The following is a 144,179-nucleotide window of genomic DNA, read 5'->3' on the forward strand; positions in this document are numbered from 1 at the left end:
TGTTAGGTGTCACCAATCACCTTCTTATTTTCCTAGCACAGAAATCTGCAAGTTAAAGGGATGTTCAGATCTAACCCCAGGACTGAGACGGGAGAAGAGAAAAACACTGAAAGAATAATTTGTTAAGAATTTTCTTGTGAGCAGCATTGAGTCCTGCTCCTACTGGCTTTAGAGATGCCCAAAATTGGACCTACTACTTTTACAACGTCCCCTCTTTCCCTCCCCTTGCCTACTGTATTTTGTGGCTTGGTTGAGCCTATGGAGACCAGAGGACATCCTCCAGCCAGGGGCTGTAATCTGCCTTCTAGAACATATTTTTGCCAATGGCTACAGGGGAGCAGAAGCAGGTTCCTGACCTTCTCTCAACGATTTAAGAAAAAGATGCCCATCTTAGTAATTTTTTCTTTTTCCTAGGGAGTTCTTACTAGTTCTTACTAGCTCTTACTAGAATTGTGGCACTCAGAAATACCTTCATGCCAACAGTGAGCTCACAGTGTTTTGAACCGGTTCCCACCATGGTTATAGCAATATTTGTGCTGTCTTTAGTGAACTTTGGGTCAGGGCTCTCTTTTGGAATGAACCTGTTAGAAGACCAGACCAATTCTCTAAGTGACTGTAGCCCTTACAGCAAATCAGCAGTTTGAAATGTAGAGCTGTGTGGAAAGCTACCCAATCTCTCTCTTCCCTGGCTTCACAAGTGGGAGCTGTGATACCTGCACAGCTCTTGGTACAAGGCAGAGCAGAAGAGCGTAGTAAATTAATAATCCACAAGCCATTCAGAAACGTCTAGGACAGAGACACTGACACCAGGGAATCATATGTCTGCATTGAGCATCTAGTAAATTGTTTACTTGGAGGGCTGATGAGAAACGCACAGATGAACCTCTGAAACAACTACTTGGCAGGTAAGGCTACTAATGTACTCTAATACAGTGCTATGTTCTCATTATTGCTATATCTTTTCCCCAAATGTACTCGCAGCAGTTTATCAACATTATATAATGCAGGGAGAGTTCAGAGCAAGGATAAAGACTTGATAGCCAGTGTTTTGTGTGCCTCTTTATTTGACATACTTGATTTACAGGTCTCCTGTTTACACGATACACTTTGGGATGTTGCTTCTTTTATTTTTAATGTTAAAGTAATTACTCTTGATCCTAAATAAACATCCGGGAAGTCCTTTAGGTTTCAGGAGCAGGCTTGAAAGACTGCTTTTAAGGACTACTCCAGTGTATGGTTTATTTCTCAGTCAGTCAATGCTTATCGTCCTCTATATGTTTTCCCCTTGTTTACCGCCTTTTTTCCCTATCACAGCACGGTTTTGTTTCCTCCTGCCGGGTGGGAAAAAAGAAAGAAAAAAAGGAAGAGCAGCATAGGCAAGCGCTAGCAGCGCTTCTCCCCTCGGCGTTGGGGGGGCGCGGAAGAGGGGCTGGGGACCCCCTGCCCTTCAGAGGAGCAGGTCGCCCTTCCCGGGGGGGGGGGGGGGGGGGGGGGGGGAACGCGCAGCGAGGACGCGCCCGCGGGGCAGCAGCGCGCCCGCGCCCACCGGCGCTGTCTGCGCGCCCGCCGCGGCCTCGGGGGGCTCCGGGGCCACCCTGCGGCGGAGGACGGGGGGAGTGGGGGGGGGGGGGGGGGGAACCGGACCACGGAAGAGTCCGCGGCTCCGCGGCCGGGGGAAAGGAGGGAGGGAGGGAGGGAGGAATGGCGGGATGGATGGATGAGGGGTGGAGGGATGGAGAGGTGAGGGATGGACGGATGGAAAGATGGAGGGGTGAAGCATGGAGGGATGGGAGGACGCGGGATGCAAGGATGAGAAAATGAGGGAGAAGGGATGGAAGGATGAGAATATGAGGGCTGAGGGACGAAGAGATGAAGGGCCGAGGGACGGAGGGCTGCAGGAGCGAGCGCCCGCGCTTCCCAGCTGCTCCCCCTTCGCTGCGCGCCTCCGCGCCGCTCCCCGCCCCCCCTTCTCCGCCGCTGCGCGTGCCCGCGCCCGGGGCTGACTCTCCCTCGCATCCTCCTCCTCCTCCGGCGGCGGCGGCAGCGCCGGGGATGGGCAGCGAGAGCGCGCCCAGGAGCAGCCCGGGCCCCGCCGCTCGCCCCTGCTCCCGCGCCCGCTGCTGCTCCTGCCCCGCCGCCCCCCGCGCCCCGGGGGCAGCGCCGCCGCCGCGCTACCCGCAGCGCCCGCCTCGGACGGGTGAGTCACCGGGCCCTTCCCCCCCCCAATAAAAGCACCTGCCGTGCATCCCCTCCCTCCCCCCTTCCTTCCCCCGCGCCTCCCACCCCGGGGCGGCCCCGGGGATGAGCGCCGGGGGAGCGGGGGGTGGCGGCGGGAGGCACCGCGCTCACGGCCGCCGCCGGGGGAACGGAGGGTCCCGGCCCGGGCTCGCGCCCTCCCCGCGGGGGCGGAAGGTCCGCGGGGCAGCAGGGATGTCCCCGGGCTCCGCGGGGGCTGGGGGAAGGGGCTCCCGCCCTGCTGCCCCTCCCGGACACCGCTGCCCATTCCCACGGGGGTCTCGCACACGCACAGACACCCCGACAGCCCCGCTCCTCAACCGGGGCCAGGAGCCGTCCGCAGCCCCCCCCGCCCCCCCCCCGCCCGGGGCGGCTCGGGGGAGGGGGCAGAGCCTTAACTTTTGCAAGGGACCGTTTGAAGGCGGGGTGGACCCGGCTCAGCAGAGTTGGCGGCTTCCCCGGAGTCGCCTCCCAGGGGGCAGCGGAGGGTCCCGGTCCCCCTCCCGCGGCCGCCGGGTGCAGCGGAGCGCGGCCCTTCCCGCGGGGCACGGGGGGCGGCTTCGGGCGGGACTCAGCGCTCAAATGGACTTTTCTGACGCTTCCCCCAGGAAATAATGAATTAAATAAAGAATAAAGCTTGGAGGGGGGGGAGGGAAAGGTTGGAGAATTCTGTGCTCGTTTTGCTGTCGTTGCCCATAGCCGAGAGTGCAAATGACGGGATGCTGAGGTTGAAAAGCGTTTTCTGTTTTTTATGTGTCATGATGCACACGGTTGGTTGTAGGTAGTGTAGTAACTATCTGTATCCCAATAGTTCCCTGTCGCAGGGTTGTTATGGCAGCAGCGCTTCCCTCTTGTTTAGCATCTCTGGCTCAGAGTAATGTTAAAGACCTGGAAAGTGCCTTTAAAAAGAAAAAAAAAAAAAAAAAGAAGAAGAAAAAAAAATTAAAAAAAAAAAAGAGCAACCTCTTGCCTCTTTGCCAAATAGCCAACAAGTACGAATATAAGATTCACACTAAATCTTCACTCCCTTCTCCAGAAGCTGGTGCTGTGATAACACTTAAGACTGAAGGAGGCTGGGGGAAAACATTTTTTTTTTTTCCACAATTCCTGCTTTTTGTTAAATTTTGTTGGAGTTTTTGCTTGGTTTTGTGGTTTTCTTTTTCATGTGTTTCACTTATACTTTTTCATAGTATTCTTTCTCACTTCCAGAAGACATCTTAGTCCTGCATTACACTGGGTAAAGGGTTTCAAGTGGTTCTGCGTACAAGTAACACACAACATTTGTGGGAGGGGAAAGCCTGTAATTCTGTAGATTTAGATTTTCTGTACAATTTACAGGATGATGAGTTTTCTTCTTCGATACAGAGAAGAATCTGCATAAGACTCATCAGAAAGGTTTCACCACATCTTAACTGCCACAGCTGGTCACAGTCTGAAACAATAGGATTTAAAGGTTATTATAGAAATAAGTTTCTCTGTCACCTGTAATGGTCACCCTGTTCTCAGTCAAACCACAAATAGTTGTAAGGGGAACACTCTGATTCTGATTTCAGTTTAATCAATAGTGGTTTTTTGGACACAGTGTTTAAACTGTGAAGCCTTTTCTGAGGGTGAATGTTAAAAACACATGAAATCGGTAGAGGGCTATATTATTTTGCAGTTTTTAATCTGTGTGCTATAGGTACCATTTATTGTCTTCAGCTGAAGTTTGCTTGAGTAGAGGTTGAGCAGTAAATGATAAGGACAGAAGGATTTTGTTCTGGTAGCTCCCATTTTTAGTTCCGGCAGAATATTTGCAGACTGATATTGATATTGCAGGATGAAATTTTACTGAATTGTCATACCTTGTGTCCAATTGTACATTTGAAATAAATTTGGCTTATCAGTAGGAAAGCAACACGAGTGTGCAACTGTTCGTTTAAGAATGAAAAAATGCTGTCCCAGGATGATTCATGTGTTGAAACAGACTAGATTCAGGTTAAATAGGTGAACTAAAATAATGTAGTGTAAGTGATCCGTAACTAATTTTCATTGCTTATAATGAAAACAGGCACTCTTGTCATCTTCAGATTGGAACAGAAAGGTATTGGAAGAGAGATGAAGAACAGCAAAATATATATTTTTAATGACAAACTAAACTCTTGAATAAACCTCAGATATTTCTGAGGGCATACCAGCACATTTCTTCGTATAACTGTGGTCATGATTCTGATCCCAGCTAAATCAGTATGAGATTCTCCCCAGGCACTGCTGTAAGCAGAATCAAAGACATCTCTGCTAACCATTTTTGAGGAACCAGCACATGAAAAGATCATTTGTATTTTTTCCCCATTGCCATAGCTGGAAGGATTTATTCATGTCTTGTATGGAATATTCCACGCTTTACCCTTTCAAGCTGTACTCAAGCCTATAGTTCTTACCTGACCAGACAGCTCAGCTGAGATAATCCTTGCGAGAAAGAATAATGTATGTATAGCTAGGGGCAGTTTTACTGGGACCAACTAGCTAAACTATAGTCATGTTTACTGGAAAAAGGGTTTGACTTTGAATGATATTTTCATATCTGATACCACTAAAATTTCATTTTGCATGGTGGTAATAGCATGTTTCTTAAAATGGCATTATTTGTTTTATGGTTCTGATATGAAAGGACTAGCTGAATTTAATCAAGCTGGAGAGCAGATGTTTCCAAATTTAGTGATTTAAAAATATCCTTAGTGATTTAAAAATAACCTTAAATTGTAATGAAGAAAGACAAATTTGGTCACTCTGAAAAGGGCTACAGCTGAAGTTATTTGTTACAAATGAACCAACAGATTAGTATTAGACAGAGGTAAAATGGAAAAAAAAAAAAACAACAAACAACCCTGGCAAAACCAGTCATCACAGGAAAATACACAGTATAAACCTGTAAAGACTATTGCAAAAATTACCCAAGAGGTTCTGACTCCCTTATGGGAGTCGAATGGAAAAAGCCCCACTGACTTCACTAAGCATTAATAGCTGGAGCAGATTCTAAGAAAAGGGAAAAATTAAAGCTAATTTAATTAAGTACCACAAGAATTCTGACAGATAGTTACTAAAACCAGATTGGAAATGTATGGGATTTCTTTGGTTAGGAGGAAGTGCTGGCTCCACTGAACTGGAGTTTTGCCATTGATTTCACTGGGGCCAAAATGTCACCCTGAGAATTATGTTTCAAGTGACTTTTGAAATACGTTGCATGTTATATTTAATCTGGTCTTAATTTGTGTGCTATACTATTAAAATGAGGTTACCTTTGCCAAGCTTGAGTTATTAATTAGTTATTAGCAATCATTTTCCCTTTCCTTTTACATGTTTTTAAATGTCAATTTTTCAGAAATGGCAAGAAGTACAAAATAGTCTTCCTGGAAGAGTGCACTCATAAACTGAATAATTCAAAGCCTCTACTGTCATTGTGCAATCAAATTTTTAATATGATGCTGTCAAAGTCATAAAAAAAGAAAATCAAATGTGACATCATAGAAGACAATGTATATAGCTAACATGACATCTGAATGTTTTAATTTCTCCACTTTATATTTAGCTGTTAATGAAGATAGACTTTCTTTCCTCTGAGGAGGCTCGTAATACAACATATTAAAGGTTCAGAAAAAATGATGTATTTTTGTATGCTATATTTTCTTAAAAAGAGATATACCTCTTGTGAAGAAAAGTCCCTAATGGAAGAAAATGAACTTGTAAAGGAGACGATTTAAAGCCTTCACTGGGAAACATAGAACTGAGGTAATTTGTAGCTAATGAGAAAAACTGTTGTCAGATAGGTTTTCTAGAATATGGTAGGTATGATCTTGACAAGGGACAATTTATTAACTGTTCCTAACTAGGTATGTACTTCTGTGTAAAAGAGGAGACTAATGCACTTTTGCCCTCAAAGAACGGTCATTTCTGTGGTGTCTTTCTGCAGTTTTTCCTCCTAAATTAAGTATATCTAACGCTAATGAAAAGTACCAGATTGGCAGAAATGGAAAATGAAACTGTTTTTACCCAGCATTTATGGAGCATAGAAAGTAGCAGTGCAATGCAGTGACCCCACACTGAGTTGCTGTTGCAGCCCGGCTTGCCTGGGTACTCGACATGGAGAAAATATTTCCCCACTGAGGACCTCTTTGCTCCAAGTGGTCAGCGTGTGGAGGAAACTTGCCTGGAACAGAATTTTATTTGTTATCCTGAGCCTCTGCCATCCTCAGAGTAACCAGCACCCTTTGAGGCTCCACAGGGGTCTGGCTGGATCCTGCAAGGAGCTCAGCATTCTCAGGGCTGGTGCCTTCAAAAGTGCCGAGTGCGTTTTCCAGATCCCCTAAGAAATGGAGTGAAACAACCAGTTCATTTCACACAGGCCACAAACCAGCTTTCAAATCACAATGATTTTCCGTCACTACTGCATGTTGGTTGTATTTGAATCAGTGAACTAGAGGTGAAAGGCTCCAAAAATGTGATTACCAGTCCCCAGAGACATTTAGTCCTTCAAGGATATCTTACTGAAAATGCATGTTTGTATTTCACAAACTGGAGCAGAGAGAAATGAATTAATAACACACAAATATTTTTCTTTTGTTTTAAAAAAAGCTCTCACTACTTTTTTTTTTTTTAATTTTATAGGGGAGACCGTTAATTCTATGTTGGCAGATATCTGGTTCTGGAATACATATATAATCCATGAGCAGCCTCATACTTGCTCATATTTCATTACCACACAATGCTACATTTTGATCTGACTACGTAGACAGTTGTTTAACCATGAACTCCCATACCTGTCTAAATTAAAACATTCCAATGCTTATGTTTGGGATGTGGTTTTATACCCCTAATGTCTGCCACTCAGCAGCAGAAAATGTCAGAAAACCAATGAAATAAGTAACAAATAAGACTCTATTATTCATAATGGATTTTTATGTATAATGGCTTATTTTGTATAAATTAAGCCTATTACTCTTTTGGGGAAAAAAAATCAACTTAAAACTATTGGGATTGTTTTATAGTACAATGTAAATCTATTATGTAAGTAAAGCCACTGAACTAAGGGAAGCCACCAACTGAACACCGAAAATGAATATTTAAGTGATACTCCAGCTGTTCAAAGGTCTCTTGTTTTTTCTGCAGATGTCTTCTTCCTTTTAGTTTATCCAGGACAGCAGCTACAGCAGTTTCAAACTGAGAAAATGTGTTAGAACTTAAATTGCAGGAAAACCTGTTTTCCCATTTCAGTGTTGGAATGGAAGTGAGAGACCGGGATCTATAAGGTCTAAACTTCAAAGGACACAATGACATAAAACATATACTTCATTCAAAATTATTTTTTTATTTAGAAAATGAGTGTGGGTTTATTTTAAATATGGAATGTATTTTTAAAATCTTGTATTTATCTAGCACTTTTATTATTATTGTATTTACCTGATAAAACAATCCTAGAAAATATTTTCTGAACTTTAATTGTATATCAACTTCCACTCTAAATCATCTAGCTAACATTAAAACATTAATTTTAATTTTTCATATTAAAATGCACAAATTAAAAATCTGAACACATGACAGATGCAGACTTGTTTGTGATTAGCAAAAAGCAGTATCAAATTTTGTCTAACGTTTATATTTGTTGATTAGTGTGCTTTACTGGTTAAGAGTGGCTGATGTTCAAATATTCTTTAAGAAAATAACTAAAAAGCATAAATATAGTCCACAGTTAGAGTAATCTAATACATGGTGTCTTTCTTATTGCTTTGAACGACGATTCAAATTGGAGATTTAAACTACTTTGAAAACTGCTAGTACTTACAATAAAGTATTCACTAAGCGTCATGGTTGCATTTCTGTCTTTACATTTCCCCACAGTTTCTCCTGAAGCTTTTTTCACCAATTTGCTTCACCCCAGATGGAGATACTGGGTAGGAGTTCAAAATATTTTTAAATAGCTTCTAAATAATTAAGCAGCATTAACTCTCTGTATGTTCAAAGACTTTCTTCAGATGAGTCACCACATCTTAGGAAGTCAGGTACCAACAGCAGTACCCAAAGCAGATTACTAACCAAGGACAGATGGATGCAGGTGGCAAGTAGATCATGCCAGACACCACGGGGTGAAGCAGGCTCATAAAGCAACAAAACCAGTTTTCTCTACTTATCAGGGTGACATTTCAGAGGTGTTTGAAACCAAAAATGTCTCCTTTTGAAATGAAAGAGGCAAATTTAGAAGTCCTCAAAAGACAAAGTTTCTTTCCCAATTTGTTTTGGATAGACTGAAATGTAAAATACGTTCCAACATATCAGAAAAAAATTTGAATATTTCTTTTTTTGAGGTTTGTCTTTCAAACTAAGACTTAAGCAAGATTAGTTCAATTTTGTGGAGCACTGTGATTTCAGTAGAACTGCATATTCCAACAGACTAGGATTTCAGTGAAGTTTTCCAGTGGCTTAAACTACAGAAGAAGAAATACCTTCCTCAAGGTTATGCTGAATGAAGGCATCAATCCTGAAATCATCTGAGTATATGCAGAGCTTTAGGAATGTGTGTATTCCAATAAATTGGCTGATAGAGTACATTAAGTTTCTCGTGACACAGGTACTCTGACTGTCAGAAATGAGTCCTCGCTATTCTTTGGCAAAGCTGTGGGAGTCTTGGTTTAGAGGGAGAGGGTAGAACTGGTGGTAGAACCTGATTTGGAATTCTCCATCAGAAATATTTTTCAATAGAAATAATTCATACTTTGAAATTAGAAGTGGCATTAGGATGGGTCAATAGTAGAAGATCCCTAATTTAATTTGAAAAATGGAAAACTGTAAACTTTTGAAATTAAGGATTTGAAATGGGAAATATTTTATGGTCACTACTGCTGAATATTGTATTTAAATGGAATGGGAGATCATCCGACTACATTTAGAAAGCAATCAAGTTATTATTATTGTCTGTATTGTTATGTTTAGAATAAAATTTATCAGCTAAAAAGCCAAGGCTATCAACCTAGGCTATACCAATTTTATGATTTATTTAAACTGGCAATACAAGATTTTCACAGACTAACTGATTAAGACTATTATTCAGCAGTTCTAAATACCCATAGTTTAAAGGCCAATGTTTAAGTATAACGAAGTAAGCTTGTTCTGACACAAATGCTAATTAGTTTCTTGCATCTACCAGACTTAAAAAAGAGTTTTTAAGCAACGCTCTTTAGCTGAATGGAGAGAGAAAATGCAATAATATCCAACAAATGCCATTTTGGAGAATAACAAATTTGCTAATTCTAGAACTTGCAATAATTAGAATTTTAAGTGAGAATGCTTGGCCCCAAACAACATTCACCTCAACCACCTACACTAAGAGACAACTGATCTCCTACATTAAGTATTAGCACTGATATTAGAGTTGCAAGGGAGAAGATCAGGGAAAGAGTCAAACTTCACTTCCCGGCCAGTCTCCACACCTCGTCTCCAGTTGCTTACCAGTCACCCTTGCTGAGCAGCCTGACTGGGGAGCATAGGAATGACCAGCTGCCTCCTGGGGGACACGGCTTCCTGGGGGACACAGCCAAAATTCCCCATTACGTGACCTTGCTGAGCCTGGGTGCTCCTCACATGCCTTCCTGAACTGCTGGACCTCCAGCAGTGGCCTGCGTGCCTGCTCACAGCAAGCTGATAGTATTTGAGATTCTAACTAAAGAATATTTAAGGAAAAAGCAATGAGAAGATTTCAAAATAACTTTTGAAATATTTTGGCAGTTAGAATGTACGTAGCTAAATAAAGTGTGTCTCCTTAAGGCCCCATAGAGATGAAGAGCCTTCTTTCCACACGTATGCTAGGACAGGCAAGTTCAAGCAGCTGAGAGCATTCGTATTGTTAAAGCAATCATAGCGATAAAAGTGCTAACGATAATTACATTTGGGTTTTAGATCTTTCCAGACAAGAGAAGTTTAAGCCTCATATGACAAGGGGTACTAATTGTTGATGGGAAGGAATTCCAAACTGATTGCACGTTGGAGCGAAACACAGCAGCACTGCTATGAAACTCGGGACTGGAAATTTTAACAGTTGATAATATCCAGCATGAGCTTCAGAGTAATTTAATTTCATGCAGTCAATGAAATAAATAGGAAAACAGTCGGAGTGTGTGTGTACAGATAAACTACGATATGAATGAGTCAAGTCAATTCAGTACAAGGAAAGAAGTAGTTGACCAAAACCTGCAAACTACATCAGTGGGTAACCAAAGAAGGTACCAGCAGTCACATTTTTTTCACATTTATAAAATGTGATTACAAAATGTGGAGACAAATGCCAGTCTTAGAAGTACAACTTGAAACTGGGAGACTACCTGTTATTAAAATAGGTTTCTTCATCCCACATCATTTTGACACTTTCAAATAAGCCTAAATTTAATTAGCTCTCACATCACTACATTCGTCTCAGTCTTGTTATGAGGCAAAACAGACTAGCTGTGGAGACAACTCACTTTCTCAAATAATGATTTTGTGACCATATTATGCACAATGTTCATCGCTGAGGAACAAAATCTGTTTCCTTAACACCTAGGATACACAGGGAAAAAATGTTATGAGTCTGTTGCATAGTTAGCAATGAAGCACTCAGCCATATGAAAATATCATTTTTAATGGGAAATTTTACAGTTTTGACAGTTTTCTATTCTGAAAAGAACAAAAACATAAGTTGAATGTTTCTACATATTAAGAAGTGGAGTTTTTTCAGCCATTAATTCTGCTTGTAGGACAATCTAGTTGTAGTTAAATTTATAAGATTGATTGTGATAAAACCAAAATAATTTGTTATTTTGTATGATGAAAAAAACACTGCAGTGGAAAGCTATTTCAGAATAGAAGCTTGAAAAATATACCTTTTTCAATTTTCCAAACCAATTTTTTCCTGAAATTTTCACAATTCCAAGAGATGTTTTGATGTGAAAACATCATTGTCTTTCATTCTTCTCTGAAAAAAAAAAATCATGCAACTTTAGATCTCCAGGAAGAATATGATATCTCACTGGCTGTTACTGGGAAAACCTGCAGCTTTATGTGTTAAGGTATAACACATAATAGTCTAATCTGCTGAACAGAATCACTGTGCCTTAACTATATAATTTTTTAAGTATATATACACACTTTAGAGGAATATACGAAGAGAGAGATATATATACACATACATATATATATGCTCCTATTCCTCTTGGTCCACAAGAGCAGCTGAGCTCCTCAGGCACCCTACCTGGTTAAAATCCTCCTCCCTGAAAGTCAGCTTTTTATTTTTTTCCCCCTAATAGAGCAATTTCCTGTGGTGGATTTATGAATTTAATTCTTTTCTTGAACTTTGTTGGATTGGCCTAATTTGTAATTCTTTTTGCTCATATTACTATGCAGATAATATTTTTTCCCTTCACTGCATTGTTATAGAATAAGTCATTTTGATGTTTGTGCCCCATTTTTGTAAGTGCTTAATGCTGTGTAATGGTTATGGATTATCTGTAGTTTTCAGGTAAGTAGAAAAAACGACTCCAGAATTATGCCTCTCCAAAGGTCAGAGACACACAGCTAGAAATGGAAGCCAAGGCACTAGGTTCCCAGTCCGCAGCTCCAACCATGCCTCCTCCTACAGTACAAAATTGTTTTAGCACAGATTTTCCCCAAAATATGGAGAACAATTTTGGTGCCATGAAGGGAAGGTAATATGTGATAATCACAGGCTATTTCAGCAGCAGTGAGAAAAGGCTGGCATAGACTTGAGCGAATAGCCACTGCTCAGTCTAGATAGTAAACTATGCAATCTACTGGTATGTATATTTTTTAAGCTTTCTACAAAGCATTGCTTCAAAATAGTATTTTCCTCCTGCTTCATTACCACCTGTTTTCCATTCTAGTCTGTTCTTTCTTAGTCATTACTCATCTTTCCTTAACTTCTGTGACACTTTTTCCTGCCTTTGTTTCTTTTGTTCATCAGATTCATTTTATTTCAGTTCTTAATTTTCATCTTTTCCTTTGCATCATTTCCCAAGTTGTCACTTCTTACTTAATTATTGAAAAGTTGTTTTATTTGCCCCAGGAAAAAAGAGGGAGTTTGAAGTTTTAACTAACAATTATCTGTGATGTTTGAGAACAAAATCCACACAGAGACTTACAACTAAATACATTAAGAGTTTTAAACAGTGGAAATGTGACTTGGATGTATTTGTCTGTATTAGCAAGTAATTCAGCACAATAGGAGCAGACCAGTAGATCAAAGCAGCTGGTGCTGAGGTCCTTATATTTAAGGTATGTGATCAATGTGTTTTACCATGGACTAGATTTAGTTTGGTGCCTTGGACCAAATGTTATTACCCTGCATGTAGTCTGAGGCTGTTCAAAGGACTAATTAGTTTAGACCCTTTTGTCCCCGCTGTAGATAATAGTACATTTGGTACAGACTGTAAGCAGAGCTTCCAGTTTACTTTGGTGCAAAAGAAATCTAATCCATGCACACCAAGGCTGCTTTGCAAACCAAACCAATGTGTGATAATTGGGATTCACTGCAAACTCATACCACTTCTCCCAGTCAGATGGCAGTCTCCTAGGCTTTGAACAGCAAACTCCACCACCACCTTGCCCTGGAGTTGCCCATTCCTAACACAGTTTTTAATCTTAAAGTTTACATTTGTGTATGTCCTTAAGTCTTCTGAAGACTGAACAAGTCCAAGGACTGTGTAGATCTTTCAACATGCCAGCTCAAGGACTAAGTAGTGCAACCAGGCAGCCATTCCTTGGGCAGCTCTGTCAGGCACTAGGCTAAAGAGTCATTCACCTCTTCTGTGTGGGCAAATAAATATTTAATTCCCCCATTCTGACCATGTAGTGACATGGTTCCTACAGGTGTGGCCGGTGTCTTACTTCAGAACAGTCTCTGGGAGTAGCGGGTTGCAGTGCCACAGCCAGAGCAGGGAATCAGCAGAATTGAACCCAGACTGCCAACATTTTGGACAGCACATCTAGTCACGATGTTATTAGGGGAGCACGAGCACATGTCTTTTTACTTTAGAAGAAAAGCTTTATTCCATTTCTTTTTGTCTTCCATCCAGTTTCTAAAAATAAAAAATAAATTTAAAAAAAAGTATGTCTACTTTGATAACATGATCTGAAGCCTGGATGAATAGATCCTTCAAATCCTAAGCAGGGTGCTTAACTTCTGACTGGGTGAAATTTAAAACAGACTTTGTGATTAGCCTTCCCCTCTGTATCAAATTGACTGTTCAGTGTTGTGACTTTACATAGCTCTCTGCTCTGTGTGCAGGTTGCCCACTACCCAATCTGTACCGTTTACCTTCCTGGGGGATGGTGTCCAGCTCATAAACACTTCAGTGTGGATGTTTCATCTAATGTAGGGACGAGACACCAAAAGTAAAGTAATCAATTGCTCTGCCTTTTTTAGTACCCAAACTTCTTTTTGGATGCAACCATTAAACATTGCAATGTCTAACTGACAGGTACTTTGTTTATAAAGACTTGTTCTCTACCCTGAGTTAGGCTTCCCGTGCAAAGCATAAGGATAGATGAGTAAGAGTGGGGTCCGAGAAATCAGCAAACAGAAGGAGGGATAGCTTCAATGAAATATTGTGGGACAGTAATACATGTACAACCTACACCTTAAAGACATCTACTTTCAGCACTGGAAAAGTGTCTACTGTCCCCTGAAAGTAAGCGTATAAGACAGACCTGCCTTTCCTCCGAAATAATTAGAACATGCTGCTAATGGATGCCCAAATATCCAGTAATTAGAGCACTTACCATTTAGGTGGATGGCCTTTTAAAAACATACCCACACTTCTGATTTGGAGAAAAAATTTCACTCACAGGCACTTTCAGGTCAGAAATGTGCCCTAACTACTGACTGAATGGTTATTTTGGGATGAAGCTAGTGACTTTCTCCTCTTGAAACTTTGCCAATTTGAATAATTGATTAAATAGCTAATGGAGGAGGAACTTAAACCTGTCCCCCTTTCTCCACAGAAGAGTGGATTAACATTGGTCTGAGGAGTCAATTGCTTGCTATTTGGCTGAATAAATATTTAAAGGCAAACTGAGCAGCTCTAAGAGGGGAAAATGAAAAAGTTGACTTGCCAAATAACAAGTACTTTCTGTTTAACAAGAACCTCCTGGGAGGCAGACAGTCTCAAATCTAATACTCTCTATAGATCAGATGAAGTGGGGTTGTCTGTCTCCCAAGAGAAAATTTCATTTACTGTAGTTTCAAAAAGTCTTGCTTCCTGCCTTTCTTTTTTTTTTTTTTTCTTTCCATGCACATGATGTCTACTCTGGCAAGCATGTTCTCAGAAAACATATTGGTGCTCTCAGTGAGTGAGACTGCTGCTTCTTGCAAGTGAGTTTGCGCTCCGAGAACCTTGGCAGGGTCAGGGCTTGAGGGACCTGGTGCGTGAGCTCCACGAGCTTGGACATACTGGGCTGCAATTGCGCAAGGGCTGGAAAAGTGTTAGTGGTGTCTGAATGCTCAACTTGGCAGTGTCCAAAGTGGCAACTAAATCCCTTGATAGAGTTTATACTTCATTTTTGGGTGTTAAAAAGCAACACTTAGGAACCTTTAGAAATACAGAGAGGTATCAATAATGGAAACCTTCAGCAAATTTAATGTTTTATAGAAAGTGCTTAGTATCCAGTTTGGGAAGCTGAAGATCTCTCTCCTTTCACAGATATAGTGCAGCGAGCAATAATATAGCTTTCCCACACTACTTTATCACTTTGTCTTCATTTTTGTTAGAAGGTATCCAAGTCTGTGGCAAAGGCATAAAATAACTTAATGTCCAAGGGAGTAGAAGAATGTGTTAATTCAAGGAATTATGCTTCAGATGAAAGTAAATATCTATCACTTGCCCATAGATACTCATTTTTGACAGACTATTTACTCAAAAAGATCTTGACTTTGCCAGTCCTTTGTCACTCTTCCTATTTAAGAGTTTTAAGTCTTCACATCAGAGACTTTTATCATGTTTGCTCCTGTATCCTTGAAAGCAACTATGTACTAACATGATAACTCAATCTAATCTAGTTTTTACATTTTATTTTACAAAGCAAAACCTCACATAGGTTTCTGTAGTACTAAAAAAGCTTTGCTGAAGTCCTTAAAAATCTGATTTATTCAAATTGAATAAGGCATTCATACTTCCTAATGCTCCTTGAGCCATTATCCCATCATAGATATGATTTTAGTGAAAACGCTAATATTTGTAGTAAGTCTTCTCTAGTATGGATAACGGAAGAGAACAAACCTTTGAAATTTATTACTCCCTGTTTAGACTGAAACCTTTCTGAAGCAGGATTAAATTGACAAGGACATTAGAATTTCCCAGATAATTATTTTGTCAATGGCTGCAGATGTGTTGGTGGTAGGCAGGAGCTAGGCTGCCTTTTGCTACTAACATTATATGACCTACTCCAACCCAAAGAAAAGCATTTTCATGCAAAAATTTTATCTAAATTATAACAAGTTGGAAAAGATTATTTTTCTAATTATATTGTGTAGTTTCATAGTTGCATGTATAATTCCTTTTGGATGAGTAGCCTGCAATTCTTTGATAGACCAGTTTTGACAGATTCTTCCTAGACTTACATTTCAGTGACTAGAATATATTTATTCCACAATATCTCAATCTTACAAATTATTCTTGGGTTTATGTCTCTTTCTGAATTCTGGAAAGGCTAGCTTTTCTTTCTGAAGTGTAGATATACCAGAATGGTTATCATTTCCCATTAGTCAAATCCTCAGCTACTGATTGGTTGCACATTAATATGCCTGGGAAAGCTAACTTTAAATATTTGCATTCTGAAATCCCTGAGTTTTCTTTAAAGGCAGTGAGTGAAGCTAGAGATGTGCTTCTGACCATGAAGTATTTAACTAATTTAAAAGACAGCCTAACCTTCCATGTGAAATCACCTGAAACTTTAGGTTTAAGCATAGATATGGCAATGTATTTTAATTTCTGTATTTTTTCTCTTTTTTTTGTCACTAATAATCTGCACCTTTGCCTCTCATCTTCTTCTGTATTTTCCCATCTTCTTTAGCAGTATTGTGTCACTCAGGGTCATGCTCCTACTTGTAATGCTATAATCGACCCACAGCTGTGAGCCTGGAGAGGTTCAAAATGTACTCATGGGTGGCTTTCCTCTCACTTAACTTTAGCCACAAAAAACTGTGCTAACCTTCAAGGTTTCCTCTGTAGTTAAGAGAGAGAAAGACATCACCAGAGGACAATTCATTGCGTCTTCTGGACCTCTCTCTTAGAGTCTCTCCCTCTGTATAGGAGAGAGTCTATATGGGACTATACATGAGCTTCAGTGAGTACCATTAAGAATATGTCTCTTTTTTTTTTAAATATGATGGTATTATTTAAGACTATAAATTATATTTATATAAGACTTTCAGTTTCCAACATCATCACCTGTGGTTGACTTGGGCTATGTGTAGGGAGCAGGAAAGGAGCCAAATGTGCCACCCCTGCAGTTGGGAAAGCGAAGTATGGTACAGAGATATTTGAGCTGGCAGCACAGAAGCCATTGTGGGGCTAGGAGCAGCACAGCTGTGTTATGCAACACTGCATACTCAGTTAAGAAACACTGCTGAAACCAGCTTAATTCCCTGGCACAATACCTGAATTTATATAAAATGTGTTTATAACAAATAGACCAGTAGAATAGTCTATATATTTAACAAGTTTCTTCCAGTTTACAACTTTGTTCCAGTTTCTGACTTGGTTTTGAACAAACCATCACAAAAATTCAGCAAGTTTAGAGACATCTTGTACAAGCCATTTTCTGTTACAGAATGTATGCTCTCCTGAGAAGCAGTGCAATTGTTCTTTTTGTCCTGCCATTTCTATATGTATTCACATCTATATTAAGGAATATGTCAATCAGGGAAACAGTGAGAACATCCTGATACTCAGTTCTGGAGTAGTAGTAGTAATGCAACTAAATTTAATTACATAAAAGTCCTTTCATTAATTTCTGTGAATGAATACAAGCTGAATGCTAGTAAAGGAGTGCATACTATTAATTATGGCTGAAACGAAAGGATACACAACCTAAATTCCACAATAAATGCTCACAAAACTATTCCAAAGAAAATTTTCTGAAGATGTTCATGTCATATCAATACTTCTTTTTGGAACTGCAAGGCTATGGAGGATAAAACTGCAGTCTTCTCTGAAAGTGTGCAGTTATTGTCATTTGGCCAGCTGAATGGATGTCATTTAAATTAGACCCTGTAATATTAGTGCTACATACTGTTTCATATTTTGACTGGGTAGAATCAAATTTGTCTTTGCCAAATTTGTCTTTTACATTGGGAAGGAGACTGCTTCCTGTTTCAGTTTACTGTTTTTCACAAGGATTACTCTATGCTGTTTACCTAAAAGTCCTTCTAGTTTGGGAAATTAAAAACTATGTGTAAGGAAATCCTAAACCAATCAAACGTAGGGCTCAACTATTTTATCACTGTTATTCTCAGCAAAGGTGAGTTGAGAGTTGATCTGCTGAGAGAGAATTGTGAATGCCCCTTCCCATTAACTGTCAGGACAGCATGAGCATTTGAACTTTTTCTACTTCCCTAACTTGCCTTTGCTCCAGGAGAAGAGCGTGGAGACAGCAGGTTTGAGATCCAGGTCTGTTTTCTTGGAGCAGAAAGTTGACTTCAATTCTTTTATATATACACAAGTGCCTTACTGGACTTTTGGGCTGAATGTAACAAGACACGCAAAAAAAAAGGAACTAAAATTGGCTTTATAGCAGCAATATCTTTATATTCACTTTACTCTTAAGAATTCACTGCTTAATTTCCCTACTGCTTATGGGCACATGAAAGGCCTGGTGATACCTAATCTCATTATTTTATGATGTGTGCTGTGAATTTTTTGTCTTAATGCTCCAACATACAAAATTAGAACATTGCATGAAAATCTCAAATGCCATTAGACAGGAAAAAAGAGAAAGCTAGGAATATACACAGTACACTTTCTATGCAAAATCCTTTCCAGCTTCTAAGCCTACTAAATATTACTGTCTTCTTAGTTCTGTTAGCAAACAGATACTATTTAAAGTATTTAGGTTAGACTAGATGTTTTAGCCTGAAACAAATTATGAGCAAGTTATATGAGCATATACTAATGTGAGCAATTGACCTGCCTGATCACCGAAGTTATAACTTTCAACTGACAGGGCGATGAGAGTAGGTGGAAGTTAATCAAGTTAATCATATCTGTAACCAGAAGATGATGTAGGATGAAGTGTTTCCACATTCTGGGTTTCTAGGATGAGTGTATCTGTCATGAATGTAGACTATCGCTCCAAAATACATCCCATAACAAAAAAAAAACCACAAACAAACAAACAAACAAACAAACAAAAAAGGAAAACGTATTTTAAAAGTGTCCACATATCTTTCTTCTTTAATCACATGAGCCCATCTCATAGTCTCATATATGTCTTCAGTTACAATTTTTGAGCTTTTTGGGCAGTTCTACAAAACAATCTGTACCACTAGGGCAGTTACAATGGAGCCTGGAGAGTGACAATCATATTGGGTGAATCCACTGAAGTCAGATAAATTTGTGCTTCAGAAATGCGGCGGGAGAATTTTCTACTTTACAGATGTTCTTTATACAATTTGACAAACCTTCAAGTAATTTTTTTTTCTCACCTTTTCTGAGAACTATGAAGTTGTGCAGAAATAAAGGCATCTTTTTTGACTTAGAGAAGTTTTACTTCTTGTGATAAAAAAAACAAGGCCAGTAGGAATGACACCACTCTACTTCGACACAGAGTAACTTTCATGGGCGAGCTGTTAGGAAATTATCTTTCTGAGATATAACTTGAACTGTTTTAACCTTGGGAATCTTAATCCCAATTTACCTCCCATACTTTGATGTTCATATACTTAGTCAGGTAGCACTATTTAGATCAGTGTGACTACTCACCAGTAGGAATATAAATAAGAGTGAGTAATAAGGTGGAAACCTCTAATGCTATAATTATAATCTTTTACAAAGTAGTACTCCCCTTGACTGCTCATCTTCTTGCTTCATACCAAAAGTTAAGCTTTACACCTGAATCTTTGGTTAGGTTGTGTGTCTTTCTGTTATGGGATAGGCTGTGGGGAGTTGGTGATGCTGACTCATTATGATTTGATGCCATGAGCTGCAGCTTTCCCAGAGCAGCTGCTTTTTCTGACAAACATAATGTTCTACACTAGGCCTTTGATTTTCTGCATATTTTACTTGCTCATTAGGTCTTGCTCTTTGTATATTACTGCTTCATTCATTGTACTTATTCTACTGTATGTTCCCAGATGGTCAAGTATTTTCATCTGTGTTTTCTATTTTGCTTTTGCAGAAGTTGCTGAAAGTTTGATAAGCATGAGCGGATGCAGGTTCAAAGTATAATTTAAGAAAATAATGTAAGAAAGCGGTCTGAATCACTGGGTGCTCAACTGTAACAAAAATGTGGGGAGGCAGAATACTAGAGGTATACACTTTTCTACTGCGGTTTTGAGAGCTAAATCAGCATTATGAAGAGCTAAAGGTCTGCACATGAGCACATGCCACTTACTGGAAATTGTTCCTCTGACTATCGCTTTCACTTGGAAAATACTCAAATCCTTGGCAGTGTACTGCCAACATTCGTTCTGAGCCCTCCACATGGACAAAGAAGGTATTGTTTAATATCTTGTGTATCTGATGATTTCCCACTTTCACAGGAGAGGTTCTTGTTTGAGTTCTGCCTAAGAAAAAAGGTAGTAGTATTTCTGTCACTTACACTTCATGTTTACTAAGTAATTTCCTTTATCAATAATCACAATGGATTGTATCGGAGTTTTAGCTTTATGTGGTTTTTACTGTTCTAGGAACTTGTCACTCTAAGCATCTGCATATCCTTAATTTATTATCAACACTGTGCTGTAACAGATTAAATATATTATCTACTTGATATCTTTAGAAATTAATGACATTTTCATATTTTTCCTGGTAATAATACCCACAGGCAATAATAATTTCCATTTTTAATTTTATTCCCATATTACTTTCTAGACCATGGTATTCTAAGGACTTATAGAATTAGTGATTTCATGGCAATATCAAATACAGGAATTTGTTTCTTTTTATTTTCAGGTAAATTTTTGGTTTGCTGTATTTTATTCAGATTATTGAATTTTAGGTCCCACTGTGTTTGATTTTTTTATGGTTTTTGTTATCGTCTCATTAAAATATGGCCTGGTTCACAGGCTCTTTTTTTTTTTTTTTCATTTTGGCAAATAGATTTTGAAAATATAAAACTTCAATTCATTTAATTTGATACTCAACTATCTTGTAGCCCAACAGTGTATCCTCTACATGACTCAGGGATCACTGTGCTCTTGACCTATTATATTTATTGCAGGATCGTCAACTGACTATGCAGATAAATATAGATTTTTCAGATAGATTTCACCCTTCTACTTCTGGTACAAGACTGAGAAAGTCCTTGAAGAATTTCGAGCATTGAGTTACCATCCTTTTGTGACCCAATTCTTATAAGATGCCACTGGATGACATTCAGAAGTCTAATGCTGGAGACCAAACTTCAGAGTAACTGAGAGAATTTTCAGTTTTAACATGTATTTTGAAAGATTTTATCTTCTGGAATGTTAGTTGTGGTTTGCAGTTAACATAATTTTACTCCAGATGTTGGCAAATAGTATCAAATGAAGTGTATTTTGCTTTGTACCCTTCTTGTTATTTCAGTTTAGCAGTCTTCCATTTAGGGAGTCTTGCACACACATAGAATAAGTACCAGGCCTCTAGGAAACACCTTCACAGCATCATTTCCATTGCTCTGTGTAACCCAATTGCCTTGTGAAAGGTCAGAGCATCACAGATATGTTGGAGCATTCAGAAACAATCCTTGACGGCCTGAAGATTTGTTGCTCCCTGCTGATTTGAACCTGGTAATTCTGGGTCACAGCACCCAGCAGCAGCCAGCACAGAACCCCGGGTGCCCTCTGGGGCTTCTCTGCTTACACCCATCAGCTGGGGAGCCATCATGAGGAACTCACCATAGAGATGAAGGGAGAAGTTTTAACCTCACAGTCTTTCACTAACACCATGTCAAGCTCCCAAAATAGTCTTGGAAGGTCTGGGATAATAGATCTGCTTCTTCACAGGGGCTGCAGAATCAACCCTGGTGTATATGTCTGTTTGCAAAGGCAGTGAAAAGGCCCCTGTAACATCTGTCCTCCAAGAAATCCTGATCATCTACTGTTTACATCTGCTGAATAAAATCACTTTCTAAACTATTTTCTAATTAAGGAAATGCATTTTTCCCCCAAACCAAAAGAAACCCCATCCCCAAATTCATAGCCAAAATATTCCACAATTGGCATTTGTCATCTTTGTTACACTGTTTAAGAGGACTTAACTGTTGCATTCAATGTAATTTGATTTCAATGTATTACAGCCGTAATAATCAGTTCATTCTCCAGAACTTGCCAAGTGTTGATAAAAGTGATAAATTTCAGTCCTTGGAAATTAAGATTATTTTTATGATTGTGTCAGGATGTGTTCATTGGATAAAGAAGTAGTTTTTCTTCATATAGATGCATAGTGAGTGCTAAATGAAACTGAATTATGCTGAATATACATATATTTAAATAATATGAAGCTTTGCATGCATATAATTAGATCTTTAATGCTAATTTTAGAAAATTGCTTGGGTATGGTCAGCATAATCTATTTTTTATCAGCACTTCAAATCTATTCTGGCTTTGATTCTTACTATCTCTTTACAGTAACAATCATTTTTATTTATTTAAGAAAGTAATTAAACTCAGTTCAGCATATATTTTTGGAGGTGGTATAAAAAGCTTTTGCTGGGATACTAAATGTAAGACGTCTGTTTTCTGGGTGAAATTATCATACTAATGATTAAGAATCCATTTTTAACTCTAACTTTACAACTTCCTTATTTATACAAACAGCGTTATTTAAAAAAATGAGTTTCTTACAGAGTTCCTTTTGAATTGAGATAGTTCATGCTGATATTCACACAGGTTGTTTTTCAAGACCTTTAAACTCCACTGACTGATATAGAAGAAAAGCAAATACAGCTTCAAAGATTAAAAGAAATTTTCTTATTCTTTATTTGTCCTGAATATTTGGGGGGGGGGGGGGTGTGGCTTTTGCTTGGGGATATTTTTTGCAAGAAACAGAATTTGTGTCAAATAAAGACAAGTTTAAGATGTGATTTTTCATTTTTTCAGATCTCTGTAGTTTAACCTGGACTCCTAAAATTTTACTGTAGTTGAATGATTATGAACATGCCTGCTCTGCCATTTTCTCAGGGAGATAGCATTTCTCTGTGAAGTTTGGGTTGATTTGTCTGCTTTTTAAGAAGATTGAGAGAAACGTGGTTAGTGAAGGACAACTTTATGTCCACGAGGATCTGTCTTTTGATGACTAAAGATTTTTATCAGTAAGAAATTACAGTGAACTTATTCAAAGTGGGTGATTTGATGATCTTTCAATGTTGTGCTAAAATATAGGGATAAAAAAAAGATTTTTTTACTGACTAGAAATAATGGCAGCATGTAACAGAGCAAGAATGTTTATTCAGAGAAAGATCTTAAAGAAAACAATTAAAGACAGAAAAAATGAAATAAAACACTTTTATACTTAGCAGAGAGAGGGAAGGAATAAGAAATACTGGACTGCAACAGCCACTGCACATAAGTTGTTGAAAACACAATGTCTGAATTACCAAAATAATTTCCAAATCAGTTTCCAGATAGACAAATAGAAATTGCTTTTAAAATTAGTAAGAAAGGAAAGCAGATCTATTAAAAACCGATCTGTTAGCATAAATTCTAATGGACAAATGATTTAAAAAAAGAGAGATAACACATACCTAGCTTTATACAGCCTGTTTTCTGAAGTATACAATTGCAAATGTCCCCCAAATTCCAGCTGAAACCTACTGAGGGTAGTCACATATTAAGTACGCGAAAAGACTGAGCTGGACTTTGCTTAAGAAAAGAAAAAAAAGAAAACCAGTGTGGTTGGCAGCAAAAGTGGTCATGTCCATGTCATTTATGGCAGATTCACCCTCATTTAAAGAGGGAAATCTGCTTTCTCTTTGCCCTTCTCAGGGGATCATAACCTACAGGGTAGTTTCGTTTGTTCCCCCAAGATATGCATGAGATGAAAATTATTTCAAATATTAAACAATGAACAGATGCTAGTTGTGTCACTGTATATGCATTGTTCGTTTCTCTTTTTCAATAGGAAAAATTAAATCTGTTTTATGTTAAAAGTAGATTGTTCTTCTTTAGGAACTGGGCACTGTCAGGGGATGGGACCAGATGATATAATATTCAGTTAGATGCCCATCTTCCCTGTCTATAGATATGGACCAGTGTCAGCTTTGATGAAGTGAACACTGTTCTCTGTGCATGTGCAGAGTTTGATGAGCTAAAAATTCCACACCAAACTTCTGTGGAGACCTGTAGTTTGTGAAGCCTAGTCCTTGGGCTAGAAAGACATTCCAAATTCAGGGATCCCATCACAGGACTCAACATATTTCTATGTTCCAGAAAGTCTAAGAAATCTTGTGTATTCCAATATATTTAAAGAAAGCATACATAATAAATCCCAAATTAATTTTGTAAATTTCTGAAAATAATCAAAGACATCACTTTTTCTACTAAAGGAATTAACCAAATTTTCAGATTCTGTGCTAAACTGTTACTGAAATATTACATTCCATAAAAAACTATTTTTGTTTGTTCATTTCATTTTGTTGACATGAACAGTAAGCGGAACTTAAATTGTGCAAATAAAGTAAGAGGAAGACACAATCCTCTCTCTACAGAATCTATGGGGTCTGTTAGAATCTGTGAGATGAATCTGATTTAGGGATCATCATTGTTGGACAGGAGGTAACTGAAACCTAGAGTTGCAATTCTTATGTCCTGGTCATGACCACTAGGAAAATGTTAGACTGGCTAAAGAAAGGGTTGTGGGAGGGAAATCTCCAAGCAAGGGATCATCTTTGACCCTGTAAAATTTTATCCTTTAGCTCCTTGCAACAGCATCTAACTCTATAGGACTAAGGCTGGTCAAACAAATTAATGAATAATAAAAATAATTTCCACTAGTTCTATTTAAAGGCAAATATAGCAGGTGGAGAATTGTTTCTTTTTAATCCTAAATGAGCGACCACATTAGCTTGAAGCGGGGGCTGTGTTTGGGTACTGAATTAGGCAAAATAGTAATTTCTAAGTCTTGATTTATTAGCAAAGACACATACATTTTTTCATCCCATTTGAGTCTTGCTGATGTTCTTACTAGCAGGGAACAATCTGTTTAATGTTTCTTCTGCATTTATGACATTTTCAGTCTTCTGTGCCTTTTTTAATGATTATAGCATTAAAAGCTAAGAAGAGGAACTATCACATCATCTAGCTTGACCCACCTTCTTTTATTGTTTGATATTCAGCTTCGTTATCTCCTACCTTTAAAGGGTCAATGCTAGAGCCTGTAACTGATCACTCTTGCTTTCAGCTTGAGAAATCTGAGGCGCTGTTACTGCATACAGTTTTGTCCTGTTTTGCTGCCCTTAGTTGTCACTAGATAAAGCTTTTCGTATTCCCAAGAAATGAAGTGCCTCCTGTGAATAGTTCCCTTATACAAGGTCCCTTTGTCTGAGGTCTTCTCACTCAGCAGAATCAGCAGTATAATAAAAATGTCAGTTTAATTTTTAGTAGGAAATGCTTGACTTTTTTTAACAAGAGAGGAGCACTCAATGTTGAAGCAGTCACAAAAGAAAAACGCTTTTCATGATCACTGGAATTAGTGGACAGGGACAGTGAGGGAGAGAGTAAAGGGTGGGAAACTGGCTTTCTTCCAAACCAAGAAAAAGCTACATTTAAGGACATAATTGAGTGATTTGGCATTACTTTGAAGAATTAATGCAGCATAACCTTTTTAAATGAATAAAACCTAAGTGTATAATAATCCTACGTGAAAAATATATAAATGAGTGTTTGAAGTATTAATGGGTGAATTTACAAATATTTTAAACTGGGAAAACAAACAACAATACAATTGCCGTTTGGGTTGAAAACTACAAACACATGCACACAGGGCAGATTATCTACAATGAGGTAGCATTAGAAAAAGTAAATGAGAAAACTTTAAAAAAATTAACATTTTTTCAGCACACTGACTTCACTGCTTGCTTAATAGAAAAGGGTGTTATCAGCTTTATTTCCTTTGAGGATAGGGAAGAAGCTATTATAGTACAGAGTCCCTTGTGCCTATGAGAAAAGAGCTGAAAATAGATTGAAAAATGTGTGGGGAAAGCAGCCATAATCAAAACTAGTTACTGTACAGAAACATTTCATTTTTTTTATATCCCAGCTAATGATACATTTTACACATTTTTCTGTTTACCTAAAGAAGCCACTAATAGTATTTTATGTAAGCACAGAAAGGAGAGAAACTGAGTTATGGCTAGTTTGCAGAGAACTCAAATTCAATAATTGCTACATAAAGCATGCTTAAGCAAAGATATTCAAACCCAATAAAAAAGGGCATTCCTATAAATACCAACAGTGTCTAATTAACAGAGAATCATAGCTGAATCTATGACACACCCCAAAGGTTAAATATTGTTTTGTGTTCCCAGAAGCAGGCGTAGGAGGCAAAAAATAAGAGCTATTCATCACTGAGGCACAGCGAAACTTGTCAATAACAACCTCACAAAGGCCACAACTTCCATCATCTTTATAACCGATAGCTGCATAGCGTAGGATGATTACTGTAAAGCATGTCTCCTGGGAATGGAGTTTTGTAGTTAGGATAGGTAGAAGTGACTATCAAGTGACTAGCAACATTTAGATCATTCTAAGACATGTTTTTTCCCTTTTCACAATCAGGCCTGGCATAGCTGTGTGCTCCCAAATATTGGAAGCCTGTACAATGCCCAGACTGGAGAAGGACAAGTTCAAAACACATTTCAAGGGGTGATCAGCACCAAAATGGGAATTCGGGTCTACACCACTAGGGAGACAGAGATTTCTCTGTTAGTGATTAGAGCTTTTTACAGCAAAAATAAGACTGGAGTGTTGAAGAGGTGTTTAATAGGGACTAATAAACAGAAGGATTTGAGATGTATGGAAAAGCACACATACCGACAACACCAAACTCATCATTCCCAACTAAGCCTTCTCGCTTCTTATTCCTCCATGGTTTTCTACACAAGGAAGTCAAGCAGAACAGCTGTCTTTATCTTGATTTGCTGTGTTATTGGCTAGGCTACTTCCTTTGACTGCTTTCTCCTTCTCTTGGTTTATAGTGTATTTTCACTGCAAAGTCCATGATACAACAGGAAACAACACAGAAGAATGTATGACATGGAAAAATTACTGAAAAGCCATTGACAATGAAGAAATGAACAACTCAGACTAGCATTGGAAGAGAATAAGCAGGGAAGATGATCCAGTCAGCTGATAGTTGTCTTATCTACTGCTTAGTATCTTGTTTTGATTGGAAGTGGACAGGAAACCAACACAATCCCTCAGAGAAGTCCCACTTCAGTTACTTTTTTCCAAAGAACAAAGTATGAAAATACCACAAATTATTTCCACTTCTTAGCTTTTATTATTGCTTTTCAAGTGCTCATAATATGTTGTATCTTTTTTTTCATGTTAACACATAGTGGCTTTTTTCTTTAGCCTGTTGTAGTAGCATTGCAGCACTCACCTTGCTGCCAAGTACAGTATAAGCTGAATATGACATCTTTGACCCAAATTACAATTGTTCTGTTGTGAAACACCATTGTGAAGAGAAACTCTTCAAATAAACCGATATAATTGCAAAGTTAATCTAATAAATGTAAAAATACAAGATAAACTATTTTCTTTAACAAACTGCCATCGTCTCCAAAATGCCCTGAATTTTTCCTTTTCCATACTTTATAGAAGTCATCCCAAATTCACTGGAAGTGGAAGCAATCACATCTTATACAAAATGTTATAAGATGTATTCCCATTCATAAATATCTCTGTACTATATTGACAAAGTTTTGATGATTAGCATATATTTTAAGTTTATAAATGATGGTTCTGTTTGATTATAGCATAAAGATCAACAAAAGCTAACACAAAGAATGGCATCTTTATTACTCAGTTTTCAGTGTCTTCTCCAGCAGAATGTTGCTGAAGGTCCTTTTTTGCTGCTGGAGTGACAAGGAGCGAATGGTGTAGCTCCCATGGATTTCAAAGGAGTAAGATTTAATTTTTAGAAGAACCTGAATTCCATGTCAGATATGTGACATAGAAGAGGATATGTACTCTTCAATACCTGCAGAGCCTATTGACTGAGACTGAATGTAAAAAGCCTACCACATCCCAGAAATCTTTTTCTCCTTCTAAGTTTTGCAAAATGAATTTTCTGACAGATACATCTGTACTGCTTGGCTAATAATAGCAATTGTCTGTGTAATTGGGAGCATAAAAAGAGGTGGGTACGCCTTTGAGGAAAGCCAGCTAAGCATGCAAACACTGCTTGTAATTGGTACATAAATTTAGGTGATCTAGCTGCATATGTATTTCCTGCTTAATGGTGATATTTAGAAGCTCGATACTTGCCCAACATTCCAGGCTCTAAACAGTAATCCTTTGATGCATTTGACTTTACATTGCTTTTACAAGGCTCTACACTCAAAATGGACTGTTATAAATGAAACATATTATTTCATCCACCTGCCCTTTTCCATAAATATTAATAATAAAAAAGCAGAACAGTATGGAATGATAGTTTGGAGATAATTCACACTATTTTCTCTTGTGTTGTTTCAAATTTAGGCTTGAGCTCCACAGATCCAGCTTTGTCTGGGCTGTCTTCTGCATAAAATGGTTTTGAGGATAGAGTTCAGTTGTCTGCTCATATAGAACAGGTTGCTTTTCTTCTTCAAAATTTAAGTTCAAGGTCACTTCCTCCCATAATTTTCCTTTATCCTCAACACAAAGCAAGCTTAAGTGGTTCATATACTCTGATTTCAAGTTTTTTCAGGATTCTGTTTTGATCAATTAATTATATTTCATCAGTCCCTGCTGAACTGATCAACAACTTCTTCCAGCTACAGCTCATTTTTATTCTAATGCTAACCGTACTTAGATTTAACTTTCTGGAATTCTCTTTCTCCTTCCATCCCATTTTTCCATTAAACTAATTCATTAATTCTGCTCTGTTCTTCATATCTGACAGTTCTTCCTCTCTCTGCTTCACATCATGTAGCCTCCATGCTCTTTCATGTTTCTTCTAGTCCCTCAGATCATGGTCATATTGGCTACCTACTTCTGTCATTACTGGTTCCAGTTTATGCAGGTCATCGATTTCTGGTAAATCCCAAAATAGAATGATAGGGAATCCTAGTCTACTGATGACTGGTCACATCTTCACAAGGGTAAATAATGGTAACATGATTTCTGAGGTCTGGCTCCATTTCTGGGAGCAAATCACTTTCTGTAGCACTTCGAAGAACATGCAAGGAACAGCAATGCTTTGATGAAGCTGAACCCAAAAAAGAGATATCTGGCTGTTAGGCAACAATCTACAGTTGTGTTCACATCCTTTCTTATTGAAACTGAAGCCCATACAAACCGTAGGAGATTTGCAGAGCAAATACTAAATTAGGATGTAAATACTAAATTAGGATGCAGTCAACATGTACAATGACAGTGCTGATGACCGCTTTTTATTGCTATTTTTTACAGGTAACAGCAGTTACAGATTTAATCCTCATCATTATAACTCTTGACAGTAATTGTCCCATTTATTTTGTGTGGAGGTTTGAAATTGAGACATTATCAGTTAATGAATAAATGTTCTACTAACATCTCAATTATATCAATTGTCACTGCATGCAATCATGAATGTAATCGTATGCATGAATAGTTGCATTGCCATTAAAATGTGTGAAAACTAGATAATTTAGAAAAATAACAGAATGCCTGTTGTTTTATTTTACTACTTTACACAGCTAACATCATTCTAGGAGTTTGCACTCTGCAAGGTTTTGCAAGCATTTGTTGTTTGTAGCATATCATAGCTGTACCATTCTACATGATTTCCATTTCTTTTGAAAAAATACCTTCATAGTACTCAATTGTGGCATACATTTTAATTTTCTGAGTGAATAACATATATCCATAGCTTCTTTCAGAAAGATAGAATCTCATTTTAATGTTGAGAGATGTGTAGGAGAAAGGATCAAAACACATATGCAGGAATAATAATACAACGCTTTATTCATAAACTTAACAAAATAAACCATAAAATATGTTACAATTAATAGTATTTTACTGAGTCCTTGCAAGACCTTTTTTCAGCAAGAAGTCGTGACTCAGGTCCAAAGTTATAGCCCAATTCCCAGCTGAACTGAGAAGAAGCTTGAAACCTCAATCAACAGAAAAGTATTTTCCTGCTTGAATTAAGGATATGAAAGGTACTCAGGGGAATTCATTAAGTTATCAATACTTCTATCATCCTTCAGTTTAAGTATTCCTTTTATCTCCCATTTTTACTCTCATCTTTATTAGGCCTCTTTTAACTTTTCCTAAAGAACAATCAGACCTCTTCAGACCATTATAAGGCTTTTCATGTCCTTTTCCTGACTGAATAAATTTTACCTAAATGGGAGGGAACAAAAATTTCTACCAGATTTCAAAATGTGTGTGTGGAGAAGTTTACCAAGGAGAATATTATTTCCTGTGATAGAAACATTGCCTGATATAAACAGGAAAAAAAATCATTAATTGTTTCTCAAACTGGGACAAATATGATGGCAAGCTTCCCCTGGAAAGGATCAAACCCAAAGATGATAGACAAATAAACACAGGAGGTTTAAGTGATCATCAATTCCAGTTTTTCAAGTCCCTAGAAAGGGAAAATGAAGCTCTGTCAGATGTTATATAGATGTTACAAAAGCTGCTATTACAAGGAAGCTTTTGAAGGTGCATGTTATAAAACAGACCCCAATGCAGATAGATTTTTTCTGGGATTAGTTGTCTGAGACTGATGTTGCTACAACTGATATGAATCGGCTAAGAAATAGGAGAAAACTGAAATAAACTTATTTTCATTCATCCAGCTAAGAATGCAGTTAAGTATAAAAGTATATCAGAGAAGAGGATAGTCACGTAAGAACAGCAGTAGATTTCCAGATCTCCATTAGATTTCTTTATTTGAAGGTGGAGTACAGAATAATTTTGACTGTTCCACCTACTTTTCTCAAGTGCCCATTTTTGCAATTTGTTTTTCAGCAGCAAATTCTGTATCACTGATTTTGCAGTAACTCTTCAACACTTCTGTTCAATCCTATGGCCCACAGCAACATTATTTAATTAAATCATGAGACCCATCAGCTCTACTGTAGTAAGTGATAGGTCATTCACTGTCATCAGCAGGATCAGGATTAGATTTCTTACCCTTGTTTGATTTACTTGTAACTAACTGCTGAGATCACAAAAGCTGCAATCTTAGATACATTTAGCAACATCAATTATATTTCATGGTATAAGAAGATGTGAAAAATAATCTTAATCTGCCTACATATATTCCTTGATGTTATGTTTTTAAACACAAGACATAAAAAGAAATGCATTTTTTTCTGTAGTATAGTTGACAAAAGGTTTATTTTTATATTCTTTAAGAAGAGCAGATATTTCAGACACAGTTTTGACAAATTATAATTAATATCTTTTAAAATATAAAGGGAGAACAGAGAAGAAAAGAATGTTAATCTCAGAGTAGTCATCATTTTTTTCCCTGGAAAGTACTGTAAAAATAGGTTTGATCATTACTATCTTTTGTGTTTTAAAGATTATTGCAAGTTGGAAAGAAAAAAACATGAGAAGCTGTTTGCTGTATGAAAAGGAAGACAAATAAGAGTGATGTGCAGTAACAAAGAAACACTGATATACCAGTTGCTGTAAGCAGGTAGCCCATTTGTCTGAATTTTCTGACATCTCGATTTTCAGTTTCACCAATATGCAAATTAGTGCCTTGTGGCCATTCCAGATGTTCTAGGCTGGACACATGGTCCTGATTACTGCAAAGCTGATCTCCAAAAGTTATGCCATACCTTCAGGAGCCTTTATGATATTGCCTGTTACTGGGAAAGACATTGCTATTGCTCTGAGAAACACTATATTCCCTGAAATATAAAATATACAGTAATGACAGTAATACAACTAAAGTATAAAAATACCATAAAACATGGAGTAAGAATTTTATGACAAAATTCTAGTATTTATAGAGTACATGTAAAATAAAGATAAAACCAAAATCAATATCTCTTTTATACTTTCCTTTTAAAAAATTGCTTGTAGCTCACTACAGACTTAGCAGAGCAAAGGTTTAAGATAAGAATCTAGTGGCTTATGGTTCATGGCATTAATTATTTATTAATAAATTCTACATTGTATTGAAAAATTAGTAAAATGATCATTTAGAGAAGGTACATCTTTCTAAAGTTTTCTACTTTAACAATATATCAAAACAAACAGGACCACAAACCCTTTCTTTTCCTTCCCAGCTATTATTTTCTCCAGAAAGCTGATTTTCCTATGGGGTCTAGATGCTTGTATTTTTCATATTCAGAAACTTCCTGCACAAATAAGCATTACTCCCAAAGCATATGCCATCAGAAACCCTCTTCTGACAAAAATCGTTCCTGGTTGCAGTGCCTTTGCAGGTCACAGCAACGTTGTGTGGCAAGAGGAACAGTCTTTCCAGTAGGAAAATGGTGAGCTGTGGGGAATTTTGAACTCTTCCAGCTGACAAGCAGCTGCTGTAGTTTACAGGGTGTTATTTCCAGTCTCATTAGTTACTGAATTGGATTCAAAGTTGCACTGGTTTTGAGTCTTTTTGTGGCCAGGGCCCAGGGTATCTAAACTGAAGTTCCAGAATAAACTTCATTCAATCATGAATGACTGATGATTTTATTCTACTGGCAAAAGGAAACCTTTGCAAGGACAGTAAATCTTATTAAATAGAAAAGAGTGGTTTTGCTGGGGCCAGTCTGAGACTGAGAAATTGACTCCTCCAGGAGGCAAGGGCCGGCACAAGTTTGAGTGTCACCTTCCTTTCCAAGTATAAATTGGATTTTCTTAACCTTTCCATCTGTAACATAAACATTTAGACAAACACTCAGACAAGCATTATATGTTGTAAAACAAAACTGCACAGTAGACACATCTTCCCCTGGGGAGAGGAATGAAAGAATAAACATGTAACAAGCATTAGTCACATTGCTTAATGCACTACTGGAAGACATTCAAATATTCATTGCAAGTAAGCTATAAAGAGATATATAAAGTATAATAAATGTACTATATAACTTGTCAAATAATGTACTACATTCTGAATCATCCCAAGTTAGAGTGAATTTTAAGAGTAGTTCCATGTACAGTTGAGAAACGCAGCAAAATCTTGTCAGAAAGGCAGTTTTGCATGTGTCTTACTAACCGCAGGTACAAAAAGCATTCCTGATCTTTTTTTAATAGAATTCCTTTGCAGCACCTGTAATTGGCAAATTGTCAAAGGTAATCTTGACTGACAAACAGTAAAGAGATATCCTCAAGAAGAGAGGCCAAGATACTGTCCTCACCAGCGTCATCGTCATCTGGCTGTTTCCTAGCAACCTTTTAGTATCGTCTCAGTTTTATTTCCATTTCCATAGGGACTGGGGCAGGAGCAGTTAACAACTGCAGCACACAGACACAATCCACCAAGGAACAGAGAGAAGTCAGTGGAAGCTGAATTGAAGGAAATCAGAAGTTACTTCTGTGCTTAGCAGAAAGTTCTTAGAAATACTTGTTGCTACACAGGTGAAGCTTCCATCTCTGGTTGAAAGTCCATATCCACAGTCAGTCACTTGCAGTCTGTAACTTATAAGCACTAGTTTGTTAGAATAGAATAGAGTATTTCAGTTGGAGGAAGGGGCTTACAATATCATCATTTCATCCAACTGTCTGACCAATTCAGGGCTGACCAAAAGCTAAGGCAAGTTATTAAGGGTATTGTCCAAACGCCTCTTAAACACTGACAGGCTTGGGGCATCGACCACCTCTCTAGGAAGCCTGACCACCCTCTCTGTAAGGAAATGCTTCCTAATGTCCAGTCTAAACCTACCCTGGCACAGCTTTGAACCATTCCCACGTGTTCTGTCACTGGATACTAGGGAGAAGAACTCAGCACCTCCCTCTCCTCTTCCCCTCCCCAGGAAGCTGTAGAGAGCAATGAGGTTGCCCCTCAGCCTCCTTTTCTTTGAACTAGACAAATCCAAAGTCCTCATCTGCTCCTCATAGGACATTCCTTCCAGCCCTGTCACCAGCTTTGTTGCCTTTCTCTGGACTCATTCAAGGACCTTCACATCCTTCTTAAATCGTGGGGCCCAGAACTGCACACAGTACTCAAGATGAGGCCACAGCAATGCTGAATTCAGTGGGATAATCACCTCTTCTGACTGGCTGGTTATACTGTGTTTGATGAACCCCAGGATGTGGGTTGCCCCCTTGGCTGCCAGGGCACACTGTTGACTCCTACTGAGCCTGCTGTCAACCAACACTCCCAGATCTTTCTGCAGGGCTGCTCTCGAGCCACTCCTCTCCCAATTTATACTTATGCTTGGTGTTACTTCATCCTAAGTGCAGAATCTGGCATTTTGACTTGTTGAATTTCATCCCATTAATCATAACCTAATGCTCCAATCTGTCTAGATCCCTTTGTAAGACAGTCAACATACCTCCCAGTTTGGTATCATCAGCAAACTTGCTAATGTTGCATTCAGTAACTGCATCCAGATCATTGATAAATACATTGAACAGGACTGGCTCTAGAACTGAACCCTGAGGAACACTTGTTCATGATATTTAATTATTCTTTAGATACAACCACTAATAAAACCTCTACTCTCTAGTTGGCCTAGGGAGTACCGTTCCAACCTTGCACATAATGGACATCAGCCCATTACACAAGTGTGTCATACCTCATGTTAATTAGTACAGTAAGTGTGGTGAGCATCAGTCTTTCATAAGCACAGATTAGTTCTTCAGCCATATGAATTGGAGAGAGTAAACAAACCCCTCACTATCCTGAGCTCCTATGTCACACCAAGGCAAATTTATGGTCTCAGGTATGTAGTAGTCAAAAGTAGGATATTGAAAATTCATCAGTGGTTACAGCTAGACACTGTGGTTTATAACTGTGCTCTGCTGTCAGAATTAAATTTTCTGACATAATAGTAAAGTTTGTGCTGAAAACAGCAAGTTTGCAGTAATTAGGTTTTATAATAGAGACAGTTTTGCTAAAGGTTTTGATTTTGTATGGTTTTTTTGTCCATTTGCTTGATTCTTTATTTTGCTTAAATGGAATATTTCTGTTTCTCATCACTCCTTACCCCCTGGCATGGGATTTTTGAACTGCATTAGACAGAAGTCAGCTTTGTCATCATTCCTTTTTTAGACCACTCAGTCGTGAAAGGTGAAGCATGTCACATCTTTCTGAGAGTAAATCCAATCTGCCACAGCTTTCTACTCTTCCTAACACTTGTTCATGTGGTGTCATCTTTAATAGAATTTAACTTCTGATGTGGGTTCCACTACAGTCACTGGAAGTTGTTCAGTATCTATTGTCATAATATGTAGGGACAAAGAGAGACCATGAGCTCTCCTCAGAACTGGACAACAGGGCTGTGAGGACAAGTCTGCAGCATGCAGCCGAACATGTTTCTCTAAACATTCCTGCACACTCTGCAGCATGCTGGGGATACAGACCTAATTTTTTGACTGCACAGTTTAGGGGCCCACCTGTGTTTCATAGATCAGAATTGAAGAATTTTATGTGGGGTCTCCAATGCCCATTTGGTTCTGCTCTTTTGACTTTGTTGAGTGGTTGAGGAATCTTGGCAGAGTTGTCAGGATATGAGGAAGAATATAGATGTATCATGCAGCAGCAGTGCTTCATTTCAGCACTGAGTTCTATAGGCCCCGTGTTCAGGAAATTACTCAGTATTGTGGTGCTAACAATGTTATAGTGGTGACACAGGAATTTGTACAGATTAGGCCAGAGCTTTCCTGAGGCTATGGAAAAGACAGAGTAGATCAGCAAGCATACTCTCTACCAGGGAAGATGCACACACTAGTAAGACAACTTAAAAATGTAGGGGAATGGGAGGAATCAATTCATTAAAATATTTAATACTATTATAGGAATTATAAGAATTTAATGCTATTATAGGCACTATAGGAATTTCAACATATATGTGTAATGACATTTACTAGAGAGTAAATTATGCAGAACTCTGCCAGTCAGTGACAAACCTTCCATAGACTTCAGTTGTTCCAGGATTTAATCAAGTCATCTCAAGCACCACAGAATTAATGCTTCTCTTTGAAAAGCAGTAATTCAGGCTTTGAGTAGGTAAAACGTTATTCCTCTCTCTTGTAATGCATGAAGTGAGTCACAGATTTTAGGCTTAAGTTTACCTTTCAATTAGTGTTACATCATTTTTTACTTGTATACATTATTTATATCACAGGTGCAAATTCTGAGAGTGAGGTTTTGTAGAAAACTGTAGGCCAAGGGAAAGAGCCTTGGACTTCTCCTGTTCCTTGGCCAGTTCTGGTTTTATTACTCTCTTTGGCTTTGCAGCACGCCTTTGAATTGCCTCTTGTGCAGAATCACTGAGTTGTTTAGATTGGAAGGGGCGTCTTGAGAACACCTAGTCCAACTCCACTGCTCAGGTTCATCTTCTTTTATCATGAGCGTGATCACTTTCTACCCTTTTCTCTGAGCATTGCGAGCACATTATCCACACCTATTTCTTCTGAGCCTTCTTCCCTTGTAAGGGAACTCAGTCACAGACAGCCATTGGCTCTATACAGAAGGTGACCCAGTTTAGGGCCTTTTCTGAGACCCAGGAGTGAATGGTGCTGGGGGGCTGAAACCTGTTGTCCCCTGGGTAAAGCAGGGAGTATTAATTGGATCTGACAGAGAAACCCTCATACCCCTTGTTCAGTCGGCACGGAAGGGTTGGAGGCAGTGTGGGGCACGGGCAGCCTCTGGGTGCAGAGTTGGAGTCTGGAGGACAACAGGGGGGCAGTCTCCATGGTGCCCAGTTCAGGGCTCAAAAAGGTCTGAGCTCACTGCCAGGGTACGGTGCAGGCCAGTGGCTTCCTCAGAGTTGGGGTGCTGGGGTTCAAGGGCAGTCATGGTGCAAGGGAGCAGCAGCCACACCAATAGGGTGCAGCCCCACAGCACCCAAGCCAGCTGAGCCAAGTAGGGAGATGATGGCAACAGGCCCTGCTGGCAGGCTGATGAACATCAGCCAAAACAAGGTAAAAATCCATGGCCAAGGATAAGCTAGGAAATCCAAATAACTGTTGAGGAACAGGGCTGGAGACCCTGCAGCATCTCTGGAGGGTGCTAAAATGGGGTCCTGGGTTGTGGGCAGAGTTGGGGTAGCCCTGGAGGAGCTGGGCAGGGACAGTTAGCTCCACAAATGCTCTCACAGCCCTGAGGACTCTCTTTGGCACCCAGACTACTTCGGAATGTGTCATAAATAAATAATGATAATTGGCTGGTGCAAAGCAAAAGAGCATTCACTCAAGCTGAGGAAAATTGAGCAATACCACTTCATTTTTGTTAACCAAAATAAACAGTTGAGAAAAAAAAATCATAAGAGAATGGCTTGTACTGGCAAAATGAATAAGTGGTGTCAATGTAACTGCAAGGTGGTCTCATTAACAGCATGATTTTGTACAAGCTTTGCACAATGATTGTTGAAAAACTTCCAATATTACTTAGAAAGTTCAAACATACCTCTCTTAAAGTCCACTGGATTCTGGTTTAATAGTTTCTTCCCTGGGGAACTGAATTATTTATAGATTTGTTAAGGAGAATAATGATCTAAATGCAAGAACTGAAGTGTACGTAATTGAGATCCAATTGGAGGGACATTAACTTACTCACTAAATTTAAATGCAGACACTTAAACTGGCCCCAAGATTAAAAGAAATTTTTTTTCAGTTGGATTCTTTCACTGCCAGAAAGTACATTTTAAGAATGAAAAGACATAGCTTTTTCCTTTTTTAAAAAAACAATCTGAGTCTAAAAGTGGAAAGGCAACAGAATGTATTTTTAAGATGACCCAACACTTGCTTACCTAAAATTACAACCTCAGACTGTATTGTATATACTGCTATAGCTAATATGATTCACTAAGTAGCTTTCCCAGCATGTCACATTAGAGCAGAAGTTCTAGGAGAGTAAAGTAATGAAGGAATTTCAAGACCTGGGAAAAAAAATTATGAATTAGTATGCTTTTTAGTCTGAGCATTGGGAGAGTTCAGTGCATTTTGCTACAGTCAAGAAAATAGATTTATTGTAAATTATATGCCGTTAACCTGTAAAAGTAACTTTCCTTTAGCAGGAGTGGTGTTCTACCAGAGTCTTATTATACTACCAGTTCCTCTGAGTAATAGAGGCTGGTAAACTACCTCTTAAAAATTAATTTCTCTCACTGATAATAGAAGCATCACTGGTCCCCAGAAGAATAGACTATACTTGAATTGACTCAGCCTGGAAGTACTGCCTTCTTCCAGTAATGTGTTTTGTGAGTAAATAGTGAAAAAGTATTTGAGATTTTTGAAAGAGAAGTGTTCTCATCTGTTTGACTTCCACAAGATATAATTAACTGAATTCCCAACTGGGCAGTTTAAGCAGTTTCCTTTCTTCAAATTAAACACTGTCAAGAGGTTGGTATCCCTCTAAACAGCTTGTGAGCCCCGCAATGATGCTTGCTTTGATATTGCTTCCAAAACTACTAGAATGCATCCAAAACAGGACCAAACATGATTAGTTAGGCTTTACATGTGGTGTGTGGTCATTTATCTGGAACTACATGATTTTCAATGGGTAAATGATAGGCTCATATGAATGTCTTCAGACTCACTGAAAGAAAAGTCACTCCATGGAAGACATTAATTGTGGGCTTAGATATGCTGTGCTAAACTTAGTTCTTCTCTGTATCTTCATCTGCAATTCCATATATACTCAGGATAGAATCTCAAATCAATTTGTTTTACACAGTGCCCCCTGTATGTCTATTGGATTGTGCAAATTATAAGTTATAAAATTTCCTTGAAAAAATAGAATAATTCTTCTCCATGTGCGGTCATACTTTTAAATCCTTTATGAGCAAAAACAAAGAACAAATTCAAGCTCAGGGAACAGTGTTATTAAAAGCTTCTCTGTTTCTAATATTTATTCATTCTCCCTCCTTTCTCTCTTTCCCTCTCCAATTCTACCCCTTACTTCCTTTGTGCTCTTATGTGTCCTCTTTCTTTTTCTTTTCTCTCCATATGTTGTTTTCTCTGTCCTTTACCTTTGTCCATTTTCTTTGTCTCTCTCTAGGATATCCAGTGCAAAAATTTATTAACAGTATAATTTGGATCTACTCAGCTAATTTTGCCCTAAGGTTGCCAGAGATATGTTGAAATGCTCTTGTGCATGGTCACAGAAGTGGTCATACTTTGTTGTTGTGGTTCTAACTGTTGTTTTTAAAGTATCAATCTCCGGTTTGTTTGAGGCAAATAAGAGTTAATCAGAAGCTTGGGATTCTCACAGTCCAGAGCCAAATTTAAAGCACTCTTGTGTGTGATGTGTTGTAGTTAACAGAGATTTATTTCTGGTTTGTCTTCCATTTATTGTGGGTTAGCTGCGTGTTGTAGGACCTCTGCTTGTCTTTAGTAAAGGATGAAACAACTTTTTATTCTGCAGGTTACAACTTTGACCAGTCAACAACTGTAAGTGTAAAAACTCCCATGGTCTAATATCTAGTTATAAAACTTGCCAGAGATTTTTAATGAATGTTGAGACACTGGCAATATCACCAGTGTTATTCATAATTGGATATTTCTTTTGGCTGATCTTATGCTTGCTTTGAGACCCAAACCAAGATACTATGCAGAATTTTTAAAATCTTTTTTTTTTTTAAGTAAATAGGAAAAAAATCTGAAACAATGTATTTGTAGAAATTTTAATTTGTAGATGCCTAGGTATGTGATATTTTTTATTTTATTTTTGACTCTTTAACACACTCCTGTCAAAATGAATTTTAAAGATTTAGATTACAAGTCAATGGCTGTAGTCCTGTGTTGGATAATGACATTCTTAATTTTAAAAAACAGTGGTTAAAGGCTAACTAAAGCAAAAATGACGTGGCTTTGCAGGTCCAGTGTACAATACAGCATTTTCAATTTTGAGTGAACATGGAATTCAGTCTCAGGAACAGCCCTAAAGCAGATTACTATCTACTGCACTTTGACCTTAGAAACATCTACACCTACCTTCAAGATTGTATCAGAACCTAGGACCAGAACTGCAATCATTGTATCCATGCCTGGAAGATATGTGCTTTCCTTCAAACACTGAACTGTGTTAAGAGTTAGTTGATTTGATCAGCTTTCAAGAAGTGACCCCCTTCTCTTTTGCTCTCCTATATTCTCTGCACTGCTTCTGCACAATTTCAGTACAGTAATGAAAAAAAAAAAAAAAAAAAAAGAGCCCAAGTCAGTACTGACTCTTCTATAGAGCCATTCACTAACACTTATTGTCAGATTTATTTTCATGTGGGTAACAGGAAACATCGGAATTTTTGCCCTAAAAAAAAAAAGAATTATGAAGATACAAATACAAAACTGCAAAGCACATAAGTAAAGTGAGATTTTTTTGTCATTTTTTACTTCACTTTACTTACCAAGATTATAAGTTCAGACACCCATGGCAGGGGATCAGCAATGATAACAATTATAATTTATTAGGAATATCTAAAGAAACATTACTTCCTGCAAAGATATGAAAAGCTTCCACCAAACTATACACCAGCTCTAATGAGAATATATCTTACTTCTTTCCAGCTTAGTTTGCAAGCTGCTAACGATTCCTTGTCATTCTCCATTCTAGAAAAACCACTCCTAAAAAAAATTAATTCTTCTGGCTAAGCCTGTGGAAAATGGAACAGTTTCAGAAGGAAAAATTCAGATGGCTGTGATTAATGAGGTCTCCTGTTTCCTGGTGACATATTTTAATTACCACCCTTATTTATTTGTTCCAGAATTTTTCTGCCTTAGTAGCAGAAGTAAATGTATATTATCCTCTTGGTCATGACACCCTGTGGCTAAGCATATCATCCTAACCTGAAATTAATGGCTTTTATGTTAATGTCATAGGTTGTGAACCATGGCAACTCAGAAGACAATGCACTTTCATTTTTGTTAGCAATAACAGCCAGCAGTAGGTCAATATGTATAGGAAGACAATAACATCTTAAAAAGCCACTGTTAATCAGTTAGAGCCTTGGCTCCATACTGATATAATGAAATGAAAATAAGGCTCAAGCAGTTGTTGCAAAGTCTAATTATTAATACAGAGAAGTCAGCATGGGCAGGGAAGCAGTAAAAAACCCATCCCACGAACAATATTTTCATTAAGCAGAAGATACTGGGCATCTGGAAGCAAAATTTCTGTGCGTGTCTCACATGCACAAAACCAAAGCAAGAGAAAACTTAAGGAGAAGAGTCATCTTCCAGTCCATCCAGCAGTATGACAGCTCATGAACTATGTTACATGTCAAGAACCTCAAAGAGTAAGACTGGGAGGGAGATATAAAGAAGCAGGTTTCAGACACATCTTTTGTGATCAGTGGATTTCCTGAAATCCTTGAGCATCTCAGCTAAACTGCTATTTTAGAGGGTACTGTTGCCAACTGGTTCCATGAGCTATCATAGCACATATGTATATTAATTGCCAAAGGTGTCAAATAAATCCTTCTGCATCTTGGCTTTCTTACACTTGACAGCCTACACAGAATGTGTTTTTACTTTGTTATAGGCTGCTACACTTCAAGTGAAATAATATACTGGGTTTGTGCCATTGACTTACACCCTCTGCATCCTACTTATGCCAGTAGATTTATGCATTACTGACAGTAGGCACAGACCATAATCATATATTTCCCCCTTTCATTTTACTGGAGTAAAATTAATGTGTCTGATTAAAATATCTTCACAGACTGACAGGGACAGCAGTATCACTACAAGAGAGGTTCTCCTTGTGTTTGAAAATTACCTGAGGGGTTTCAGATGGTCTTTTAATTAATTTATAATAACTTCTGAATATAAATGACAATACATAATCAAGTTATTGGGACAAAATGCCCACATGCCGTTTGAATTTTATTCAGTAATTCGACAGACCTACTGAATTGGGATTGCCTCAGCATATGGCAAAGATTCAAGAAATTTCCGACATAGAATAGATGACTGAGATGGCGTTTTACATATTGCACTACTTGAGACATTAATCTATTGGAACATATGTATTACTACAGGCTTAATTTTAAAGAATGTGTGTTTGCCCTTGTTTCATAATTACCTGTACATTTGAAAGATGATGCCAAAATTACCTTTGTGATTACATTTACAGGCAGATCTTTATACCTATTTTAAACATACTGAAGGTGCCTGCACAGTGATACAAGTATAATTATACACACAAAGCAAATAGCAAAAATGTTATGTGTGCAAATTTATTTTAAAATTAGATTTCTGGCAAGTACATGAAAAAGAATTGAGAATATGTTAGAATATCTGAAAATAATTGCCACTAAATTTAATCAGTTATGTGGAATGTGAAGAAGTCAACCCAAGGTCAGCTTAAAAAGGAAATGAACAATTTAAGCAGCCATTGCACAGGAACAGATGGCATGACTGTGAGGTTAAAAACAAGAAAGGACAGAGTTCTTCAAAGTTGTGTTAATTTGTTAATGCATGTATACTACAATCATGTAAATGAAAGGTTCACTGATTATTTACAAATTAAATTTCCTAGTTGCTTCAGGGAAAGAATGGAGATCAGAGGCTTTAGATACACATAACTTTTTCCTATTCCTATGAACACAAAGTGCATATATTTTCTTCAAAATTTTCATATTGTTCATAGACATCTCCAGCTCTCCAGGCTCCCCCTACTCATTTCAGAATGTAAATAAGAACAGGCAGTCTGTGTCTCTGCTCCTGCCACTTTCTGCCAACCTCTTTACAGAGATCTTCAAGGCTATTTTCATCTTACATCTACTTATCCTAGATTTTAATACAGATAGGAAAATACTCACCTAAGAATTAAACATGCATAATTTATCCTTTTCTATTAATCAGGTTTCCCTTCAGACTATCAGTTCCCCTTGTTGTTTTCATCTCATCACCTCACATCTGTACTCCAGACAATAACATTCTTTATATTCCTTGAAACTATTCTTGTCTTTGCTATCACTTAAGACATTTGTCTTTCTTGACACCAAAGGACACTGCATTTATAATTTAAGTACCCTTCTATTAATGAATTAATAGCTCATAGTTGTAGGGGACTAAAAGACAGATGCTAGTCAGAGACATCTGTAAGAGCGTTGGACCTGAAGCCAAGTACAGATTTGGAATCTAGCAGATAAGATATGAGAGAAATAGGCACCGTTTGAATAAAGCATGACCAGAAGCACCTTGGTCCTTGACTTTTTCATCTTATTAAACATTATGTAGGATGATAATTTTCAAGGAGGACCATCTGATAAAGATGAAGGCTAGACCAGTGTCTATAGAAGTAGCTTAGAAACCAGAAAAGCAGTCTTTCTGGGTCTTATGTCCACATCCATAAACAGAGAGTTATAGTAACCTCCTGCTCACTGAGGTAAGTAAAACAGGCATAAATACAGTTTAGAAACTACAGGGAAGTGCTGATACTGCTGCAGCATTGTTAGTGTATGTGTGAATGTGTGGGTGAAGGAGGAAGATATATAAATACCTTTGATAGGAATTTACAGAAAATGGCTTCTCCAAGGGAAAAGGCTTTTGGTCACTATTATAAGGGTGAGATTGGAGAAGTGGTTTGTCATTTAAGAGTCCTTTTCTATGATTAGTTTTATCACTCAGTCAGTTCATTATTTGCATTTATGTTCCCTAATGAGATGACATTCTTATTTAACACCAGCACCTTAAAAATCAGGCATCTTAACCCAAGAAAGGATCATTCCATAACAGTTTAGGCACCTTGTGAGGGCAATTAGCTCTTACAAAGAGTTAAAATCATAGGATAATTCAGGATGGAATCCAGGCCTTGGAACATCTCCAGTCCAACCTACTGTTTCTCAGGGCTTTCTCCAGTTGGGCCTGGAAGACCTCCAAGGATGGAGGCAGCACAACCTCTCCAAGGCAGCTCATTCCACTGTCTGACTGTCCTCAGCAGAAAACATTTCTCCTTATGGCTAGTCCAAACCTCTCTTATTTCAACCTGTGCTAATTGCCTCTTGTCCTTCCACTGTTCATGCCTGTGAAGAGACTAGCTTCACCTTCTCAATGACCTCCCCATAGCTACTAGTAGGCTGCTGTTCAGTCCCCACAAAGCTGCCTCTTCTCCAGCTGACCTCCCTCAACATCTCCTCACACAGCAAGTGCTCCAGCTCCCTGAGCATCTTGGTAGCCTCTGCTGGGCTCTGTCCAGGTTACTGATGCCTTTCCTGGACTGGGGGGTGAGGGGATGAGGGATGAGGAGATGAGAAAGAAGAGCCTCAAAAATCGACACTGTATCTAGATGTTGTCTATTAAATATTGAGTAAAGAAGGGTTATCACTTCCTTTGATCTCCTGGCTGAGCTCCTGTTAATACAGCCTCCGATGCTGTTGGCCTTTGCTGCCATGGCACACTGCTGTCTCACTGGCACACTGATGTCTTCCAGGATCCCCAGGTTCTTTTCCACAAAACTACTCCCCAGCCAGTCAGTCTCCAGCCTGTATCATAAGGGGTTCTTCCTTCCCAGGTGCAGGACTTAACATTTTCATTAAATTTCAAAGGTTCCTGCTGGTCCATTCCTCCAACCTATCTAGGTCCTTCTGGATGGCAGTCCTGCTTTCAGGTGAACTGACTTGTGCCCTCAGTTTCATGCCATCTGCAAACTTGATGAAAGTGCACTCCATCGCCTCCTCCAGGTCACAGACAAAAATGTTAAAGAGGACAGGTCCCCATTTAGACCCCTGTGATGCTCGCTTGTTACTGGCCTTCAAATAGAGTATAACCTATTAACTGCCATTCTCTGAGTCTAACCCTCCAGCCACCTTTCTAGCCATACAGTTTTCCACCCAAACAGACCATAATGTCCTAACTCAGGTACAGTAACACTGTGAGAGACAGTCAAAAGCCTTGCTAAAACCCATGCTAATGTCATGCACTGCTCTCCCCTTGTCTACAGATCCATTCACTTTACTACAGAAGGGAATTAGATTAGTCACACATGATTTACCATCTCCCTCCATCGACTCTAGAAGTTTACATGGATTCCTGCTTAGATTAGATGCGTTTATACTGCTAAAATAAGATTAAACAAATCCTAAAATTGGTCTTTCATAATTCTAGGAATTTTTATTCATGTTGTCCTTTGTAAACATAGGACTGTTTTCCTCACCAAGTGTTTGAATACTATCAGCTCTTACAGAAAATTAAATAAAGATGTTTCAAATCATAAAAGTGTGGCACTGCTTTCAAAAAAAGAAGGGCTTCTGACAGACTGGATGGTAATTGCAGCATCAGGTATCCTGCCAGTTCTAGGTTGGCTCCTCAATACAGCTCAACTTGGCAGAGCTAGCACAGACACAAAAGCTGATTAGTTATGGTTAGAATTTTTTTCAAGTTTGCCATTTTATCTTCCATTAGAACAATTAATAAAGCTCCCATTGCTTTTTATGGAAACTAGGTTATGCCATTAGAACAATTCAGAAAATCCAGCATGTGTCATTTGGTTTTGAGGTGCTTGAGAACAGTGGCTTAAACTGGAAATTGGGTCATTCTGAAAGAAGAGAGAAAGCTTAACTCAGAAAAATACTTCAAAATCTAGAAACTAATTTCCAGTTAGAGAAGAGAAGAGAAGAGAAGAGAAGAGAAGAGAAGAGAAGAGAAGAGAAGAGAAGAGAAGAGAAGAGAAGAGAAGAGAAGCGAAGAGAAGAGAAGAGAAGAGAAGAGAAGAGAAGAGAAGAGAAGAGAAGAGAAGAGAAGAGAAGAGAAGAGAAGAGAAGAGAAGAGAAGAGAAGAGAAGAGAAGAGAAGAGAAGAGAATAATAGAGAATTTTTGAATAGAGAATTCTGAATAGACAATTCCAAATACAGTAGAGAATTTTTTGGCCCCTGCGAAATACGATCTCTACAATACATTTGAGGAGAGATTAGGGACAGAAAGTTAGCCAGTGGATTTATGTGAGGAGTTGCTAAGAACATTTCAAGCTTAGACCGGATTCCTAGCACTTAATAATAAAAAATACACCAGATTTTAAAGTGTATCCTAAATAAAAAAAATATATTTTATATTTCTAACAATGTTACATACAGACAAAGATAAACTACAATCAGAATGATGTTGCCAGTGACAATGCAGTAGGTAATATTATCCAGAAAACATTACATATTTTGGTACTCTCTACCTCTTCCCTCCTGGAAATCTCTGTTTCTGCAGCCTCTTGGATAGTCCAGAGTGGTAAGGAAACATCTTTGGACTATATACCTTTAATACAGTTTGTTTTCTTCATACTCAGCTATCTGTGAATTCTATCTCATTTGCCGGTCTGCAGGTGTTGTTTCCCTATTAAGACAAACATTTCCAAGGTCTACAATCATCTTCTTATGATCCTTAGAGCAGATATGGGGTTAATTATTTGTGTATATATAGCTAAGTACCAAACAAGACTCAAAAGTTTATATTGTCTCTATACATCAAAGATCTCTAGTTCACAGTTCCAAAGAATAGGTTGAAAACCCAACTTTTAGCTCTGTTACTCAAAAGATTGAATCATGGGGCTCAAAGCCTCCCTTGCAAGGAAATATTTGAGGAAGTAATCTATCAGGGGGAAAGTAAAGAGTCTGACCTATAACATAATAAAAAAATAGGAGTATGCAATAGGAGAGGACTAATGGATGCCATGTTATTTGTAACTACAACAGAAAACACTGCCTACAGTTTATAGCTAGGCACATTCAAAGTGAAAATATGAGACATTTCTATCAGTGAGAGAAAATAACCATTGGGTCAATCCATGAAGGAAAGCAGTAGATTTTCTGTCCATCACACAACATCTAAAATCAATATTGGTTTCTTTCTAAAAGGTGTACTGTATTCAACCATAAATTACTGGACTTCATGTAGATGTTATTGGGTGAGGTCTTACCGCCTGTGGCACATCGCAGGTCAGACTAAATGACTGCAGTGTTCTCTTCTGGCCTTAAAATCTATGGAGTGATCAATGACTGTTACAGGACTGCAGCCATGGGAAAAAGTTAATGATTACTTATGGCGAAAGGAAAAGGAGACACCATGTGATCTGATAGGCCTATTCAGTCAATACCAGCCTATGGAGAGTTCCAATACTCATAAGGCAAAAAGTGATCACATCTACTCACCCTGTGCTTTCCGCTTTTAGATTCAAATGCACTATTTTGTCATTTTCACTCTCCTGCATAGAATGTAATGAGTTCAGTTAAGATGTCATTTCATTTAATGGAAATAGACACAAGTATTCAAATAGGACTGGCATTTTAATACATATAAACAATGGGTGCTTTTTGTCCTGCAGTTTGTGATCACTGCTTTATTTTACCAGTTTTCTGATATGTGTCGTTCCCTCTGAATACTGTTTCTTATTTTTTCTCACCCCCCCACTTCCAACCTCTGGACTAATGCATCATTAACAACTTTACATTTATTTATGATTTAAGGAAAATATGTCTGAAGAAGTAGAAAATATTTATGATTGAATGACAAAACTAAGCACTTCTCGCAGCCATGAGTTCAGTATGATCTCCTTTGCACTCTACACGTTACCAATAGCTTCACCAAGAAAAAAAAAATGAAAGAATTTTTTATTATTTTGTTTTGAGGTTGGAATTAAAGTGCTTTTGAGATTGATTATTCTTTGCTTTCCTAAATCTTTTGCATGTCTTGGGACACAGAGGAGTGCTACTTTTTTTAAATAATAAAATTAAGAATTAGTGCCTTGTTCAGACAGAAAAACTCTGGAAGGACCACATTCTGACCTTGCATATTATGTGCTATCTTAATTAATTTAGCTGTAAATTAGCCATCGGATTTCCATGCAGTCTGTCTAAAAAGTCACTGAGAACGCTAATAAATGTTCTTGTCCTCTTTAGCTATTCTATATACAGTAGGCTGCATAGTGAGAAGTGACTGAACTTCCTTGGAGACATTTACTCCAAAACATTTTTTCTTATCAGAACTATGTATTACAAGGAGATTAAGGAAAGTGCATGTTTTAAAAATAAGAGTAAGTTCTAGATGTTACTTGTGGGAAACCATCATTTTGTTTTCATCATGAATATCAATTTCTCATATTAGTGCAGAGCACTGTGCCAAGATGCTAATGGAAGATGGAGTTTTGTTTTTGTTTTTTTTTTAAATATATATATAATTCCAGGATCCTGAGGAAAAAGGAGGCAGAAGGATGGAAGGAATGTCTCATATCTCTCTCTGAAAACATGTTGCTGGATGATCTTCCTGGCCCAATATCATTCAAAAACCCTGTTTCAAAAATCAACTACATGGACTACCCCTCTGAGTTGATATCTTTTCATGTTTTGTACTTCACAAAAGAATTTCTCAAGCAGCTGTATAAAAGAATCTTGTACATGCATGAGAATTGCTTTAAATTACATTCTTATCATGATGTACAGCTATAACAATCACACCAAAATCCTGTTAGTCTTAAAAGAGCTGACAATTCAGACATGACTTATAGAAGTGCAGGTAAAATGCTACAGTCTCATTCTGTGGCATTGTATCAGTGATGTGTAGATTAGATGATTCTTAATAGTATGTTTTGCTATAGTACAAGATGACAGGTCTTCTTATATGGATTACAAAGTATTGTATGAATCTATACTGTTACTATCTACATAGAGTGACATGCCATTAAACTGCCAAGGTAAGATGTAGCTCATCTGCCTGTTCTCACACCAAAAGAATTCACAGAACTCTGTGAAAAGTTGGGCAGAATTGTTTTGCCTTCATTTAATCTTAAAACCTTTTTCTTTCCACTATATGTATTGCAAAACAGAAAAGAGGCATGAAAAACTGTATAAAAATATTGTCTTTGTTCTGGTAGATTATGAACGGATCTAGTCCAAATTCTGAAGGACTAAATTAAAAGAATAAGCACAAATGCATTATCTGATGAATTATCCAATGTTTCCAGTAAGTTTTGTTGGTAACTGTAACTTTACTTAGCATCTGTAATAATGATTTGGGAAAAAAAAAAAATAGAATCAAAAAGATATATTCACAGCTGTTGCTATCAAGGGTATCAAGAGAGAAATTTAAAACCTGAACATCGTGAAACCTGATAAATGTGTAAAAAAGATCAACATATACTCATCTTGCAAGAAAAAATTATCTAAGAAAGCATCATCACAGATGAAATTACACAGAAGAAAGGAAATACTTTAAAAGTTATGTAATCAAAATGCAAGTGTGGTAAATAATTTGAATCTGTTATGATACCCATTTTTTAAAAGCAGCTTCAGATGTGGTTATACATCTAAAAGCAGCACCTAAAAGTCTAATTAGAACACACTGTGTCACTATAAGCATGAGTAGTAACATCAGCTTGAACCATTCTATAGTGCTTTCAGTCCTGAGTGTTTGGTTACGAAGACACTGGTACTCAGAGAAAACAACATATGAACCCTTATACACCACATAGCGCTCTAGGGTAGCCATCTGTGTCACAGTGCTATTTCAACCAACACTAAGAAGGGTATGTCTACAGCTCACTGTCACATAATATAGAGGTTCCCAGCTCCAACAAGCAAGCTCCAGAACAGGAAGCATCAGAGCAGTAGCATCAGTTCAGCCAAGTGCCTGAGTAAATAACACAGCAAATCAGAAGAGCAAAAACACCTAGGGATATTCTCTGCTATTGAGAGCATCATACTAAGATCACTAAACAAAGGTGAAAAGTGAGTCACGTGGATGTTTGATGACTCGCCACAGATTTTTCTGTAACAGCTGTTGAAAACTAGGCTAAGGCCTTTCTCAGTACTGACCTTGCTTTGGTCAGTATGAACACCACCATTCTTCTTCTCTCCTACTTCATATGCTTTGTTGTTAATGCCTTTGTACTCAGGGATTCAGAAGTGACTGTACTGAAGTGTCTTGAGCTAACCTTTTCATGCCCTTTTCTATTGAGAGGGAATATTTACATTTTGCTCAACTTTGAAAAATAATAACCTTGAAAATGAAGGGAAGACTGGAACACTGGACGCTAAGACTACATCAGCTCTAGTAAAACAAGCAAGTCGCTAGTATCATCATGCACCGCTCAGTTTTTGGCATGTTCCCTGGCTCGATTTTCTCTGGTGCTAAGAAATGCCAAAACATGGTTCAGGGTCTGGCAAAACACACAGAATCAGTTCAGCTGGCTGTATTGATAAATCTGACCCATTTCAGGAGAAATAGGTTTGTGCATAGCCATGTGGGCATATGCCACCCTCAGGCTGTGACTTGGTTTTCGTTCTATTCATTGTCATCAGCTGTCTTTCTTGAATCAGATATTTGAATTGGGTCTTCAGTATCTGTTCTTAATCCTAACCATCCTGGGTTACAGATCATTTAGACAAGAGGAATCTGATCATGCTCATGGTTTTGACCAGAGGTTTCATTCCAGACTGCAGAGAACTTCCCTAAAAAAACATTACACTGAATGTGTTGTTTCACCAGTTTTTGTTCTGACAACTCATGATTTTCTTATAGAAAAATATTGAATCCAAATCTGCTCCAAAGAGCTTCCTGTTTTGTTCCAAGAGCAAAACATTACTTACCTTTGAATTATAGGTTCTTTCTTCTCTGTCCATATTTACTACAGTTTTATTGTGCAGAAGAAGCAAAAATGTATTTTATGCTATGTATCTATTTTTGAACCATACACTACACAGTTATTTCCAAGTATTATTGATCAGGCATAGCTCATCATTTTGAAAAAGGAAATAAAATACATAAGGTCTTCACTAATGCTATTTTATGATTGAGTATTTATACATACCCAGCAGTCAGAAGCTGGCTTTCAAAGTTGTTGCATAACTAATTTAATACCCGGTTTGTTGAAACCATAGGTATATGCTTACATGTTCACTGCCAAATATGATTCTAATGTAAGAAATATGGAAAATACTAGTCCAGTTTATCAGCTACTCCCATTAATCTGCTACATTAAAGTCAGAGCTCATTCCTCCACACATCCTTATTGCTGAATAAATGTCTTCACATTCAAATAATATACTTACCAGGACACATACCTTGGTTTCATATGCATGTCTTCTATCAGTACACACATTTACAGATAATATATCTTAAGCATAAAAGAGATCAGTTCAGAAATTGATCTTCTTAAACAAATTTATTATTTTAAGACTGCTAGAATTTACCCTGCACTACTGAATCAAATGAAGTTTTGTCTTAGACTCTCCTGAGATCAGTTCTGTAGGCTGTGTCAGTTAGCAACCAGGGGAAAATGAGGAGAATTCGAGTTACATGTCCAACAGACCAAAGATTTCAATGAGATTGGGATGAAATAATAAATAATGCATTTTAGCACATCAGTCATGGCAGCAACTTAATTCACATCATATTCATACAGTTAGAGTATTCCACAGACTCAGAAGTACTGAGAAGTACTGATCTCAAAGTTTTACAGAAATAGAACTTATATTTATTTAGAGCTAAAATTACATTTATTTCTCAGGCAGCCATTTTATTTGAAATTTACTGGTAATATTCCAGGAGAAATTTGTGATTGACAATTATATGTTGATATGGATTATTTTAATAAAAGCCTTATTTGTCAAAATATATGCTATGAAATATAGTGTTTTCAAGAACAGCAAAAAGAACAGCCCTGTGTATAGAATACACAGCACGCACAGTGAGATTTAGTTTTAAAGGGTGAGTGGTTTCTTTCTCTGTTGATTACCCTTCGGCATATTCAACTAAAGCGCTTTCCTCTCTGACCACCCCTTTCACTGTTCAAGACTTTTTCTCTTGATACAGAATGAAAATTGCAAGGCTTTTTGAATAGTTAAGTGAGTCAATTTGACAACAAGTCTAAAATATTTTCCTATAATCCACATTATAAAGGAATCTTATTTCTAGCAAGTTAGAAACACGTATTTTGTATTGTAAGCAGAATTGAATCAGTTTCTAAAATTTCATCCAAGAAAGAGAATTTAGCAGGTATTTAGTTTACTGGGTCTTAGCCACTTAGCTTATTTGGATCATAACTTACAGGAATGCAGTTATGATCCAAAATTAAACTCTGTCTAAACTGGTGAGGTCTGATTCAATGTCTTCTCTCCCCTCTCAGCTTTATCTGCACGTGTTTATCAGGGCAAAATAACTCCAGAACGGACATAGACCAGCGTGGTTCTGATGTTGTAGGTTGTTACACCAACTTAGAAGAGTTGTGAGTGGTTACACAAGATGTAATATAGTGAGAACAATCCTCAGATGACCGTGTTTGCATTATATCTTGTGTCATTCAATAAAGAGGGAACAAAAAACAAAACCTGGTATAATTACTACCATTACTACTTACGAACATTATGAAAAGTCCTGAGACTTCATGTTTTGAGGCTTAAACAAGTCTCTAGCTGTGAGATAAGGAGAAAAGACCAAACTGAGGAAAGCACATATTTAGAAAAAAAAAATGGAAGTTTGTAAAATCTTTTTCTAAGTACTATAGCATTGATTACAAAGAGAAGGAAGAGATTGCAGTAGAGAGCCTGGGAATCTGCTATAGAACAATAATTCCTGTTTCATCTGAAAGTGCTTTAGAGTTGTAAAAGTCATTTTTGCAAACTGTTACTCTTATGACTAGATAGCCCAGATAAGTGAAGAATATAGATATGAATCAAATAAAGAGTATACATGTGAATTGAAGATGAAGGATCACCACCTTATTTAATGAACACTGAGTTAATCGAAGCCACCAAAAAAAAAAAAAAAAAATCAACTTGAAGTTAAAATACAGCATCAGATCAATGGCACATAGCAACAAAATAGAGAAGTTCAAAGATGGAAAAGGAAGCATATCTTCTCCAGTTCGAATTACAAAATCAATATAGACAGATATTACACACATGCAAACTAGCTAAGGCACTGACATTAATGTCATAAAACTCAGCCTGCGTTGAACCTCTTCCTGGTTATTCCTTTGCTTGTTTTCGCTAAACTCATCAGCTAGGCCCTTGAGAAAATTTGCACTCAATAATTAAGTGTTCAGTAAATTGCTCAGTCCCTGTGATGTGTTATGGCCCAGAACCAGAGTTAAAGAGGAAAAAGGATTTTGGAGCTTTTGAAAAAATGAAAATGTGTTCTTGGATTCTTTAACAATGTTGTTTCAATTAATAGAACTTACTTGCTGGAATCAAAGCTTTTAGACAGGTGCACAAGTTAGACTTACCCTTCATACCTCCATACTCACGATGCAGAAGGGCTGGCACAGGGACCAGGAGTTGGCTCTGCAGCTGGAATTCACTGAGAAGGTGAATAACTTCATCGCCATCAGCAGCAAAGCAAAGGTGACTGCAGAATCCAGACTGGTGTGAAGACGTTCATTTGCCTTCACAAGTTCAGGCTCTTGACCTGAATGAACACAGGACTGTATTCCTTTACTCTTTTTCAGGAAGTAGCACAACCCTAGATAAAGTCCCTTCTTTGGATACTTTTTAGGTTACTGTTCTCTGGTAAATTAACATAGAAAATGAAACTAAATTATTTGAAATTTATTATTACAATTGTAAACATTCCATAGGCTGAAACTACTGATACATGCCAGAATTACTGCATTACAAGATTTGTGTATTCTTGTAATGCTTTGCATTTGAATAACATTGCTCAAATCAAACATTATCTCAGTCACTATTTTCTCTTTATCCTACAGGCAGTAACTTGTGCATGTTCTTGAAGGACCATATTTCATTCTCTACCCAGTAAACCATTTCTGTGAAAAATATCAATAATCAGTCTGTAAGTAAAACACAGCTCCATATAGACCTGTAACACAGTATCTATATGGAAGCATATTTTAACTAGAGAGAGCAATGCATTTAGAAATAAGTTGCAACTGTATCTTCTTCAGGAGGTATAATCATTGATACAACTTTCTTCCTAAAACCTGACAATTAAATCACATTGTGTCTTTGCACTGTTTATTTCTGTTTCTGTTCTTGTCATGCAGATTAAAAACCTACTAGTGTTTGTCACTGTCTGTATTAATGTTTGTTACTCCTTCAGTTATAATTCCTCTTTGCCATTCCCAAGTTTTGTGTTCTTTTTCACCACCATTAGGATTACACGTAACCGTACACTCCTTCCATTTTACTAGTCAGTCCTTCAGGTGCAGAATTTAGTGGTAATTCTGTCTGTATGCTCTGCAGGTACCTCAGCTTCTTCAACATGGGTCCCTCAACCTCAAATTCTTGTTCCCTTTTCTCCCATGACCCTTTCTTTCCTCTGTGTTTTGCCTATACGTCATTCTAGAAACAGCTACAGATCTTCTACTCTTTCCTTTAAATACCTTTTGAATAGCCTATTCTTCTGTGATGTGATGTCCACAAGAATCTCATCAGTCATTGATCTCCTTAGAGATGTTTTATCCATTTACCTAGGTAACATAATAAATAATCCTGACTTGGATCTATCCTGCCAAACATCAGCCAAGTTGTGACAAGAGTCTGATCCTGGTATGCAGGAAACTCTTCTAATTCTATTGTTCTGTCCTTCTGACATCAATCCTTACTCTCATATTCATTATGTTACATGCAAATATTTGGCATAGTTTCTTCAGGTAAGGATTCTTGTGTTTCAGTACAAATATTTGCTAGTTATGAAGCGTCATTAAATTGCAACATATAACTATTTTTTTGCATCTGGAAACACAAACATACATCAACTTCCAAAGACAAAATAGTGCACCTTCTCCATATTTGTATTAATCTAATTATAAATATGGTACTACATATATATTTTAATACTTTGCATTCATTAAATTGTTTAATAATATTTTGAAGGCATATTCAGCACTTGGAGAAAGTAACCACTGCTTTCAGACTAGAGAATAGACAGAAAAGAAACACAAAACAATTATACTCAGGCTTTGAGCCACATAAAAAAGTGTTTTGATATAGCGTATGAACAGATTACAAGTCAGATAGGGATTTATCTGCAAAAGAGAAAAATTTTCTGCTAATGGTGTAATAAATGTACACAGTGGCAATTACTAAAACATGTATCAGAACAAAGAGAAGATCACATAAAAGTGTAATCAATATAAATGGTAAAAAATCTAGTTTAATATAAAATGTATTTAGTATTATGAAATGTAGCAATAGCCTAAAAACTGAAAAAAAGTAATGAAGAAAAATAATTTACATAATTATGAGGTCATTTGTGCAGGACTGGAGATATAATATCATTTATCTGAGAAACAGCATGTGATCTTACAAATGAAGACACCTATCGTGGCACTTCAGAGAACACAGTGAGAATATTAGCATCTAACTCCAAGGAACCAGCTCAAAATGTAAAAGTGCTTCTGAAGCTCTGCTTCATCTCATGGATGTCTTTCCCTTTTGGGATCACAAAATCCTAATTAAAATGTCTGTGCCTACACATACTACAAAACGTGTCAGGAATACAATTTTAAGAGGTAATTTTCCTTTTAGTAAAGTGCGTGTTGAGTCACACAACAAATGTGTCTTTTGCTACTCTTTGCCCACTTTTTGTTGGCATGGACTAACAGTGTGATGACTCTTGAAGAATCTCTCTTAGTCAGCAAGACACAACCTGTCCCTTTCTCTGCTGCATCATCAAACATCTGTGTTATCCCTAGTGACTATGAAGGAAGAAACACATGAAAACAAAGGGAAACTGAGGCATTTTGGACTGTCACATAAGCAGTAGCTCTTGGAAGAATATCAAAACCCTGTGCACAAGCACTGAAAGTGAAGAAGTTGTTGAGAGTCTGGGATAACTTGTATATGGCGGCACACATTGATGTCTCATCCTCCTCTATAAAGATATTCATAGAATGTTAATGCATGAAAAAAGATGGCTATTGGGGATCTTAAAAACAAGAGCCAAACAGCATATTTGATTAAGGTCTACTGTGCAGGACAGTTGTTTGCAAACGTCTCTGTGGAGTTATGTTGTGTTTCTCCATTCTGAGCTGTAACTTCCTCATTATTCTGAACATTTCATCCTTAAAAAGCTTTCTGTTCATGGTATGTTATCCCACACCTTCTCACTTCATTCATTTTTAAAACCAAATTACATTCCTGTTGTGAAGTTTCAGTACCATATGCCCTACACAGTTTACCTGTAATGGGCAGTACTTCTTTCAGTTATGTGCTTGCCACCTTATTCTAATTTTGTTGAAGCATGATTGCAAATTGTCTTGGGAAGTCTTGCTAATATAACTTATCAGACCTGAGAGTAGGGTAGGACCACCTATTTTGTTAAACTGGCAAAAATGAGGATTCAAATCTTTGTGCCTTAATATCAGACTTGGAAGAAGACACTCCATGTTTTAAAATCACAGCAGGTCACTGTGTTAAAAACCATCAGTTTGAGACAGAAATCATGCATGGGGACTGACGCAGAGCCATACAAACTGTTTTCCTCTAACTTCGTTTATTTCAATATTTTCATCATAAAGCATGCAGTATTTCTGTAATAACTTGTGTATGATGTATAAGTACTTCAAGTCCTCATAAAAAGTATCTTTTTCTTTTCACCCCCCAATAAAAATAAGTTCTTCCTGTCCTGAATAAATCCTAGTAAATGTGTATATTTTGAAGTCAAAATATCCTCATTACTTGTGATGGTGACTCATGTTATCCTTAATTGCTTGATGGATTTTTTTAAAAATCCTAAGATATATAGTTTGGAAACTACCTAACTTTTAAAAAATACATGTCACCAACTTTAATGTGATATTAAATTAATTTCAATTTAAGAAAAGTGATACGTTTTGTCATGTTGTAATGCCGGTGATTTCATATAGTAACTGTTACATCTCAGAAGACTGAAATATATTTCTTCTGATAAAAAATATAACCCTTGTATTTGAATATAATTTCAGAAGCATGTTTCTAATATTACTTCTGAACACAACTGTAATAAATAGCTTGATATCTGGTTTTTGTGTATAACTTGTACATAATTAGAGTCTTGTTCTTAGAATGAAAATTAAGCAGCACTCTGACTTGTTTACTTTTATGTTTTCATATTCCAAGGGGATGAATTCCATAATTAGAAATTTTTAACGTCTTCCACAGCCAATTAATTTGCACGTTTCTCATTATTTTAGGGTAGTCACAATAGTCTCTTAATTATGCAGCTTGTGGTGAAAGCATGCACTTGATAACCAAAACACATTGTTTAAAAAGAGATCAATTCTGGTATCAAAATATACAGAAAGGAATATTAGCAATTTTCTAGCTCTGAAACTAGAAACTCAAAGAAAGGAAATATAATAAGAATGATGGTGCATATATATATATGCAACTTTTTTGGTTATAATATGATCTTGCCTTCTTCCTATTTGGCTTGAACAAGGCCATCACAACAGTGGCTGTCTGCTGATGTTTCATCACACACTTGTTCCATCTATCAGTCTTAGACTCCTGATATCTAAGGCACAGTGAGGGCTGCCTGTGTGTTCTCTCCTCAGCTCAACTGTCCTCCCATACTGAAATTTTGTCCATTCCTCTTTTCAATAGGTTGCATGCTTCTCCTGTTCCATGCTATTATCTCTCATGAGATACTACAGATTCCGTGACATCCGCTCCTAAGAATAACAAATGGACTGGAATAAAAGGCAGATGTATCTGTATGAAAGAAGGGAAAGGAAGGAAGGAGGAAGTTAGAGACTAAGTAGAAAAGAAATGTGTAGTTCACATACAGAGATAACTTGGATAACTTCCAGAAGGTAAAGGAGGAAAAGAGAAAACACACATAAAAAGGAAGCATTTGAAAGGTAAAAGGAAAGTGAATACATAAACAGATAATTTTAAACCATATCTATTATTGGTACAGAGATTCTTAACCCACCACAGCAAACATAAATGAAAATCTGCATCCACTCTTACACCAAGTTAATCCAGTACATAACAAATTTGCTTTTATTGTACCTTTGTTATGATAAAAATGTATGCTAATATAGACAGTGTGTGCAGATTTTAAATGTAGATTTTCCAGGTGTATCGTGAGTGCCTTTCATTTCAAATATAATATCTTTGGCAGCAGAGAAGATAACCAGGAAAAAAAAATCATCAGCTTTTTGTTGGCAAAGCTTAGGTATAAAATTGGCAGCCTTGACAAAGGTAATTTCACAATAAAATTAATGTCCTTCTATTTAAAATAATTTTGTGGATGGAAGTTAAATTTTATAGTTCCTGAAGTATGTACAGTTTCTTCCCCACCACATCTGTACTTAAACTAGAAAAGACTACCTTGCCTGATGCATTGCTATGCTTGTTGGATTAAATAAATTAGATTCAAAATGAAGCCTAGGGAAAGTGCTGGTGTATTGTCAGTCACTTGAGCATGATTAACTTGCTTTTTAAAAAGGCTTGCTAGCATAACAAGACTTCTGTATTGCTTGATTAAATAATATATAGAATTAATGGGATGAATCTTGTTCTGGGGTGCAATCCATTAAAAATTATACTTTTTTTTTCTTTCTGTTAAGATTTTTGTTTGTTTGTTTTTTAGAGATTTTATAAATTATGCAGGTAATCCAGAAAACAGTAATATCAATTCCATGTGCAGCTCTTTTTCCCTTGATTGCACACTGCATCATTATATTTTAGTTGCTACTGTTATGAGATATCAGTGAATGTACTCCTCTTTGCATATGCAAAAGTGTGGAAAAGCAAGCACTTAAGTCAGTGTAACTGTGAGCAGAAATTAGCTTACTCTTTTTTTCTTTTTTTTAATAAGGTGGAACTCTAGTACTGCTGAAATTATTTAAGAGGTCTGTGATACATTTCAGTAGATTTGGGTATTAAATCTAGTGCTCTAGTAAAATAGTTATCTACAGTCCTCTCTGATTTCAGTTCAATGTAATACTCTCATTTAAATCATGAAATCAGTAGTTTCCAATTGCCTAGATCATGCAAGATGACCCTACTGAACTGGCAGTTTCCCCTGAATGAAGACTACAGAAGTCAGCCTAAAGATTATTTTCCAGTTTTACCATTAATACTCTCACCTAATCCTTCCTATGCTTTGCATACATCCTCAGTATTTACTGAGTAAGAACCCTAGGGTAATTCAGGTAGGAATGGACCTCACGACATTTCTGGTCCAATCTCCTGCTCAAAGCAGTCTCAGATCTGAGGTCAGAATCCAAGTGTCATCTGAATGCTGAATAGTGGAGGATAATCACTTCCCCTGATCTACTGGCTGTTCTCCCATGCAGCCCCACGTGCTGCTAGCCTTCTTTCCTTCCAGGGCATACTGATGGTTCATGTTCAGCTTGCTGTCTGCCAAGATCCCTGGGTCCTTTTCAGCAGAACTGTTCCCCAACCAAACAGTCCGCAGCCTATATGACTGCAAGGGGTCTTCTTCCCAGGTGCAGGACTTGGCATTTGTGGTTGAATTTTGAAACCTTCCTGTGGGCCCATTCCTCCAGCCTGTTTAGGTCCCTCTGAATTGCAGCCCTGTCCATTAGCACTTACTTGTTCTCCAAGGCAAAAAAAATCTTACCAAAACACCCCTCACCAAGAAATGCCTTAGTTATATAAAGGTAGAAGTCTTTGAAAGTTTTGCTATGTGAAAAGATGACAGAGAGCATCTTCTTATATGAAATTTGGTTAAGTGTCTGGCTTTTCTGATACCCAGATCATATAGATTCTGTGTGCTAAATGTGAAAATATTCAGCACTTTATTTAGGTTATGGTCTGGGGCACAATAAGCTTTGTGGCTTTACAGGCACAAGAGACTCCTGGAGCTGTGTCCTGTGTGAAGTACAGCAGCCTCATAGCTGGTGTAACTGGTGTGGCTGGGTAATGGTCATTCATGAGTAACCTAACAGTCAGAATCAGAGAGATCATGAAGGCTAAGTCATTCTTAGTTCACACTAACATGAATTTTTAGTGAAAGGGCCATTTGTAGTGCCCTCACATGACCTTCACTGCTGATTTAGTGCAACTTTGGGGTTTGCTTTGTTTCTGAATAAGACTGCTTCAGAAGAAGACAGGATCTGAACCACCTTTGTTGAAAGCAGTATTGAGTGAGTTTGAATCTTCAGATAATACTTTTTCTCTCTTCTCTGATACACTAAATCGCACTCATTGGTTTGTCAGTGCCAGAAATCCTGGAGTCAGGCTTGTCATTGGCAGACAGGAATGTTCATACACATGCTGTGTTTTTCCCTCACTAGAGTATCCAGGGAGTTTCATCTCATCCAAAAGAGAAAAAAGTGAACACCTTCCTCCTGGTTTTTTTACCCTACAGATGTACCTGCCAAACTCTGTAATTCATATGATAAACTCAGGAGTGCCCTTTGGAGGCTGGTATCAGGACCTTTCCATCAACTCACACACCAGAAAAGCCCTTCAGTATTTGATTTCAGGTCAACAAAAGGTTCTTTTCCAAGTGGATGGCAGTATGTCTGTGGTCACTAAAGGAGAGGTCATTCATCTGTCCTCATACAATGACTGATTAAGGCAGATGAATTCAGAGAGTCAGGCACTAATTACAGTGAGCAAGGTTCAATTCTTTCCATAGCCCCATGCACTCAATTTAGGTTGAATGAATGTTTTGTATCTTTCCTGCCTCACAAGCAACTTAGCATCACAGGTATACATGATTCTTGTTTTCCTTGCCCAGTGTGATAGAGGTGATCTGTGAAAAAAGGGAAATCATGTAGACTGAGGCCAGACACTATAACAGTCAGCATCACCAATTCTTTCTCCCAGCTCCAATTTAACATTAATATGCTACCAAATTGGAATTAAAAATCTAGTCCTCTTGTCTCTGTCATCTGTATCAAATCACTACCTTTTTTTCTACCATTGTTTTTCTAATGTTAGTCAGCCTACTGAGCTCTTCTATGAGCTCATCTTGGAATGAGTTCACAGGGCTACTATTCCCCTAAATCCCCATAATAATCCAGTAACATTTCCCTGCATGGTTATAAAGCATACCAACTTCTATTGCTCTCTTTTATCCTTAGTCACTGCTTAGCTATAGATTCAAAACTAAAAAAATCTTACCTTTTTGATCTTTGTCATAAATCAATTCCTCCAGGATTCTTTATCACTTTGCTTCCATTTCATGGTCTCACTCTGTTTTCATCAATATCCTCTGAAACCTTCATGTCCAGGACTGTGTCCTCCCCTGAGTGGTACACAGAGGTGTTTCTCTTTTTATTCTTTCATATGATGCATCTTCAAAAGCAGCCCTTTCTTACATATTATTTTATTTGAGTTTATTTATTAATATCTTAACATGAAAAGAGGCTTTAACTATAAAACCAAAAACATCTAAAGAAAACCTGAACTGAAGCAGATTTTCTTAGTTCTCTGGTAACCCTGAAAATTCTGACATCTTGTATTCTCCTCACCATGGACTACAGCCTTGTTCTTTTCTGTTCAAAATAAACACTTTATTTGTTTGTTGGCTGGTCAAACATATTAATAACAATTCAGGAGAATATTGCAAGAGTAAGCATAGTTATACTGATGGAGAACTGAGATAACAGTGTTGACTTTGCATGATCATTCTAACCTGGATCTTGCATTATGTATACTCCAGACTTTAGAACTGCCAACCAAACCTCTAATTGTGAGCTAGTTCACAAATCTCGAAAAAACTAAAAAAGAAAACTGACTTTTTTCCATTCAGATTTTGAGGAGTGACCGGTATTTTTCAAATTTATTTCTTGTTATTTCTTAGATTTCCAATTAAAATTTTGAGGAAATAAAAAAAAAAAAAAAAAAAAGGAGAGAGAGCACAAATGAAAAAGATTCCAAGGGACTCTGTCATCTTTAGATGTTCAACTCCTAGCAGACTATTCAGGCTCCTATAAGTCTTATCCATGATCAAAGAAGAAGACTCTGTCAAAGCTCTGAATAGAAGTCAGAACAACCAGTTCTCTATTTTGTTCAAAACAGCATTCCTCTTAATCTGAATCTACTGGCCAGAACAATGTTGTTCTAAATCTACTTGCACCTGCTTCTTTTTTTCTTATTTCTAGAAGGCATTTTACTGGTAAGTCTGAAATTATTCCGGCTGCATCTTTGAACAGATGACAGTAAGAGCTCCATATTAGTTCATAGTGAGTACTGGACAACCTCAGACATTCAAGCAAATATAGCAAAGCTAAAATTTGTGCAGTGTCTCACAAAATGAAATAGAAATGTTATGGTTAACCTGTTGTCAATTCTCCTTCCAAACCTGATGATTTTACAATAACTTCTTCTTAGTTTAAACTGTCATTCATGTATTCCTTCCATCTCCTTTTTTAGAGCTCTTTGCTGCCATCCATTTTACACCTGACATCGGTACGTTGTCACCTTTGTCACAAGCTCCAAACCTCACAGTCGCTTGAGCTCCTCGCAGGCAGTGCAGTTTCTCCTAAAGCCACCAGGGACCTCTGTGAAGTAGATTAGGACTTCACCAGTAGCATACTTTCCAGCTTTTAATTAAGTGTTTGACATCACAACCTTAACTTACCTTTTTCTATGTATAGAATTATTATTTTTTGGTGAAAATGGAAGAAATGTCAAACATCTTTTATCTCTATTAACATTTTTGTTCTGCTTAGGGCTCTATTTTTATCTTCTCCTTTCTGTTTCCTTGCTGCTTCATGTTTTATAGCACATCACACACAATAATGGTCATATGCCTCACACCTGATTATTTCTATGCTCAAATTTGCTGGAACATTTGCTGGAAACTTTCCAGGATTACAAGAGCAAGAGCAACAAATAATCTTCATAAAGCAGAACAGATGGCAAGCACCTTTGTCTTTATTATGACATTGTTGCTTTAGAAATCTACAGGTCCAGATGCTAAGAAAACGATGGAGCTTTGTTCAGTGAGACCAGTATCTGCCTCTTGTTTCACACTGTGTTAAAATTATGGTAAATATGTAATCTTTTTATGACCCAGTAGCTTGGGTTTATATGTGCAATTGTCTGTGTGTTTTTATTTTCCCACTTAATAAGACAATTGCAGGCTCAAGTGTAATCTCAGAATAGTAGTAGTCAAAAAATCCCATCCTGTTGGTATTTGTTCACAGCTAAAGAATTCAAATTCAATTAATATCCATCAAGCTGCTGGGGTGAGTGATGAGAACTGAGCAAGGGTTCCTTATAAGAAACTGTCTCTGTTCCCTCAAGGAAGGATAGATCCAATAGTGGAACTGAAAAAGTAATGGGAGGTTATATGCTTCTTAGGATCTAGCTTCCATAGATATTTTAGGAGTATATTTTTTACTTCAGACGGCAGCCAGTCGCACCAAACAGGCTCTCTTCTACCAAAAACTATTATAGCTGAGTAACAGCATGTAAGAACCCCTCCAAAGTTGCTGCTGTCCTGTCTCTAAACTACAAAGTTCAAATACTGTTCTATTGTGGACTAACTTGGAAATTCAGTCGTCACTTCCTTAACCTACAAGCTGAATATATAGATAGCCATAGATAAACATACCTGGGAGGAAGATAATTACATGCTATGATGAAGAGCAGAGTTGCCTCAGAGGCACAAAAAGATATAGAGTAACATGATGATGTCAAGTCAATGCATTTTGAGAGCAAAGTAGGAAATGTTGCTTAGTCTACATGATGCACAGTGAAATCACCTTCCTTAGGAAGTTGTGCAACATTTTAATTTAGTTCAGACTATTCCGTTCTTTATTTGAATCACACTTCCTACAAATGTTCACTCATATAAATCAATACTTCACCCACAAAAAATAAGTCAAACAATGTTATTCAGGTTGGAAAGGCAAAACACTGATCGCTAGGAAATGCCATAGTCAAGGCTGTTTGTCAGTCTTCGGTCTACCCTCATGTGACTGTGCATATTAAATCTTTGATTACATGATCACATATTATTTTTCCCAAAGGAAAATGTTCTGACTCACTAAGCACAGAAGTTGGAAAGGGATGAGTTAAATAAAGGATCAGCTATTCAAAAGGCACTATTATCCGGAAAGAAACTAAAGACTTTTTGGCCAGTAGCACAAGACTGATACAAAAGAAATTGATTTTCACTTGACAAAGGTGAAGTAGGCAAATACTTAGAAGTGGTATCAAGGTGTCTAAATACTGATAAAATATTTGACAAGGGAGTTGATTGGAAGCATCCTGGTTTTGTAAACAATTTTTAGAATATTTAAGTACTTAAATTCCAGCAGGCTTTAAATAGATCAAGCTGTGTGACTTCTATTAATGTCAACAGTAGTTGCACAACTAAACTCCTCTGCACCACCTCAAATTTTCCTCCATATTGTATTTGATAATAGAGATTATCATGCACAGTTTGAAACAAATGAGAAGACACCCTAGTTACACTGACAAATTATAAAGTACGTAATTGTCTTTAGCTGTATTTAATTGCTAGTCAGTAGAGCAGCTGGAAAAACAAAAGTGCTGCTAATTTCAGTGCTAGGAAGATAGAGCATGGCAACAGTAGGTTAAGTATATTGTGGATGATCAGGTAGTTCCAGTATATGCAGCATAACTGAAAGATCATTAGACACAGGAAACCACACTGCTCCCATTCAGCCTGACTGCACTATTTTTCTCTGATTATGATTTACTGTCTTACCTTATGAAGATTATTCACCATCTGGAAGAGTCTATAGATCACCAAAACCAGGAGATGTTAGGCAGGATCTGAGAAAGAATGCCAAGTGCTTCACTCACTTACTCCAGAAAAAATCTTGGATAAATTGAAAGCAATCAGTGCCAACACTCAGGATTTCTGACAACGTCTTCTGAAGACAAAAAAAGACGTGAAGCAGCATCCTTAAAGTCAGCTTCTGAACTCTCAAGGCCATGTCATTTATCATAGCTAGAGTTAATACTCAATATATTCTGGTAAAAGATCTTTTTTTCCAGTTCCTTGCCACTTTGTAAAATTTCAATCATTTGAACTAGATATTTCTGTGTTAGGTACTTCAGTTCATACATGCTCAGTAGAACAGCTACTAATTTATTTAAAAAACTAGTTAAACTGAGAATGTGACATGCCAAACTTGTGCAGACTGAAAAGGACATTCCCTACAGTTTTTTCTCCCAGATTCTACAGGTCACTCTGTCCTCTGACACTGGGGACCAAGAGCACAGAGACTGTCTCTGTTGTGCATAATATTTTCCAAGCTAATAATCAAGTTGAAGGCTGATTGGAATAAAAAAGAGACAAGATTAATTGACCTTAGGTTATTATAGCCATTTCATAAGATGGAGTTTTCTCAGGCATTTCTAAGCTACTAGATGCTATGCCAGCCAATAAAGCTCACTTCTAGCTGTAACTAATCAGCAGTTTAACCTCCTCCATAGAGACAACTGGTCAGATTGATTCATGAGTGCCTGACATAAAGTCTGACTACTTTCCCTTCTATCTACAAAGCAAAGGTCCCAAATCTGAAAGTCAGTTTTAAAGACATTGACTTTTGCATTGACTTAGCAAACCAGTATGGTATGAATGCACAAAGTAGGTCTAAATGAAAGAAAGACAAATCTTCTCAGATAAGACAGCCATGTGGTTAGGTTCCTGCAAATTATTTAAAACATAAGGCACATAAGTCTCATTGGGTTGCCTGCACTTTCAGACTCTGTTAGAGGGAAACAAATAAACTTTTTCACTGTGTGTTATTTATTTTATGTCCAGCTGTGGAGCTATATCACACTTTGAAAAATATCTATGTTATGCTCTAAATTGAAATAACTGGATGATCTTTGCGTTGCATAATTCATAGGGGCTTAATCTGGGGGAAAACAATTTTGTTTCTGTCTTTCCAGTTTCATTCTGAGATTTCTTATGTGTGTGTCTAAAAAAGTCTCAAGTTTTCTGTATTGCTACCTGACCTGTTGGTTTGGTTTTATTTTACGTGCAAAAATTTTGACTTGCTTTACTCTTTCTGTGTTTTTATGTTAAAACCGGTTACCCATCATAACTAGCTTGAGTTTTATTTTAATAAATCGCTAAATAAGTACAAGTTTGAACTACAACTTTAATGATGAGAGGTAGGGCAAAGAACAGAGTACCTAACAAAAACAACTACAGAAACAGATTGTTGAAACAGAAGAGAAGTTTGACCTAGGCATGTCATGTTATTATTGTCTGAAATTTGAAGAGGCTAAGCTTTGATCCTGCAAAGGCATGCTCAGAGGCTTAGCTTAACTCACTAAAATCAATGGGGCTCTTTGCAATGCACAATGGCAAGCAGGTGCATACACCTTTTTAGTACTGTAGCCTAAATGTGCCTATAATCAAAGCTTCATGTGAAAAGCCACAGTGTCACTGTTTAACAGTTTTTAGAGAAAGCAATAGAAATCACATGTTAATCTGAACGCCATGTTTTTCTCAGATCATTTTATTTGTTAAAGATATAAAAAGGCCCAGTTTTAAGGAAGAAAAAAAATGAAAATTATATTTAAGAGACCATCACCCTTTGTGATGTATTTCCACACAAGAATTGTTCACCACAACATAGCTTTTGATTTTTTTGAACCATTAACTGTCATCCCACAGAAATTCATGCAAAACTAATTTAAGTCAGGCAAACCATTTACTCCTGCGGGCCTTGGATCATTGAGAAAAATGAACAGCTCTGCTTTCAAGAAAAGGAATCTTTTTTATTGTAAAGAACTTTGGCAAAAATAAGGCATTGGTTGTCACAGCATTCATTCTGACCATGATTATTCTCAGTAGTTATCTGCTTCCATCTGATCAGTTCTCAGTAGCCTAAATGTAGCAGATATGAAGGGATAGGAGCCAAGCCAAATTATTTTCTCAGTCAAGACTGTGGGAAAATACACACTGGTCTTAGTGAAATTAGACTTTCGGTTTTATTTTGGTTTTTGACTTTTTCTTAATTTCTGACAGAAGTGTAAAGCGATAATCTTAGTTTATGAAGATAAGGACACTTGAGTGGTATGACTACAAAGAGGTCCAAACCAGCTTTTTATGCAACCACAGAACACTTCATATTATTAATTTGCAGCTTAGTAGTGTATCATGAATACTTGTGAGTTTAAATGTATCAAGAGACAATCTATAAATTAACAGGATTTTTAAACATTTATTTCATTCTTTTATTTAAATCTAAACATCCCCTCTCTGAAAGAGCCGGCAGATACAGAGAAGTGTTGCTTATAGGTGGGATTGCAAAGCTGAATCATAGAGATCTTTACTATTAGTTCTCGTAAGTGATGTCTTCATTATTTTGTCATCTTAAAAACGAAAATTGAATATTTTTTTAAACAATTTTTTTTAACTTGAAAGTGTTTTATGTATTTATTTATTCCCCTTCACTACTCCCTTTCCCATCCTCTGCTGACAGATTATAATGAATTACCAATGTATTTTTCCCCAAAAGATTAAGAAACACTTTGATTTTTTTAAGTCATAGATAATCATCTCCCTTATCCATTCCATACATGTATTGGAATCTGGATTCTTTTATAAGGCAATATTGTATTCTTTGGTAGTGCAGTAGTATCAGGTAGGACAGTTGCACATGTTCTTTGTCAGTTTTCATAGTGGTGGAATATTCTAATTCCTGCGCATATACACAGAAAAATATCCTTTTTGCAATGCAACTATTTTTTTGGATAAGTATTAAAGACTACACTAGCTATATCATTCTTTTGGTGGCATAAATCACTTCTGCATGAAGGACACACTAACAAAAAGACAAACATGAGCTGGTTGGAACTGCCCATTTCCAACATTAAGATCATTTCACTTCAGAGAAAATTTTCATAGAAGTGGATCTCAGCATTTTATAATTCTCTGCAAGAAAAGTCTTCTGCCTATAAAATCTATACTACATCACTTAATCGTCTTAGGTGGATGAGAGAGAAATGCAGCAAAAAGTCGTTCATCTTGTGCTAGTTCTAATACTGCCAACTCATGTGTGTCACTTGCCCCTGTTTTAAGGAATAATAACAGGAAACAGCAAGCAGGGAATAGCTGTGAGGTATATAGTTTGCCCTAATACATACAGATGAAAATTCTAGGGGCAACACAGGTCAGGCTTGTAGTGTGTAGCACTGCAAAAATATAGCAGAAATATAATGTTGCTATACATCCACAAGACAACAGTTCTCAAATTCTAAAAGAATATTTTCCATAAATCTCAGCCTGTCTTCACTGTTTGTGCAGAATATTCTTTCCCTCTAAGGTCCTGTAGCCTTGGATAGTTGCCAATCTGCTAGTAAATAACCTGATCATGCAATCCTTATTCAAACAAATCTGTTGTTGATTTTATTAAGCCTGTTCTGCTATCTAGCATATTTACCTATACGTAGCCGCAGTATCTTCAAAGGACACAGGATACAAACGTGTATGCTGGGGCCAGTGTTCTTATAAACCTTGATCTAGGAATTGATCGTGAACTCTTCATTCATGCAGAATTTCCAAAAGGAAACCACATATCATTTTTTTAATATATCATATAGACAAACTACAATGACATTGTCCACATTACAGTTATCTAAGTTGATGCTCGTTTTTTTAGGTGGAGATGCCAAAAATTTTAATACTCATATGTAGGTGTGAAGAAATGTGTCTTAGTTTTCCTTTTGCAAATGAAAAACCTGGCACTTGAATTCAAATTATTCCAGAACAATATTCTCTAAATATCAACACAAAGATGATTATTGTCTTAAAATTATTCATGTGAAATGCTTTTGCATGTTCTTAACTCTACACACGTGAGTCACAATTCAGTAGAATTACCAACATGCATTAATGCAAATGATTGTTATAGTCCCTTTAGAAACATATTACAGTAAGGAATACTAACATCTTTATGGTATTTTGTATTGTGGAGAAACACAGAGTGATTCTAGTTATTAATTTATGCAAAATGTTTGGCTTATAATGCAAACTATATTAAAATCTATTTTATGTCTTGAAGCAAGTCAATGAAGAAAGTATTGTTAAACCAGCTTTTTTATGAGCTGTGTAGATATATCATAATTTGTTAAATAAAAACATATCCAATAGCATAAGAAAAAATATATTACAGACTAAGATAAGTAGCAAAAAGATCAGTTCTAGGGAAAAAAAACAACAGCAGGATCAGAATAAATTGTGACAATGGAAAAGAAGCAGAAAAGTGACAAAAATTAAAAGTCAAATTAAGATAACCAGTGGATATCAAGTACAAAAAAAATTTCTTAGACATGGTGAATGCCATTTCAGCTAACAAGGTAAAGGAAGTTATTTGATCTTTTAAAAGTAATAGAGAAGAACTTGTGGTGGAAATGGCGCTCTCAACTTTTCTGATGAACAATGTGGATTGACTGTCAATCAGCTTAATAATGTTGAAACAGACACTACCTGAGGTTGAAGCAGCAGATTTGTTTTATAAAAAGACTAGAGGTTCACTTTAGTCATAAATTCCTTTTTTAAAAAATTATTTATTTTTTTATGCCAGCTGAACATATAGGCAGCAAAAGGAGTTAAAATATTACCCATTAACAATGTGTTTAATGTTAATAAAAAGAATTAACAAATATAAGTTCTGAATAAAGACAATTATGTATCATAGTGTATGTTTTTGTAATAGAACATTAGTAAGTCCTAATCATTTTTTCAATGATATCTAGACCCTTAGTGGAATTTACAGAGATGCGTGTTGGTATTTTTGTGCCTATATGAACCAGGAAAGAAATTATCAACCACTAGCACTTTAATATAGAAGGGTTTTCAGGTCTCAGGAGACTAGTCCCATTCTAGAAAGTATCATGCAGCCTGATTCCCATTAAGAGGATTTACATAGTGTCAAGATCAAAACCAAATATATTTTCTTGCATGAAACTGGAGAAAGTTTAAAAAGGCTTACAAAAACTTGCAAAGATCTTTCCTGAAGAGAAGGACTTTCCCAGCAGATCAGAAGCAGCTAAGGGCCTCCTCATTTGGAGCCAAATTATCCATGTCAGTTGTGTATATAAGTTAGAAGGTAAGAGAGACAAGTCTACACTAACCTGGATATGTGTTCGTGAAAATTCCATTCCATTACTGAGCATTATATATCTGACTTCATGTCTGTGGCTATCCAAATACTTTGCATGTGCTCCATGCTAAGTTCATGAGTAGTTCTGCTGAGTTTAAGTGTGAACATTCAGAAAGTTCAAATGAGAAAAATAAACAATTCTGAGTCTAAATTCAACGTAGCATCCAAGCTTCACAGGCTGCTGCTTCTGTTTTGAAGATGAGTGTTTTAAGGCAACATAACTACTCTGGCTTTATGCCTCCTCAACACAGGGAGAATTTACTTATCTTTTCAATCATCTCCAAGTCAAACAATATATTTACTGAGTATCTATGAATAAGCACATTCGCAGGAGACCTCTAGCACACTCTTTCTCAGGTGAATGTTTTAAACACAAAGCTCTATGCTCCCAAGATATGCAAGATATGAGCCTTTCAGGCTTTGGTTTTGAAGTGACTCCATGTCTTTCATATTCTTGGTTGACAAGATGCAAAGAGACCAAAAAAAAAAAAGTTATCTCACCATCTTTCCACAGTGAGTTGCTGCTTGTTGGTTTGGACACTCTTCTGATACTACTCGCTGCAGCTGAGTGTTGTACTCTACAGTCATGTGTCCTTCATGTCACAGGAAGCACAGATCAGTCAACACCCAATTTGGTAGTCAAGTTCAGGACCAGCATCTATATTCTAGTTTAAGAAACATGACTACTTACCACCTTAAGATGCTTGCTTGTAACAGAAATAGAGTTGTAGATTCACCCTGCTCTGCACTGGTTTAAGCATCAAACTGTTTCACCTGCTGACAGGTGCAAATCCCTCTTGTAGGCTTCTAGACATCCCATTCATTCAAGACAGCAGGGACAGGTGTCCCATGAAGACTATAAAGATGTAGTGAAGCTATACAGGGAGAACATTAGGAGAGCCAAAGCACAGCTAGAGCTCAACCTGGCTACAGCTGTTAAAGATAATAAAAAATGTTTCTATAAATTCATTAACAACAAAAGGAGGATTAGGGAAAATCTCCCTCCTTTATTGGATGCAGAGGGAAACATAATAACAAAGGATGAGGAAAAGGCTGAGGTGCTCAATGCCTACTTTGCCTCAGTCTTTAGCAGTGGAACTGGCTGTTCCCTGGACACCCAGCCTCATGAGCTAGGAGATGGGGAGGGGAAGCAGAATGAGGTCATCACAATTAAAGAGGAAGTGGTCAGAGACCTGCTACACCACTTGGATGTACACAAGTCTGTGGGACCCGATGGGTTACACCCAAGGTTGCTGAAAGAGTTGGCAGATGTGTTTGCCAAGCCACTTTCCATGATTTACCTGAAGTCATGGCTAACTGGGGAGGTCCTATTGGACTGGAGGGTGGCAAATGTGACACCCATCTACAAGAGAGGCAGAAAGGAGGATCCAGGAAACTATAGACCTGTCAGTCTGACCTCAGTGCCAGGGAAGGTCATGGAGCAGGTCATCTTGAGTGCCATTACAAGTCATATAATGGACAACCAGGGGATCAGGCCTAGTCAGCATGGGATTATGAAAGGTAGGTCCTGCCTGACAAACCTGATCTCCTTCTATGACAAGATGACCCGACTATTGGACAAGGGAAAAGCTGTGGATATTGTCTACCTGGATTTTCAAAAAGCATTCGACACAGTTCCCCATAGAATTCTCATTGAAAAACTGGCTGCCCATGGCCTGGATGAGCGTACAGTCTGCTGGACCAAGCACTGGCTGGATGGACGGTCCCAGAGAGTGGTGGTCAGTGGAGCTAAATCCAACCAGCGGCCAGTCACAAGTGGTGTTCCTCAGGGCTCGGTGTTGGGACCACTTCTGTTTAACATCTTTATTGATGATCTTGATAAGGACATAGAGTGTATCATCAGTAAGTTCGCAGATGACACCAAGCTGAGCGGGAGTGTCGATCTGCATGAAGATAGGGAGGCAGTACAGAGGGACTTGGATAGATTGAATCGGTGGGCCAACATTAACGGGATGAGCTTCAACAAGGCCAAGTGCCAGGTCCTGCACTTGGGCCACAACAACCCCATGCATCGCTACAGGCTTGGAGAGGTGTGGCTGGAGAGCTGTCTGGAAGAAAAGGATCTGGGGGTTCTAACTGACAAGCAGCTAAACATGAGCCGGCAGTGTGCCCGGGTGGCCAAGAAAGCCAACGGCATCCTGGCTTGTATTAGGAATAGTGTGACCAGCAGAAGTAGGGAGGTGATAGTCCCCCTCTACTCTGCACTGGTGAGGCCACACCTGGAGTATTGTGTCCAGTTTTGGGCACCTCAATATGAGAAGGATACCGAGGTGCTGGAGCAAGTGCAGAGGAGGGTAACGAAGCTGGTGAAGGACCTGGAGAACAAATCCTATGAGGAGCGGTTAAAGGAGCTGGGACTGTTTAGTTTGAGGAAGAGAAGGCTGAGGGGAGACCTCATCACTCTCTACAACTACTGAAAGGACATTGTAGAGAGGTTGGTGCTGGTCTCTTCTCACAGGTTATTAGTGACAGAACAAGAGGGAATGGCTTTAAACTGCAACAGGGGAGGTTCATACTGGACATTAGGAAAAAATTTTTCCCAGAAAGAGTGGTCAGACAGTGGAATAGGCTGCCCAGGCAGGTGGTGGAGTCACCATCCCTGGATGTGTTTAAGGGTCATTTAGATGAGATGCTGGGATGTTGATGGATGTAGATAGTGTAAGGCATGCTGTTTTGCAGAATAGAGCGGCTATAGATTTTTGTTACTGGCACAAGGACATGGAAGTGAAGAATTTGAGGGCATGTGTTGTATGAATCTTTCTGATCACTCTCAGTCGATATTTAATCAGCTTCAGCAACTGCAAGATAATATGCATAAGATTCAGCAAGTTTCTTCTCCTTTGGATGGGTTTTTAAGAAGTCTAGGGTGTCCAAAGTGGATTATAGAGATTTTGAGAATGTTAGCAGGACCAATAATAATAATGGGATTATTGATATGTTGTCTTCCTGTTTTAATGAGATGTTGTCTGTCTTGTGTGGAAAACAGTATGGAGGCTTTAATAAAAAGAAAGGGGGAAGATGTGGGTGCGCATGCTGGCTTACTGAACTTTCTGCCCACACTGACAATGGAAAAGTACAACCAGCACTCAGGTCAGAAGATTAACGACGTCTGAAAACAAGAAATAGTTAAAAGAAGGCCAGAAGAAAAGAATGGGCTCGTTAAGGAAGAAACTGATAAAGAAGGGACCTTTTGGAATTGCAAAAGCGGGAACTTATCTACTGGCTGTGTGCGGGTAGCAATGTTTGTGGAAAGTACCGAGGGGAGCTATTCTTAGAATGCACAACAGTATATAAGGGCTTGCTGCTATTTTTAGAAGGTACAAGAGTATATAAGGGCTTGCTTGCTAATAAAGTTTGAGCTTGACTTCCAATCATATTGATTGTCTGTGGTCTTGTTTCCTGTGGCCTGCATGGGATTTCTTCCCCACACTGGGGAATATTGTGTAGGGGAGAACTTTGTAGAGTAGGGCTGATGGTTGGACTCGATGATCCCAAGGGTCTTTTCCAACCTGAATTACTCTGTGATTCTGTGACACTTGAATTTATATTGCAAACCCTGCTCCAGGTGCTCCACTTCTCAGTAGCATAGGGCACTTTCCAGTGCAAACATTACACTTAGCTCTGAGTGTATAGGTTCTAGGCACTGCAGCATGAAACTGTAGTTGCCTGAACCATTTTCTAGTTCTTAAGACAAGTGACACTGAACACTGTATTGTCCCGTTCTCCATTTTTTCCATTGGCTAGAAAAAAATGACAAAAAGTTGCCACAAGAGTTGGATTATAATCAATTTACTACAGAAATAAAAGGCATAATTCTACAGAGAAAAGCCAGAAAAAAAGTAGCCACTTGCATAGAAGATGCATACAAGTTCAGAGCAGAGGAAATCACACAACTCCTGTATAGAGTTTATTTTAAAAAGTGTTTAAGATTATTTCACCTTGGAGATTAATGTTTAAACTGAAGAGAAGTGAGTAGTTGCAGGATGGAAAGCTGGTTTGTGGAATGTAACCTGGGATAGAAACTTTCAGTTTGGGAAAGGATTGCAGTATGCTAGGGTAATTTTAGGGCTATTTATATAATGTACATGTGATTTGATGGAGAAAACTGATGGAAAAATGGGTAAGGAAATGATTAAACTCAGGAGCAATGTAATTATTGAAACATAATTCATACAAGCAACATCCCTGGGATTGGCAATATATGCCTTTTAACTTCTACTTGTTGAGTTTAAATGCATTTTATAAAGCTCCCTCCCCATTCATGCTCAAAGAGAACATATCTTGTAGAGAAATTTCCTTCATTAAGAATCGAGGTGAGACCACATTCATTGTGGTGGCCACACTGCAGAAGGGAAAAGAGATGACAATGCTGGCCTCTGTGGCAGACAAAACAGTATCCTCACAAGTTCTAGTGCCTCAGAGGCTGTGTGCAAAGTTAGTTGTCTACTCAAAAAGCACTAAGCTAATAAATAATGCAATGAGATTTAAAGAATTTGGATCATTTGTGGGATTCAGCAAGCACTGAGCAAATAGAAATCAGCCTGGAGAGACTTAAGACCGTGCTGGGAAGTATTTGGTAAATAGAACAATTGTAAAGTACACCGGAAAGAAAGGGAATAAACTGAGGAGCAGTAGTGAGAACATTAAATCAGTGTGTGGGCATAGAGATACTCTGTGTTTCTCTTACCCAGATGGCCCATCCCTTCTCACCATTAGACTGGATTGCCATGAGGCAGTATATACTCTGTGTTTCTCTTACCCAGATGGCCCATCCCTTCTCACCGTTAGACTGGATTGCTATGAGGCAGTATTTGCAGAGTGTTCAGATGATCCAAATGATATAAAAGACAGTGAGTCCTTAACTTGCTAGAGAAAATTTTCAGTTCCTCACTTTCCATTGCCTTGTTGCCATGATATGGCCACTTATTCCTCCAAAGGAGTTTATATTATGTTTTCCTGCTATTGCTGCTAAAGCCCTCATCTGCTCTTGGATTTTTAATCAGTCTCCTCACTGCATTATTCTGCTCACATGAAATACATTTGCTGAAATAGTCATGTCAGTTATTATGGCAGGCTTACCTCTGTTCTGTTCTGTCAAGCTCTACCTTCTTGTCGTTTCCTACCACACCAGAGTCAGCCTTTGTGGTTTTGCCATTGCACATCACCTTGGAATATGTCCATATTTATTCACTTTGTTGCTATGGTGGCAAATATATTTCAAGTTCCTTCTAGGTAACTCCTTAATGCTACAATAGATTCCTAAAGCTGATCTTCCCATTAAAACCTAAGGACACACTGTTTGGAAAGAAAACTGAAAAAAAAAAAAACAAAATTAAAGCTACCCATAAAAAAAAAAAAAAAAAAAAAAAAAAAGAGTACTCTGATAGGAATTCACCAGTAAACAGGATGGCTGATACAGATCTATTTCAAGCTTTCTAAAGCAATATGGACATGCATACTTAAATGCATGATCTTACTTCTGTTATCTTTGTCTTCTTATCTTTCTTCTTATCTTCAGCTGCAATCATTTATTGTATCTGGGCTCAGGCAAAATACTCCTTGTGGCATATTTTCCACCTGCACGTGAATGTTCATAATGCAAATGCAATCAAATTTCTGTTCTGATGGGGGCCTCCAGGAACCTGCCAAAGATATGTTATTTCTATACTATTTTAGAAACTGTAACTAAGTGGTACATCAGCCAACCAAACCATACACCTTTATAGAGGAGAGGTCTTATGTGGTTTTCACAAAATATTAAAGAAGTTTGAGCCACCCTCATGACCCAAATCAACTCAGTTATGGACTAGGCTCTGTCCATCATCTATTACATAAGCAAGACATCAGTCTTAAAAGAAAAATGCAAGGCAAATTCCACTGAACTAATGGCATTCATAATAAAATGTTGTACACAGAAGAATATTTCAGATTTCCAGATGATCTAAATCTTTTCTGTTTGGTATTAGGAAAAAAAAAAAAAAAGTGACAATTTTTCTGGTGATATATAACAGCATAGATTAGAGCCACCAGGAAATTACAACTGCCATTTGCAGTCTTAACCTTACTCTTTTCCACATATGTTTTATAGTACAGCCACTATTTACATGTATTTCAGTATTTCTCAGATAATGTAATGCCCTCTAACATTATGTTTTCTCCATACATATTAGCTAACATTAATAAAAACTAAGTCTTTAAAACAACAAAAGAAGTCTTAAAAGCCCACTCTGAAAACCCAGTTTTACAGATAGAGCTGAAGAAACTTACCTTTAATTATTCCATTTATGATCCCTGAGAGCATCAAGCTTGCTAACCTAGTCCCCAAGCTCACATTTGCAGGAAGAAACTCAAAAACACCTGAACAAATGCATATGTGAAGCAACCTGACCTTGACTCTGTAATACGTACTTTATACTAGTGATGTCTTTGTAAACTGTTGTTTCAGCTGAGTTAATGAGTACGATTCCTAGACAAGATCAGACTGAGAGCTCATGAGAATGCAGGTGACTGAGAGCTAATGTGATATGAGATGGAGCAAAAGAGACCAAAGACAAACACTCGCTTTTGATTTCCCTGAGGGGGTAAACAGAGACACTGAGAGAAAAGTCTGTTGGAGGAGAAGGAGTGGAAAAAAATGCCTTCAGTAAGTGTAGAGGATTGAGAAGTTTTGTGCTGCTATCTATTTTCAATATTTTCTGTAAGAAACAGCTCAGGGTATCCAGGAGAGTCCTTCACTGGGAAATCTCACTGCAGTAAGTAGCTGTTAATTCCCTTTTAAGTTAGTATGTTTTCCTGCAGTACAATTTTGGCCTTATAAGCATAATTTAATAAGTGATCTGACCCAAGAGTTAAACTGCTTGAAGGTAAGGCTGTGCAGTACAATCTTTATCTCCTGGAGCTGTTCTCCAAAATCTGCTGTGTATTTGGTACAGGCCTAGCTGTCTGTGTCTTTAGCAGGCCAAATAGACAGTTTCAACACAAGCTACAACACTCACTTGAAGTCCTTGCACTACACAGTAGCAAGCTGAGAATATTCAAAAGGCTTTGATCTCGGCATTGAAGGAGAATTTGGCATAATCCAGTGAAAACCAGAGGCTAATCAAGAGCAACACTGAGGCATATATTGAGATGGTCAATTACAGTGAACTAAGTGAAATCTTTTAGTGTGTATGAAGAATATAAAAATCAACTTTTTTTCACATTTGTAACCTTTACAAAACAAGAAACTCTTCTGTTTAACTTTGAAAATACCTAAACTACAACTGAAACATTTAATGGGTTCAAACTGGCTAGGAAAGGGGAAAAAAGGCTTTAAGTCTACAAAATAAGACACATGATGTTTTGCATGTTTGGTTGTTTTTCCTGGAGTTTGGACCAGAGAGGTGTGACAAACACATGGGAAAGTTGGATAGAATGGCATGCAAAAAAGGGCTAAATATGTGGTGCCTTTTTGGTATTCTAATTGCATTGCTTCCTTCTGTTGCTTCAAATCACATCTGACACTTACTTAGTTAGATTAATCTGTTAGATTGCAAATGTGTATCCAGGGCTGTAAATGTAATAGACATGTGTTAAAACTATAATCATGTTGCTCTGAAGTACCTGCATCTTGTCATCCTAAAGGCATTCTCATTTTTTTGACCTGTAAATCAGAAATAAGGGGTTTTTTTTCTTTGCATTATTAGTTTACTCAATACTTCTGGATTTTATTTATTATGTGGTTCAGATTTGTTATTTTCAGTTGTCATGGCCAGTGGCTGTGATGTCCGTAGCTGTCATTCAGTAATATGAAATTGTACTTTTTTCCTCCTTATATCATTTTTTGTGAATTTAAGAATGTTCACATTGACAAATGTTTAGTTCTCTTTGAGCTTGATAGAAGAGATTATAAATCTGTCCCTTAAATACATTTTTCTTCATCACCGTAAAAATTATTGTCTTGCTTTGAGTGAATGAAAAGGGGGTAGCAGAGGTTGGGGCTACAGCGGTGACTCCTTGTGAGAAGCTTCTAGAAACTCCCCCAGATCCAAGTCAGACACACCTTTGCACCAAGGCTGGGACAGTTAGCTGCACCTCTGCAATAATGTATTTAAGAAGGGGAACCTGAGAGGAGTGGTGGGAGTTGTGAAGAGAAGTTGTGAGGACAACATCTGTGTGAACACCGAGGTCAGTAGAAGAAAGGGGGAGAAGGTGGGGAGGAGCGCTGGAGCAGAGACTCCCCTGTACCCCATGCTGAGATGTCAGGGCCACCCCCCCTGCCACCCATGGGTGTCTACAGTGGAGCAGGTACCAATTTGTGGCCTGTGGGGGGCCCCACGCCGACCCAGGTGACTGTGCCCAAAGGAGGTCGGGACCCTGGGGGAAGATGACCCCGCTGTTGTAGTTTGGCACTGGGAAGACTGCAACACATGGGGGGGACCCACACACCCGTGGGAGTGACTCATGGTGGAGTTGGTTTGTGGAGGACTGTCTGCTGTGAGAGGGGGACCACGCTGGAACAGGGGACGAATGACAGAAGTTCCCCCTCCCCAAGGTGGAAGAAGCAGGAGGACTGACTGCACCCCCCATTCCCTGACCCCTGCGTCACTTGGGAGAGGAGGTTGAGATATCGGGAGCAAAGCTGAGCCTGGGAAGAAGGGAGGGATGGGGGAATGTGCTTTCAAGATGTGGTAGTGCTTCTCACAGTCCTACTCTCTCTGTTAAGTGTGTTGCTGTTAGTGGCTGTATTAAATTTATGTTCTTTTTTAATTCCCCTAATGAGTCTGTCTTTTGCCTGTGCCAATAATGGGTGACATCATCACTCTCTGTCCTTATCTCAGTTTCCTGAGTCTTTTACTGGTCTCCTTCCCAGTGCTGTGGAGGAAGGGGGAAGCGAGCAGCATCTTTGCTTATTTTCCCCTTCTCAGTGCTGGAGGAGAAGGGGGGAGTGAGCGGCTGTGTGGTGCTTAGTTGCCCTCTGAGCTCAAACCACGACACTTATTTATACTTTTGCATGTTACTAACATCACTTTAAATGACAAAGATAAAATTCTCATTTGAACCAAATAAGTAAACAGTAATCTTTCTTTATTATTTTATTCTGATATTTTCTTTGCCACAACATTTTTATAAACTATGTTTGCATCTGTGTTTATTGTGGACAGATTTTATTTTCTGAGTTGTTTTTTGGTTAGTTTTTTTTTCCATTTCTAAGTTTGCAATGGCCTATTTACATGGTGGAATTTAGATCCTGGGTTGGTGTTGACAGCTGACCAATAAAGAGGTCCTCATAGTCTGCAACGTCCTAGCTAGTGATGCTGTCCTTTAGATCTTTATTGTGAAAGAAGGTAGAGAAGACATGTACAGACAAGAGGTGTATATATACTGCCCTGCACCCTGTTTATACCAGTTCAGATTATACAGTTCAACTTCAGTCTATAGATGAGGTGTAGAATGTTTCTGATATCACCACATTTCATTCTTACTGCTCATAACAATACATCCATGCAAAGTCCACAGAGTAGAGATTAAACATAGATAGGAAAATGTCCTAATCCACTGGTTTTATTTTTTGTTACATATTTTGTGTGATAGCATTAGATTTTTCTCCATATTAAAGAAAATGCTTCCTATAATGATATTAGGCTTTTCTTCGTGAATATGTGAATTCCTTTATCTCTTTACTGGACAAAAAGACCTTAGCCCTAGGATGACATTTTCACATTAGGATCAGCACAGATGGGATCTTGTTCTCAAGAAGTAAAGAGTGGGCAGGATTTACCTAAGAGTTTTTGATCCTCAGATTTCTCTGCCTTTCATATATCCTGTCAGGCCATAGTAAGGTTTTATGAGGTGATTGACTGGGACTGACAGCCTGATCAGGAAACTTGGTTCTGTCATATAAGATAATTGTTTGGGGGACTTTGTTTTTATTTTAGATTGGCAGATCAGGCTTTTCTTGCTGTTATGAGTTGGAATAAGGCTCGGGGGTGGGGGGGGTGATGGTTAGCTGCCCTCAAAACTTTCATTTCTGTTCTGTGTGAGGAAAATGTAGTGTGAGGAAATTTTGTGTTAATTTTTCTGTCTGCCTAATACATGACTCTGTCTCTGAGAAGCAGTCATACAAGAACCAAGCTGCTTCAGAACTATTCCTGATTTTACTCTTTTTCATGTTGTAGAACTATCAGGACTTTAATTTGCTCATCAAAATCAAGAAATACAAGCTTCCCCAGGCAGCTGGGGGTGATAATGCTTGTTTACTGCAGGTCAGGATCTAGGGTTACTCAGAAACAAAGTTTCCAACTCCAAAGGTGATACAGATATATATAAAGTATGAGGAGAGATTCAAGCCACAGCTGCAAGATCTTTCCCGTATGGCATTTATATAGGTTAGGGTATTTAAAATTATCTGTTTTTATACTGCCACACTCAGAGTTCACAGAAAGTCAGGAAATAAGAAAGGTAATTTAGACAGTATATTCAAGCTTCAAGAACCCTTACAGACTGCTTCTTTCACATAGTGTAATCTTTGCTTGTAGCGTCACTGGAAGATCATAGTCTAATTCATGTCTGCTACCCCTGGGTTACCCCTGAGTCCCCCAAGGCCCATACAATTAATCTTCCTTTCACAGGGGACCTCTTTGTTCATGAAGACATGAATCAAATACATTTGTAAAAATTTCTTATTAAGCTATGAGGTTGGTATACTCTCCTTTTAGTGGCATCATCCTGACATAAAGGTAGCATAGATAAAATCATTGCATTTCTCTCTTGTCTATTCTAAATCTGTTGGGTGCCTTATTAGGAAAGAATGAAGTCTTGCTTTATCTTTTTTCTCTCCAAAGTAGTTGCATGAGCTCTTTGTTCTCCAAACTGTACCTCAGCTCTACAGTTAAAATCACTTTTCCTTGCACGTAGGTAGGGAGAGACCACAGATGAGCTGTGAGGTAACTCGGGCTTTGCAGTGTGCCCTGCCTGTGATCAGGAGCAGACATGAGTATGCAGGACTCATCTTAGCATATGGTCACAGAGATAGCAATCATCTGCTCAACACCTCATTCCTTTAAATACCAGAAAGGATACATGCCACCTTCTTCTAGTTTGTGTTGACAAATAAATCAGGTGGGAAGTTCAACTTGCTCAGCTTCATCAGATATTTAAAGAAGTTGAAGACCTTTGTCAGAACACCACAATTCAAAGTAATAATTCATGAAGTACAGCCAATAATAGCAAGAAAGTGTTTGAAGAACACCATGGTTAAGAAAATCATTTACTTCTGTATATTGAATAAAACTATGTAGGAAATTTCTAAAGACATTTGTTGGTAATTACTTGTTGATTCAAAATGACAGTACTTGTACATCATGAATATTACTCTGCAATTTCTCTGAACAATTCATCAGCATCATTTAGAGTGCATTTGGCACACCTCTGGGGCATGTATGCAGCCTTTTTCTTTTAACTACTGCTTGAGAGGTTTGCTTAATATGCTATCTGAGGTAGCCAGATTCATCAGCTCTGTGGGCCAGATCTGTGCTTCAGGAGCCCATCACCTTCAAAGCAAGTCTCGTCTGTTGCCCATGAGCACACTCTCCAGCTCTGACCAGAAGCAGAAAGTATTTTATTTTTTTTCATTCTCCAGTAACTGCATGCTAAGCCTGCAGTCAATGTCCTCTGTGTTGGTTTTGGTTTTTTAAACCATTAGATTGTGGTAAATATACATTATCTGGAAGATACCCTTTACTTATCCTTTTTTGGAACTGGCAGGTGTAAGCAAAGAAGGTAGACTCGCGCATTATTGTTCTCTGATGCTTCTGAGTGTATTTGGGCGTTAATTAGATTTAACAGCCAAGAAGAGGACTTTACATTTGTTGCTTAATACATTTCAGGCAGGTTTGTTGTCAGATACAGAACTATAAAAAGCGAAAATTTTTGTACAATAAAATAGCCAGGCTATAATCTTAGAGCTTGGTAACAGCAAAATAATATTAATCATTCATCATACTCTGCAATTCTATCTGTATTCTATCTGAAGATAAAAATATTAAATAATTAATCCTCACAACCTCTCAGCAAGTTAACTGTCATTATTTCCATTTTATAGATAAACTGTGGAGTAGAATACTTAAATACTTTGGTTGAGGTCACACAGTAAGTCTGCTGAAGGTGTGAAAATAGAATCAAACTCTGCTGATTCCCAGTTTGGCTCTTTAGCCAAAGAACAGTCTTTTTCTGCAACATCTCTCTTACTCATGATACATCTCATGCATAGTCTAATTTAGAAGCATCATTAAGAAGTGAAGTTAATTACCTTCTCTCCTTCAAAAACTATTTGTTGATTTTAATATTGAATACATTTAAGCAGTTTTTTCATGCGATTATGATGGCAAAAAATCTAAACACAAATCTGAAAATAATCATGCCGTTTCTCCATGTATTCATGGTAGAAACATCCAATAACACCCACAGCAACTTTATTAAGACGAAGATTAGCAAATATAGGGATTTAACTGGATTCCGTTTTCAAACATATCAAAGCCCTAAAAGACTAGCATTTACATTCTCCTTCTTTAGTCTTCTCCATGACATTTTAAGAAAACTTGTGGCTATGAAAAGTAAGGCACTACTTGAACCAACAAAAAATTCTTCATTTTTCTAGATAAATGGGAGGGTAGTTTTTAAAAGCATGTTATACAACAATTTCTAAAATCTCATTTTCAAAAGAAAGTACAAGGGATGGAGAGAGCAGAATTTGAAGGTATGAATGTTAATCACTGAACATAATAATAGCCAGAAACTTTAGAAAATTCTACCTGGTATATTAGTTGAATTTTTAGGTTCTGACATAAAAGGAAAATATTTGACCTAGAGGCACTTCTGGAAATTTTTCATATACCTAAAAAGTCAGAGTCTCATTGAAGATGAGTGATTCTAAACCTAAACCAACATGAGGACTTGGACATCTACTTTATGTTCTTAAATTCAAATATTTAGGCACCTGTGAAACACTACACTCTCTCAGCTGCTGTGTGGGCTTCCCATGTCTGGAGACCTTTGTATCCAAGGTTTTGTCAGTGAAGTCTTCAGTATAAAAGTCCACATATTAGCTTCTGAGCTCTGACAAAAACATATACCCTTCTACCATGACTGAGCTGTTGAAAGCCCAGGGCATCCTATTATCCTGCCAGGATTCTCAAATCAAAATGGGTTCTCCCTGTGCTACTTGCATACTCAGACCCCATCACCATTTTTGGAGCATGCCTGAGTTTCTCGTGAGTTAGCACAGAGAGAGGGGAAGGATATCTATTTGACATGTAGCTTGATGTACTCACCTACAATATCACAAGATGTAGTTAAAATGTGTTTTATTTTAAGCTTTGAAACAGATTTATACTTCTGCAGGCTCTCACATGAAACTGCTCTGTTCTGGGATGCATCAGAGATTCAGGTTGTTTGTCTCCACAACCACAGTGTTTTGGTCAGGTTCACATTCTGCTACAGTAGTCAAGTTTTTAAGTTTCACCTGGGATTCACAAAGATCTTTAATTCTGGATGCCTCCTTACAGCTTAGTTGTTAGGCCTCTTTCCTAGAAGATAGGAAACCAAATCAAACACAGAAAGGATTTGGATTTGATTCTCCTGTTTCCCAGAACAATGTTATAGACAGCTGCTTCTTACATCCCCCAACTGCCAACCCAGAAAGCACTGACCTTGCTTCCTCCACTTGACTCCAAAAGAGGATTAATGACTCTACATCCCAAGAGGAAATAAGAAATAAGCATCTACTCTCCCTCCCAGACAGTTATTTTATGATGAGCTGAATTGCTTACTGAGATCTCTCTCTCTCTCTCTCCTTTAATATGAGAAAAAGATTATACAACCAGACACCTAACTTTTAGGGGATCAAAGTACCAAATAAAATGCCTAGGTTAGTTTCTAAAACTAGTTTTTGAAAATCATAATGGATTTCTAAAGCATATGGATAACAGATGCTTTTGAAAAGTGTGCCCTTAGCAGTTCTGCAATTAGGACCCCAGTGCATTTCACTGAGCTTACTGGTTTAACTTGGGCCTTTGCAAAGTTCTGCAACATATAACCATAGCTTAAATTATACCTGTTTTCAAAACCATTAGTACATATTAAATCAGGAATTTTAATGTAGCCATCATTATGAAATATAAATTGTAAGAGTTAACATTTTTTTTCTATGTAAATGAGTTCCATTAAAATTCATTATATTTATTTAATTTATCATCTAAAATTGAGCAATTTGCTTATACTCTGTGTAAAGCAGTTATAAAATACTATGCAAAACATAGTTATAAAATACTATGTAAGAATCTTTAAAAGGTAATTTTTGTATAAATCTCTGCAGAGAGGAATGGAAACACTTGCTGACCCTTAATATTTAATCTTCTGGTTGTCACTACATAATTTTTCTTTCTTAGCTTTTCCTTTTTTAGCTCCAACATAGAAAGGATTCTGGAAGAAAATAGAAATAAGGAGCTTCACTCATCCTTATTGTCATTATAACTAAGTTTATAGCATAATATTATGAGTTTACAAAGAGCATATTCTTACAGATTTGTAATTGACAATTTCAAAGTTACGATACAGGAATACCTGTGATCACAGCTGTAATTCGTATGTCATTAAAAAAAAGCTCTGAATTGGAAATCATGATTTTGGGGAAATAATCTGAAGAAACTGAGAGAACTAAGGAAGGAAGTGGGCTAACTTTTACCTAAGGAATAGTAGAGTCCATCCCAACCAAAAAATTTATAATCCTTTTCAAAATATTTCTTTGTTATTGTGTCTTAAGAGCAACATGCCGCAATGGCATAATACAACAGTAACATGCAGTAAGCAGTTGACATGGCACAGATGTCCATAAATACATTTTCTACACTTACTAATGCATAACTGTCTCAGTTTACTTTTTTTAATTGTAAGGTTTTTTTTAAGGTCCATGCCAGCTAAAAAACACTTAAAACATCCCTGAAAGCAATGAACAGGTGAACAGAGATTGTTGATACTATCTATTCTTGTGTTTCTGAAAAGGGAATGAAAGATTGGGTCATTTTTATGTTGAACCTATCTTTGCTTAACATTTACTTTTGTATAGCATACTGATTGTTTTATCACAAAGTCTCTAATCATACAATATACAAAGGGAGAAGAAATGTAAAAATAATAGCTGTATTGCATATCAGCTTGGAGTATATTTACCTATTCTGTTCTTCCTCTGTATCCATCAGTTCCATCTATCTCTTCTTTGTATCATCTTGAGACTAAGAACCGCTTCTTCCAGGCGTTCAAGTCATATTAGAATAGAGGTTGTATTTTGCCAACCTAAAAAGCTTGATGTCCATCAAAGAAAGTGCATAGCAATCTTTCAGATGGCAAAGCCTTTACACACAAGTGCAGTGCAGGGTATTATTACCTGTACATGCCTTCTGTGAGCAAAGTTCAGGCCATTTTAAGTTTGAGGAAACTAAATCAGGCATAAGATTTGAGTGTCACCATCACCTGTCCCACCACTCAAGCAAACCAGGTACAATGTTATCCACACGGCAACTCTGAGTATCCTCCTAACAGGTTGCTCTTATTTCCAATCTCTTTCAAAACTACCATCATAGCTTCTTTTTTACGGTAGACTAAAGTGTGCTTGTCTACGTGAAGGGATTAAATGATATTTTAAATGTGCAAATGAGTTTAACTGAGGTAATCCTCTGTTGGTCTAGAAGAAGATTTTATTTATATATGATAAAACTTTCATTCATAGCAAAATTTAATACCAGCCCAGTCATTATACTTTCCATAGTTATTCTGAAAAAGAGGCTTCTTACAGGCAACAGCTCTGTCTAACTATGCCTTAGAGATACTGGCATTTCAAACCTACGCTGTAACAGTCAGCAGTCCTTTGGGAGCCATGATAAAAACTGATACCTTGATTAAGTATTATGATTGAGAATCACAGGAAAATCTGTGGAAGATATTTTGATTGAGAATCAGAGGAAAATCTGTGGAAGAGACCAGAATGTGAATTGGGAATACATGTGCATTTGGGAAGACTTGTTGCAGATCAAGGTCCTATTCAGAGCAAACAGTTCTGAAGGTTGAAGATGAGGTTCTTGCCCAAGAACAGATCCCAGATCTGAGAGCTCTGTAAGCATCCTGACTTCTTTTTTTGAAAGAAATAAGGAAAGAAACACTTTTAGCTATTTATAGCATAAGTATCTCTGAAACATTTTTTTTTATTGCAGCATATCTTTCCCCAGCAGAATAAAAGTTCTATGTATTATTACACTATTACAAAATAAACCCATTCTTCATCTTTCTTCAATTTTAGAAGTGAAGACAGTGATTTTAGAGTTACTGGAAAACAAGAGGCGTTGCTTTCTTTACCAAATGGCAATACTGTGCAGACAGCAGTGCTATACCATTCTCAGGGAAGAGACAAGCCTAAGCAGTTGTCTTTGTTTTACCAGTGTCCTAGTCCTGGAGTATTCAAGAGAGGATTGGACTCCACTACCAAAGCTCATGGATCATTTTAGGAGAAAAACAAAAAAACCCTCAAACTGTGCAGTCAATATTTCACAGCACATGCTAACTAGCATAACCCTAACATGCAGTAAAACAGCACGGGAGCATCTAATCAATGGCAAATTTCTCTAAATTATAGCAGTAATTCTGTGATAGTAATCGAGCTGGAGCAGTTCAGACCATATCCTTTCCACATCTCTGATGAGTTCAAAAATACAGAGAATATCACATAAACACTTTTCTACTCTGGGCCTACTAAATTGTTAAATCAGTTCCTAATGAAGCATTGCAGCCAAGTGTATTCAGCATAATTTTGCTCCAGACACAAAGTAGTCTGCAGTCATGGTTCACATTCATGTGACATCAAAAAAAAGAGCATTTGTTGGTGACTATTTCAAACCTTCTACATTAGAAGTCCACTGTCTTGAGAGAACAAGAAGTGAGTTCTGTAAACTCTATTGCAAGTATCAAACAGTGAAACTCAGGAGCTACTTTCCCACAGTCCCATAATAGGATTTCTTGTAATCAGCACTGTATTTTTTTAATCTTAGGTTTTGGGGTACACCAGGTTACTTTTCAAGCTTTGCCCTACAGCTGTGATTCCTAGAAATGTATTTCCTTGGGAAATGGAAGCTCTGTGCATTCACAGGGCTGTGGTACCCAGGAATCTAAGGCTTCCTAGGTTTAGACTTACCACACAATTGAATAAAAAGCAACTGGTGAAAACATTTCTAATAAGTCTATGCTGCAGGAAGTTTTTATGTGTAAATTCATATGCATATATGCAAGCATACAGGGAAGATACTAACAGGCATAAATTATATTGTTTTGTTGTTTCTTTACCAGCATTCAATATTGTGGGGTTCCAGGGGTGAGGTGAACTGAAGTCTGGAAATTCTCATCCATATTTAATTGCTTCTCAATAGTCACCTAAGCCAGAGGAGTTCACAGTGATGTGTACTTTCCTGCCACATTTAGCTGTTCAGATCTGTGTTCTACAGTGCAGTTGGGATGTTGAACAAGCTAGGATTATTTAGTGATGTTGTCCTGCTGCTTGATTGCCATAATGCTACTTCCCTCATCAGAGACATTTTGATTGGAAATCTGCAGTATGAGTCACAAAGGACAATGTTGATGTAATTAGGATGCTAAAATGACAGTGACAGAGTGTTAGTCGAGCTGTGGGAATGACATTCAAATACTAGGTTTCATACTCTGTATTTACAGTGGAAATATACCTTCAGACTTATGATGCACGGTAGCAAACATCTGCCACTGTTATTACAGAGAAAGTAGGGCTTATTATTCAGGGAGTATCAACAGCTTTAAAAGAGGCAAGCAAAAGACAAAGTGCTGATGACTGAGGACCAGGAAAGCCCACATTTGTGGGGTATGTGCCCGTATACTTTTGCCCTTAGAAGAAAGTGCTTCTGTTATCCTTCCTCAACCCTCCATTTGGAATTGTTCTGCTTAGGAGACTTTTCCATTAAAGTCAAAAGACAGAGGGCTAAGAATTATCGTCACTGTATCACTTACTTACCAAACCTCCCTTGCTTTGTTTTATCTAAGTCATTTTTCTCCTTGGCCACTACAGCAAGTATTACTTTAGTGTGCTGTATTCAGTTTGGTATTAGTTATTCTTTATATCATTCTGTAACTTTGTTTATTATGCTGCTTTTTATGGCATCATAGCCTGACCAGTTTGGAGTATAGAATTTTGATATCTTAGTGGTCATATTTATACTGTGGCCAAATATTAAGGAAACTTCAAGAACAGCGATTCCCAATTGGTAAAGTAAAAACATATTAAAAGTGAGGCCCAGCATGGAACTCCACTAACCATCAGAGCAGGACCTGTGTCGGCTGGATGTCTGGCCAGAGCAGGTCTCTGGAACAGGCATACTGAGGAACATGGGAAAAAGTGGCTTGGTGGTTCAGAGAAGCATCATTTGACAGCAGCACTGTCACCTGCATCCAGAGTTTTCCGGAATATCTCAGAAGCAGGGCAGGGAGGCAACTGGGGTTGGAAGAAGACAGAGCTGAACACATGTGGAAGAACATAATGACTCTTATTTCGAATGAGGTATTTACATAGTAATCTACACGAGGCCTGCAGTCATAGGTCCAGAAAACATATGCAAAACATCAGTGTTACAACTAAATTCATAGGATTTTAATTCAAGCTCATTAATCAGACAAAAATTTCACATCAGTGAAATGATGTGAAAACATCAGTGATCTGGATCCTGCAGACATTTTTAATTCGGAGTGTCTACTGTTGGGGGAACGAGGAATAACTCTAGTAATGAATAATGAGCAGAGTGAGGTGGTATGAAATGCATGTGAGATTAAGAAAGTAGTCTGCAGGAAATGTCAGGGATGTAATACATGCTGTACCACGTCGCCGTGAAAGTAACTCTAGCACCCTTAGTCAAGTATGCACTTGTAGGCATGGAAATTAATTCTGCATAGCAAATAACATGGTAAAGCCATGGTTCTTCAATTCTGAACCCATTTTAAATAACACAGTAGGACATGTATATATACTAAATGTCTTGAACAAATAACACTGTCAAGAAACTGCCTCTATTATGCAAGCTTTACTCTGGGTGAGCCTAGAGATCCTGTCTTTCCTGAAGACTCTTGAAGTCCTAAGGCTTCCAGTTCTTTATCTAGCATTAGTTGTCTGAGCACTGATAATCCTTTCCCTCTCTCAGAGAAGTAGTACCAGAACAAAAAAATGCACTGCTTCCAAGTCCTTTTCTCCCAGTCTCCTCATGGGCCTTTATTCCAGCAGTTTCCATGTGTGTAATAGTTGTTGGATTAACATGCCGGGCCCTATCAAGAACACTCAAAGTTCTTCTGATGTGCCTTAAAACAGGTAAATGCATATAAAATAGCAAATTCTAAATGAGGACCAAGGGTAGGAAAAGCAACATTGGCAGTATTGTTTGGTTAGTTCAGTAAGTTGTTAGGATGCTGCTGGAGCTGCCAGATTTCCCTAATTGTTGCTAATTCAAATAAATGGAGAGGGTATGACATTGTCCCAAAAAGGAACAAACTAAAGATGAAAATAGGGTCAGAAGATGAAGAAAAGGGAACAGAAGTGGAAGTAAAAAAATAAGAGAGAGGCAGTTAAGAGAGTGGGTCGAGGCTATTTTTAGCAGGAATCATGATGTCTGAGACTGAGACCATGAAGTTCTCACTATAATCATGCTGTTTTAGAGGTGACTAGTATAGGACCATAGAGGAAACTGACATTTTCATAAGGTATCTCAGAAGCATTGTACATGTGCATGTTACAGGTACAAGCTCTTTAAGGCAGATCCTTTGAGCTACCCTTACCTAAAAGCTTAGGGGACACTGGGAAGCATAGTACTCCTCTGGGTACTTGATGCTAGAGCAACAGTTGCTGAATTGTCTCCTGATGGAAAATACTAATTACGCAGGCTATGTCTGCAGCAAGGTGAGATGTATTTCTTCCACCCTTGCTTTCCTTTAGAAGGTAATGGAGTTGTACAGCTCAGGAGAAAGATGTGATGCTGTTGTCATATCCCATCCTGACAGCATGTGACAGTGCGTACCTGTCCTCCAGGCTTAACCGAGGATGAGAAATCTTTCAGCTAAGGGTATCATAAACTGATAGCTGGAATGATTTTTCGTCTTCTGCAAATTTTTATGATGTTGAAAATATTCTTATTTTTATCAGGGCAAAATTGAAATCTCAAACCGTTCCCTCCCTAATGAGGTCCACTGGTATTAAAGAAGCTACAGACTTCCTTGAAAATTTGTTCAAATCTGACAAAAAATATCCCTGAGAAAATGTTAATAAACACAACATTCTCGAGACAAGATTTTGTTTTGACAAACTGATAATGGACAAAAAAAACCCCAAACATTTTGTGATCAAGTATCCTTGAACTTTCATAGATCAAAATACAGTTTTATGCCCAATGCAACAGAATCCAAAATCATTTGAGAACCAATGTATGGAGAGAGAATACGAAACAAAGGGCATTTAATTCACCTTGTCCAATGAAAACAGTCATTTCTGCCATGGTTTATAGTTACTGTCCAGTAAATCTGAGTTTGTCCTTCACTAGCAGAGAACAGCAGCTTATACACTGCAGGAATTTGTAAAATAAATAAAAAATCTTTCCTTTGCATTTGAAAAAATAATAGCAGTGGAAATATTTCTATTGTTCTTAGGTTTAGTAAATCAAGGCATTCCAAAGCTAAATTCTGTGCCACATTTGCCTGAATGCTACCCCTTTTATGTAATTTCCCTTATATGTGGCAGTTAAATAAAACAGTGATGTAAAATCCCAATGGAAAAATAAATCTACCTAGAGCAATCATGCTATCAACACATCAGCTCTGCAAAACTCTGTCTTGCTTCCTTGCACAAAATGACAATTTAAAGTATCTTTTCAGAAGTCTCCTGGGAGATTATCGTATTTTATTCTCTATTTAGAAAAAAAAAAAAAAAAAAAGTAAAAATCTTTGAGAACCTATTAGAAGTCTCCTAGTGAAATACTTACAGTTCAGTTCAGCATTATTCACCAGTTTCAGAGAGGCTGAAATGTAATTTATTTCATTTTACTTTCATCAGCAAGTAAAAGTCATCCATCCAAAACCAGCTTTTCTGGATGCACACATTTCATTTGTTATCATCTTAAATAACACAGAAGTGCAGTCAAATTCCAATATCTGTCAACTGCGCACAAGTTCTGTTAAGTAATCTTACTTTCTGTTTAAATGCTTACACCATGGACATTGAATAAATGGTTGCTTGGCACTCAAACAAACATCTTAAAGCAGGAAGACTTCCTTTAAACTGTAAGGAATTTCTAAACATTTCATGAGTACCTGAAAAACTATATTTTCCAGTTAATATTAAATTTTTTTGGAATCTAGAATAAGTATTCTGCACATAATTACACCTCTAAAAATCCAAAGTAACTCAATTTTTAGAAGGATTCCTCTGATCTTCAAACGTAGTCTTTCTCCTCATCTGTTGTAACAATTGCTAATAACAGGTGTCATTGGGATCTCATTAGGAACTACAAACAAGTACAGAAATAGCTTGCACATACACTAACTGTGCTAATATACTATTAGGTATACAGCTAATATGTCCAGTTATTTCTGTTTCTTTGGCAAACATAACAGATCTTGGCATATTTTACTGTTGAGACTGCAAAAAAAGAATCAAACATGGTTAATTATTCTTGTGACTTTTTTGCTGTAGTTGTCTGTGTTAGTGATCTGCTTTGAAGCCAATATTGCAATTCTGAAACAGATTCCCTGACTGCTTCCCCTCACTGTCTGTTGGTTCAGTTCTTAAAGAGACTTAGGTGTGCACAAACTATTTTCTTTTCCAAGGAGAAGCAGTCAGAGGCTTTTGTTTCAGAGCTTCTCCAGAACTTCATGAGGATATTCAGCTCCAATCCAAGGTGAGGGCTGGACCACCCAGGGATCCTGCAGCATGAACCCTACCTGCATTCAGCAGCAGGGCTTCCAGAACTGTCAAAGCTCCTACAGCAGCCTGAAATGGTTCTCATGCTTTATAAAAGGCTATCCACTTTATAACATGCTAGGTATGTTTTCCTCTTCACTGCCAGCTGCCACCAGCAACTACATCTTCAGGCTCTTTGACACTCCTTCATCATCCAAGAAATAAAATCATGTATTCACTTCAAATACGTGCTCAAAGAGATTGACATAAGGTAGAAATGACTCACGGCTAGGTTTTCAACCTCAGGTTTCTAATGAATATTTCCAGCTTCTAACAGTTTGAAACAAGCATTTTTTGTTCTACTTGTTTAAAGGAAACAAAATGCATTCAGTTAATATGTATAATACATATGGTGTATTTATCTATTATGTAAGCATACATTAGCTGCCACCTGCTGAATGAACACAAAAGACTGAGTTACAAAATCTCCTCCTGCCTTCATATATATTCGTACAATGTCTTCCTTGTTCTGACTTGGCCAAACTTTCTCTAGCAGCAAATCAGTCTGCAGAAGGAATAAAGCTCTGTGAAAGAAATCTTCTCTATTGCTGAAGGTCCTGTAACATGAGTGGGTCCATGTGAGACTGATCCTACACAGAAACTGAGTTCTGCTGAAGATCCATTTTCCCAGCCAGGCAACTAGTCTCAGCAGTGCTAAGAAAGCAAACTGGATGTGTGCACTCAGGTCATCCTCCTCTCATTCACACATGCAGAACAGAGCAAAACAACCACATCTATGAGTACAGAATTGTTTAAACAGAATAAACTCCCACATATTCTACTTACATTTTAATCTTCCTTTTCAGCATTGCAGAGCATAATTTCAGAACAATAAATAACGAAGCCAGATGCTAAGGTGTCAGGCATGACATAGGAAACTGAACAGAATAACTCAGAAAATAAACAGAAGATATGTGGAAAAAAACCTTTGAAAGAGTTTATTCTAAAACATCCTTAGAATTTTTTGCTTTTTTTAAAAAACACACACATAAATCTTAGACCTTTGTATTGGCAGTTAAATTAATCCACTAGAAATAGCTGCTTGAAAACAGTTATATTTGTCATATTCATGACTCAAAACATAAAAGCACAGAAAACTTGAAAGAAACTGACTGGTAATAAAAATGAAGCTGATAATCGTTGCTGACACTGAAAATGCAAAAAGGGGCAAAATAAGAATGAAAACTGAATTGGATTTTAGGAATCCTTTATCTTTAAAGCTTTCTAATAATCTCAACTATGTCAATAAACATGCTTGTTTGCTTACTAGGAAAGATTCTTGAGTAAATCCACCCCATTCCCCCATGACATATTTCATCCACATCCTAGTCTGAGCAACTGCCTTCTCTTCCTTGCTAGAGTTTTTTCCAAAAATCTAAAGGCAGATTTCCCATCTCCAGATATGTATACAGAGGTCTCATGCATCTCATGCTGTAAATAATCTTCAGGATTGCAGGATTCATCTTGCTGCTGTGCTTCTTGCTGAAGGAACTGTTTGAGAGAAATGCCTTCTTTCATGTCCTCTCTGATAAAAGGGTTAAGGTATATAAGAAAGAAAAAGATTTTATTTCTCATATATCATAATCCCCATTTCCACTTTCTGCCTCCTCTTCCCATCCACTCCTCCCTGGCTCAGTGCCTCAGTGAATTCAATGCCCTATTTCTCTCCCTCCTGTTTGCCAGTACGGCAGTAGTGGTTGCTCTGTTGCCTTCTGCACCTGCGGGCTGTCGCATCGCAAAGCAGCAGCACATCTCATTAGGACCACTGCCTCTGTCCATGTCCAGCAGGTTGGATAGTAGTTCCCTACATATTCATAAGCATATGTGTGCATGTGTATATACTACATGCATACAGATGTATGTAAGGGTATGGATACAAAGAATTAGAAAGCAGAATTGATAAGACATTTCAGGGAATCTAAGGAATTAAGTGTGCTACAAATACCACATAAATGGGGTGTGTGTGTGTATATATATGTGTATATACAAGTATATATTCATATTTATAAAATGTTGCAGGTGTGAAAACTGAGACACACTTTTAACAGGTGATTAAACCTTTCCTAAGGTTACAGATTGTGTGTGCCTGCGTATATGTGTGTATATGGGAGAGTGTTTATTATTTGTAACTTGTTCCAGCATTTAGATTCCCTGAGCTCTGAGTTACATCTGTCTTGCTGTCTCCTGAGTTGCCTTAGGTTTTTCATTTCTAAGTTAACTTTAATCACAGAGCAATAGCTTTTGAGCTCTTTTTCTCACTTCTTATATGTTGCTGCAAACAACTGAAAGAACAAAACCCTAACCATACTGAAATTAATAGAAGGTTTTCCAGTGTTTCTGTGAGCAAGATTTCATCTCTGATACTTCTTGTCTTTCTGACAAGAAGCTTTGCTGACAGGGTTTCAAATATAGTTCTGAAAAAGGGTTGTGGTTTTTCTTATTGTACAGAGAGAGGGGTCATTGACTTTGATTAAATCTTCCATTTCCCTTTACTAACTTAATACAATCAAGAAGATTAGGATGTGTTTTCAGATATTTGAAACAAAGATACATGTCAGAGATATCTGATCTGAATAAACATGGTATGACTAGTTTCTGGTAACATTTGTTCGAAGGAAAGTATTCTATCTCGCAGACTCAACTCTTTTGATGTAAATTGAAGTCATCATTGTCAAATATCTGTTAAAATCTTTATGATATTTTGAAAATCACTTTATCTTTCTGGGACTCCATTTCCACCCCTCCTTTACTGCACATAAAGCAGTTTCAGTAATAATTTTGTGACTGTGCTTTGATTAAAACATAATTAATGCTTGTAAAAGTCCAAAAGATTTTTTAAGGGAAAGCATTTCAGAAGTGGGAGTATTATTATTACTAGAGCAACATTTTATTTTGCCTGTATAGTAGTTTTAATTTGTGGATTTTAAAGTATTTCATTAAAGGAGGGAAAATGTCATTAGTCTCATGCTATAGGTGTCTATGAGATAGAAAGTGTTTAGCACTTAAATGAACACAAATTACATTTCACTCAACTAAACTCAGGTTAAACTGACAGAAGAGCCAGGAAGTCCTCCTACTACTTTGTTCTCTGCTCAGCACTTGAGACTTGTCAGGGCACCAACAGGGTCTAATTGCCCTGGCAAAACTGCTGCCCTCATCAGACCAAGATGCTGGCCAGTAAGATCAGGATTTCCTAACATTATTATTGCCTTTGGTTTCACTCCCTTCACAATATATATGTTCTAGCAGAAATTCCATTTAATTTGGCTGAGGGGAAGACTTTGTGGCATTTTAATCTTTGTTTTGTGTAACATCTGACCACATCTGATCATGCAGACCAAAGGCTGCACTCAAAAACCAGCATGCATGCCAAGCATTAGCATGTCTGGCTCAGCCCAAAAGCCTCACTAGGGTGCCCAGACCACCTACCTGACAGAGGAAATTAGTGAGGCACCTAAGGATGGAGACACACAGCACAAGTACTGGAAGAGGCTGCCCAGAACAGGACTGGGATGTGTCTTCCTCCATTCCTCACCATAGCACATCCAGTGCTCTGAAGCAGTGGGTCCTTCTTGGGATGCAGATCTGGGAAGCCTCCTTTGAGGTCAGGGAGCTTGTGCCTTTCTTTTATGAAGAAATTAGGAAATTACACCTTTTGAAACACAGCCAGAGGTGGATTCACCCAAAATACAGACCGGTTTTTGTCATCTTTCCAACAAAGGAGATTCAAACCTCCTTCTCTTTACAGGTTTGTAAACTTCACAGGGAAGGAAGCTGACTCCACCATCTACTGCTGCAGATGTACCCCTGGGCATAATTCGTTAGGAAGTCAATAGGCAAGAGACAGAAAGAGGTCAAGGGAAAATAGCAGTGTCTTGATTAGCAGCTAGAGCACCAATGAGGAAAGGATTCTTCGTCCCTCATCCTAAAGCTCTTCACACGTTTTAAAATCGGCAGCCATTGTTGCCTAGGAGCTAGGAAATCTTTAAGGAAAATGAAATATCTAGACCTGAATCACTTCAGGATGAAGTAGTTTTTGTATCTAATAGGTCATAGCTTCAATTGCTGCATAATAGGACTTCATCCTATGCTTGTTTATTTTAAAATCAGAAAAATAAAAAACAGCTGCTACCACTGCATTTAAGATGGAGTCTGCTCTTGTAGGTACATCTACATCCTTAGGGCTGGGAGAATATCTAGTTTATCGATTTAGAATGGCCCTTCCCGGTGAAGAAGGAGCCCCTCCTGGGGATGTGCTGGCACCAGGCTGTTAAGTCCACAGGAGCCTGAAAGGCAGAGGGCCAGGGAGAGTTTAAGCATGACCAGCATTAAGAGACAAATGAACAGACGTTTTCAGGGTTGCAGTTTCAGAGCCAGATACCAGCATTTCCCCCGATTCTTACTAGTAGTGCCTGTTTCTGCTTTGGGGCTCCTTAGGACTTGGGGCAGCCTAATCAACCAGGGGTTTAGGTCCCTCTTATCATTCCTGTCATCAAATTAGTCCTGCCCACATTTGCTAAAATGTGTTAATTGCAGGGATTCACAGACTGTTTGCAAAGGCAACTACCTGCCATCATTTTTCTTTACACCAATGTCTTTAAAGCAGAGGAATACAGAATTAAATAGAGTGCTGCTGACCTCATATTTAGCTCTTTTTTTTACCCTTTTCCAATTTATTTCCCTTGCTCCTTCTCTTTCTCCTTGTATTTCCTCCTAGCTATCTCTGCTGACTTTCTTTATAAAGTTACTTTCTGAGCAAGATGACTATATAAAGTCTTCCTCGTGTAGTAGGAACAAATGAAAACTCTTTCTTTCCCCTGTTTAAATACCTGTTTTTAATATGTACAGTAGGGTTGTACCAGAGAAAGACTATGGGATGCAAACCTTAAGACAGGAAAAAGATTGCCTGGCAAATTGTATTTCCAAGATATAGTAAATAATTTTATATTAAATGGTTACTGTAGTGATAAAAATTTTATTAATTCATTGTGGAATTTTTTACTCTATTAAGAGTAGAATAATGTATGACAGTAAAATCCGGTAATTGGACATCAGAATGAACTGCTTTAAGTTACACTGCAAATATTTAACTTGTCTCTTTAACAAGCATAAAAGGAACACAATAAGCTAAGAAATAGCAAAGCTTGAGTCCTTTCAAATGAAGTATGGTCTCTGCACTAACTACTGATCTGCTTTATACAATGTCCTGTCAACAGCCTGTGCAGAATATTCTTCATTCCTGTTTTCTAACCTTGAGAGTTGCTCTCAGAGGCATCAGTGCATATGTTAACCTGGACAGTAAGTAGTAACAAGAAAACATCACCTTAGAGCATGTAGGTGTTTGTAACTACTGGAAGATTTTTTCAGCCTATCATTCCTTCAACCCATTCCTCTTATGTATTTGCTATTTCTTGACTGAAGGATTTCTTTTTTTTTCTTTTCTACAGAAAGAGTCTTTTCAGTGACTTTTTGTTCAGCTTTGTATTTCTCAGCTTGTTATACTAGTAGTTCCAGCTCTCTCCTCTTCCTTTTGTTATGCACACAAAGAGACACTCCAAGAAATTAACCACTGGTTTCTCTCAACTGCGATTTTGTTTTCTTGGAGGAGTGTGCAGTTTGAGAATAAGTTTTCAGTCTTATTATTTAATGTTTTAGGTTTGGGGGATTACATTTTTGTTTCTGTTTGTGCATATGTTTAAACTTCTTATAATATTATTAGGAATCACTCTGAATTTACTTTGTATGGATCTTGCTCTTTCTCTCTGTGCATGAGTAAAAAGCCACTGGATTGGACTTTTAAAAGTCTTCTGTTCTTGTTTTCAGTTTCCAAACATGGCCAATCTTTATAGTGATTTACTAATTTGTTTGCTCCAGCAAGACAAAGCACTTCATTTAAGAGTCTTGTTTTATAATCACCTTCTAACTTACACCTACCAGCCTCTTTCTTTAAAATATTTGGCACTACCAACACAAGTCACCTTGAAAACATAGCTGTTGATTCACAATGGAAAAATGATTGGTGCTATTGCTCCATTTTTCCAATTGTCCATGAATTTAGTGCTGATGTCTGTACACTCACGAGTGCTTTACATTACATCGCTTACTTGAACTGCACTTTTCCCAGATGGAAAATAAGCAACCATCATTTTTGGCACTCAGTATCTTATGATATGAAGGATTTGTATCCTCTATACACAGACTATCCTGAAACTTTGAGTCACTGATGCTCTTATATGAAAGCTTGAGCAGTGAGGAACACTGCTCAAGTTATTTAGACAACAGCCAGCAGAACCGTGAGTCCTGCTGACCAATGCTTAGTTACTATTTTGTTCAGAATAGTCAAGAAATCCAATTCAGTTGTCTGGATTTCTAAAACAAATGTCTATCGTTCCACCCTGTGAGGGAAATTAAAAAAAAAAAAAACAAAAACAAAAACAAACAAACTAAAAAAACTCCCAAAACTCTTATTTGCAAAGAATATGGACATATTTTTAAAAATAGGCCTATAAATTGCCACCTCTCTTCTCCACTTTCCTTCTGACTATATTAGTAAATGCTATTCTCCCTTTCAGCCATAGAGCAGATGGCAACTGATTTGAGCACAGTTGCTTTCTTTTCTCTCTAGGGCATTTGTTGTCTCTCTGGCAGCTAGTATCCATAGCACTTAAGACTTTGCAAATTAAAGCAAGAACATTGACCTGCATCCTAAAAAAACAGTCACATCAGTACAGATCCCAAATCCAGAGGTATAATGAGTTTCTCAAGGAAAAGGTGCTAGGCAGGCAGAGAAGTGAAATGTTAAATAGAGATCAGATTATGAGGATTTTATGGTATTTTTTAGAGGCCTCTCAGGCTTTCTTTTTAGGCTACAGAGCTGTCTCAGGAGTTATGCTGCCACAGGCAGAATCGTCCAGATCTATGCAGTTGTATCTGCAAAAAAGGCAGCATTAAATCCCAATTAAAATTTTCGAGCTTGCCTATGCAGCAAGATTCAGCAGTGTAACTACTGCATGCAGTCTCTAATCATATCTACACAAACAGCTGGTGCTTAGAGCTCCAGAAGTCTTGCTTTGCCACAGAAGTAACGTTCCCTACAGTAAGTGTTCACTATTATAAGCAGGAATCCTTCTCTTTCCTGGTTCTGATTTGTCTGCTTTGCATGGGGAGGTGTTTTTCCATTGTATTAGAGAATCATATACTAGGAAATCAGCCAGAAGCAACTGTGATTCTAGGATGTGGAGTTTAGCACACATGCACAGCAAAGCTTATGATTCTTCTGCCACTTCATGCTCCATCACTGTTTGGTTTAGCAGCTCACACCATTTTCACAGCTACTGTGAGTTAACTAGGGCTTTCTGGTGGGCTGGTGGCCATCACAAATACATAGCTTGTGCAGGTATGTTATTCATACTTCAGCTGGTCGGCTGCAGTTTTACAAGACAGCCACAAAGCCACTGAAGAGCTCTTTCTGCAGTTCTGGCAGAATCAGAGAGAACAGCAGTTTGCTGTCCCGAAACCACATGGAAAGAAGGGAGAAAGAGACCACTTGCTTCTGAAACAGCTTTTCTTTGATCAGCTTCATTTGGTGCAGAGCCTTTTCAGGGCTTTTGAAAGAAGTGTGGACTGGCTTGTGCTGCATAGCTAGGATGAGTTTTACTTTCAGGAAGATAAAAAGTACTTTCCTGGCAAGGCAGATAAAGTTTGCTACTAAGCTACAGTGGTGAAGAACTCCCTTTTCTGTAGCTAGCACAGTATGGAAAGCCACCACCCCTTTCACAGAACCTAATCGGTCATAAACTAGCTGTGATGTGGACAAGCCAACGTGGAAGTTAAGGTAAAAAAGGTCATGTCTCTGCATGTTACCAAGGCTGGCAATGCTGCTGAGGTTTCTGATAGCTTTGCATGTATGTATTTTCCAGTTGTGCCAGGGAGGGAATGGAGAGTACTCATGTTCCCTTTGAAACAAACCTACAAGCTCATAATTAGAAAGCAACACAGTGTGAAGTGGGGTGTCCTGACACTAATACCAGATTGGCTGGAAAAGTTCCTTGCTGATAGGATTATTTTTTTTCATATGTGGCAGTGAGGGTGGAGATAGGTCACTCCAGTATGGACAGCAGTGTTGCAGCCATTTCCCTCTTATTCTGAGAAACTCCCTGTCCTGGCTTATGCCTTTTGCTGTACCATACATAGCAGAAAGGGACCACTGAATTGTTGCCTAAGCAGCTGGAGAGTGACAGTGTGTGACTGCGGTGGGGAGGAGAGGATAGATGACAATCACAGGGGAAGGCTGGGGCTGCTGAGCCATAGCAGCATGCTGTGTGTTGCACAGCGATTGAGAGAAGAGAGCTGAGAATAGGGTTTTCCTCAGCAAGGCCTGAGGGGACAAAATTCAGAGATTCTCAAAAAAGCAGCAGTACCACAGCTAGCAATTGACAAGAAGATTTACATTTAGCCTTTGAAAATAGGGACTTCTTTGTTGTTGTCCACACAATTTTTCAGTTTCCTTCATATTTTCACTGTGTAGAGTATAACTGTTTCATAGTTTGCAAAACGAGTTTAAAGATGAGGGGCTTTTACTCATTTATTCGCAATTCTTTGCAGTTTTAGACTGTGTTTTTATTAGGTGCATTTTACAAGAATCTGTGTTTAATATTATCACTGAGCACAAGGCTGGAATGAATCAAGTGAGGTCATCTAGCCCAGTCCCAGGACCTGGGGGCAGAATCTGATCTCTCATTGCTTAGTGGTGCTTGTCTAACCTGTTCTTAACAGTCTCCCGTGGTAGGTTCGGCACCATCCCTTAGCAATCTATCTTAATGTCTACCTGTCCTCGGGGTGCTCTTAGATCATTTTTCTAAAAATGTTCAAAATAAAAATTACCACTGTTGAATAAAACGATTCTGTACTGTTCTCAAAGTGCAAAAAACTGGAATCTGAGAAATTGAACAAATAACCCAAAAACAAAGAAGGCGGAGAGGGAAAGAAAAAGAACGTTGCAAACAATACGCAGTCTGAGATTAGCAGCTCACTCAGCTTTCAGCCTTTGACTGTATGCAGCTCTGTTAAGCCTTGTCGTACTGGGATGCTTTCAGAAATCTGTGGGGCAGGCACAGAAAGGCATGGAAGTAAGCCCATGTTTGGATAGTGGGGGGAAAAAATTCACCATTCCAGTTGCAACAGAAAAGGCATAACTGGGAGTGGTGAGAGTTAATTCCAGTAAAAAGAAGCATTCTTCAGTCTCAGAGAGCCAAAGCAAAAACAGTTTGGGGCACGTCCACACAGCAGTGACTTGGAGATAAGTCACAGGCAGGCTACCCTGAGGCAATCAATCAGTTTTCTTTTAATACTGCAGGTGAAAAATCTCCAGCTAATTGGAAGCGTGGTCTGAGAAAATACAGCTCTTAGCATAAAGGCAGATATGCCATGGCCGAGGCTGGTGAAACATGCCAGAGGACAGAGAGCGCCATTTCAAATGAGCCTCCTTTCTAACAATAACAATCCTTTGCTTGTGATTCCTATCAGTTCCCACTGCATTAGACTGTCTTTCAATAGTCAGGAGTAACAACCTAGCTAGCTGTCTGCTTCTAAATGGGCCTGCCTCTGACCCCTCTGTATGCCTCTGTGTCCTTCTGCTCCTCAATCTTGATAAGTCCTCTGTGCTAGAAATGCCTGGTCTGATCCAGGGAGTGATCCTCAGAGACTATCTTGAGGTTGTTAAGTATTTCTTCTTAAGTTATCCTGAGACCAAGTGATGACGAAGATAACAGTTAGCCCTGAACACATAAGAATTCTAAGATGAGAAAAGTAACAAGTGATTTTTTTATTCCTTATTCAGTGTCCATGATTTAAAAAAATCTTTGCTCCAGCTTAATCTTAACATACTGCCCTTTTCCTTGGAAAATCTGAGTACTAGACTAGTAATGAAAGTTATATCTCTGCAAGTAGCAATATATTTTGGGCTACTGGCAAAATCTTGAGGGTATACCAGAGAACCTGGTGCAAAAATATACTGGAGAAACAGGCATCAATATTACTGACCAAAACATTTTCTCCCTCCTGCAGTGTTGCATAAGCAGAAAAAAAACATGTCTATCCTTTCTGGAATGATTGAGAAGTCATTGTTGTAATGAAGCCATGATGACACAATTACCATAAAATTCTATTTTATTTCTTAGTGAACATAATGCATTCACAAAATAGATATATTTTTGCAAGCCTTGCTTGGTGTACTTGGGGTTAATGTTGTTGGTACCCTGTTACTATCTCCCTGTTTGTGGTTTGTATTGCTACTAAATGGAGTTGCTTGCTGATGGAATGCCAAGTTTTGCACTTAAAAAGGAGCCTTGCTAAGTTTTGTATCAAGAAAAATAGTCTTGTACTGATGAAATACTATACTTTCAACTTGGAAAAAAGGCACCTAGAAAATACTTGCTATGCCACAACACTCTGAAATGTACTTTATAACAAAACTATCAAAAGTACCAAATTCTTCCAGTTGGCAAAAGTCTCAGTAAACACATTTCTTTGACAAAGTTTTCTTTTCAGAGTCTGGTCTGCCACAGATTGATGGGGGAGGGGATCCGCGAAAAGGAAATTTGTGATTCTGTGGTAGAAGGAAAACCATGAAAGAGGAAGGGTGAGCTAAGGTTACTTGGCTGGATGTCTTGTAACAAATGTCTCCTTAGCGTCACCTTTATAGTGAGAATTTTAGCAGGAGATTCATGGTGATCTTGGTCACAAAAGAGAAGGAAATAAATAGATATGGAAACGACTCCACATTTTGGAGAATATTGTGAAAAAAATATTTCATTAATTCTAGTGGACAAACAAAAAAACGCAACCTATACTTCCTAGCAGTAAGGACAAGCTACTTCTCAAGAAAATATTTGTCAACAGCTGCTTACCACATGACTTCACTGTACTGCTGCCTGACTGTGTAAAAGACTCAGTCCCAAAAGCCATGAAGGCAGAACTTTCTGGTCCATTCCATAGGTTCCTCAATCTGCTTTATAAAGCACAGATGTTATTGTATCTGAGGTTAATACTTCTTCCTGAAAAATTACTGCTATTCCCAGTGCACGTCTTAATAGTTATTACTGGAATTAACACAGAATAGATTACAAAAATAGAATTCCATGACAAAATCCTGTCCAGCCTCTCAGGGTATAGGTAAGTGGTATTTTTAGGAGTCTGCTCAAGTCTTCTGTTTCCTTGAAAGTCTATCATTCCAGGTTTTAATGGGTCTTGATTTTACAACCCTTTTCCACCATCCCATTAGCAGTAGCTTCAAAGTGAAGCATGCCAGTGACACCTATACATCAAATGGATGTATGAGTCTGCATAATGAACAGTCACTTCTCTGAATCCAAAGGATGGAAAACAAAAGAACTATCCTGACTGTAGTCTAGTGTTTTGGTGAAAGGCAAAATCTAAGAACCATGATCCCAGATCAGGAGAGGACACATGAATTCACAGGGAAGCAAAGCAGTGAGAGGAAACAGATCTGGAAGGGATAAAATAGGTAAACTCACCTTTCAGTGTTGTGAGATGGTACTCTGCATAGCACAAACAACAAGTGTTTATACTCACATTGGCACTACAATTCAAAGCTTCCTACACAAATGCAACACCATGGACACGCTAGAATTTCAAGCAGAGAACAGAATACATAATATCTAGTCATTTCCTATGTAGCAAGAATTGCCACATGATGATGCAGGGATTTTTATTAGTTAGCAGAAGAGCTTAGTGTAAAATAATCCCTATAAGAGAGGCTTGTGTCAAAGGGCTTTTAACTGGACAGTGACTAAGTTACAAGGCACAATGTTAAGGTCCTTTTCTGATTTCTCATCCATTTCAATCCCTAGAAAATGATTAGTTTCTGTGAATAGACACCTTTCCTAACCTATTGTTCAAACTCAGCTCACAATATCTGTTCAGTGGAAAGCTATACCTATTCTGTGTGTTGGTTTCAATAGCACAGAAATGAAGAACAGTTACACGAAGATGGGCTCAGCCTCTTGTTTTTCCCTTGAGCTTCATCTCCTAGAGCCGTGCAACCTAAATCCCTTCTTCCTCAAAGACCCCATTCTGACTTTCACTGTAGTAAGCAGGGAATCAGCCTTCTGCTCTCATGGGTCATAACCTCCCCTCTAGATATATTTTCCAGCAAAAATCAACATAGGCTAAAAAAAGCCAGCATGATGTTGCTGTAAAACCACATATTTCTTTCAGAAGAATTTAAACTGGTGAGGATAAGTGGAAAAATCATGGACACAACAGTTCCTCCCCTTTACTCCCTTCAGGATTATTTTGCTGAAAGCAGAGAGGAGGGTGCTTAATTATGTCCTAAAGAAAGGGGTCAAGACAAAAGAGGCAGACTTGACATACCACTATATTTTATATAATTGCGTTGGGTGTTTGTGCTGAGGTGCTGGCAACAGGGGGCTGCAGGGCAGCCTCTGTGAGGAGAGGCTGGGCCTGCCCCGTGCCGGACACAGACAGTTCCAACAGGCTCTGATAGACCCACCACAGGGCACAGCTGAGCCCAGCAGTCAAGATGGCGGCACCTCTGGGAAAGCGTGTATAAGAAAGGGATAGGCAGTTAGGAATGAGGGGAAAAAATGTGAGAAACAACCCTGTGAGCATCAAGGTCAGAGAAGGAGGATGGGAGGATGTGTTCCAGTCACTAGAGCAGGGACTCCCCTGCAGCCCGCAGAGGACCACAGTGGAGCAGTACCCACACTGCAGCCCCGGGAAGACCCCACACCGGAGCAGAGGGATATGGCCTGAAGGAACTGCAGCCTATGGACAGCCCATGTTGAAGCAGAGCTTTTTTTCCTAAAGGGACTCTATCCCATGGGAAGGACCCATGTTGGAGCAGGGGAAAAGTGTGAGGAGGAGGAAGGAGCAGCTGGGAGGAATCGCTATGGACTGACTGCAAACCTCCCTGCTCAGAGGCAGGGAGGAGGTAGAGCAATTGGAAATGAAAGATGAAGTTGAGCCTGGGAAGAAGGTGGGGGGGAAGGTATTATTTTAACTTTTGTCTTTGTTTCTTACTATCCAAATCTATTTTAATGGGCAATAAAAGACATTAATTTTCCCCAAGGTGAGTCTGTTTTGCCTGTGACAGTAATTGGTGAGTGATCTCCGTGTCCTTACTTCAACTCACAAGATTTTGATCTATTTTCTCCCCCTGTCCTGCTGAGGAGGGGGAATGAATGAGAGGTGACTGGGTGGGTGTCTGACAGCCAGCCAAGATTAACCCATCACAATAACTAAAACCAGAATTAAGACCATCTGCCTTCCCAAAACAGGGCAGACATTGTGGCAAATTTCTTTTTCCTCAGGATATAATGCTAAAGCTAAGCATAACGTTCCCTCCTTTTTCCTTTCCTCAACAATGAATGTGAAAACATTTTCGTTGTAACTGTAGTGCTACACTCACACATCAGTTTTTATACTCACAAAGCAGCGAAGTTATGTTGTATTCATGGACCTCTGAATCACATTCTACCATGTCTTCATTCTGAATTGAACTACTTATTTCACAGGTTAGAGGAGAAGAGCTATGAAACTGTCTTAAAAGGCCTGAAATTATCTTTCTGCTTTCTGTGACTTTGATTTTTTTAAAATTTATTCCTATTTATATTATATATATTAAGTATGTATTTAGGGGTGGGATTTTTAAAAAAAATTATGTGAAGCTAACTAGTTAAGATAACAAAAACCCAAGGAATTGAAAAATATGCAGAAAAAGAAACCAGAAAAATTTTATAGTCATTGAAATGCACTGCAGAATTACCTTTCTACAGTAGACCAGTATATTCAGAGCACTTCTTTTTGGTAGTAAACTTCTACTTCTTTTTCCTTGTATGTGCTCTTTGCATGTTTAACTGCTTTAATTTTTAGAACACCTCTGAGTTCTAGGGCTATGTACAGGAGCAAAGGATAGCAATAAGCAATGACCAACTTTGCTGGGTTTCACAAGAACCATATGGAAGAGTTGTTCTGGAAAGAGATTTATCACTTCTCTCAGGAAGAGAGAGGACAAAGAAAGCTATATGAACTCCTCACCCCTTTTTCCCCATGGAAAAAAAAGTACTTCACAAAGATGCAGCACATCTCTACTTTCCCTAATTTTTAACACAGGGCTATGGGATAAAAACATAATCCAATATTTAAGGACATCTTTTTACCCATTTTTCTTTATGTGGAAACTATGTGAGGCTGCATATGGGAACAGAGGAGCTGAGAACCCCTTTTGCTGCTTTCCTTCCCTAGCTGTTTTAGGAGTCCTCTGGAGAAGGCATGAATGTTCATCCCCACATAGCCATCAGGCATGAACCAGTTTCCTAACAGTCTTATTGATTACAGAATTAAAGTTCTAGTCTCTTCTTTTTTTCATTCTTCTAATCCTATTTCCTCCATGTGTCTATACACACAGATACAAATGGACCAAATCTGCAGCATGTTATCCCTTACACAGACACAAGGACAGAATCAAAGGGTAATTTTGTGTCTTGTGTGTCTCTTAAACTCTTGGCCTAGGTTCTAAGCAACGCGACTTCTCAAGATAAATACTGATTTCTATCAAGTATGAGATGCATTAAAATCTTGCTGTTAATTTATGTCAATTAGCTTTTAATGTGAAGAGGAGAAATATTGTCACTTTTTCATGAATAGCATGCAAGAACCCATACCTTTTCCACTCAAAGGAAATTTCTGAGGTTACAGCTCAGTGATATTGAAGTTCTACCCATTCTGATGTCTGATGTTTGATTGCTTTAACAGGACATATATACATAATTTAATACCTGATGTTATTTTCTCTCTTTCTCTTCCTCTCTTTTTTCTCAGAACAAATTATGACATCGACATCTAAAGGAATTTTCCGGCCATTTTTTATTATCTTCATTGTCCTTGGTTGTTTCATGGCTTTTATACTAATTTATATCAAACCAACAAACAGCTGGATCTCTGGTCCTATAGAATCAGCCAGTTCAGTTTTGAAAATGAAGAGCTTCTTTTCTTCCAAATCTGATAATCTTAATGAAACTACTGTTTTGATCTGGGTTTGGCCATTTGGTCAGACATTCGATCTAACATCCTGCCAAACGATGTTCAATATCCACGGGTGCCATCTGACTATTGACCGCTCACTATATAACAGATCCCATGCTGTTCTCATTCACCACAGGGACATTAGCTGGGATCTGACTAACTTACCTCAGCAAGCCAGGCCACCATTCCAGAAGTGGATTTGGATGAACTTGGAGTCTCCAACTCATACTCCACAAAAGAGTGGCATTGAACACCTTTTCAACCTGACCCTGACTTATCGACGTGATTCAGATATTCAGGTGCCTTATGGCTTCATGATGGTCGGTACAAGTTCCTTTACATTTGAAGTGCCAAGTAAGGAAAACTTGGTCTGTTGGGTTGTAAGTAACTGGAACCCTGAACACGCTCGAGTCAAGTATTACAATGAGCTTAGCAAATACATTGAAATCCATACCTACGGACAAGCCTTTGGAGACTACGTCAATGATAAAAACCTGATTCCAACTATCTCCACTTGCAAATTCTACCTTTCTTTTGAAAATTCAATCCACAAAGATTACATTACCGAGAAACTTTACAATGCCCTTCTGGCCGGATCGGTACCAGTAGTACTGGGCCCTTCCAGAGAAAACTATGAGAATTACATTCCAGCAGACTCTTTCATACACGTGGAAGATTTTCTCTCCCCCAGAGAGCTGGCAGAATATCTTCTGATGCTTGACAAAAATAACAAGATGTACCTTAGTTACTTCAACTGGAAGAAGGATTTCTCAGTGCATCTTCCTAGGTTCTGGGAGTCACACGCATGTCTTGCTTGTGATCATGTGAAAAGACACCAGGAATACAAGTCCATTGGAAATTTAGAAAAATGGTTCTGGAATTAATCTGTGTGTATGCGTGTGTGTGTGTGTATGCGTGTGTGTGTGCACTTTTCTGAAGAAGTCAGAAGAACCTTCAGTCCAAGTGGAGAGGAAAGGAAAAGAGAAAAAAAATAAGGAAAAGAGAACATAATGTCATGGTATATCAGCTATCCTCTCTTGGCTATCCTATTTATATTTTGTAAGAGATTTTAAAAGACCATCATCAGCAGTCATCAATACTCAGTTTTAAATTATAATGTACATACTAATTATGTGCACTGAAGAATATTTGATTGTTTACTATAATTTTTAAACAATATTTTCCATATTTTCTGTAAAATATGTCCCAGTCTTACACTTAAAGGTGACATTTTTAACAGTGTTTTTTTTATTTTTAACATTACATTTGCTGTTTAACCCATTTGGAAAATGAGGACACAACTTTTAAATGCCAGAGAGAACTTTAAGAACATAAGTTGCTGTTCCAGTCTGAAATGTGTGTAATATTTCAAAAGACAGTAAAGTTTTTTATGGTTCATCTTACATTTTAAGAACACGGTAAATTTCAATACCTATGATTATTCCAGTGTGATCAACTGCACCCCTTTTTAAGGGTGATGAACCTAGAAATATAGTTTTTAAAAGATATTACGATAGTAGTCAGTCTAAAAATAAAATGTTTCTTAACAAATAGCTCCATTAAGTTACTTTAGGAATATGTCTGCTCTTACTCTGCGAAGAATAAAGAATTCTGATACAGAGAAGATGAACACCTCAGTGACCAAAGCACAGATTCATCCAATTTTTGAGTGTATTTAAATGCAGCATATTCTTAAGTCTCATTGTGTCTCAAGTATTGTTTACCTGAACCAGGGCTGTATGTTATATTGATACAGAGATAAACAGATTTTAACATAGGCATTTGATTAAATCAGCCTCAAGCACTGAATTCACCTGATAATAATGGATTTTCAGAAATACCTTGTTAAGAAATTTTAACACTTTCTCTCATATAATTTCTTGAATAATTGTGAATATGTCCCCAATTCTGTAAAGATCTGTTGAACTTTAATGGTAGCTGAACAACTTGCTGTTATGACTCATGAATGTGGAAAAAAAATGATGGAACAGTTTATTTTCTGAAAGAAATATTCTGAAATTCGGTAAATAAGTTATCAGGCTGACATATGCAACCATTCAACTCATTAAGCTCATGAATTTTGGTTTTTGGAAATATTTCATACTAGAGGCATAAACAAATGCACTCTTAAGAGCAGCAGTTGCTATAAAAATTTGAATATATAAATAGGTTCTTAAGTATTAAATTTGCTCTGATAGCAAATACAAAAATGTGATGATTGTTACGATTGTTTAAAGTATCTTCTTTTAATATGTGTCATTTGATTTTATTTTGTCTTTCAGCTAAGACTTAAATATCTGATTGCTATATATATTCATATGTACAAGGTTGGTTTAATGACATAAATGTATGGATATGTTTTGTTATCAAGTGAAAGCCAATCAGCTTGTTTTTTCAGGTTCAAATCACACCTTCTATTGAAAAAAAAAGGAAAGTTTAACTGGAAAAACTTCAGCTTGTGTGATGTATAAGACCCTGATCAAGCAAAGTAGTTGATCAAGTACTTAAGCTTAAACTTGCAGAAAACAACATTGCTGAAGTAAGGAAATAAAGAATAAACAATCATAAACATTTAGCAAAAGAGAAGGTGATTTGTCAGACACTTTTTTTACCCCAGGCTGGAATAGAAACACAGAGGGCTTTAATAGTAATGTAGTTAAATTTCTAAACCAGGAAACTTCACAGAAAGGTTACAGAATCATAGAATCATAGAATCATTCAGGTTGGAAAAGACCCTTGGGATCATCGAGTCCAACCATCAGCCCTACTCTACAATGTTCTTCCCTACACCATATCCCCCAACATCTCATCTAAATGATCCTTAAACACCTCCAGGGATGGTGACTCCACCACCTCCCTGGGCAGCCTATTCCACTGTCTGACCACTCTTTCTGTGAAAAAATTTTTTTATAGAAAAAATTTTGTTATAGAAACACTTGTGCTCTCCCTATGGCTTCAAAAGCTGTATTCTGATCCAGATATTTATTTATACTATTTATTGCTGTCTTTAAAAGCTAGTTTGCAATATACTGTGAATCTCCTAAACTCACCAGCATTCCAGTACAAAACAAGATGAGCTTACCTTGCAAATTAATGCAATATAATGAAACCCTGTCTTCTAAACAAAAAGTGCTGGCATGGACGTAATGTGAGTAATATAGGACATCATACCTTTTGTTTTCAGGGGTGCTATGAAATTCTCAGTGACTTAATATGCCACTGCTTTGGCTGGATAAACTGATGCCCTTGATTGCTGGAATTTGGAAGTTCTCTGCATTAATCTCAGTGGAACTACATTCACCCTTTGGTGAATGTGCACAGTCCCTTACCTCGTTCCTCATTTCAGATAGTGAGAGTTGTGCTGTGTGTTACAAGGTCTTATGTCAAATCAGTCTGATTTGTTGGCATCAAGATTCCGACAATAAATTCTTGTATTAATAACAAGTAAGCACAATAATAAGATATATGACCTGTTACTACAAATATCAATCAGTGTATACACAGGAAAGTTTTGAAATATAAGCTAAATTTTAAGCCTGTAAGTGATGTCATTACCTCTGTGAGTACTGGATCCAGTTGACATGGCTAATCTCGGGCTGAATTTTAAGAAATGTGAAAAATCTTTTGATGGAAGTGGAAGGACAGTTGTTCTCTTCACAGAAACTTCACACAAGGCTTGTATACTTTACATTCAGGATGTATTGCTAAAATTGTTTCAAATATTAATAAAACAGGAGAGAAATCTAATCTAGATTGAAATGACCAAGAATCATGACCAAACCCTAAACAAGAGGCATGACCCTAATGCCTCACTGACATTCTTGAAGAGTGTGGGCTGGAACATAAGCGAACCAGCCATTTTATGAAGATTTTAAGGAGATCTACAGGTATCAAGTCTTAAGCAGTTCTGGATATAAAGAGCTTTGCTGACAGAAGATGAAGCATGTCCAGCCTAGGTGGTAAATGATGTCGAGCAATGGATATAAAACATCTGGACTCCATGCATGCATGAAGGCAATCTACCCAGACCTACACACCTAACTCACAGAAGATTGATTCCAGTCTATATATAACATTAGGCATTGTGATGTCTGTGCTCCTTCAGTGAGCTACCCTACATGAACAACTAGCATAAATAGACTCAAATAGTAAAACACTGTGAAGGAGAATGGGCAAAACCAATTAATTATGGAAGGGTAAATTACATGGAATTAGTTAAAGCAAAGAGCAAGATATTATTTATGCCTTGGTACCACTGGCAGAAGAAGATATTTGTACAAGAAAAGAGAAATGAAAGATGAGAAATCACACCATTTCTTACTATTTTCTCAACAATTTTATTTCAGGCATTCAGTTTATTTTATTTGACAGCCCACAATAATCTTGCATATGCACTTGTCACAAGTTAACTCGGCAGTCACTGAAGACAGAGAGTAATCATTATTCTTTCTTTTACAATGGCTTCTTTTGGATGTTTTTCTAGGTTCTCTGTCGTGCACAGAGCTATCAACATTACTGCCTTTCTCAGCGTGGAAAACAAGACTCAGATAAAATACTAACTGGAGATGCATTGCTACTCCTCTGAATGTGAACAGGCATTAGACAAAACTGGCAGAAGATCCTTCTAAAGCAGAGTTTTCCCTTCATTTCACAGACACTCAGTGACCACAGCAGCTCTTGCTCAGTATGACATCTCTATTCCTCAGTGAATCCTGGTCACAGTTTCTTTGAATACTTCTTGTCTTCCAAGATGGCTGTACTCACAATGAACAAGCAGTCTGAGTGAGGCCTGTAGAACGTGCAGGACACATCTAGCAACATATTTGTCTCTTAAGAAACAGATCAAGTAAAATGAAATTTGAACTGAGAGAACATGAATGTGGGGATTTGTAGAGTTCATGCAGGTTGAGGAAGATAGGGGAAACTGGTGCTACTGAGCACAGTAAACAGCTATTTACTCTTTCTAGCTATTCATGTTTGTTTTTCAAACTGGGCTTTTAAAAACAATAATATGTCATTTTCTTCCATCTCTAATCAAGCAAGCTTCAGTTAAATAACCAATAACTGTTGATGATTAGTCAAGAATGGGACTCCTGTTGGATTTGTATTATCTCTCTTATTAGACAAAAAATAACATTTTGGGGGAAGAGTGGTCTGTTGGTAAACTAATCATATTTCTTATCTGACTTCAAGAACCCTTATTCTTATTTTCTTTTCCTTTTTGATTCTGAAGTAAATCTTCATGTCCTCATACAACAATACTTTCTGAGCTTGATTCAAGAAAGACCTTAAGCACATGCATATGACCACGAGATTCAAGCACATGTTTAAATTTAAGAGCATCTTAAATGCTTTAATGCATTGGGGCTTCAAACAGTATGTTTTTCTTGCCTTTGGGAATTGCACAGAGAGCACAGTCTATAGCCAACAGAGGCCAATTTGTGTGGCCTCTTTTGCATCATGTGTGTCCATCCTGTGAGTAGACTGCCTGTTCCACACTGACTAATTCTGGCTTAGTACCTATCCAATATACCTTGACCCTACTCTTCTGCTTCAGCATGCTACATGTGCCACCATCTTCTCATGCCATCCACTCAGCACGGCACTCCACCTTATAGACTGCCTGTGCTGTGCAGGGTGAGTGAACTTGTGTTTGGTGAGGTGAGAGGAGCTGAAGCTTGCTGAGATAGTATTTCAAGGACTGTCCTAGGAAGAAAACATAAAACCTGGTCATGCATGTATCCTTTTAATCTGGACTGAGTGTGCCCTAGAGGGGGTCAGTCTCAGCCATACCTGATTTTCATTTTGGAGAAAAATATTTGGTTCAGTCTAGATGGGACTCTGTGAGTGATCAACTGTGTGTGCAAAGTGGGAACAAGAGGTGTGTCTGTGCAGGCTGACAAGAAGGCTTTTGACCTATTTAAACCTAACGGTGAAAGTTAATCAAATACTCAAGTGTTTCCTTGGTAAAAACTAGCACATTATTTAGAAGAGAGTTCAGAAGTATCTGTTTATCTACCAGTTGTGGACTTTTGCATTAATATTGGCCAACAGTTCTGTTTTGTTTGTTTGGTTGGTTTTAATATAAGCAATTTTTAAATGTTAAAAATCAATCAATACGATTCATACAAGATAGTTATTTCAGTTTCATCTTTTGTTCCTTGTTCAGGCAAATCTTCTACCAGAATCAGCAGATGATTTGGGAGATTCCCATGCTAGTAATAAAGGATTGATTCAAGAGTGGAATGACTTGGGTAAAAAACAACCTTCTTATTCATGGATGTTTTCTTTCTAATATTTGAATAAGTAGCTCTAGTGCTATAGCTGATTCTACCTTCAGAAAATCAGTGTATAATTCATACTGGTTAGATATGTTCATAAAAGGTACAGAAATGTCAAGAAATTGATTAAACAAACCATGCAGTAATAATTTTAATTCATGGCACAAATGCCACAGAATGATACAGATGATAAAACTGCAAACTCATGAGAAATAATTAGGCCTAGAGACATCACCCTGCAGTTTTCGTATTGGAAAAAGTCACTTCATTACTCTATTGGAAAGGTAATTAATTGAGAATCTTTTATGTCACCATATTTTCTATGCAATTAACTGAGACCAACAGTCTCTGCACAGTGAATAGTTCAGAGATTTGCCCATGTGGCAGAGACCCTTTCACTTCCAGGTTAACAGTCTGAATTATGAGTGAGTTGATACAGACCACTGTGTGGCTGCCTCTAGTAGATGACTCTGTGATCTCAGTCAGGTTTCTTGTTCCTGCTTTCAGACAAGGAGGCAAAGAACTGACCTGAGACTCATCTGACATCTGTGTATTTCCCGGCATGCTCATGGGGTGGCTTTAGTACACTCTCACTCCTGCAGACTGTACCATGACTGTCTATGATTATGAAGAAGACTGCTGTTCCAGGCAATAAGAGTATTGACTTTTTGAGGTATGATGCCAGCCTGTACAAATGAAGTATTCATACATGGGGGAACTCTTCATTAACATTACTAAGTAAATAATTAGTAGGAAAATCATTTAATCATTGCAAATTGGCAGCAAAAGCAATTGTTTCTTATTTTTTATATGAATTAGTTGAAAACAGGCTTTGATGAAACTTTATCCCCCTGGCTTGATACAGCCTGTTTGGATCCAGATACAGGGACATGCATGATAGTAAAATTTGAAAGATATATGGTAAACCAATACTTTTATATATATATATATATAAATTTGGGATAAATTTCCTATAGAGCCTTGAAACTATAAATAAACACTTTAGCAGTTACCAGATGAAAAATGTTCCCATCAATCCTTTTCTTTATAACATGATAAGGAAAGCCAGTCTGATATATGCTGTTTGGCAAAAAAAAATAGCTGCAAAATCTACATTTTCCTTTGCTGTTTTGTTTTGTAACACACATGTTATAAGAGATGAGATTAAAAAGTTTGGAAAGTTAACTCCCTTGGTGCAATTTAGTGTTTTAAAAATTCAATGGATATACTGAAGAGAAGAAAGTGAGAAGCTTTTCCATCTATACAAAATCCTAATGTGCCAAACTGTTTCCAGTGAATGAACAGTTAAATATGACTTTTTATTAGGATTTGCGAAATCTTCTATTGACACACTGTAATTTTGCACTATTTTGTAAGAAAAGAAAAAAGGAAAAAGAAAAAAGGAACTGAAAAAGAAACAAAAAAAAATCTAAAAATAGATGCCAAATGTATAGTTTGTAAAATACTATTTTTCTTATATAAGGTGTCATCACATTGTGAATCTAACTGTGTTATTGTAAACTGTGAAAAATGTGATGTACTGTTGTGACACAGCCTACCAAGGGCCATTTCTAACACACAGATTAGTCACCTGGACTTGTTTATATGAAACATATTCATAAATCTGAGATCACTTTTATACTTATTTTTTGTAGACTATTTTTCCACATTTACAACACAACTGTTATTTTATATCAAACATTAATTTTGCTTCAAAATATTATTTGAATAGGTGGGTGGATGTCTTAAATGTGCCAGAGATTCAAAACTGTAACAAAGATAATTCAGAAACTCTTTGCCAAACTGTAATGCTACTGAAATCGAAGATGTTTTATTGAACAAGAAGGCACACTGTCAATAAACAATAGTTTCTATTCCATGATAATGTTACATTTGTTATGATAAATGCCTGGTAGTTATGAGCTGCATTTCTCTTCTGTCTTTCTGTATGTTGGGGAAATGAAACTGGGTGCATAGCTAAATGTCATAGATATTCAGCCACTCACATAATGTGCCATGGACTTGACCTCTGAAATATACAGATGAGAATTAGGAGAAAAACCCTTAAGCTGCTTGTCCTGATTCAAACCCACTTTCTGTGGTGGGTCATGTGAAAATCGTGTGGTTGACACACGCAGGACTGGTACAATCTCAGTAAAGACAGTAAATTCTGTATGTAGAAACATGGGACCACATTTACTCTCTTAGTGAAAGATCAGGACCAAAGTCCCTTTTCTTGTGTATTTGAGCTTACACTCATACCATTGAGTGGGTTCTGATATGAATCCTTCCTTCATGTTCTCAGCTAATGATACTCCTTGTACTGACAACTTAATCTTTTATGTGTTTTATATAGTATATATATATAATGCATAAATTCATGTGTAAGAAATGGTAACCATGGAAAATTGAATTTTAATAAAAATAATGAAAACCATTCTTACCTGCAGGCACATTTTAAGATGCCACCTTAAAAGGAGACTTGTAAAAAGCTGTATTTTTTATTTATTAGTGATCGTATATTTTGCCCCATGATCTAGACATTTTATAACAGGGATTCTACCAAACTGTTTCTTTGTTCTCTTTGAACAATATCATCACCCTGAGATGCATCTGAAAAATTTAGAGAATCAACCACTGATGATTTTCAGTATTTTTTTAATTTGGTGGTGTTGTTAAACTTTCTTCTGATTACCTATAACTATGTTCAGAGTTTTCAACACAATTTGACTGCAGTCAGAAGATACCTACTGTACGAAACTACAGGTAACTGTAACCATTTCAAGGACTTTCATCATTTATGTGAAATCAATATTTCAGAACTCTGATTCCAAGATGGTTAACAAGCAGCTCACTGACTCTTATTTATTGACCACTGGAATTCTCCCTAAAGGATAAACACTGAATTGTGTAAATAATAGTGCTCTATATAAGCCTAACAAAATATTGTAATAGGTATATTTAAAATAAAAAGAGAACATTCTAAGTGTACTATAGTCTTTGATTATTATTTCGTAGGTGTAATGTCATTCCTTTTCTTCTTGTGGTAGTTCTCATCAAGAGCCTGATCTAAAAGTTGCTGCTTGTCATTCCCATGACTTCTGTCTGAGATCTCACAAACAGAATTTTAGGGGGTTTTAAGCTGTTATACATTAAATTCTTGTAAGTGTTCAGGGTCAGACTGAATTCATATGGACTGTAGCATGAATTTGCTGTGTACAGCAAGCAGCACAGATGAATAAGTATGGTATTATAGTTGAGGTTACTTTGCCTTGCTTTTAGCTACATAATTATGCAGCACTGAGCAATCATTCGATTTTTCTGAATTTACAAGACATTTGCTACTGGTAAATGGGCTTCATTAGGTCTATGTAACGGTACCAAAAAAAATTATCTTTAAAAGTTCTCAGAGGAGCAGAGTAGTAATTTACACACTTGTTATTTCATTGTTTTATCTACTGTACAAATAACTTACACTTGCAAAGATTAGCTGTATCTAAAATAGCAATTGGTTAACAAAATGGTGTCAGTTTTATTTTTAAATATATATGCAAAAAATGAAATAGCTGCCACTGAAATAAATGTAATAAATAATGCAGTATTCCAAGTAGAACAGAGCACTTGGTCCCAGTGATTGCAAAGTTTATCCAAGACAGAATACTATGTCTGACTACTGTGCAGCTTGAAGAATGGGTTGGGGTCTTCAAAAATCCTTTTCCTTTCTATCAGACAGGAAAATTTGCTTTTCTCCCGAGCTAATAAAACTTTACTAATTTGGATACATTCTTTAAAAGTTTATTTAAGTGATGTCATTTACTCAGACCAAACTTATCATCATCTTGAACTCATCCTTGACAAGTACAGAGACAGAATGATTTTTTAATAATACATGGGAAAGAAGTCCCTGCCACATTTTATTCATTCCCCCCTCCTCTTTTCTCTTTCTTGCATTCAAATACTACCTCAAAAAGTCAATCTAGGACAGAACATACAATTTTCTGTCTTTAAAACAACTCTTTTCTTCTGATATTATCCATTTCTTCTTCCTCTCACTTACAGTAGGTTGGCGTATCCAGGGGGATACGCCAACCTACTGGACACAAAGCCTTGTGTGTTTCAAAAGCCAGATCTCTGTCCCTGAATGTCAGAAGCAGGCAACCTAATGATCTGCTTCTGAAAGCACAGCACTGAAATGAAACCTAAAAATACCCAGTCACATATAGAAGTTGTGCAGGTGTCTAACACTGCCAGCAATAGTTATTACAGATGCAGAAACCACATCTGTGGATGATAAGGCTGCTGTGGGCAAAAGCTTCCTCATGCAGTGAAACAAGCAATAAGGCCCACGTAAGCTTTACGCAGGCTGGTTCTTCAGCACAAACTAGTTCCTTGAACAAAACGTGCAGCCAGCATGAGTCTGAGAGCAGGCTAGCACCTCTCAGTAAGGCTAATAGAGAAAGTAACACAGACAAACAGTTATGCTACTTCTGGTTCTATTAGCTGGTTGCATCCTGGCTCACCACACTGCTAAATACCCCATGTCAGTTCTCACACTGATTAAAACAGCAGCTTTGTTTCAAGAAATATATTGTCTCAGCATATATTTTAATTCCAATAAAGTCTTTGAATAGGATAACAGGCCTTTAGGCAAAAGACCTGGCTGAGGTTTAAGATATCTCAGAGCAGATTTCTACATGTAGGTGTATAGAGGTGCAATGAATTTCTAAGTTCCCACTACATGTAAAGGAGTCACAAGTTTAAAAAAGTACATGGAGTCTGGGAGCAACTCAGCTCGCCTACTCTTCATCTTTAATCCTGACTAAGATCACATTAAAAAATAATATATTAACTAGCAGTTCAATCACAACTGTATTACAATTGATTTTGATGTACAATGAATCAGAAAAATGAAAGAAAACAAAGCTACTTGTGCTGAACGGTGAAAAATTATCAGGTTTCATTCTTTCAGTCAAAATTAGGTGTTTGTGATGTTCTAATTGATACTTTTATGACAGGTCAAAATCACTCCCAAAATTTTTGTCTTTAATCAAAAATTTAGGATTTCATTAATAGCTAAAATAGTAGTAAGATTAATTTGGGAAATTGCATACTCATTTCAATACTTTTTATGAGATATTTCTTTTTCCCAAAGGAGGCTATTTTTCAACGACAGGATTCCTGAATGAGGAAAATGTCATCAACTGCATTTTCATTCTTCTCTTGGCTTCTGTCATCTGAATGCTGTCATGTGCAAAGAACACATACTTAGTGAGATGTGGTTAACCAAAATGGAAGAGTTGTTGCAAAAGGTTTCAAAATAATTTCTATATAGTCACAGTCCTGCTGCTATACCACAATCATGTTGTTCCTGCAATAGGAGCAATCATCTAATAGCTGATTGACATCTTTCAGACACATAATCTCAAGTTATGAAGTTCACTTTGTTTTTTAAGCTGCTCAGTCTTATTATTAACACCATTACAGTTTCTGGCATTTGTTGACATTTTCTCCACCTTATGCCTACTTGGTTTCCTCAGCCATATCATGCCTTCTCCTTCTACACTGACTCTATATTTTTAGATTCTCTGTCAGCATTTTGACATAAGAAAAAAATCTATTTCCAGCTAGAACGATTCAAGCCTCTGTAACCTTGAACTAGTGAGCCCTACACCCTTGTGCCACTGCGCCTTCATTGTCACTAAATTAGATTTAATTCACTGATAAGTACACTGAAATGAAATGTAACAAGGTACATGGGCAATCAGGTGCTTTTTAATTAGTTCTGCTTGTCAACCAAATATATTGTAATGCAATCAACCGGATATGTCAATTACATCCAGAGTGGCGGTTTTACCCTTGAAACCTTTTATTCTAATATAGCTTCAAGCTGTCATGTGGTTATACCATGCTAGACCCAGTCATGAGCTCAAAGACAGCAAGAGATACTGAGAAGACACACCAATAGCACAGGATAACCGTTTAGTCAGAGGCTTTCCGAGATTCCCTGATTAATAGGAAAACAACACATACAGCTAGACATACCATATCATTTGCTACAGTTATATCTGCCTGCACAGGCTCAGCTCATGTCCAACACGGTGTCTCAGCACAGGTCTTGAGTCTGTACCTAGCGCCCTGACTTCTGGCTAGCACAGGGCACCATATGGATCCACAGAGCTCTCCAGCACCTTGGACAAGCTGCCCAGCAATAATAAAGTGCAGATGCATCTCCAAGCATTCCTGAGATCTGGATAGCACTGCCTAGCAAGCAGGATTGAGCCTGTAGGCCACCCATCAGCCATATGAGATCTACGTCAACAAGAGAGTGTGTTCAAAAGTGCAGCTTGCTTTGTCTCTGTCTTTTTTCATGTCTTTCATGTTGGATGTCTGAAAAATTCTTTTATCTTCCATTTGTTTGATGTTAAAAAGCATCCTCTTTCCCACTAGTGCTGAAAGCAATGGCACTTAATATTATCATTCAAAACCTCTTACAAAAATTACAGAACCAAAACCTTAATCTTTGTAGTGATTTTACATGTCTCTGATGCATTACATTTTAGTTTGTGTTCAAGATGAGTGCTTTTCACAGATAGATGCATTGTATATCAAGACAGAGCTGATTTACCTTTTTTGTAAGGCTCAAATACATATTTACAAATGCAAACACGGTTCAGGAGCTCTATCTTATCAGAAAAAAATATGTAGGAATGTGCACCATAATGATAGTAATTCTCACTGCTACCAATCCCATTCAACCAAGGAGATCAAAGAGTTAGTGAAATAGATGTCACCCTTCAGCATCTGCAAAAACGTTTTTCCTGATGTTGCAAATTGTAGACTTAAATGGTTTTGGGACTCCTTCCACACTTAAGTAAAGCATCTGCACAAGTGTTTGCAGAATTAGGGTCTTTATTTTCCAGATGAACTGGTGCCTTGCATAAGTACTCATATTTTCACATTAAAGAACTGAGGTACTGAGCCGAGTATGGTCATGAGCAGAAGGAACTAGCTCAGCTGTTGTAGAGCACAGCTGTATATAGCCACCTGCCTGCACTGCCCCAGCACCTGAGCAAGTTCACTTTGACCCTTTGCACTTCTGCAAGAGATCTGTTAAACCTTTCCACTCAGGAAATCTCTAGAATCCTCCCTGAAAGTTAGTCAGAAAACAAGCCTTAGGCAGTTTCTTAAATTTCTTAATCCCTTAATGAAACCTGTGACTAAGTTACCTGGAAGCATCTCCCTGTGGTGGATATTAATGCGTACCTTTACAAAGCAGTTGACATTACAGATGACCACATTATTAATAAAGATGTCTCAGATCTTCTCTTAAAGTCTCAGCACAGTCATTTTAAGGCAACTACAACTTGTCTTCAGTGAAACATTTAGATGTTTTGGAATATTTAGTGTTAATATCCTTACTGAAGTGGTATATGAAGTGATATCTAAGACTTAAGACTGGACTGGAATGGACTCGTTCTAGATCAGAACACCCAGAACTGGCAATTCTTAGCAAATCTGAACATACCCTTCATACTTAAAACTACTTACGAAGCTGGTTTGCTGCTCTGGAATCTCACTGCTTTGGTAGTTAATCTATTCCTTCTCATGGAAGCCCATCTCATCTTGTGACAGTACTGCTCTTCAGCTTAAGAGGGAAGAAAATCCTTTCTCTCTCCCTTAAGCTTACATTTATGATGTGTTTTCATAGTGTTGCATCCCTTCTCCATTTTCAGTTTGCTCTTCCATTTGCTTTTCACATCATGGGTTTGCCATGCCCTGATATTCTTAGCTATCAAGAAGAATTTATCCTTCCTGAATCTGAGTGACTAGACATCTACACAGTATTTGAGATGCTTGGTAATAGCAGCTCCAATAGTATTTCTCTAAGATGATTGATCCCTTTTCCATCTTCCTCCCCAAAGAGGCCTTTATTGGTGACATCTCTGGTCTTGTAATGATTTCTTATTGTTCTCCCAATAGCTGATTGCTTCAGTTTCAGGGCATTTCTCAATTACCTTCCTTTAACTGTTTCTCAATCCCTTATTCCCATTACAGGAGAATTCTCTTCATTCATTTACCAGCTCAGCACACTGATGTTATCTAAAAGCCTTACATAACTTTTGTTTTCCTAATTTAACATATTAGCATAATATAATTGAAATTGCTTGTGAAGTCCAGAAACATTAATTTCAAGGCATTGTTGATTGCATTGTTCTAATACTTGCAGTAATATCTCCACTGTATGATACTACACCCCAAGACAGAAGAATACATGCTTAATAAGCTTTGTTATCTCCTATGAAGCTAATTACTTCTGTGGGTTTTGCTTCACGATGCATTCTGATTTTAAAAAGTTTCTCAAAACATCCCTCTCCACCATCATTTTTTACCTAGACAACGTGCTGTTCTTTTTCACTCTACTTACTAAACATAACAATGCCTCTCCGCAGCAGTCTTTCAGTGAAATTCATCACCAGCCCCATCTTCTTAAAAGACCTTTAGTTCTTCTAAGATCCTCTAGCAGAGGAAGGAATGAAGCCTAGTTTTATGAATTCATGTCTTGTAGTTGGATTCTCTAGCATATAATTAGGCGTGATGTCTGATTAAAGCTTTTCTCACAATCAGGACACTCATAATAGCTCTCTCTTGTGGATTCCCTGATGTCTCTGGAGGGTTGCATTCATAAATCAGGTTTTCCTTTAGAAGGGAGAATTTACAGGTCTATTTGAACTATTAGTTGCCCATTTTGATGAACATTATGTGAACATACTTTCTTTGCATCTACTAACACTCTGTGAAATTGGCTCATATGCTGATAAGTTATGTAGTGGGAAAGAGCAAGCCAAAAAGGGAAGCACAGGTAGAGACAGGCAGAGGAGGAGAGAAAGTAATCACTTAAGCCTCATATCCTTAGAAATGTCTGAAATATCATCTAATTCTAATACATATATCTAATTCTAATACATATCTCCTTCCACCATGCAGTAGAATAAATAACTGCCATTTGCACACCCTTAGAGAAACACAAGTTCAACCTTTCACCTTCCATGGAGAAACACGAAAGACAAAGCTAGCCTCTGTGCTGAAACAACTGCTGCTTCACTTTTAATCCAATTTCAAACCTCTTCCTTCTTCCTCAGACTGTCTTGATTTTGTAAGAATCTCATTAATTTCCTTCCACACAGTATTTCTCTTCTTGTCTCACCTACAAAGACTATATTCCCCAAATGTCCAGATAAATTTTTTTAAACACGAGAATGACAGCTAAGAGTTTTTGCTAAAGAAAAATCATTCCCCAACTGTTCACTCAAACACAAGCTGCTCACAATTAAGCATGCAGCCAAACAACCATTAAAAAATGATTCTTAGGCAGCCTACAATACTGCACATTTGAGCATCTGCTTGTATCTGCTCTTGGAGACGGACCACCAGGATAGATAGACTCCTAGTCTAACCCAGTTTGATCCTTGTTATGTCCTCAAACAGAAGTGCCATGGTGAGCTTTCCATGACAGCATCTGTAAACTGATTCACAGGTGCCAGACCTTTTCATTCCTGGAGACCAATGGCAGTACCACGTTCACTGGCCAACTTCTAAAATCCCTTTCTTAGACACTTAACAGACTGTGTGCACTCTTCAGGCAACCCCAGTGGCACGTAACTCTTTCAGTCAGCCTTGGATATGGCAGCAGGTGGCAGACTGCCTAATGGCATAGTTTCTCTCAAAGCTAGTCTGTTGTGTGAGTTAACTGAAATCTTGTCTGGCTGTACCTGCATTAACTCACAGAAGTGCTAAGCAACACGCTGCCAGGAATGCGCGAGCCAACTACACACCTCAGAGGCAGCAGCATGTGGATAGAGCTATCTCACTACTACTAAGTGTCAGCATCATGACACTGTATGTGGAATCACAAGTAGATTTTTTTGGTGCCACATTTTGCTGCAAATTATAAACATGTTTCTGTTAACTAAATCCAGAGCCAGCATTATCCTCTGGGAGCCACAGACAAGTGAAAGATACAGATCCCCCAGTCCTCTCTCATGAACATCAGAAGACTTGGCCTTGCTTGGGTGCATGCACTCTCACAGCATTCAGACCCACAGATTGCTTGCCTTGCCTGCCCTTAAAGTGACGGGGGAATGCTCAAATCTCTCAGAAATCTGCCTTTAGTGAAACTATGGGCCAGATCTTCAAAGGTAGATACAGGCAATGGGAATTAAATACATAAGGTCACTTTTTCCGTCATGTCCCAGGCTTTGTAATCTGATGTATATTACTACATTGTTACAGTGATCTATGCTATCACACTGTTGGAGTGAACCCTCATACTATTTATGTCTCAGGCCAGCTGCTGCACTCCCAGTACCTCCCTAGAACATTTGACGAGCCATCTGATGCCAAGAGGCACTTAACATGAGACTATTCTGTTCTGGAGGATAGACTTGACTAGTGTGGACCCTGGCTAGTGCCAGAGAATGGTCAATAGTAAAATGCAGCTAAAGGTAAGTACAGATTTAAGCATTCAAAAGTACATACTTATTTAAATTCTTGAACCATACCTTTCTTATGAACTAAAACAGTATTGCATCTCTCCACCTGCAAAAGGCATTGTCATATTCTCTGGGGATCACAATCATGATATGCTGAAAAAGCTATAAACTCATTTAGGAAAAATCTTTTGCTGTTACAGTTCAGTGCATGATCAATTTGGCAGCATTCTGACAATTCACACGCCTGTATTTAATGTGAATTTACCCCTTTTTTAGTGGCAATTTCTTCTTAATGAAAACAGAATTTTACAACTGATATTACATAAAATGTGAACCTAATTTATGTCTAAATTTTTTGCTGTTTGATGACCTTCCCTCCCTTGATTACTATGAAAGTCCTCCTGCAGAGTCCAACTGTGTAAGAGTGAATTCAATCTTTTTGGGATATTTGGAGAATAGATAGCACTTGATTAAAGAATTCGTTCATTATACCCCAGCACACAATATCTATGCAGAGATAGAATTTTTCCTCCTCAAAAAGGATAGTTGACATTTAATTGAAATAGAAGGCAAGATTCTGTTCATATTTCAAATTACAGGCTGCATAGAACTGGAACTGATAGGCAAGAGAAATAACAAAAGCGAGAGGAAGAAATTCTGCTCTTTTGATAAGTATCTGCTGAAATTCCTTGAATCTGTGGACACATTTTTTAATGAATCACATGAGGACTGAATATGTTTATAGAAGCATAGAAGGATGCACCACGGCAGGTTGGAGGCCCTGCATAAGAGTATTTTAATGAATCAAATGAACGTTTACATGTTTGCAAACATAACTGAATGGAATTTCAGAGCCCTTCCAAATTTACCTATTATTTCACATATTGCACTTCACTTCTAAAAAAGAAGTTAAGAAATTCATTCATTAGCTAGGTTAAGGGGCTTCAAAAATATCATACCTTTTAGACAAAAATCCTGAAAACTACAGATTAGAATAGTATTGTAATACTTGTTTTGTTTTGTTTGTTTGCAGTTTTGAGTAAGGAATGTGAAACTTAGTAAATCTAAAAGTTATCTACACAAAAAACCGCAGTGCTAATGTGCTTATGACCCTGCTACTATTTCCTTATATATTTTCACTACAGTACAAAAAAAAAAATGATACTCCATCCAAAACTCTTCACTGGCACAACATTCTTCTCTAAAGTAGTAATGGGTTATGATTTCATCATCAAAACTCAGGAAAATAAATCTGCATCACAACACAACTTCCACATAAATATGAGAGTTGTTAGATCTGGCTAGAAGAACAATGGCTCATATTAAAAAATCAGGTTATGCTGAGATGAATTTACATCCAGTATCCCAAGCTGTTCTGAATCAGCCTCACACCAGCAATATGATACCGTCTGATATCTAGCACGGTGTGAATGAAAGGTATATATTTTGAGATTTTTATTTAAGCTACTTTTTGTCTCTGCCTCATATCCCATCTTTCTTCCTCCCTTTTCTGGCAGAAACCTCAATATGATGATAAAGCCCTTCTATTTCATTCTTAGGATGGCAACATTCAGTTGTGCCCATTCTACTCATAAGTTTGAGGTGATGCTGAGTGTAGGGATGTGTTCACTTACCTTTCTTCCTGAATGGACCTTATTTGACTGCAATAGGATTATAGCTCCACACATTATTAAACCTCATACAAATGCTGGTAAGTCTGGGGGATAATTGATTACTGCAATTCAGCTCGCTTACTTTTAAATTTCTCTCAAATTCACCAAGGAATATACTCTACTTGGTCCTTTTTTTGTATTTATCAAGTCCAGTTTCCAGGTACAGTATGTCTCTGAACCCACTGGCAATACCTTCAAACAGAATTCTTTATCCAAGATATTGTGGACAAGCAGCCTTTTTAAGTGAATACCTGTTTTTTTCACTGGGGAACATTGCTAGTAGGTGTCCTGGTTCAGCTAGGATAGGGTTAAGTTTCCCCATCAGTGGGGAGGGAGCTCTAGCCGGGTTATTCGATACCATGCTGACGTCAGTTCCCGGCGCCCAAGCGTGGGAAGAGCAGGGACGGCTTTTGTCCAGGTCGATCCCCTCACTGCTGTATCCATGCGGTATACCTCTTGTTCTGTTCATTGTTATTACTGTTACTGTTATTGTTAGTGGTGTTGTTCGCTTTGTTGCTGTTACACTGTTGTATTAAAACTCTCCTTATCTCAGCCCCGGGGTTTGTATTTCACTCCCTGCCCCGTCTGGTCCGAGGGTGGGGGAGGGGCAGCGGCAGCGTGGTCTCAGGTCCCAGCAGGGCCTAAACCACCACAGTAGGGCATACTGTTACCACAGACTAGATTATCCTGCAACAGCACAGGATCCATGTGGTTCAAAAAAAAAAATCTTCTGGAGAAAATCTATTTTGGTTCCAAAATGATATAAAGACAATTTCACTGAATTTTGTTCTAAAATTATGTCAGTATATTTTTTGGTCTTTTTGTTTTCTAAGTTTTTGTTTTCTAAGTTCTTTTGTGCTGATTTTCAATTGATATCCACCTACTTATCTGTTAAGCATAGAATCTATGAGTAGAACTGAACCTGCTCATGTATGGGTCCCCTGCTGGTCAGAGCTTATAGTCTGGTAGGCGTAAATTATAATTTAATAGACACATAGCAAGGAAAAATCCCTGCCCATCTGTTTCATCCTTTAACTAAATATTTTGGAAGTAATTCACCTTGGCAAGTTCCCACAGTAAATTCTGAGTAGAATAAATAAGCTTCCATGTATTTCTGCTTGTACTTTCATTGTCTCTCAAATTAAGATGATCTATATTCATCTCTTTAAAAATATTTTTCATAGTAAATAAATAAAACAGCCACTGTTCTTAAAGTCTGACTGGTTTCACGGATTGTGTTATAGAATCAAAAGCATTTTTGTTAGAGAGGGACCTTAAGAACTGAATGTGGCGTCTGGAGGTAAACTTATTTTTACTACAGTGTCTCTTCTAAATGGTATGTGAGAAACCACCCAGGAAGGGTGGTTCCCATGCTCCAAAGTGGGGATAAACCCATTTTTCCTCTAAGTAGTTGCTTCAAACTGCAAAATGACTTTTTACTTGCTTCTGATAACTATGGAGAATATCCTTATACTAACATTTTAGTAGCCACAGCCTGCTGCCATGTTCCCATCTGTTCTCTTTTCTAGATTAAATAAGCCTAACTGCTTCAGAAGTGCTTTATTCTTTCATTTCAGTGGTCTTTCTCTAGTTTTTTATAGATCCTTCTTTAAATGTTCATTTTTCACCAGCACTTAAGAAAGGTAGTAATTTTTTCCTTTATACACCATTTCTGTTAATATATCACAGAATGAGATACCCTTGGGGTTTTTTTGTTATAACATCCCAGCAGGGATTCATGTTTCATTTGTGATCTGCTACAACTCTCACAGCCTTCACTGCAGTATCTCTGACAACTCAGTTATTACTCATTTTGTACTTACACCTTTGATTTTGCCTTTTGAAATGTTTAACTATGCACTTGTGTTTAGTGAATTTTGTCCGCTTGATTTTAGATTATTTCTTCAATCTATCAAGAACCTTTGAATTCTGATCTTTCTGATTCTCCAAAGTGCTTTCAAAACAGCCAGCTTGGCATTATCTAAAATTTTAATAAGTTTACCCTTTATTCTCTTATCCACATCATTAATGAGGATATTTTAACAGCATCAGAAAAAGACTGAGGAACCCAAGATGAACTGTCCTCCCAGACTAAAAATCCCATTCTCTATGTTGTGTTTCTGTATTGCTTGATGTGGTGAAGGCTTGACAATTAAATATGCATTTCATCACAGTGTGAAATTAATGGGCTGCTCCACAAAGCTTAGCAGCTAGGACAGACAAAAATTAATGCAAACTGGCCTCTCTCTTTGGCTACATTATTATTTATTGCTGTGTTATTAAATTCAGCAGATTTTCACTGATAAAATTCAAAACCAGCTAAAACTAGAAAACTACATCATGACTTTTTCTCTGAAGTTATTTGATAATATGGTGAGCTGGACTGGATGCTGTATTTATCATGTACATTCATCAAAGGATCTGTCCTATGAGGTGATGAATATTCTGGCCCTGATTCAGCCCGGGAGATGGGGATATGAATTTAGTAACTGTGTGTGGTGGGAGGTGTGAAGCAGAATTGTCACCCATCACTTGTCAGTTTGCTCCAGGAAAGGAAGCATTACATCTGAGGAAGTGCATGGGCCTAAACGCAAAGCCTATGTAGTTTTCAACAACGTACTTGTAGCAGAGCTGTGAATAAGGTTGAATGGCTGCAACTATGTAAAGTAACCCAGAATTATTTCTCCTAATGTCCCACCATGTGACAAGGGAGCACTTGTGCGGTCATGATGCACAGATGTAGCTAGACAGAAGACACCTTTTCCTGCAGCACCACAGCTCAGCACCAGCTCCCTGCCTCTTCAACAGGAAAAAAAGCATAGCTTTGGGCTGGGAACACAGCAATTGCAGTGTTATAGTAGCAAAGTGGGAAATGGGATGGTTTTATGAGATTTTCATTGCTGGTGTAGAAGAATTATAAGCAGAGGAAGCAACACTGGGGAATTAGGATTTATTCGGTAAAAGTTGTGAGTGAAAACAAAAGTTATAGAAGCCAGACAGGTCCAAACAGAAGCATCTAACAGGGAAGAGACCTTTCTTAGAAATTACAATTCATGATCTGCAAAATTTGCTATGTTCAAATTATCAGTTCAGCTAGGAAAAAAATAAGAAATTAAGTAAAAGAAAGAAATACTTCAAGAAAAAAAAAAAAAAAAAGAAATGCTTTTACTGTTTTGTATTGTGCTGCCCAAATAGAATCTTGCACTTTTATTAAACTATTTCCATTTCTTTTAAAGGGATAAATAATATAGGGCTAGTAGCTGTTCCCTGCATTTGTTCTGCACACAAAATTTCTAGAGGTATTTAAACATCAACTATTACCAAAATCTTAAAATCTTAAAAAAAGAAATCTAGGTCATAACTAATGTAAATACTCAGCAGCTGAGTAGATCTGAGCAACCCTGAAGAGATCACTTTTTCTGAAATTGTTACTACGTGTCTATGTTATTCCACAGTAAGAAGCTAACTATTCTAGCACAACTTTAGTTATGTTATCATCTGATACGAATTTGACTGCCTCTCATCTCAATAGTCAGCAACAGAGTTGGCTGGAAATATTCACAAACTTGGAAGAAATAAAAAAGGAGGAAATACTTTGTAAATCTACAGGGAACAGTGCCCTCCCAGATGGAATGAGTAGTTAGAAACCAACTAGATTTTTGGTAAAGTTGTTTCATCTCACCTAATTTTAGCTGTCTTAAGGCTGGGCATGCAGCTTTACTTCTAAGTCCTGTCACCTAGGCTTTCTCCTTCCAAATATCTCCAAGGAATGATTAAAAAGATGTGTATTTTAGAGATGTAGAATGAATATATACTTGAAGATGCCTGTCTCTCTCCACTGATGGTAAATGAAGTTTAGATGAATGGCTGAAAGTCTAAATATATAAATTCTGGGAAGTTAAATTAGATGAAGCAAACCCTACCTTAGAAGTCCAGCATGAAATAACATCATTTTGATTTGCACAGACTTTTCAGTGTGAATGATCAAAGAACTGTCGTAGTGTGCAGAGAGGATTAATGAGTGGAAGGGGAGGGAAAGGAAGATTTTCTGCAGGAATGTTAATTTTCTGGAGCAAGGGCTAGAATCAAGATGCAAACAACTTTCTGCTTGTTAGTGTTGAAGGATAAAAGTGAAATGACTAGTACCCAAGGGCTATTTGGAAACTAAGAGAATCCACAATTACCATTATGTTTAAGATGAGGCTGCAGTCTGAGAAGACATTGCAAAATGAAGCATTTTAGGTGTGTTTCACCTTGACACTGTATCACACCTTCTAAGTAAAGTGGGGTTGAAGTTTCACTTTGGATCTCAGACAGAGAACTGCAGCATAAGATTTGAAAGTCAAAGCATACTGTTACTAGATATAGTAAAATAGCTGCAGGAAGGCATTTTGCTGACTAAAGTACACTCCTTCAGGTGTCTGAAACCAGTGAAGTACCTCTTCCAGGACCTGCACTGAGTATTGGAGCATTGACTTGTGCCTTTCCTATATCATCAGAGATAAAGGTCAACCTAACATTGTTATCCAACTTCTGTGTTTATATTCTTACCAATAACCACTGAGTTTTCAGAATTTAAACTCAGATAAATTAATGGTGATGAAAAGGAAACCTAGCTGTCTTGCTATGCCATTTCTGTGAGGCAAAGTCAAGTCTATCCAAGCTTGTTTTTCCTTGCTGAATTGTTCTTATATTGGTCTTATCTCTAAAAAATCTTTGATATACAAAGCTGAATGGGTGCAAATCCATCCACAATTTGTACATTTCCTCCAGACTTATAAAAATGCAAACAGCTGCAAGCCAAACAGAACAAGCCCATTTTGAAGAGCTATTTAAAAAGTATGAGTGATAACATCCTTCATATGGCATATGAGGCATTAACCATATAGCAGTTGATTTTTGTGTACTTCACTTTTAAATTATGAAGCACTCTTCCTGCAGAGATGGTTTCCATTTCATTCTCTGTGCTCTAAAGTCTATGCAAAGCTATGCTGTGTGATGGGCACTTGACTTTTATTTTTTTCTTCTTGTTTTCTCTAGCTTAAAATAAAAGTAATCAATGGGGAAAGCCTGTATACAGGAAAACATAAATAAATAATACTGTGATCCTTATTTAATTCTTGTGGTTAAAAGGAAGTAGTTAGAGCTGCCTCTAACTTAAACGATTTTTGCTTTAGCAGCATTTAAAATTTATTGTTGTTTTAAAGGTGGATTCATGAATAAAACATCAGAGTTCTAAATACAGCCTGGCTTTGCAGTGTTGTGAATGGAGAGCAAAAATAACAAATTAATCAGTATGTTAGAATTTCACCTGATGTTTTATGGGGAGAAGCATTACAGCTGATTTAACATCTGAATCACCTTAACCGTAGGGGTAGCCTTGAGAACGACATCAATAGTTTTGAATTGGCCTGATTTAATTCCTAGCTTTCAGTTTAAGGTAGAGTGACATTTCACGGTCCCATTTCATTTCAAAATTGTATATTGTTAGTACGAGTAGTTACAAATGGATTGTTAGGAGGGCAAGTGATATTAAGTTACTGTAAATTAGAAATTACAAAAAGCAGTACCAGTGCTCTTTCAAGAGAATTACTAACCCTAGAAACAAACAGGATTAGGGCTAATATGGAGTTTCTTTTCTTTTCCTTCCTGAAAGACATTGTGGCTTCTATTTATTTGTTCTTGGAGAAGCCTGAGTACCCTCAGCTTTGATGATTGACTTTGAGATGAGAAATAGGCATCCAACAGTTCACAAGATTAAATCCTTTCTAGCATGTGGAAATAAATCTCTCCATTACTCTGTTACATGTGTGTCTGTGGGGGTGGGGAAAGGTGCAGATGGCAATAAACTGTACTGAAGGCTCAGGATTTCTGAACTCTACAGAAAGAATATGGAGTCACTATGAGGTACAAAGCCCCACTTCACAGGGGCCCTTTGTATGGTCATGCAGAGACCATCAGGTCTGCACCAACACCCCCAAAGCCCATGACAAGATCCAAACAGTGAAAAGGAAAGGCTAATTCAAACAAAAAACTCAATAAGGCCTCATTTGATATTATTTTCTGGTTCAGTGCAAACTACTGTCATTACCAGTTGTTGCTTTTCATTTCACTTTCAGTACCCACACATATTCATCCTAAGTAGCTGCCTCCTGCTTGCAAAAACAGACTGCAACTAATCTTATCTACCCTCAAGCATCTAATGTTATTGAATTTAGCAATGCATATATTACAAGAAATGAATGTATGGTCTAAACATCACATGACACAGTTCCCCAGCTTATATATATTACAATGGTATATACATTGTGGGTAAGTAAACAGATCTCCTGTCTACACAGGATTTCGCTTGTGAGATTAATCCCTGAACATTGGAGTGTGTGATACAAAGTCAAGTCACAGAAAGCATTCAGATTTTCTCTTCAAATGCCCCTTTTGAGCACTGGCAGGAAATTCTAGGGAGGCACAGAGTGAAATAGTTCACAATTCTGAAAACACCGTCACAGCTAATTGGAAAGTTGTGTATTGGAACAATCCAGGGTCTGCCCAACAGGGAAAATGCATTTCTGTCTAATGCAGCAGTTTTCTCTTCAGTTAAAGCCACCATAGGGGCAGACACGCCTACCAAAGCTGTGCTGAGGGACCTCCTCTCTGCTGCAGCCACACTGGATTATACAATCAGCAGCAGGAGAGTCACTGGGCAGATCCTGCTCTGAATCAGAGCCAGTGTGAGATTTCACCTCCTAGCTTCCAGGTGAGAGGCCCAAGTCTGCTGCCATTCAGGTTGTGCCTGGACATGATGAGCACAGAGGTGAAGCAGGATCCTATTCCTAAAGTGCATATTCTCACATAACCTTTCTGCTCACCAAAAAACAAGTCATTCACAGACTCCTCTCGTCCACTCCTCCCATCAAGTAATGTCTCCAGTCCCTGACAAAAGTTCATGCCTTTGTCCTCAAATCCTTCATCCTGTCCTTTTCTGAAATGTGTGGTATGTGGCAGGGGACCTGAGGGCTTCTGTCTGATTTTCATGCATTCCTTTGCTCTGTGAGGGACTTGTGATGGAGAATTTCAAGACCAACAGTGGGAAGAAGGAAAAGGAGGACGAACTGCTAGGCAGTGAGGCAGTTGCCCAATCAAATATGAGATGCTTCTTTTTCCCCCCCTCACTCCCAATTTCATCACAGTGAAAAGATCAAGCATGAGAACCAGAACATCATGATTCAGTAAAAGGAAAGCTTCCACACCGAGCAGAGCTTTTACATGGTATCTAATTCTTACCTTCCATTTCCACTGATTGGTTTTGCCAAATATGACCCAACTGGGAAACTAAATCTCTCATTTGGCATCAAATGTAAACTTTGTATTGGCTTTTTTTTTTTAGTGAGAAACACTAAAATATGCTCATTTCTGTTAAATCCACATGCATCTTCTTTTCTTCCTTTTTTTTTTCTAACTTTCAATTTTTCAGTTTGGCTACTGAACCAAAACATCAATTATTCACACAGCCCAAGCAGAGAGTTCAACTGTTGTAATTAGCAAATGTAGCAGTTAGTTTAAACATATGCAAATTCTTCACCTACATTTCCAAAACGCATTAGCTTTCTTTGTGGAATGCATGTATCACACAAGTCAATATTTAACAGAAACTTTATTGTGCAAGCACATACAAAGGTTTCTCTTGAAAAATACAAAATTCAGGAGTCCCCCAAATCCATCTCAGTCCAAAAATACTTATATACATCTAATTTCTATTTGCCATTATAATAAAATTCTCAACACTATTACTCAGAAACAGTCCTTAGTTCTGCAAAGACAAGCGACTATGGCAACAAAGGCAAATAAGGATAAGCACACACTATTTATTTCTTGCCACAGTTTTGTTTACTGCCTTGTTGATTAGCAATGTCAAACATCTAGACAGGGAACCCCTGGCTCCTTTCCTTTTTCATTCTCTGTGATGCTCTAATACAGGAACATCACTATGGAGCTTCCTCAGCTGGACCTCTGCTTCTCAAGGCTCACATGGTAAGGTCTCTTCAAGAACTAAACATCTCATTACACGAGGTATTGCAGGATGCCCTGATTTCCACACCTTCCACTTATGTTGATGCAGATGTGGCACATGGTGCCATGTCCAGGAATACAAATGAATAGGAAAAGTTTCACTTAATCATGTAACAAAAAGTTATAACGAAAAGCAGCTGTCTACATTCACGACTGTGGTGCTGGTTTTGGAAACATTTTACACTCAGATTTAGTGGTATATATTCAAGCAGTTAGTTCATTTAATCTGGGACCATTTAATGTTTCAAAGTTAAGCAGATGCTTAATTGCAATATTCATAGAGCAGTAACAATGCCTAAAGTTAATGGTCCCTGACAGTTTTTATTATAATCCTTATTTTATAAAAGTTTTTCTTTCCCATACATGATTTATAGCTGGTGGTTTCTTATAAAACCAGCAATTTATAGATTATAAAGTGAAACTGTTCTATCCTATTTCTTCAAGTAATGAGTAAACTAGGTCAAGAAAGTGTTAGGTATGTACAGCAAAGAATTTAATTGCACTTATCAAAAGTTCTTTGTCTCCCTGGCCACCTAGCTGACAGTGCATGAATGTTTTGTGGCACCTTTCAAAAGGAAAAGTGCACCAGGGGTTTTATTCCACTCAGTAGTACAAACTTTTTTTTCGTGGAAACCAGGGTCAGGCAGATGTATAGGGGTGGTTCATGCCTGTCTGCTATTCCAAGAGGGAGTGAGGTAGCAGCTCAGATGTACATTTGCTCTTAGGAGCTGTGAACCTGTACCAGATCCCCACAATATTCACATAATGAAGTGTCAATTATTTTGGTAAGTGAGAGCTGTGGAGATTCTCTAGCACTGCCTGACTCTTATCCCCCAACCACATTTCATGCCATCTTGGTTTTTAAAAGGTTCTGTGAAACCTCAATGTATTGCATCATTGTGTTAATGATAATGCAAAAATTAAACCACCACAATTCTGAAATCAGAATCTAAGCAGCCTAATACTTAATGGCTTATAAGCTTTGACATTTCATAGGTCTTCTGGGACACTTACGAAATACCCATTTTCATTTGTGAACTTCAGTTGAATATTTTACTGCTGTTCTGCATTAACATTTGGTACTATTAGAAGGTTTCCTCAAAGGATTTCAAAGGATTTCTGGTACGTTGCATGTATGATTCTTCCTCCCTCATCCTTGTGTTTTATAGCTGGATTGTGGATAGGCTGCTTACAACCAATGAAAGGTTTACACTAAAGGACATAGTCATCATAAAAACTAATGAGCTAAAATTCAGAATTCCTTACTGGATTGAATCAAGTGCCTATAGCCACTAAGTAATTTCTCCAATGCAAGACATTAAGCCAAGCCTTCTAAGAGCTCTTTCTTGTAGTAGTTGCTAAATGATTAATATCACATTGGTAGATTTCACAGGAGAATCTGCTAAATAAAGGAAGGTTCAGTGTATATGTAAAGTTTAAATTCCACACAATTTGTTTTAGAATCAACATACTATATTGCATATTTCATGGTTCCAGGAGGAGTGCAGTATTCATTAAGAAAATACAGATGGTCTTCAGATAGCTAAAAGATTTCACACACATTTCATTTCTCCCTGCTGTGAAAGCTAGAGACAAAATAACAGTAACAATGAACTCACTATGGCTGAACCTCAAGGCTCATTTCTGCCAAAATATTATCAAAATCCTGAACTGCTTTTAGCAGTCAAATTCCACTGAGTTTAACAGAGCTAAGCTATTTACAGCACTTTGAAATGTAGTCCTCTCCAACAGTATTTTTCTCACTTTAGGAAAATCCATCATATTTTAAGACCGAGACTGTCGATTTATGACAAGCCCTGAATAGCCAGAAGCATGTAGTTGTACTGCCCCAGGAGCACAGTAGTCTGAATGTTGAGACTCAAAGAATGAGAATGCAATTGTTGGTGGTTGCCTTGCTTTGGGAGAAAACAACCAAATCAGCACGTTAGTCACAGAGACTCTCCCTTCCCCTTCCCTTAGCTGCCCTCCTGCAGTGTGGAGAGGAGAGAAGCATGAAGAGATGAGGCCATCAAAAAGTCTAACCCCCTCTGCTGCACATCTCTCCACAGCAAGACCTAATTGTGCCTGAAATTTGCATTATGCATATTAATATTTTATGGAATTAATGGAAAACAACAGGTAACAAGCATGTTTTGTTGGTCTGAATTCACTCAGGAATAATTGATCTCTCTGACAGTTTTGGTTGGCTAAAGCATAAGGGTTTCAGGATTTCTTCCCAAATGATTTCTGCCTGCAGTAAGAGAAGATCTGATGCATGATGCAAGTATGAACACTGAAAAACAAACTAGACTAAACAAACTGACCAAAAAAATGGACTATTCATAAAAATTTACATCAGGAAGTTAGTTTTACCTTCACCTGAATCTCTTAAAAGCATTCTACCTTCTGACTCTAGTGTCTATATTAACTTTCCCTCTGTTATTCTAATACATTCACTATTTTGCTGCTGGAGCACCTATGAATAAGAACAAATATAGGCACACCGAAGTACAAATACATGAATGTATTACACAGGCACACAAAGACAGATATATATTGATTGCATATTGCTGCCCAAAAAGACCTTCCACGTTAAAACAATTGGGATGTCTAAAAAATTTAAAATAATCAAAAATTATGTTTGTTAAACCAAAGCTTGCTCACCATCCTCAGTTACATTTATGCTGTATTCACACAGTAGGATGCAGCACTGGACATACATACAAGCGTTCCACATTATGTGAAAATACTGGCTTCAGGTTACTGTTTCTCAAATACAGTTTGGTCTTACCCTTGCTCTCAGAAATTGGGAGTTAGCCATTATTCAAGTTTTCAGTGAAGAGCTTGTAATTTGCCTCATTTCAGCATCTGCCAGATCTTTCGCAGACAGCCCTGAGCTTGTTCTGCTTGTACTCGGAGCTGGCTGGATGCAAGCAAGGGCTCATACAGAAACCACATAGCTTCAGTAAGCAGCACTTTGCTCTGAGCAAGGCTTACAATATTACTCCAAGCACAGGGCCTTCAGTTTAAAGCTGCCAAGCATCCTGTTGGCTTAAAACATAGGTGGAACAAGTGTCTGTAAAAGTGTAAAAATACGTCTGTAAAAGTATGTATAGAAATATTTATAGTCTAACACCATAAACCAGGATGCCAGGCTACAGGCTTTTACTGATATTTTAAAATCCTTCCTGGGGCTCAAGTTTAGGGCTATAGCTGTAGTATGGAGCTTTACTCATGCAAATGCAGAACTTGTATTGCAGACATGTTTCCCTAAAAAACAAAACCAAAATCGGTCTCTACTTACTATGTACTCTATTACAGTGAGTGTCTCTGCATTGTCAGGCTGATGGCCACATTTGCATTCATCCATATTCCTTTCCTACAGGAGCATTCTTGCAGTAATTTTGCAGGGATCTCTCAGGAGGCAGGAGAATTTCCAAAATGTGGCACAGATTTATTTAGTATTTGCATGGACCTTGCAGCTCTGGACTCTATTGACATAGGTCAATGGATTGGGTAGAAGAATTACTGATCTGGTCAGCTATGTCTGCTTCTGTGTTCTACTGTAGATGAACACGTAAATCCTTTATTTTTACCAGGTATTTCTATTTCACTATGATATATCCAGACTGAAAGACTGAAGAGCTATTGCAGACTTTCTTATAACTTGCTCTGTGTTAATAATGGTTATTATAAAGTTTCTATAGAGATACAAAACCCTGTCTTGAAAACAATGCTGCAGTATTAATGGAATATTTTATATAAAACACATGCATATATTTGTGATATGGTTCAAAATTTTAGTGGATTTTTATGATATATCTTTACCTTTAAAGCTTTCTACTCAAATAAAAGCAACTGTATTAGACTGGTAAGAAGACAGAAGAAACAAACTTACAGTTCTAGATCTAAATATTCATAGAAATCTTCACTGGTTACAGTGAATTGCATTTCCTGCCCCCTTTGTTCACTCTAGCTCTCTAACACATACATGCAAGAATACTTAAAAAAAAAAAAAAGAAAGAAAAAAAAAAGTCATTGATGAAACATGCAAGGTTATTATATGTCTAAGAGCATACGTACTGCTTTTGATCATTTTTGGTTTTTTCTTTCAACTTCTTTTTGAGTGATTAGTTTGGATGACTTGAATGTGAAGATAGCTATAAAAATGGCACCCATAAGTCTTATTAAAAATCCTAAAATTCTTTGAAGCTTTTTTTTTCTTTGTCTGGTATATCAAAACACAGTGCGACCTGAGTGAATGACTTCTAGTCTGATTACTCATGTGGGTTTCCAACACTAATGTTGCTAACTAACACCTTTGGTCCTCATCATGCTACAGTGTAGTCTCCTTACACACTTTGTTCTGATCTAGATGTAAGAAAAAAACCTTTCAAAGAACAAAACATCCCATCATTTGTAGCCATGTCAAGCGGTCATGTTGTTAAAACTTTTTCTTTTCTCATCTAGCAGGTATCAATAAGTATCTCGTCCCTTAGTTAAAAGGGAATTGAGACCCAGAATGAAGTCAGAACTCTCACCACATATCTGGTGTTTTAAAATGAACCCATCATGAATTCTGTGGCTAAATGAAACCACCCTCAGCCTCTCCTGCTTATGAAGCGCTCCACATACCTGGCAAAATACTTAATTTTGTTCAACAAGTATTACAGGCATTTTTATCCATTTGTCTTTCCACTCAAAACACACAGTCATCTTGTTATTGCAGTAAATGTTCTTCTGAAATCAACCAAAATTCTAAAAAGGAAGTAGTTTAATCTTAATAAATCCAGATAAAGCAGAGTATCCCCACTTCCAATCCAGCCTTAAATTAGGTTTTGGAAATTACTCTATGAATAATGGCATAGAAGTGGGCTGGAATAAAGCAAGTCAACAGATTTTTCAAGAGGAACTTTAAGCTACTGTAATTTCCACTGATCTGAAAAAAAAAAAAAAATGGCAAAAGATATTGTATCATATCAAACTTTTAAATCTAGCTGTCATGTGTTTGGCTAGCTCAATGAGTTGATCTTATGTTAGTTATACTAACGTTCACTATTCAACTAATAGTGCTAGCACAATTCACTGTTAGAAAATCTGAAATAATTGCCATACAAAATGATTGCATAAATATGTTCCTGGTTTTTCAGCTTTTTAACATAAAAAGTGTATTGAAGTGCAGGATATATTGACCATGTTCTGGAAAGACAATGAGATTAGAGATCATGCATATATGTGTCAATGAATAATAAAGCAAGTTATTAACCTCTTTTGTAGGAGTCAGTTTTTCTGATGTGATATCATCTCTGCATTTTTATTAGGGCAGTAATCATGTTATTGGCACTAGATTTAAAATTTTATATGCCTCATATGACTAATTACTTTTAGTTATAATTGACTAAATAAATATGAAGTTAAAATTAACAGTTTGTACAGCCATAGCACTAAACATCTGGATTAGCTAACATTGTATGAAATTTTAAGCTTCTGATAAAGAACAAAAAATTTACATATCTAATTAATTTGCCTTCAGTTTTACAGGTACATGTGCTGTCCTACCTTCTCAGTTTTTTGTATACGCATAACTCACATTGTCCAATGTAATAGACTGTAGCTTGAAATAATTATGTTCAAGAAGCTGTAATATTAGTCTGTTCATCATTATGTTATTTTTGTCAAAAGCACAGAAATTGAAACTGAGCAGTCCTGAAATTGCTCAGTATGACTCATGACAGTGTGAAAGTAAATGATATTCTCTTCATCTATAGAAACGGCATTAGTGATATTTACAGTGTCTGTTATTGTTTACGAAATGTTTTGGAGACGAAAGGTGCAGTCTCATGCTGATTCCTTCTGCTATGCCATAAAAGTGTTTTACATTTTCTTTCTGTGGAGCATTATGTCCCACAAGGACAAAGCTTTTTGTGTCAAAGTGCTCTGCCAATGCATCTTTAATATTATTATTAGGTTAACAAATGTGCAATGCTGCTGTTACAAATGAGAACACAATCTTTGGCAACAATATCACTCTGAGTGTCACCATGTACATATCTTTTCCTAATAGGAATATTACTTTCCTGTATGATTTATTCTGTTGCTGTGCTTTTGTTTAAATCTTTAAGAAGCATCAAAATAAAGGTACATAAAATCGGTGTCAGGAACATATAATGAATGTGATTCTGATGTCTTTCAGCTCCAGAAACAAAAGTCTTCAAAACCAATTTAAGTGAAAAATTTTCTCTAGTTGTATGTAAAACCTGTCTCTTATCCTGTCTGTGGAAAAGCCACCAGAAGGCTATATAACATTTTCAAGCACATATCTGTAATTGCAACACATTACACAGTGCAAGACACAGTTGCAGTACTGGCATTAGCTGCACCACCTTCTCAGAAATTATGTAGGCTGTCTCTTTGTCCCAGCAGATGGTATTTTTATGACCCACAGTTCCTGTGTTCAGGAAGGCTGGATGAGAAAATAGAAACCAAGCAAAACTGGGAATATAACTCTCCATCTGAAGAATTCCAAAAAACTGTAACCAAAGTTTTTCCATCTTAATATTAGCCTTAACATTAAGAAGTATGGAACTATCTAAGTGTCCTGGTTTTCAGAGATACTCAGTAATAGCAATTTCCCTTAAAGTCCAGCTCCATCTGAAAAGCCTGCCAGCTGATGTGGATGTCTTAGCAAGCATTAGAGAACACAGGGAAAAGAACTTGAAGGGAAAAGCATTGTGTGTTACTGCACAACAAGAGCCTGTATAAGAGCCTGAAAAAGCACATCACTTCCTGCTGCTCACTTTTTATAATGCTGGGTTCCAGCAAGTGTTTTCAGCATCCCACATCAGTTCCATATAAATAGTATGGTCATTTTAACGTATGAACAACAGATCATATCAGATTGTTTCACCTTCACAAGGATGGATTTAATCAATCAAGTATACCAAAATATATGCCTGCCTTCATTTTTAACTTGCCCCAACCTATATGTTTAAACACATTTCATTTTTTAACTGATAATTTGAAAATGGGATATATGCTTCAAAATTATTCTTTTTTCTAATATTCAGAGATGAGCAACTGAGCTGAGCTGTGATAAACAGCAAAGAGCTCCACATCTGTTCATTCTCAGTGTGTGAATATGCCAGTTCATACTGTACATTATTTGATAAATGCCTTCCCCTAGACATACAAATACAAATGCACCATCCTACCCTCAGTTCTGCTCTTTGAACTGCTGTAAATCTACCTTAACTCCTCAGTCAGCAATCCCTTTGGATTTGTATCAGTACAACTAAAGGACAAATACGGCCACCCTAACTGAATATTTGATACAGTCCTCCAAAACTTCACTCAGAAAACAAAAATGTAGACAGCTTCTACCCCTTGATCGGCTTGTGATAAATAGAACAAACTGAACAAATAATTTCCCTAACACAAGGGCTCCTAAAGGAACTGTCATTCTGATTAATCCCAAAGTACTTTCTGAGTAAACAAGTGTTTATATTTAAAAGCCACAATGTGATTTCAAAGAATTCTTTCTATCCCACTCATTGCTCATGGTTAGAGGTAATTGGAAGCCACTTTCTCACTCTATTGATGATTAATGAGTGGAATTTTGGCTTTTTAAACATAACATTCTTTAGTTCAGTGTAGAAAGGCAGTAGAAATTAGTGGCTTAATAACTTAGATTTTCAGAGCAGAAAATAATTAAAGCGATGAAAGGCTAAGAAGAGAGCACAAGCCTTGTTTAAAAAGATCCCCCACTGAGAGCTAGGACAGTTTGGGACCCTAAGCAGTAAGTAAAATCAATCAATTTTGGTCTAACTTGAGTAAAGTTATTGATTTTATATAAGGATTTGATCCACCATGCTAGTTACTTGCCAGCATGAAAAATGAATCACATTTGATGGGAGAGCACTGAATGTGGAGATTGCAAGACTCTGAGTTGAAGAAGTAAGAGGTGAAAGACACTCTGTATTAATACATTCAGAACTGGTTGGAGGAGGGAGGAGTCTTTCATTCTTTCTTTTTTTAAAAAAAATATGAAACCATGAATATCCATACAAAGCTTAGCTTTTATGCCCAGCACTGTACCTCCTTTCATTCTGTCAGTGCAAAAATGATGACCTACCCATGCATTTGAATAGATGTCTTCATAAGCTACTCAAAGGATAATGAATAATACCATTCACATAGCTACTTTCATATACTACAACCAAACTGGAAAAAATGCTCAAAAGATGTGCCCAAGAAAAATAGACAATTAAGAACAATACAAGTTAAAACCAGCAAAATATGAAGTGAACTATACTAAGGTGGAGCTTCAGGTATGATATGACTTCTAGCTGGCTCTGGAAAATTACAGTCCTCTCTAGCCTTTGACTTTGCAGTTATTGAAAGTAGAAGATTTCAGATCAAGATCTGGAATTTCAGTTCCCAAAGATCAAGAGAGTTTCAGAGTAGCCAGCCATATCACACAGAACTAGGTTTGGATTTTCTGTACCTCTCATACTTGCCCTCCAGTAGCTCTGGATGATGTAGATTTCAAAGACAAGTCAGCAAAAATATGATGCTTTAGAGGAACAATCAGTGATGAAGATCTTTGCATTTCTGTTTCAGGATTCTGGAAAGGCAACCTTCTCATTCTCTGCTGTCTTGCATTGTGTGCACTCATCCAAATTTCACCTGCGTGGATCATCATGCAAGAGTCCATATATGCAAAGCAGTGATGGAACATACCACTTGTAACTAGGTATTAAAAACAAGTCAGGGAGCAGGAGGAAATCTTACAAAGTTTCACTCCTTTCCACTTTAGTTCATTAGTTTTTATTTGATTCAAGTCAATGGTTTACCCTGTGCTGCTACTCTATTAATCTTCAAGGTTTTTTTCAGGGCAGACAAAGTCTTTCTATCCTATCACCCAAAGTGTTGATGAATGATTGGATTATTATCACCTTGCAAATATCAGTAATAGCTGATGGTCTCAGAGAAATCACTATAGGACAGATATCCTTATCATAAACAGATTCCCACAGCAATTAAATTTCAGTGGCAACTGAAAACAACAGATACTAGTTTTTCCTCTCAACCCCAAAAGCAACCTCTGCTTTTCAATGCCAAGACAGGGTAAAGGGCCACCACTCAGGATCTCATGTGCAAAGTAACTGTACTGTACCAATGTGAAGCAAAAATACCTCTCACTTCAAGAAAACAGAGCAGACCCAAGGCCCAGGCAAAGCAGACAGATGCCCTGGGCAGGACACTGCTGAGGAGGATGAGATGGATATGGCTCACTGCTCATGGTAACTGTTTCAGAGCCCTGAAAAATCAGCTTGCTTTGCTGCTGCCACCCAGGAGAGGCTGAAAGGTGAAGGTTGCTGCTTGGTGCTCCAACCCCCATAAAAGCTTCAAACCCTGTGCTCTGCCATTGCCACCCCTCTTGTTGCAACTAAAACAGCAAGACAGTTTCCCCAGGATTTCTGTCTTAGCTCCTCATCCATCTCTGTCCCCTTTCTTCTGTTCCTCCTGTTCCTCTGGCAGGAGTAACCCAGGGTCGGTCAAAACCTGAACCACCTTTTTAGAGCAGCATATTAGGTTTTGCCAACACTGCTGAAAATTGCTGTGCTATCTCTGAGGAAACATAAGCATGAAGCCATGACTTACTCCTGTGCACTGAATCCTGCCCTGACCTTAAAGAATATTCTAAACCTCCGGGCTTCAAGCAGATTAGCTGGGTTTGAGCATCCGCTTAATTGTTGTCTTGAACTAGGCTAGATTAAACCTCTAGGTCTGTCAAAACAGAAATATTTTAAAGAGCACATGAAAAAATAATCCAAAAGAGGGACAGGCAGTGAAATTCCATCAGCCGGATTTTCTTTTTCCCTTGTGCATGTAGAAAGTGAACTGGGTCATTCAGCATTCAATGACTTTTTTTCTTACATGCTTTACCACACACAGTGATTACTACTCTAGATTTAGATCACAGTCACAGGAGGTTTAGTAATTTAATGTTTTAAAATTAAAGTGGCACTTCAAATTAAAGGGGCACAAATACTATCTGAATAGGGTAAATACTGATCATATAATTACATGGTAATTAATTTTCATGTGGTATCTGTGTGATTATGAGATGAATATGTGACTTTTCTGTCTTCTAAACAGCACTGCAGCTTACTAGTTAATTACTCTAGATCTGCTTAGTGTAATTACACTGTAATCCACAAAAGTCTGTACATATTCTGTCATTATTTCATGTTTACTAATAACAGCAGCAAACTGCCTTAAGTCAGATCTTGTCCTTTCCTCTTCAGTATCCTGACCCCTTGGCAGAGGTGCATTTCTTTCACAGAGAAAAGGAGTGCAGGAATTTATGAGGATTTCTTGGGGGCCTCACATCTTATATACAATGTACAGTGTACTGCAGTTCTACTGCAATTTCTTGCTCTGTAGTGTAATGAGATCTCCAAGTTTATTGTCAGAATTTGAATTTTCTAATTTTGGATGTAGGATAAAGAGAGGGGCTGAATAATTTTGTATCCATCCAAATACATTTTTTGTCTGAGTTGCTTATATTTAAATAGAACAACAATTAACATCCTCTGTGCTTCCTCCAGGCTTCACATATCACCAGTTCATGAAAGTATCTCAGTGACTCACACAAAGAAGTAGTTAAATTGAAGAAAAAGAATCCAAATCTCATCAGGCAACATCTCTGTATTCAAGAGAAAGATCCTCCCACCTGCAGCTGGAAGAGGAGTAAGGGAAGGGCAAGAATGTGCATTTGGTTGTTCTCTGTTCTCACTGGCGTTCAAAATTAGCAG

The 144,179-nt window shown here is 37.7% G+C and overlaps 1 protein-coding gene across 1 annotated transcript; it reads left to right on the forward strand.

Annotated features, from left to right (window-relative positions):
* The first annotated feature begins 2,095 nt into the window (after positions 1–2,095).
* FUT9 (fucosyltransferase 9) lies at positions 2,096–116,120 on the forward strand. Its single transcript, XM_074862109.1, has 2 exons — positions 2,096–2,197; positions 106,645–116,120. The coding sequence occupies exon 2, from the start codon at positions 106,653–106,655 to the stop codon at positions 107,730–107,732; it is 1,080 nt and encodes a 359-aa protein (XP_074718210.1). The 5' UTR covers positions 2,096–2,197; positions 106,645–106,652; the 3' UTR covers positions 107,733–116,120.
* The last annotated feature ends 28,059 nt before the right edge of the window (positions 116,121–144,179 follow it).

Source organism: Strix uralensis, chromosome 3 (assembly GCF_047716275.1).
Source record: "Strix uralensis isolate ZFMK-TIS-50842 chromosome 3, bStrUra1, whole genome shotgun sequence".
Classification (NCBI taxonomy): domain Eukaryota; kingdom Metazoa; phylum Chordata; class Aves; order Strigiformes; family Strigidae; genus Strix; species Strix uralensis.

Coding starts and splice junctions, on each gene's coding strand:
- FUT9 (XM_074862109.1), top strand. CDS start 106,653: ATGACATCGACATCTAAAGGAATTTTCCGGCCATTTTTTATTATCTTC.